The sequence below is a fragment of the Archocentrus centrarchus genome, chromosome 8 (genome assembly GCF_007364275.1).
Source record: "Archocentrus centrarchus isolate MPI-CPG fArcCen1 chromosome 8, fArcCen1, whole genome shotgun sequence".
Taxonomy (NCBI): domain Eukaryota; kingdom Metazoa; phylum Chordata; class Actinopteri; order Cichliformes; family Cichlidae; genus Archocentrus; species Archocentrus centrarchus.
The window spans coordinates 24965667-25109845 of record NC_044353.1 but is presented as its reverse complement, the minus strand read 5'-3'; the positions used below and the strand labels follow the sequence as shown (position 1 = coordinate 25109845).

General features: G+C 39.3%; 8 protein-coding genes and 1 non-coding gene across 13 annotated transcripts; 4 read left to right on the top strand and 5 right to left on the bottom strand.

Moving 5' to 3' along the window:
• The first annotated feature begins 1924 nt into the window (after positions 1-1924).
• On the top strand, positions 1925-11681 carry galr2b (galanin receptor 2b). Its single transcript, XM_030736430.1, has 3 exons — positions 1925-2024; positions 5062-5444; positions 10883-11681. Exons 2-3 carry the CDS (start codon positions 5071-5073, stop codon positions 11643-11645), a joined length of 1137 nt encoding a protein of 378 aa, XP_030592290.1. The 5' UTR covers positions 1925-2024; positions 5062-5070; the 3' UTR covers positions 11646-11681.
• A 9519-nt stretch (positions 11682-21200) lies between these two features.
• Positions 21201-47856, bottom strand: axin1 (axin 1). Of its 3 annotated transcripts, none has more exons than XM_030736735.1 (11): positions 47726-47856; positions 42582-43553; positions 36868-37008; positions 35927-36023; positions 33788-33925; positions 29517-30031; positions 29260-29424; positions 28857-29105; positions 28389-28496; positions 26579-26728; positions 21201-25154 (listed from the first exon to the last, which is right to left on the bottom strand). In XM_030736735.1, exons 2-11 carry the CDS (start codon positions 43475-43477, stop codon positions 25028-25030), a joined length of 2586 nt encoding a protein of 861 aa, XP_030592595.1. In that variant the 5' UTR covers positions 43478-43553; positions 47726-47856; the 3' UTR covers positions 21201-25027. The 3 variants fall into 3 exon arrangements, with proteins under 3 accessions (XP_030592595.1, XP_030592594.1, XP_030592596.1); XM_030736734.1 differs by lacking the exon at positions 47726-47856 and adding an exon at positions 45633-45821; XM_030736736.1 differs by lacking the exons at positions 28389-28496; positions 47726-47856 and adding an exon at positions 45633-45821.
• A 9400-nt stretch (positions 47857-57256) lies between these two features.
• Positions 57257-57328, top strand: trnat-cgu (transfer RNA threonine (anticodon CGU)). The gene has a single exon. It is a non-coding gene; the product is annotated as a tRNA-Thr (tRNA).
• Positions 57329-62313: 4985 nt separating this feature from the next.
• pla2g10 (phospholipase A2 group X) lies at positions 62314-64939 on the bottom strand. The gene is made up of 4 exons (XM_030735938.1): positions 64833-64939; positions 64009-64177; positions 63255-63361; positions 62314-62462 (listed from the first exon to the last, which is right to left on the bottom strand). Exons 1-4 carry the CDS (start codon positions 64867-64869, stop codon positions 62314-62316), a joined length of 462 nt encoding a protein of 153 aa, XP_030591798.1. The 5' UTR covers positions 64870-64939.
• Positions 64940-68805: 3866 nt separating this feature from the next.
• Positions 68806-88611, top strand: zc3h7a (zinc finger CCCH-type containing 7A). Of its 3 annotated transcripts, none has more exons than XM_030735936.1 (23): positions 68806-68940; positions 70205-70307; positions 74375-74414; positions 74634-74837; positions 78184-78342; positions 79560-79640; positions 80055-80108; positions 80192-80231; positions 80324-80661; positions 80746-80998; positions 81118-81152; positions 81244-81388; positions 81528-81686; positions 83348-83553; positions 84391-84491; positions 84658-84839; positions 84928-85001; positions 85336-85469; positions 85562-85667; positions 85816-85924; positions 85999-86132; positions 87636-87799; positions 87892-88611. In XM_030735936.1, the coding sequence occupies exons 2-23, from the start codon at positions 70240-70242 to the stop codon at positions 88079-88081; spliced, it is 2976 nt and encodes a 991-aa protein (XP_030591796.1). In that variant the 5' UTR covers positions 68806-68940; positions 70205-70239; the 3' UTR covers positions 88082-88611. The 3 variants fall into 3 exon arrangements, with proteins under 3 accessions (XP_030591796.1, XP_030591795.1, XP_030591797.1); XM_030735935.1 differs by having other exon boundaries at positions 85333-85469; XM_030735937.1 differs by lacking the exon at positions 85816-85924 and having other exon boundaries at positions 85333-85469.
• rmi2 (RecQ mediated genome instability 2) lies at positions 88585-90573 on the bottom strand. The gene is made up of 2 exons (XM_030735939.1): positions 90051-90573; positions 88585-89272 (listed from the first exon to the last, which is right to left on the bottom strand). The coding sequence occupies exons 1-2, from the start codon at positions 90337-90339 to the stop codon at positions 89121-89123; spliced, it is 441 nt and encodes a 146-aa protein (XP_030591799.1). The 5' UTR covers positions 90340-90573; the 3' UTR covers positions 88585-89120.
• Positions 90574-92100: 1527 nt separating this feature from the next.
• ubfd1 (ubiquitin family domain containing 1) lies at positions 92101-101449 on the bottom strand. Its single transcript, XM_030735379.1, has 7 exons — positions 101060-101449; positions 96646-96918; positions 96325-96533; positions 96185-96250; positions 95964-96069; positions 95803-95885; positions 92101-92518 (listed from the first exon to the last, which is right to left on the bottom strand). Exons 1-7 carry the CDS (start codon positions 101073-101075, stop codon positions 92408-92410), a joined length of 864 nt encoding a protein of 287 aa, XP_030591239.1. The 5' UTR covers positions 101076-101449; the 3' UTR covers positions 92101-92407.
• A 1893-nt stretch (positions 101450-103342) lies between these two features.
• On the top strand, positions 103343-115509 carry LOC115784231 (UNC93-like protein MFSD11). The gene is given in 13 exon segments (XM_075074392.1): positions 103343-103776; positions 104188-104243; positions 104333-104440; positions 104522-104601; positions 106552-106648; positions 109036-109094; positions 109270-109414; positions 110380-110429; positions 112926-112995; positions 113077-113201; positions 113287-113461; positions 113568-113703; positions 114756-115509. Coding segments are annotated over 13 exon segments (1344 nt in total). The 5' UTR covers positions 103343-103686; the 3' UTR covers positions 114909-115509.
• A 2032-nt stretch (positions 115510-117541) lies between these two features.
• Positions 117542-124598, bottom strand: kdm8 (lysine (K)-specific demethylase 8). Its single transcript, XM_030735960.1, has 8 exons — positions 124483-124598; positions 122724-123208; positions 121848-122020; positions 120947-121079; positions 120789-120839; positions 118889-119038; positions 118700-118792; positions 117542-118615 (listed from the first exon to the last, which is right to left on the bottom strand). The coding sequence occupies exons 2-8, from the start codon at positions 123183-123185 to the stop codon at positions 118451-118453; spliced, it is 1227 nt and encodes a 408-aa protein (XP_030591820.1). The 5' UTR covers positions 123186-123208; positions 124483-124598; the 3' UTR covers positions 117542-118450.
• Positions 124599-144179: the final 19581 nt, after the last annotated feature.

The window sequence follows — 144179 nt, the reverse complement described above, 5'->3', positions numbered from 1 at the left end:
AATTACCCACATCTCTGTGCAATATTATATCATTCATACTGAACAATATCTATCACTCCTATATTGTGTAATATCCAATATTCATTCACCGTTGCAATACTCACCATCTTCATTATTATATGTATACACTTATTTTTTATTTTTTTTACAGTGTGTATATTTTTATACATTCTGTTTTATTTTCTGTATATTTTTAGAAGTTCTATTTTATCTTTTAGAAAGTGTGACTTACTACTGCACGGCACTGAACAGGAATGGCCCTCCAATCTCATTGTACATTCTGTATAATGACAATAAAGGCATTCTATTCTATTCTATTCTATTCTATTTACACTTTCCCCATTTCTATGGGGTGTGTGTACAGCTGCCATCAGGAGGAAACACTGAACTTGATGGAAACTTTTAAAATAGCATGCCATAACCTCTGTGAAATTATTACTAAATATCAAAAAATAAAACTTATGACTAATAAACTTTTCCTTTTATTTCTTTGTTGTGACAATGCTTCTCTGCAATTAATCTTATACTACTGAAAAGGCTGTTTATTATTTATTTAATCGCAATGCAGAGAGATATGAAGATGAGGTTCTGCAACCTGTGGCAATCCCATATCTCCACAGTCTGGGACCGAACTCTATCCTCCAAGATGAACGCTGAAATGGCCTGCCTGCAGTCCTCACCTCAACCCCACTGAACACTTGTGGGATCAGCGTGGGTGTGCACAACCACATTGGCTGACTTGCAAAAAATGCTGGTTGAAGACTGGGATCCCATCCCACAGCAGTGTGTGACCAAGCTGGTGACCAGTCTGAGGAGGAGGTGCCAGGATGTTGTGGCTGTGTATGGTTCTTCCACATGCTACTGGGGCCCCTGTTTGTTAAATGAATAAATTGTTAAATTGCCAATATGTCAATATGCCAATATTGTTTCTCCACACTTCATCCAATCCAATAAATGACACCAAACAAGGATCAAGAGCAGATTAAGCTGTTTGGCAAGTTTTTCTGCTGCTCAACCCACATTTTCCTTACAAATGTGGCACCACATAAGAGGAAATAAACAGGTTTTCTAGTGGCAAAAGGTTTATTGCCAAGAAGCAGTGTTGCAACAAAAAAATAATTTCCTTACTTTTGTGCTAAGTTTAGATACCTGCTGTATTCACATGCAGCTTTAAAAATTCATATTAAAAACATTACATTATTAGCAAATATCACAAAAAAAATGCAATCTGTTAATTATAAAATATTAATGCAATTATGAATGTAGTTCAACAACAACTAGCAAACAACTGCAGATTTTAACTTTGTTTAATTACTTGTAGTTAACTAGTCCTTGACACTGGTCATGTAACATGTTCTTTGAATTTAAACTTGTTAAGTTATAATTTCCATTCAGTAAAACGGAGGGCCCTGGCATTCCTGGAGACTTTACCTTCCTTTAAATTTCAAAACCTGATGATTGTTCGTCTTTACCCAACAAGTCAAGTTCCACTTCCACTGACAACACTGCATTCCCTGAGTCCCCACTGAATTGGCTAAATTGATTGTTCTCTTTCTCAGCTTTGCTCACTACACAAGAAGACACGGTAAAGCTTAACTGCTAAGACCACCACCTCATTTGAGGACATGCTGGCTCGGGTGCAGAGTACTCTTTAGAAACAGGCTATCACTGTCACTTATTGTGGTTATTTGTCAGTAATCTCCCTGATTATACAGTGAGTGTGATTAGACTACCAGTCGCTGCAGCCTGCCTTCATACCTTGGCTCTGCAATGCTTTTCTGCAGTGAAGTGTGAACATTAAAGTGAATATGGAGGAGGAGTCCTCACCAGAGGGAGAGTGGTGGGGGTGGGGGGAGGCGGAGAAAGAGTAAGATACCAGCAACAGAGGCAGATAGCAGTGTGCACTGGTAGAACAGAGGTTTCAGTGCAAAGAGTATGTTCATCTCAAAAGAGAAGGTCTGGGAGTGTCATTCCTAATCTGAGAGGCGCGCTGACGCTTTGGATAGTGTCCATCCATCGTTCTGGTAGGTTTATCATGCAGCATCTGCCTGATCTGCATGCTAATTCTGCTGTTCATGCGGTGTAAACATACTTGTATCTATAGAGCTTTTGCAGTTTAAATTTATGGCATGCATTCAACAGTCTTATTTTTTGCCACCTGACAACAGGATCCAAAAATAATATACCTCCTCTGCTGCTATCTAAAGTTTGACTGAGATGGAAATTTAATATTATGTACTTTACTGTAGCTCTGTTGCTTATTGATAAAGATATGAAATGTGATGCAATTTCTTATTATTTCTCTTCATTATTTTTATGCTCTTAGCAAAGCCATGAATAAGGATGTCTGCTTTAGGCTGCCCTACATCCCCAATCCCACTCCTCTTTCCTCTCCTGCTCTGCTGTTTTTGTTGCTCATTGCTTCGCCTCAAAAATAAAAATTTCTAAAAATACCTTCACATCTGTAACTCAGAGTTCAACCACAGTCTGCAAATTTCACAACCCATCAGGTCCTCCGTGCTCTAATATGAGATCATCGAGCTCCTGTATATGTGTCCCTGTTTTCTGTGATTCCGCTGAGACTCAAACATGTTCCCTGCTCACTGGAGTCTTAGCCGTGATTTCCCTCTGCAGCTGGAAATGTAATATCAGCCCCAAGTACCTTTCCAAGTGGGAAAGAAGGGCACTCACCATTACTGGGACTGTTAAAGTCTGGCATGAAGTCAGAGCTGTGAAGAAAATACCTCTGCAGCCAGCTGATGTTATACCCATCTTTTTGTAAGGTTAATGAGGATATATTACTACATCTCCTCTCTAGACTTTAAGTGTCATTTACTTGCCATTGACTATAATCAGTATATCATCTTCATTTTGCTCTCAGTCACAATTCAGATTATGCAGATGGAATGGCTTGTGTAGTTTAATACTCAAAGGATGTTGAAAGTTTAATGGTAATGTTCAATAATTCATCTCCAGCTTGCTGAGAACTGATACATAAAAGCATAAAAGGCTGAGAATGAGTCAAAGTAAGCCACAGCATATCACTATTTATTATCTGCATTAACAGCATTTGTGTTCCTCCTGATTTTCCTTTGCTTTCATAAAGAACAGAAGATTGATTTCTTCATAATTTTTAAGGATACCGCCAAATTAAAATCCGCTTTGTCCATTTGCAAGTCATTTTGTTGCAGTCCGAGCGTCTCCCTGCCGCAATATCATCTAAGCTCCATGATTTTTACAAGCAATTACATTTGTGCTGCCATAGACATTAAGCATTAATCATGCACTGTGTCTTTCACATAAAATCCTAGGCTGTTAATTAAGGTAGGATAATGAGCAACCTTTAACCGCTTTCTTGCTATGTGGTGATTCCATTTTTAAAAAGAGGTTTTGTTTCTTCTTTTCTTTAGATTTCGATGTCTGTAGCTTGAGCTTGGTAGACAGTCAGTGAATCTGTGGGTGGTTTCCTTTCTTTAAATGCTTTCATGGCTGGAAAAAAGCAAACAAAACCAAAAATTCTTAAGAAGATAAATGGTTTTGATCAGAATTTCTGCATCATATGCATCTTTGATCTTGCTTAGTTTGAGTAGTTTGTTCTGCAAAAAATAGATGAAAGTCAAAAATGCCTTCTTTTTAAAAATTCCGCCCATTGTTAAAAGATGATAAAGCATTGATTTCTTTCAATACCAATGATGTCTCATTTAGGAACCCATGTCGGTGCTTGCTTTGAAGTTCATGCAATAAAAAAAAAATTGTATTCCCTATAGCTGGAGGCAAATGCAGTGCATTTTTTTCCAGCTGCCTATAATTACCTCTGGTACTCAAAAGTTTCTGAAATAAATATTTGTGCCCCCTAAGGACAAAGCACAAGGGATAGATCACAAACTGTAGGCACTCATGTGCCCATCAAGCATTCTTTTCAATGACAACCAAAAGCTAACAGCATTATTAAGTGACAGCTCGGGGAAAAAACAAAACAAACAAACCAAAACAAAATAACAGCTGATTAAACTCTGAAACATTTTTATCTACAGCTGAGCTCTCGGACAAATAGACGAGACTGAATAAAATGTTTGGCGACTACCTCGTGTGTGTGTGTGTGTGTGTGTGTGTGTCTCGCTGACTCACCATCAAGAGCACCTCTTTACTTTCAAGCCCTCATTGTGCGCCACTTGTCACACAACAATTTGCCAAAAAAAAGCCTGAAAGTGCACTCTGATTTCACTGGAGACATCACTTTATGAAACTGCAGCTCTAATATGATATCGTTGCTGGTCAGAAACTGACAGGGACAAAAAGAAAAAAGTCTGCTCGCCATTTGTCATCATGAACAGATGATCACTTCTTATGTAATCTTGGCTGAAAGCAAATACCCTCAAGCAGAGATGAGCTTCTGCTCTTCCCATTTTCAGAGGGCGAATTCATCGGGGAGCAGCACAAATATTCCTTAAATGATAGAGGAGAGGATCTCAATCAGATTTTATTCTTATATTCAAAACCAACAGCTGTGGTGTTTGATTAAACAACAGCAAAAATGTTGACAGCAGGTTTCCCAGACATGAAGTAAGCCTAGTCCCAGAAAGATATGCTGTGATAAAGGTTTTAAGATAAACAATACCACTTAAATTAATCCTGTAACATTTAAAGGCAACATCACTTACAATTATAATATCAGAATATTCCAAGCACATCTGTCAAAACAGCAGCAGCAGCAGCAAAGCAGCCTTTCATTGTTGTCTCATTAATATGTGTAGCATGAATCAACTGGGGATTGTCTGGATAAAAATCTTCTGGTGCATGAAGCCTCGCCAGCTTTTTTTTTTTTTTTTTTTTTGCATATTATGAAAAGTTACAAATAATTTGTCAAGAAAACCACCTCTTGATCATATTGTCAACATCAGCCACCAGCGCATAGGTCGATAGGGAGAGATTTGGTTTGCACAATAGTGCTATCAGTTAATGAGATTTAAGACATACACAGAAGTGATTGTAAAACCACCAAAAGCCCCAAGATGGTGATGAGAGTTTGCCTGACGTGTCTCCTTACTTCTTTCATTCCAGACTTCCACAATGTCAGACTTTGAGGATTTCAGCTGGCAGGGAGGGCAGGCCAATGTCTCTGAAAGCTATCAGCTGAACCCCACCAGCGTGATTGTGTCAGTGGTCTTCTCACTCATATTCCTGCTTGGTACCATTGGCAACAGTTTGGTGCTCGCCGTGCTGCTGCGGAGCGGACAGGTCTCATACAACACAACCAATCTGTTCATACTCAACCTGAGCGTGGCTGACTTCTTCTTCATCATCTTCTGTGTTCCTTTCCAAGCCACCATCTACTCTCTAGAGGGATGGGTGTTTGGTTCCTTCATGTGCAAAGTGGTCCACTTCTTTATCAATCTCACCATGTACGCCAGCAGCTTCACACTGGCCGCTGTGTCTGTTGACAGGTAATCACTTCTTTGCAGTTTCATTGGGGGAAAATTTTCGATTGTACACACAGTTGCACATTAGTGTGAAGGCTGTGAGAAAATGCATTCATGGGATGGTGGAGAATTTGGTAGAACTTTTTATATAGATATATATATAGATATATATAGATCCCATTTGTGGACTATGCGTGCTATTGTGTTTATTTTTTTTTTATCAGCTAAGGCTAGCTTGCTTGGTTAGCAAGATTATTTGCAATGCACTGTCTTATAAAACAAGATGCTAATTTTGGCTAACTAGAAACTGGCTTAAAACAAAATCTGCTCACAGGAAAACTGAACAGGTGATTGTTTTTAACTAAAGCCAAATACCTGTCAGTAAAAGTGGCCACGCCCCTTTTGATGAATCACTTTAAAGCTGTGTCCATGACTATAAGTGCGTTTGGGTAAAATAACTGTGTTGTGAAGCGGGCGGGAGCCGAGATACATTTTTCTCAACTTCCTGGTGAGCAACTGAAGCAACTACCAATAAGAATGATGAATACTATTGATTGACATGACCTGGTAATCAATAAATTAGAAGGTTACCCAGGCAACCAGAGCTTCAAAGCAATGTGCGACAAGCTCATCGCTTCCAGTGTGGACCCAGCTTAAATCTTATAGTTTATAGATGTCAAATTTCCAATAGAAACCAAAACCATTTTTGTGCCAGAGTGTAAAAATATTTATTTCCAATTTAAAGCTGTGCCGGCAAGAGGCCATTTGAGGAACTGCAGTTGTCTGACTAATATTGGTCATTACAGTGCTTAACAAATTCATTAGACAGGAAACGCAAATATTTTAGAAATCTGACAAAAACCTGTTTAAAACTGATAATGATATTGTTATTTAGTATTCAAATAACAAACTGAATTCACCCAGATCTGAGCCGGCACCCTGGACCTCGCTGAGAAGTAAGAAATTAATCAAGCATAACATTCAACCACTAAAATTAATTTTTATTATCTAACATTCACTCAGTCAGACACACTCTGATGAATGTATTTGGGGCAGGTCAAGGTTCAGGATCTTGCCCAAAGATACTTCAAAATGCAGGCTGGAGGAGCTGAGCCTCGAACCACCGACTATCCAGTTAGTAGGCAAGCTGGTCTACCTCCCAAGTCTGAGCTACAGCCACTTGAGTGTTTGCTTGATTTTTTTTTTTGCTCCTGGGTTGGTGCTTGGATAAATGACCAAAAATATTATTATTCATTACAAATACTCTATAAATCAAATAGTCTATTACCAGCTGTTTATCTTGGTGTTACTTTAAATTGGCATCATAAATTTACAGGGATTTCAGGGGGCAGGTGGCAGACCCTTTAATGTTCCTCCTCTTCTTTGTAGCAAAAACATGTGGTCTGAAATTAGAAAATACCCTCTAAAATTACTAATCACTCTCTTGCATATTTCTCTTTAATCTAGCAAATACTAGCCTCAAACGTAATCATTTATTACCTTAAGCTAACATTTCATTTACATAAATTCCTAATTATGCACTGAAATTACTTCTATTAAATCAACGACTGTAGCCGTGTCTCTCACAAGCTATACTTTATTGTTAAACTCTTGGATACTGTATAAAACACGTTAATAGCATACATGTTCTTTCTCTAACCTGTGAAGCATATTTGACATAAAAACGTTTTAGTGTCTTTGATACCAACATATTCCAGTGCATTTTGATGTCTTCTACACAAAATAAAGGAAAACAAAAAACATTTATCAAAAAAAAAAAAAAAGCGAGGGCACGAAATGTTGATTTCAGGATATGATTTTGTGTCAGGATATATATATTTATCAAAGGGAGGAAAAAAGTGGGATGTATGAAAAAATGCATCTACATTTAAAAAGATAACAAGAGGTAAAACTTGCAAGTATGACAACAAACACCAGGTTGTGCAATACAAATAAAATAGAAAAACTGCTAAGATTTTATGACAAGCTGAATTTATTGCTTTCCATTTCTAGGAAATCATAATTAGCCTTAAAAACTGCTAAAGGAAGCCATCGAGAAAGATTTTATTGGCCCGCACTTCGTCTGGTCGTGGTGTTAATTCTTTTGTTGTGTTTTATTTTGTTTACTCTCCTGCAATGCTTCAAAAAATATGAACCATTTAATTTGTCACAAATGTTTTTTTCCTCATCTGGAGTTTAAACTTCAGAAGCTGGAAATTATATACCTCAAAAATAAGCCCTTAGCCATTATTATAGCTGTTGGGCAACAATAATCAGTCAATATGAGCTGTAAGTGTGCAGCTGCCCTCTGCAGCAGACACCCCCCCCCCCCCCCCCCCCCCCCCCCCCCACGCACACACACACACACACACACACACACACACACACACACACTGGCTGTGTGTACACTCTAGCAGATTCAATAGTCATTTCCCCCTCAATGTGGAAAAGAACAGCAACACCAGAGTCAGGAGGGTAATGAGTACATGCTGTCTTCCTCCTTAGTCTCTCACTGATCTTTTTTATAATTTATTAAAAAAATAATAATTATCAAAACAAAAACAGCAACATTACATAGACAAAGGAGCTGCTAACTGTAACAATTTAGACCAAGAATCCCCAGCAGAAATTAAATCACAGAAAAGCCTGAGGGAACAGCAGCATACACACACTCACACTAACCACTTTAAAGGAAAGGACCTGCTGCTGCCATGTGCTACCTACAGGCAGACCGTATACTCTGTTTTTATGGTGCCGAATTATTTATTAAAAACAGCTCGGTTTCACAGATCCTGTGGTGAATCATTCATAAATGTTTCTGCAATTTCATTCAATTTTGATGTAGTCAGACATTATGTAAATGCACAAAAAGCAAAGCCTCTCACAAACAGACTCATTCTTTCATATGGATCAGGCAAGTTCAGCTGGCAACTTGTAGTTTTCCAAACCACTGAGGTTCCAAGTTGCCAGCAGGTTCAATGTGCCTGCTTTTTGAATTTTATGTAAAATACTGTGGCCCCAATTCACTGAGCTTTCAAAAACCAGAGAGGATGTTTTCTCACTTTCTAGAGAGCTAACTGAAATGTCCTACAAATGTGGAAAGCAAGGACACGGACTTGCTCCTTTTTTTAGAGAATCCCTGCCTTTGGCAAAATGCTCCCTCAGTGAGCATATAACACATAAAGCAGTATGTTAAATGTGGCAAATATTCAAAGATTAACCAACCAGGAGATGATGAGGTTACAACTGCAGAGATAATATGCAATAATCAGCATGGTGTAAGATTATTAAAAGAGACTGCTTCCATTGAAGTCTCATTTTTTTTTTTTTCATAACAGCATCTTGTGGGATTTGTGCCTTCATCGCCTACCTGCTGAGTAAAATCAAAAGCACAACACCAAACGTGTTTTCTGTTGTTCCTGTGGTTTTACCATTCATGCAAGTTCATCTTACTGAAAAACCTAAAAAGCCTCTCTGTGGATATTGCTGTCCCTGAGGTGTCTTATTCAATAGAGCCAACAAACAGCTGTACATGAATGATTACCATCCAACACAAAGCTTTCAGTGTGAGCCATGTTAATAGTAATTGTGGAGGTGGAAAATGCTAGAATAATAAGACAAGCTACCAGAAACTGCTAAATGTAAATCTATAATTTATAATGCAGTTACACTAGGGAAAGGGAAGTGTGCAGTGAACTTGAAATTTTGTGGCCTTTGAAACAGTTCTTTGAAGATGGGGACGAGGTCTGCGACCACTCGCATTTAATTGCTATCTTCAAGTGGTTTTGATCCATCAAGACGGTGATAAAATGGCAATAAGATGGTATTAGTTTGAAAATGAATGGGATCAAGTTGGCCATTGCATGCTATCTGGCAGTTGCAATTGCATGAAATCTGTGGTAAATCAGCAAAAATCACAAAATCTGTTGCCATCAACATGCACAGAAATTGACATTAATTACTTACATTCAGAGTCCAGCCAGAACCTCATAGATCTGAGACAGTAGGTCCTCCACAAATAATGACACGGTGATTTAACTGCAAAATGGCATAGGGGCTCAGCAGCCTTGCTTTTTTATATAGGACTATAACCAGAATACAACCAGCTGGCAACCAGTTTAGTCAAGTCCTACTCCAAGAGACACATTGCAGACGAGTTGCATTCATTAGTGCAGACTCAATCCAATTGATTGCAACATGTTGGTAAATGGACTAGCTCTTATATAGCGCTTTTCTACTCAGTCAGAGCACTCAAAGCGCTTACACAACATGTTTACATTTACCCATGCACTCACATTCATACAAGCACTTCCATGTTTATACTAAGCTAAGTGCTTTTAATTAACTAGCATTCACACACATTCATACTCCGACAGGATGGTCGGAGAGCAACTTGGGGTTAAGTATCTTGCCCAAGGATACATTGGCATGTAGCCTGGAGTAGCCAGGAATCGAACCGCTGACCTTCCGATCAGTAGGTGACCTGCTCTACCTACTGAGCTACAGCCACCCCTGGTCATCAGTCTGCATGTATAAATTAGACAGTAGTTATTTGCAAACCTTCTGTCTGAGTGTGATTGTAGCCAGTCCAATTTGGACCTCAGTTGTTTGGAGACAGGTTGCCTCCCGCTGGGCAAACTGTAGAATCACCTTGTGATCGAAAGTAGTTGTTTTAACTACTTGCAGTCAGTTGTTAACAGCAAAAATAATTCTAAAAAAAATGTCTCTAGTGTAATTAGTGCATTAGAAAGAGATGAGGTTTTGAAGTAATGAAGTAATGACTCATGTTTTAGAAATCTCTAATGAAATCTAAGAGAATGTATCATCAGCTCTCAGTTTAAACACTTCTCAGAGTACCTCCCAGTTTCTTTATTAAATTTGTCCATTGATACACTTGAAACCTCTAATTTAAACATCTGATTTAAAACTCATCCAATAATGTGGCAAAGATTTTCTAAACTAGCGTTCTTTCTGCTCTTTTAAATCTGTGATATTTCTAAAATTCACATATCTTCATGATCACGAAGACAACAGCTGTGGAAAAGTCAGTGATTTCAGCTTCTTAAGGCCATAAGTATATACAAGAATTTAATAGACCTATGCAGCAAAATCAGACAGTCACATGGACTGTTTTTCCTCCCTTAAGGACTTTTGATATTTAAATACATTTTGTTTATAATATTTACTTATTTTGTTTTCAATTACATAACATCTAAAACGAGTGGCTCAATCAGCTTACAGCTCACAGCTTTAAAAAAATATTGCAGCTGTATAGACTAAACATTTGTAGTCACCAGCAAACTTTCCCTTTATACATGTTATCATATACACTAAAGTTAAAAATTGATTATGCTATAAAAGTTTAGACATATATCTTACAGTTTTTAGCCCATATTTGTCACCAGTTTTCAGTATTTATGTGGTCTGAATTATATGACAGTGTTACTTTCTTCTCTCTATAGATATCTGGCCATTCGCTATCCACTGCGCTCCAGAGAGCTAAGAACCCCTTGTAATGCTGTGGTTGCCATGGTAGTTATCTGGGGTCTTTCCCTGGTCTTTGCGGGGCCATATCTCAGCTACTATGACCTGATTGATTATGCCAACAGCACTGTGTGTATCCCCGGCTGGGAGGAGCAGAATCGTAAGGTGCTGGACACGTGCACCTTCCTGTTTGGCTATGTCATCCCTGTGTTCATCGTGAGCCTCTCATACACTCGAACTATCAAGTACCTGTGGACGGCTGTTGACCCTCTGGATGGCATGTCAGAATCTAAGAGGGCCAAGCGCAAAGTCACCAAAATGATCATCATTGTCACAGTGCTCTTCTGCATATGCTGGCTGCCATACCATGTGGTGATCTTGTGTTACCTGTATGGAGACTTTCCTTTTAATCAGACAACATATGCCTTCAGGCTTCTTTCTCACTGCATGGCCTATGCCAACTCTTGTGTCAATCCCATTGTGTACGCTCTGGTTTCCAAACACTTTCGCAAAGGCTTCAAGAAAGTGTTCAGCTGCATCCTCAGTAAAAATAGGAGGAATAAGGTTCATGTGGTTCATGTAGCCAACACTGTGCCTGGGTTTGAAGCAGGGTCTACAGAAGTGTCACAAATGAATGAGGAGAACATGCGACAGAATGGATGCGAAATGATCAACAGGCCAGTCGTAGAGCCGAGAGAAGCCACTGTGTCCCTGAATTTGCCCTTTCAGCAACAGACTTGACAACTGATTCAGCTTGGCTTCGCTGGCTCAGCACAGATCGCCTTTTGTGAAAGGCAGCTAATGTTTAAAAATTTGCTTTGGTGAAATTCATATTTTTGATGGCAAAAAAAAAAAAAAAAGATGAACAGGGATTCGGTCATATTTGCAGCGACAAAATATTAAGGTGCATACAGTCCACTACAGAAATGTATTTGTTTTATCGCTTATCTCAACATATATTTTATATTTTAAAACTACTTCCTGTGTTACACTAGCAAAAGGTTAGAAAGGTTTATTGTTTATCTAAATGAGAACATTTCTCAGTATTTCCTGTCTCCACTATTTGCCTTAACCATGGTTTGCACTTTTACTCACATTGGCATTTTTGCAGTGTTTGAGAATTCATACGATTCTAGGACTTTTTAAGAGCAACACAAAACCTGTCCCATAATGTTGTAGTACGCTTGACGTTTACCTCCTTTTTTTTTACTTTCAAATGTTCCAAAAAATATTCAAAAGTTGGCAACTGTGGAGGGAAATCCATGTGACTCAGCACCATATGCTGCTTTTCTGACTTCAAACAGACTTTTTCATGGAGGATTGGGACTCAGAGCTCAGGCAATGCTCTGCAAAGCAGTGCTCCTCCTCCTCTGTGAAGGCCATCTTATGGGACTCATCAGCATTTCCAACACCACGTTCAACTGTAGGATTCATGTTCAGGTACTTCAATCTTTCTCAGCATTAGCTCAATTTTAGCTGCACTTACGTCTAAAAGAAGTATTTTGACCATCTTTCAATCTGAAAGTCAGTTATTAAGGAGCAGTGGAGCAGAGTGTTATTTGGGCTAATTGTTTTGTATCTTGCATGAAGAAGCTGTTCTGTCTTGTCAAAATATCGACAGGAAGTAGATATAAAGTAAAAAGAACATTTTTTGATATCAAAACAATAATAATACCAAGCAGTTGTTGGTAGAAATCTTTTTGAAAACTGGGCATAGTTTATTGCTATAATTGTATTTTGTGATGATTATATTCATGGCATGTTTGGTGTCAAATATTATATTTAAATAAATATCTTTATCAAAGAGCACACTCATGTATAAGGATTTATGTATTTTAAAATGTATGTATATGTGTATTTTATTTGTGTATTAAAATAAAAAGTGAATTGTTTATCATGTATTTGCTTTATTTTTCCAAATGAAAGCAAACCCACAGGGTCTCACTTTTTTTTGTTTTGCTGTATGGTTGTGTCCTACCTCAGAGCTGTAAAAAGCTTCTGTGTTGTCTTCTGTTCAAGCTGCGTAAGATGCAATTATCCCGTGAAATATTGGTTTCAAAAGAGAACATTTTCCTTTACACAATTATCCTCCAATGTGTTTGCTACAATTTTTTTCCACCCCGTCTATGTCATACAGCTTACTTAAGTAACTTTTAAGAAACATATATTTCAATCAATATTTATCAAAATGATTTAGAACACAATGTACACCACTCCTAAAAGACCGAATAAATTATTTTCTGCTTTGAAGCTGTAGTGGTGTTATTTGTTAGCGACAAAAAGTCTACATCACTCATGGTGACTCAGTTCAAAACTAGCTGAGTCCTTACTGTGTCAAGTTTGCATGTTCTAACCATGTTCACATTGTTTTTATCTAAGTTTTCATTCTGCTGTGTCCTGCTATCAAAGAACAATGGCTTATGTTACTCTCATAAAAGAGGAAGGAAATCTGAGGAATTCTGCTGAGTTACATAAAATTCTTTCTGGTTTCTCGAGTGCAGTAGCAGAACTATTTTTTTTTTCCTGCTTTTGCACCATTCTCTGTAGTGTTAAACTGACTGTGTCGATTGTTAAATTGTTAAATGAAATAGAAGTTGAAAGATTTAATTTGCTGTGAAGCTATTTCATAAAACATAAAATCAAGTAGCTCACTGAATATTTAACATCTAGGTCATTCCATGCAAAATCAGTAAGTGCTTAATTAAAGCCATGCAAAATTTTACAGTTATACTTTCATATTGTTTGAGTTACAGGGTGCTGAAGCACACAGCTGAACTTTGGCACTTTTTCTGTTAACCTATTTGTTCCAGCATTTGTGAGCCATCAGAAATTCTCAAATAGACACATGAAAATTAAAGGGCTGAAAAACACATTTAAGCTCTGTTTAAAACTGCAACCAAATCAATATACACCCAACCAAGTGTCACAATCTAAGCCATTTTTTTCCTTCTGAATATGCATTAATATCATGATATCTATAATATTTTCGATAATGTGTATGAAATAGAGGAACAAAGACAAGCACTGCTACACTGTTAAAACAAACTGTAATTTAGTATTTTTGTATTTTTTTCCTGTAAATTTTACAGAATAGTTCTGTTATTTAAAATATCAATAAAATTACAAACAAATAGATTACAAATTGACATGTCAGTGTCAAGAACATGAAAAACCTGTACTTGTGAATAAACATGATTTTTTAAAAGTTTTTTACAGAATGTTTTTTCCACACAAAAGACTGTAAAACATACATTTAATATCATTTCTAAATTATGTAAATTTTAGTTTAATGATGTAATTACATATCTAAAATTTGATGCCTTGAGTGTAAAATGACACCCAAAAAATGACAAAATAACAGGAAAAGAAGTAATAGTAGTAGTACTTTGTACAATAGTACTGTGCACATGCTCAGAAAGCCTAATATTAGCTTAACATGAATATTAAAAAAAAAAAAAGAAAGAAGTGTGTATTTTGTCCCCATCAGTACATCAAACTGGAAAATTACCCAAACAACAACAAAGTTGCTCATAAGTAAAATTATGCTCCTTTAAAAATATTTGTAGAAAATTATTTTAGAAATATGTCAGTGAATACCCTTAACTACGCTTTGATGGTTAACTACACATTAACATATCATTTATTTATTTCACTTTTTTCAGTTTTCTATTTCATCTCATTTTGAGGAAGCTTTTTTCTTGATGCACCATTTTAATGTGCAGTCTTTTCCAGCATGAGACTAATAGCACTGAAAGTCAACGGTCCATATCTGTTCTCTTCCGCAGGGACAGGAATATTCATTTGGTTTTTCCTCTGCTTACTTGCTGCTATATGTTTTTAATTACTGTTTTGCCACTGGAGTAAGAGATATTAACAAACACATGCAGCATAGCAGAGGAGTTCCCCAAGAGACCACTGCTTCTATGAAAAGAAAGGCAGGCAGTGCTGCATTTTGAATGAAAGCTACTAATGAATCAAGTAAGCGTTAAAATAGTCAATAAACTGGGATGTTGTACAGACATCAGGCATTATACTCAAGACTCAGTCACAGATAATCTGAAAGATCTGTCAGGTTCATAAATGTACATCAGTGAGTACAAAAGTACATCAGAGATAATAAAGTGCAACAAGACAGCAAAATGCTTTCAGCTGTTTGAATGATTAATACAAGACAATAAAAAGAGAAACTGTCTTATTCCCTAATTCTGTTGCAAAAATATATATAAATATCAGGGGAAAGAAGACATCATTCACTGCAATAAATTACAGAATATTTTGGAACTGAACAAGTTCATGTTTCTTACACATGTCTGGAATAATTAATTTCCTCAGTCAGTCAGGGAGATAAAGTTTTAATCAAATGCTGCAACACGTCAAAATTGTTGCAGTTCTTACATCATTTTATTTTACAGCTTTTATTCCCTCTATGATGTCTCCAGCTGACTTAAGTTTGAAACTAGACAGGGGTATATAATCCTCAGCTAGTAATATTAGTGTTAGAGAGCTCTTCATAGCAGATATTTAGCACCATTATTTGGGGAATCTTCCAGCTGCAACCAAATGTCAGCGTAGCATCCCTGTGTGTGTGTGTGTGTGTGTGTGTGTGGGGGGGGGGGGGGGGGGGGGGGGGGGTTAACATTTTTTACACTTGTTTTAATATTCATGATTTTAGTGAAGAACTGGCTGTGTACAGGGATGTTTCCCCAAAACTATCAGTTATTAATATTGATAGATTATTGGTGCTCAAAGTATTTAAGGGGGCGAAAGAGAGGAAAAGTTTTCATTTCTTTTCTCAGAGTCTCTTGGGTTTCATAGAGTTCCTCATATTTGGAAGGACTCCATTATTGTGCCAGTACCCAAAGTTAAAGCACTTAAATCCTTAAATGATTACCGACTGGTTGCTTTGCCTTCTCTTGTAATAAAAATCTTTGACAAACTTGTGAGAGATGAATTTTTTTTGTGCCACCCAGGGAAAATTAGACCCCCCTGCCTATAGACCAGGAAGGGGTGTGGAGGATGCTGTGTGCACTTTGCTCCACAAGGTTTTGGAGCATCTGGATGGTGTACATAATTTTTCCCATTTGCTTTTTATATATTTTTCATCTGCTTTTAATTGCATTCAGCCCCATATTTTAGCAAGATGCCTCATCAGTACGTGTAACCTTGACTGGTTTCTTGGCTTATGGATTTTTTAACAGATAGAAAGCAGAAAGTGTGAGTTAACAGTATTTTATCAGATTTGCTTTTATCTTTTACTGGTTCCCCTCAGGGGTGTGTCCTCTCTCCACTTTTATTAGTTATTTATACAAATGAGTATCAGAGCCTCTATCATAACAAATACATAATTAAGTAGGCAGACAACTCAGTGATCATCTCTCTGCTTCATGATGCGGATCATGATCGTCAATGCATCAAAAACAAAGGAAATGATCATCAATTTTCATCATAAAACTTCATCCTCGCCTTCTGTTCATATTCATGGCCAGGAAATTGAGGTGCTGGAGAAATACAAATATTTGGGCACTATATTGGATAATAAACTGTCATCTGATGCGAATACAGATGCCATTTGTGCAAAGGCTCATCAGTTCATGCATTTGTATCAGAAACTTAGTGGTTTTAATGTTGATAATATTTTTATGAAAACGTTTTACTCTTGTTTTATTGAGTCTGTTTTAACTTTTTCTTTAATCTGTTGGTTTGGATCTCTTAGCCTTAAGAACAAAAGGAGGTTGGAGAATATTGTGAAGCTGTGTAGCAAAGCGACAGGTATAAAGCCTAATGGTCCTGCCCTCCTGTGCAGAGTTAGGACTACCCAAAAGGCAGAGAGGGTGATAGCACTCACCCCCTGTTTTCAGAGTATCAGCCGCTGCCTTCAAGGAAGGAGGTATTCTCTGCCTCATTGCAGAAAAAATTCTCATTTGTTCCTGCCACCATCACTTTTTGAATTCTATTAGGTGATTCTGTGTCTCTGGTTGTATGTGTTGTATGGGATTTTAAAAAATGTTTTATTTATTTATTTTGCTGTTAGCTGCAAAGCAAATTGTCACAAAAAACAGGTTATTGTAAAAAATACTTACTTACTGGCCTTGCAAATGACTGAATGTGTATCTACAAAGTGGCATCAATGTGGGTGTTCCTTTTTTTAGTGAATAATAATGCTTCATGCTAGAAAGATGAACAAATTACCCTCTTAGGTTGGAAATGATTCAAGGAAAGTTATACTTACGTCACTGACAACCTTGACAGGGCTTGTGTTCGTTTTATGGTTGCTTTGGAAACCTCTCTGCATTTTATCTTTGAGACCGCTTAAGGATATAATCATGTTGCAGTTGCTGGACAATTTTGCAGCTCTGGTTTTTCATCCTTTTTTCAGAAACCATAAAAACTCCTCGAGTCAGTGCCTTCTCTGACATTCCAAAGGGAGAAACACATTATTTTGCTTTTGCTTATTTAATTTATTAAACAATTAAACAATTTATTTATTAAACAATAAATAAAAAAAATGTTTTTAAAAAGCCCTGTGAAGCGTTTGACACTGTTGACCACAATATTTTATTACAGATACTAGAATATTAAGTGTATTAAATCACTGCCCACTGCACCGGTTTGAATCATATCTAATAGACTCCAATGCGTTCATGTAAATAGAGAGTCCTTCTCACACACTAAGGTTAATTTTGGAGTTCCACAGGGTTCCGTGCTGGGACCAATCTTCCTTCCATCCATCGCAGCTGTCATAGGGTGAAAGGCAGAAACCCTGTACAGATTGCCAGACTGTTGCAGGGCTAACACAGAGAGACAGACAACCATTCACGTTCACATCTATAGGCAATTTAGAATCACCAATTAAGCTAAACCCACTAACTGCATGTCTTTGGACTGTGGGAGGAAACCGGAGAATTCAGAGAAAACCCACACAAACACAAGGAGAACATGCAAAACTCCACAGAGAAAGGCCTGGGCCAAGGTGGAGTCAAACCCAGACCTTCTAGCTATGAGGCAACAGTACTAATCACCGTGCCACAGGACTAATTCTGTTTACACTATACATGCTTCCCTTAGGTAGTATTATTAGATGGCATAGTATGTATTTTATTTGCTATGCATATGATACTCAGCTTTACCTATTCATGAAGTCACATGACACACGTCGATTAGTTAAATTACAGGAATATCTTAACTCTACAACTCCCATAGGTGGTCATTCTTACCACCATACATTATTTGCTTAAATTTATAATAAATCAATATCATATATATAAATATGATTCATAATCAATAAAAACATAGAAGAATACATGGAAGCTTCTTCGGGCTTCTTGGATAAGAGATTCCACCTTTTGGTGGAGAATCCCAGGTATTTAAACCCTAGTGGGAGTTGTCCCCTCTGGAGGTGGTCATTGACCCATAATTATTCATGTGCTGTTGCACATAAGCTAAGGTGTAAAAAAAAAAGGTGTGGGTCATTACCACCAGTGTCAGTGTGGATGCGACCACATTACATTCATTTGCTTACACAGCACACATTTCATTATAAAGAAACCAACAACAGTCAAATTAATTCAGTTCAATTCAGGTTTACTTATATAGTGGCAAGATGCTTTATATTGTACGGTAGAGACTCTACAGTCTTTGGGAGAAAACCCCAACAATGATTTGTTCCCCTATGAGCAAGCATTTTGTGATGGTGGGAAAGAAAAACTCTCTTTCAACAGTCAGAACCCTCCAACAGAGCCAGGCTCAGGGAGGGGAAGCTATCTGCTGTGACCAGTTGGATGCAACATAATAGACAATAGACAAACCAGTTTGACAATTCAGTATTTTACTGACCAACAAATACGGAACAGTGTTTTACTTTATTTTACATGTTTATAGTGTTTACAATTTGATAATGTTAGTAGGGAGATTCAAAGCTAAAATCACTATCTAAATGTTTACCCCTATAATTGCATACCTGATTATTTTCCGAATAACTTAAAGTGGTGATCCAGAGGTGCCTTCAACTTGACATTTTGTGCATTTTTGTCTATTTGTCAGCCATATGACTACTTTTAGCCTTTACAGACTAAATCACATATCATCATAACATGTCTAACTCCAGTGACTCACAGAATAAGGTTACAGACTAATGACAAAATGATTCAGAGGAGGAGAGTGAGGTGACTACAGTCGATGTTCAGTTCCGAATGTCCCAGAGAGCTCTCAAGTGAAGCCTGGCAAGAAGACACAACAGGTGGCAAAAAGAAGTCATGTAGTGCCTTAGGTGTGCAATTATCTCACACCTAACATCGAAACACCAGCAGTGCTGCTGTGTACTGTATACACTTTGGCATCTTTTTTACTGTACTGTACACAAAGATATATCCGTATAGTGTTTAATATGTCTGTCACTATAAAGAAAAAAGCACAGAAATAAGTCGCTTAGAAATAGTCTGATAAATTATGTTTATTTCTATTATTTAACTCCGTGTTAGGTCCCGCCCCCACACAAACACACACAAAGACACACACACCATGTGACAATAAATCACGGCTCCACTGCAACATAACTAACAACATCAGCAACAACATTGCCTTATTTGCTCCCAGCATCCCGTTCATTTAAACAGCTCTCCATACTATAAAATGCTGATAAGACTGTATGAGTAAAGTTACAAGCACAGCAATTTCTGGTGATCTCTGCGGGAAACTGACCAGTAATATTTAGAGTGAGCAGGTATTAATGCTGTTACCTGTTCTTCAGAGTCCTCACAGTTTTTTTTTTTTCTTTTCAATGTAATTTTGTAAAAAAAAAAAAAAAAATTTGGTCTAACTTTGAGATGTATTCAGGAAGTGATCTTCTTTGTCTTTCTCACACACAAATATACACACTAAATGCAGTTCATATGAATCAGTGGTGATGTTGCACAGAAATTCATTTCACTGTAATTGTGCAGTTTCGAGTCCAAATATTTGACCAAATTATATTCCAAGGCCTTGCCGATATTGCTTTATAAAACTTTCATGCCCATGAAGCTCCTTTGAACCGAAGTGAACTGAGCAGTGTTTGCATACTCATTCCTGTAATCTTCTAACGTTGGTGAACAAAGCTCAGCAGGATTTCCCAGCGAGATTCTGTTTTCTTCATATCCCTTCACATACCTTTTTTTTCCTTATATTCAGTAAACATATTGAACCACTGCTCATTTTTTGTGTATAGCATTTGATTTGCTTGTCCAAGCCATTTCAGTTAGCAGGATATGAGTGTTATGTAAATACAGTGAAGCAAATCTATTATTGCCAGTACACTGAGAGTGCCATCTACGGTCTGCAACAAAACACTGCAGCTGTACTAAGATGCTGCTATTTAAAGCATGGTATGATTACCAGCAATGACGGCGTGAACAACATTGCTTTCATCTAGTTTGTCTGTATATGTATGCATGTGGGTAATTGTGGTAAAATATGGGCCCAAAAACGCCAACTACAGCAGGAACTATCAAAACGTTATGCTTGGGTCCATGGCCCTTTCCAAAAAAAGACGGTCGAATTTACAGTTTCATATATTTGATATATCATCAGCTGTAATGAAGTCATTTTACATGATATTATTATGTTGGGGGGCCAGCTCACTGGTGTCACAGGTCACTCCATCACGTTATGGATTCAATTCAGTTCAATTCAATTTTATTTATATAGTGTCAAATCACAACAAACAGTTGCCTCAAGGTGCTTTATATTGTAAGGTAAAGACTGTACAATGATTACAGAGAAAGCCCCAACAGTCAAAATGACCCCCTATGGGCAAGCACTTTGTGAGAGTGGGAAGGAAAAACCCCCTTTTAACAGGAAGAAACCTCCGGCAGAACCAGGCTCAGGGAGGGGCAGTCATCTGCCACGACCGGTTGGGGCTGAGGGGAGGACTGTAGTTCCAATCCCAGACTCCATATAAAAGATAGAAGCCTGACAAATCAAATGCTAAAATTCTAACCACCACACTCACCAAAACAGAGGCAGTTTTTCTGTAGCGGTCTGTATCACGCAGTGTCATCGTGCTCCAAAAGGTACCAACACGTCAGACGTGGTCGAAAGATCGAGATCAGTGACTCATATGAGGCCTAGCAAAAGGTTATTAGGTACATTTGCCTGTGTCAGCACACCTGTCAATAATGCCCCTAAAGTTAAGCCACAGTAGTATCAAAATTTTTATCGAATAAATAATAAAAAGACAGTTGTCATTGTGGAAGAAATTAGCTGCAAAGGCCAAAGCAATTTTTGTGCCAGTCTCTAAATCTGATATTGGGTATTTTAATGTTGGGAGCCTACGTCATCCTGGAGTTGCCACTTGCTTTAACGTGTAGTTACAGAATCTGCCACTCTTAGGTGTGCTGATTTACAGCACTCAGTACTATGTGACCAGTTCAGCAAATAAAGAAACAATGGCACATTTTATATAGAACACAAGAGCTGTTTTATTGCAAGTATTCATTGTCCAGGTACCTTAAATGGTTACCATGCTAGTCAGTGAACAGAAACAGGTCCAGGGTACTGAATGTGATGACTGGGCTGCTGGTTGAAGACAATTTAAGTTTTACATATTTACAAAAAAAAAAAGGTGGAACCGTAACAAACGCTTAAGTAAAACAAAGAAGACGCAGCAATGCAAAATTAAAGCTAGTCCCCATAATCCTTCTGAAAGTTGCACTGAATACATCGCTAGCATAGCAATAAAGGCACTCTGCTGTTTATTATGCACACACTGATCTTGAATAAGAGAAGTTCACTTTTGGGGCTTTTACAGTAAGAATGATAAGAGTTGATATTTCAAGAGAAATAATTTTGGAATTTTGGAAATAATTGAAGCTGATAATGTTTTGTTAAGTGCACAATTTAACAGGCAAAGGATAACAAAAGGCTAATGCACTTTATATATTAAACTGATTTGTTAGAAATCTAAAAAAGCAGCATGTCGAGAAAAAAAAAAAAAGCAGGAATTCCTTACACTGATGTTCTACATAACACATACAATACAGTACTGTGAATTCAAGGCCCACCAGTCTTTCCATTTCAACATGTTTATTATAGCACATTGCTCACTCAAGGCTTCCGCACAATAAAGAACAGAATGCAAATAAACCCATGGAGGCCTTGGCTCTTAATGTCACATTGCTACCCTAGTTGAGTTTGTACCTTTATATTAATTTGGTGAGCTATTCCAGTAGAAACCTGTTTTATATTTTGTGTTTATATATAATAAAATAAAGGAGACAGCAAATGTAAACTGGTGGAGAGAAATGTATTTTCTGTCCTGAAATGGAAAGAACACTAAACAAACGTTTTGCAAGTTGATGTTTTCCAGGCAAATGTTATGAATGATACTGGAAACCTGCAATTGCAGTACCAGTCAAAAGTTTGGACACAGTGTGTGTTTATATGAAAACTGTCCAAACTTCATCGAAACATGCTGCTGAAATCAAATCAGTGCTGTAGGCTTTCACTTACATTTTACACAGCATCCTATTTTGGAAACAAGACTTTTAGTGTTCGCCTACTTTTTTCCTCTTTGGTTTAACGTGTTTGTCACAGATTTATTAAATCATTAAACACGTCCTGCCAGGCACAAGATGTGGCTGTTATAAGCTAGACAAGGCTATACAGTAGACATCAGCTCTTAGTGCAGTCCCTTCTGAATTTATCAGCCAACTAAGGACCTCAAAGTTGGAAAAAATAATAATAAACAAAATGAACTCATCTGCAACATTTGTGTGTGTCAAATAGCCCTCAGGAACTCTTTATATCTCTATATTTGTTTATTAAATATAGAGATATAAAGAGATATGGCACTGAGAATAGAGATTCAATCCCAAAACTAGAAATTAACACAAAATTTACCCCAGACGAGCAAAATTTTACTGACAATGACAATTTTACACAATGCCAAATAAATTATCAGAAGAAAAATCTGTGAATCCTTTGGACCTCCACTGCTGTTTTATATATTGGCTTTATTTAATTTTTTGATACTGGCTTTTTATAGCCTGACAGGTCTTATGTGAAGCCTTTAATTTTTTTTTCTATTTAATATACCTCTATATCATATTAATACAAATGCTTAATGTGTTTTCTGGATTCGGTCACCAAAATTATAAACCGAGTTGCATAGGTATTCACGTTGGGATTCTCAATCATATCTTTTTTGACAGTATTATTGCATCTTGTGTCAACTGTTAGTCTAAGGCAATTCTCTTAAAATGTCAACTGTGCTGGGTAAAAGCAGTGTAGTGGATGAATGTATATGAACATAGCAATAAGCTACACATACACGCCTTATACAACAAACAGGAAAAATAATCAAACCCAATAAAACTGCATTACTGTTTTATTGGTTTACATATTGAGCATCTTATGTTTGTGAAACATATGACGGGCAATTTATGTTGATTTAGAGTTGATGTTAGAGAGGAAGTGGTTGTTCTAATGTTACAATCACCTATACAAGGGAAAACAGTGGCTGTAGACTGCAACAAGACTAAAATTATTGTGACCATGTGTAATAAACTTGCTTAATTTTGCTGCCTTTGTAATGGTTGCTTCAACTAGATCTGTGATGCAGTAAGTTACTGTCTTCAAAGCAACTTTGGTGATGGCAATTAAAAATGACAATTAGGCTGAGTGAGTCTGATATCAGTTTGTGACTGAATGGAGTCAAGTTGGTAATTACATACAATTTGTGATAATATGGTGATTAACCATGATAAATCACCAAGAAGAGCAAACCTGTTGCCGTCTACATGTACAAAAATTCACATTACCTACTTACATTCAGAGTCTAGCCAGAACTTCACATATTTGAAACAGAAATTCCTCCAAACATAGTGATGCAGTTTGCTGCAGGATGGCGAGTTAACGGCAAAATGACATAAGCGTTAGATAACCTGCTGAGTCGAGCTCCATATAGCAAAGAGATGGAATGGCAGGAAGACTGACTCAGATCGCAAACATGTTCCAGTCTGTCTGCATTATTTGTCAATTTGTCTAAGAATTATTGCAGTCAGTCCAAGTCAGACCACAATTGCCTGGACCTTTGCAATGGCTTTGTGCAACACTCTCAACCCAAAGGTTGAGAGTGTTGCATGTTAAACTTCTGGGAGACCAGCTGGTCACTGTAACTACTTGCAATTTGACAGCAAACAAATTCAATGCAATCACAGATTTTCGTTTTTTCTTCTTTTTTGCAAGGAGGTTGCCATCATACTTTTACTCTAGTGTGACTGAGGCAGACATTATGATGTTTTTTGCACAGGACTTAAAAAGCATTCCTTGTTAGGTAACATATTTAAATAAACAGCATAAAATTTAATGCAACAATTAATCCCCTTCAACAGTGTCAAAAATGGCCACAAACCTCTTAAAAATCCAATGTTAAAATGTGACATTCCTGCACTGGCTTGCAGTACTGTACAGGTGTTTCTGTTTTTCTGCATGTTCCTTTAGAAGGCCTACACTGAGTCAGTAGTATATAACAATAAACAAGCAGCCTGATTTAATGCCACTAAATAAAGTTCTGACGAGTATTAAAAGCACTTTGAAAATCACAAACATTAGAGTCCAGAGGGCTCTTACAAGTTGAAAAAAAAAAAACAAGAAAAAAGAAAACTCAGCCCTATCACGGATTCTGATCGTCTTCACAAGGGACAACACTTTTGCTTTAATTAGGTTTAAAAGTAGCATTTTAAATACTTAAATAGATATAAAATTTTGCTGTCATTTAACACAAACTGTACACATCTGGTATCAATACATATAAAAATTACAAGTGCATTTTTTTTTTTTTTTTTTAGAAAGGAAACCCTTTAACAAGTCATTATCAAAAATATGTAGCATTAGTAGCACTTTTGTTCTCATTTTCTAGTAAACTTTACAATGCTACATTACATTCACCAGAAGAAGATTAGATCTTTCTTCTTCTAGTCCAACTTCACTGTAGCCATGCTACACAAGTCACTGACCACTCTGGCTCCATCTGTGCCGAATCATTTTTTTTTCTTCTTATCCTACTCCATCCTAAAACACTTCCTCTTCACCATCCACTTGCTCCTCAGTCCATCAGATGCAGGCTAGTCAGCTCTCTCCTTAAAAATTTAATCAACTTTTTCCACTTTCCCGATAATCTTCTCCTCAAAGATGGGCAAGATAGCATCATCTTCACGTACCTCTTCAAACACCACCCCACAGTCAAACTCGTCGCTTACCTTCTTGAAATAATACCTAAAAAGAGAGAGAAATAAGACAACGTTAACTTGACTCGCGTTATTCCCAGAAGGAACCCACATGTTTTTGAAATGAGAGAGTGAGCGAACGAGATTGTTAGCCAAATCACGTTTAACCTTGTTCACATTCAGCGTTGATGATTTAGCCTGCTACAATTACTGAACACAAGTGGAAGTCAGCTGAACAGGTAACGTAGCACATTAAGTCCTAAGAGTTGCCTGGTTCTGTCTCTCCCCTTTATTAAACTCTCTGCTAACTCTTTTGAGCAGTTTATAAGCGGAAAAGTGGCTAATGTGGACAGCAGGCTATTTAGATACATTAGCTAATATGACAGTTATAGCCTAACCAAAAACTTTTTCTTTCTTTTTTTTTATGTGAGGGGATATTTTTGTTTGTTTGTTTTTCTTTAAAAAAAATAAGATCCCCCCCCACATGGTCAACTTAGACTACACAGGCCGCCATTAAATTCACAAACTTCAGATAATGACAAGACTAGCTAGCTTTGTGTCTACAACTAACTTGAACTGTTCAACTTGCTCATCTGCTGCCAGCTAGCCAAAGAGCAAAAAAAAAAGAGTTAACAACTGTTACTGTAGTCTCTGGACCTTGAAAAGAGGCGACTGCACTCGTTTCACCTCTCATCTGAAAGGGTTCTTCAGTTCTCAAACCAAAATGGTGGAGAGACCCAGGTATCACCTTTCATGTGACCTCAATAGGTCACATGAAACAATGGAGGGAAGTCTTAAACTGGTTTCATCTGAAACCACTGACTGTAATGACCCACGCCTCCTTTCACACCTTGGCACATGATCAATAGAGGGTCATAACCACCTCCAGGGGACTACGCCCACACGGGTTTAAATACCTGGGTCTCTCCACCATTTTGGTTTGAGAACTGAAGAAGCCTTTCTGCAGCAACTGTGTGATGCCATCATGTCAATATGGACCAAAATCTCTGAGGAATGTCTCTAGCAACTTGTTGAATCTATGCCATGAAGAATTAAGGCAGTTCTGAAGGCAAAAGGTGGTCCAGACCAGTAGGCGTTTATGTGTAGTTGCTAGTCTTGTAGGAACAATGGTTTGTACGCTGAAGGCAGTGACCTGAATGCAGCATTCTTTTGGATTTCATCCGCATTCATGCCGTTGTGTAACTTCCCTTGTAAAATTCGTTACAAATAAGATCTCTGCTGCAGGGACTGTGGTGTTTTGGAGCAAGAAATTCTGCAATTCAACTGCATCTCCACAGGCCCACTCACTATTTGAAAATTATTTCAAATTTAATTCATTTAACTTTAACTTATTCATTCCCATATAGCTCTTAGACAACTACATTTCTAATAACATTGACAATTATCTTTTTTTGAAATATCAAAGCAAACTGTGTTATAGACATGGACATCCAGTAGCACCATGAGTCTCACCTGTAATTTCCTTTCTTTGTTAGCAGTTCTTTGAACTGGCCCAGCGTGACAACCCTCCCTTTGACAGACGTCCTGTAAGGTATCAGCTCCTCACAGAAGTAGTACGCCACTGTAATGTTTTCACACGGCTGCTTTTTAGTGGGTTTATGCCTGAAAATGGTAGAGAGAGAAAAACAATTTAGAAAATGTGAAGCTCTTTCAAGCCCATGCTGTAAAACAGTTTTCACTTTTTTTCACATGGAGGGGGAAAAAAAAAGTTCACTTTGGCTAGAGAGGCTAAGCAGATTCATGCAAAGGAAGATGATACATTTCTGGTGCAAAACGTGAATAACTACATAACTTAATCTGTTTTCTAACTAAGTGACTTTCAGTTACAAAAAGTTTCAGATATAAATTAATTTTTATCCCCAATTTACAGCCTGTGATTTAATGATGAATCAAGGACAATATTCACAGCTGAGAGATGTCAATGAATAAACTAGCATTTGTCAACACATTTATGTGGGCGTGCATTTACACAGCATCACATCCATCTGGCCTCTAACAGATGGCAGCATGCATGTGGCCAGTTTTTCCATCGATCCAAGCATACATGCAACCTTCACTGTAGGACACATATTTTGAATTTGATACATTCAGATGAATGCGCCTCTGCCAATTGTTTTTCTCTTTTCTGAAAAAAATTGCAGATGCTAATTAAGCCTGATAATCACAATTTGCATCAAAAATCCTCATCCTTCAGAGTCACAGCTGGTCATGTAAACATGACACGCATGCTTTTACATTCAGTGTCATATTTGCCAAAGAAACCATTATCCTCCTCAAGTACGCCTCTTCAGATAAACTAACAGACTGTAAATAGAAAACGCTCAGCTTTAGGCTTCATACAGAGATTTCACAAACAAATGGGTGATGTCACGGTGGCTACGCCCGTCTTTTATACTGCCTGTGATACAGGGTTTCAGGTATAGCCCCCAGCAAAACTCATTAATTCCACTGAAACATTATCCTGCACTTCTTATTTACATCCCTGGAGTGCACAGCTGCCTCGTTAATGTCTGAAGAGACACCAAAAGTACCAGACACAAAAAACACACAAGTGTAGTTAAAATAATTACTTATTGCTACTATAATTCTTAGTTACTTCATATTAACACAAAAATAATTATTCTTCATATTTTCTGAATTTCGATTTTTAACTAATTTGGTCAGTAACTGAATTGCACTCCTTGCAAATCTAACAGGGGGATTCACACACTGGTAGTGGTCACGTAATCTTACTTTCATCTACCTCTTACACTGTTCTCCTGCTCTTCCTCATCTGTTAAGCAGCTATCAGAGAAGGCAGTCAGACATCAAACAGAAATGTGTTTCTCACAGAGCATCAAAAACAGATCCTTTCCTAATGCTCCAGCTAGTCTGCCTCTGCGGGAACACAGAAAACAGACTTCTACTTCCTCTGTGAGCTTTTTTTTTTTTTTTTTTTTTTGTGGTCTTCACAGGAACTGTGAAGAAATCTGATGATTTCAACCTTCAAAGTCTGATCAATTATTTGAGAGGCTGGAGAAATGTATACTTTATACCATGAAAACAATCTCTTCTCACTGGCTGCCTGATAAGGGCAATAGTAAAACCACTATTACAAAATCAGTAACAATACTGCAAACCAGTCCACATTTCTATAAGAGACAGTATTGCAGAAAACACTTGTGTAAAACGTGCCATTTGTCCATTGTTTTCCACTGACTTAACATGTAACATACAATGTAAAAACTACTTGCAAAACTACTGTGGAACATAGTGGACGTACTCGGGCTCGGAGAGCTCGCTGTCTGAAACTGCAGGGACAACGCTGAGCTGAGGGAACTGTGCAGGCCTGACTGCTGTGCGACCCCTCTGGATCACCTCCATCACATACCTGAGAGACCAAAAAACCCCAGTGGTTAAACACAGACCAGCCAAAAGAGGCACACGGGCTAAAGTAAAAGCTGGAGTGTGGGACTTTCATATATAAATTAAGATCCTTGACATTCAGACCCTTTTCAAGCCAGTACACACAAACCTATCAGTGCCATTTAAATCTCTGCATTTCACAGTATATCCAAGTTTTATATCTGCTGACAGCCAGCAATGATTTAGTTGCCAGAGCTGACAGTGTAGGGTACAGATACGGCAGCATAACTCACAACATCAACTAGGCCCTACACTACAGAATAACCTGCGTCTCTGGAAACACTGCACCGAAGAACTGGATAATGAGTCATATCTGTTCTCTCACCTTTGTTTGGGCTGCAGAGTTCCAGACTTAATCTTCTCCTCCTCAAGCCGCCGGCAAACCTCCTCTAGCTGGATGAGAGGACTGGGCGCTGGGTTGGGGGGCATGGTGGGATCCTGTATGAAAGGGTGAGACGGCTGCACGTTGTTCCGCAGCTGGCCGCTGATGCATGGATGCATCAACCCTGACCGGTCTGTTGAGCTGAGGCGGGATGCTTCATGGCCAGCGGGCCTTTTGGATCCAGTGGTACTCCTACAGTGAAAAACACATCAGCAATTTAATTTATAAGATAACCAATATTTTAAACCAAAAACACAGAAAAAATGGTGTAGTAGGAGCACATGCCAAAGACGCTTAATGTTGAATAAAAAGAAATGAATATGTTTTCTAATAAAAAAGTAATGACCCATATGGGCTCCTCTTGTGTTGAACCATTTCTTTCTGTCCTTCCATCAGCCACAAAAGGATCTTCTGTTTTTTCTCCATCTCCTCTGCAGGCCCTGGCATGTCATAAGGCCGCAATTCTTCACTTCTCTTGAATACCCTTTTACACTGTGTACCACTTCTCCCACTGTAAAATGGAAAATAAACAACCGATAAGTAGAAAAACAGGCATTTTTGGTATATGAATTCAAATTTTCTGAGTTTGTTCTTTACATGTACCCTGTATACTCCATAGGGTTGGATCCCATGCCATCTGCATAGCTGCGAGACTTTGATCCATAATGACTTGACTCCGTGCTCCAGGGAAAGCTCCCATACACATGCAAGCCTGCATCAGCCTCCACCTGCTCTTTGGCCTTGCCCACGCCTGTGTGGTGGTTGTGGTGCACATGTTTGTGGTGGTACAGGTGGCTAGTTTCTCCCTTGAAACTGTGCCTGAATGGATGCTTACCCTGCCCTGGTTGTCCCATCCCTTTGATCCCTGGAAAACCGTCTGGTGAGCGTGACTTGGGAGTATGACGGCCAGTTCCCGGTGATTGGCAGCCGGGGGTTTTCATGACTCGCTGGACGTGGTCGTCCAAGATGCTCTCAGGGTTTTCTTCATGAATATCTCCAAGACAAGGACCACTGTCAGCATAGCGGGAGTTGTAATTCTGTGAATAAGCACCAGGGGGGAACCTGTGACTGGATAGTGTTGTTGCTGTGGCCATCATGACTTCTTCACCTTCCTCTTCCTTTAGTACAAACAAAATTTACAGGACAAAACCTTAAACCTAATTCAAAAATAATGTACACATACTCAAGTCATTTGTTACAGTAAATATCAAAATCATAAAACAAAGCAATACAAAATATTTAAACATGCATTTTATTTATTTACCAGTTAAGCCCCACATGCATGTACACTGTGGGCACAACTGAGGTTATGCCACTGCCATCTGCAGTACTTATTTTAACAGGCAGATGGCAGGTTTTACCTTATGGTGACGTGTTTTCATTCTTAATGCAGCAGTTTGGAGACAATCTATGACTATAACAGTATCAGAATGCACAGAGCATATTTCTGTGGTTTCATGTCATGATAAGCACAATGGCTACAGCTTGAGCTTTGACTGACTCTTCTCCAGGGGGATTTAAAGGGTGGGGTACTGCAGGCTTTCATAGTTGGTTTTGGAAAAGCAGGCACTGGAGGAAGTGAAGGACAAAATGACTGTATCACAAATGAAATGTAATTTCCACTATTCTGACTTATTTCCAGATAACACTTCACCTGAATGATCTTTAAATATCACACTAGCGTGCTTCACACATGCAGACATTAAACTCCTATACATTAGCCATGTGGCCCACATGGCTAATTAGCATAACGTCACCTTGTTAAAATAATGGCCTAAGTCATTATTTTTATTCTCTCTCCCTCACCGCTTTACCCGTAAATCATGCAGGAAGCGACAGTTTGACTTTCTTCTTCATGGCACTGAACAGGAGTGGCCCTCCAATTTCATTGTACATTCTGTATAATGACAATAAAGGCATCCTATTCTATTCTATTCTATTATGGCAGTAAATCTAGTGATTTTGTCACTAGATTTAGCGTCTTTTCAGTCCCCGTTGGTGACATTTTTTCCAAAAAGCGACTAGTGACAAATTTAGCAACTTTTTCTGGTGACGTTGATGACGTCTGGAGACTTATGGAAACCTGAAATCCTCCGCTGTTGCCGTGTTTTGTGTACATACAGCCTTCATACTGCATCCGTTTGTATGCTTTGACGTCGCCCGGACCCCCAAGAGTACCTGACTGTTGGTTTGTACCGTAAGTCACGTGACCTTAATAGTGGAAGTGGGTCTTTTTCGTGTGCTTGCAGACGCCGCATTGAGCAGGTGGGTTCGTTGCTGTGATACGTCGGCGCATACGTCTATGAATTTACTGAGCTGGCTAGAATCCTGCTGAGCGAAGGATGGAATATTAATTCAGTCTGTTTACATGTTTTGTTATTTGCACAGATTCCTAGATGCACAGGTGTGCACACAGGAGGAAGCACTTTCCAGTGACGTAGACTTCACCAGACTGGCTTTTTAAAAAATAAGTCAGCCTTTTGCTATTTTGCGCTGTGTCTTTGCTGTTTACATTTCAATAGCACAGCTGTGACTCTTTTGTTATGGAGGAAAAAAAACAATTTATTTGAGGAGCATTTAATATGCCAATAGTTTATTCTTGAGCAATTTCTCATGTACATCTACAGCTGAATGTTAATTAAAGTGCCCGTGTGACATTTGGGACATGTAGCTTTGACTCAGAAGTGCCTCTTTGTTTATACCTTTTGGGAAGAAAAAATATCGCGATGTATATTGTATATCGCCATTCAGCTTTTGGTCCATATTGACTAGGCCTTTATTTTATATATATATATACGCTCATCTGCCTTTACACACACATGAACTTGAGTGGCATCCGATTCTTGATCCATCGGGTTTAATGTAATGTCAGCCAACAGTAGGCATGGATTTTACTTTAATTTTTTTTAACCAGCTCAAGCCCCAACATTTCATGCCATTTTTCAATGATTTAATAAATCTTCAATAGATCTTCACTTGTAAAGATGCCAAGCTACCTTCTGAGTGTTGCCCCGTGCTCACCATCCTGTTATTCTCACTGTGTGAAAGGGAAACTTGGCCTGTTACTACATGCAGTTAACTTCCCCCGTACAGATGACTCGTGCTCTTTGGCAAGATTTTAACTAACTGATTTTTCTTCACATCTCCGCACCAATCTGTGTTAGCCAAGCCTACAAGTTCCACATGGAACTATAGCATCTGAATTTTAGCACATTTTCCTGTGGCTTGTTTATTTAAAATAAAAAAACTGACAAAAAGAAGTAGGTATTTCACATTTTGCAAGTAGGCTTAGGAGATGGATGGGATTTACTGATCTGGCTCATTTTTATAATACTGTGGCCTCTCCTTATGAGGAGTAACAGTGCACATTGTTGTGTATTGTAGTCCTGTTTGTACTGAATAAAAATTGGATTTAGGCAAGTAATGACTGGCCTGCTTCCACGTCTTTTACCAATAATTTACTTGGATCCATATGGCCCACTGTTTCCAGAAATTATATTAAGTAAAGCCATAATTTAATTTTTTGCAGAATGCATGACAGAGCTGTGGAAAGCTGAAAAGCTGCATTGTCATGAAATCAGATTTTGTACATTTTTCCCTTGCAGCAGTAATATATGAATTTTTAACTAGTTGGTAGATTATAAATCAGAGTTTATGCTCCTGACATTCTTCTCAATTTAGAACTATATCACATCTTAATACGTCTCATATTGTCATTTAAAAGCTAAAACCCAAGTTCACATTTCCTTTTCTACATACCCAAAGTATTACTTGATGAATGCACTCATGGCATCCTTACCGCCAGTTTATACAGAGCAAACCTTCAGCTGTGTGATGGCACCTTCTTTCCTTTCATAGCTACCCACATAAATTGCCTGCCTTGAGACTTAATACTTGGCACTGTATACTGAGGGAAATTTCATTTGTGGTTTCAGCAACCATTTCATCACCATTCAAGTGACATCAAACAGGCAGCTCACTGTTCCAGGCTTACAAGTGGCGGCATGTGCAGGTGCTCCATCTGATTCATCGACAAAGCCAGATTGCTGACAGGCCAAGGACAGAATTCTCCAAGTGATTCATAATGTTTTTTTATTCCCTATTCAAATGGCTGGCCTCATTAATTTCATTAAGGCCAGGCGGATTTAAGTCTCCTTTGTTACTGAAAACTTAAAGCTCAACGTCCGGGCACACAGACCTCACCGTTTGGCTCAGAAATAAGCATCAGTGGTATCTACTGTTACTCTTCAACCAACAGTCTGCTTTTCAATAAGCTTTCACAATCTATTCAAGTATTCTTTTATTAAAGTAAACCAAACTTACTAAATTGGGAAAACAGAGCTCTTTGATATTGCCATTTGCACTATGAGGACTTAAAATGTGATCTCTATAACCACCTCATCGTGTTTCAATCACAAACAATCTCTGATTCCAGGTTTTCATATGACAAAATGTTTGAACCTTAATGTCTTTAGGTTGTTGTACTGCATTTTTCACTATTATCTGACATATTAATGATGACATAGAAGATAAATCAGTTCCAAAAGCAATTAGGAACTGATTGCCCCTCAACTATTTCTACTTCAAGAATTCATACTTTGAATTTCTCTACCCCCTCATCAGTTAAGTTATTCAGTTGGTGCTACACAGTAGCAGTAATATGAAGCATCACCTGAATGTGTAACTAGTAGTTCTGCACTGCTGACATTATATTATGTTAGAGGTCATTTAAAGAGGTTTGACTATTCAAGTTTAACCTCTGTAGCAACTGCTAAAGGAAGCTTCTTATTCACACGTTAAATATAATGAACAAATAGAGGATCTGCTTGTGTTTTTAACAGTAGATGCTGGTTCAGAAAAAGGAGAGAACATACCAATTGTACTCTCTTCAGTCGCTCCTCTAGTTTCTCTTGAGCCTCCCTCTCCCTCAGTACACACTCCAGCTTCCTGATCAGCTCTGCAGCAAACCTTTCTGGCTCCACATGTATATCCTTTGGAATCCGGTTTGGGCGCTGGAGGAAGAAATGTCAAACTGTAAGTACTCAGAATTTTTAACCACTGCTGCATTACTGTCAAAGCCACATGAGCAGCCCCAGGATGTTTTCCCACCTTGGCCCCTAACATCTTGTCAGTGATCATATAAAAGTGCTTAAACATGAGCAGGAAAACATTCAACTAGACAGTGTCAACTGTTAAAAACACGAAAGGGATGATAAATTTAAGTATTAGTGAATGTGTCACAAGACTTTACCACTGAATATCACTGAAACAGTATTTTTTATTATTCAGTATGCTTCATTCACTGCTGTAAAATCTATCAAGGTAAGATTGCCATGCCTTTTGTGTGACTCTTTAAAAAATGAGGAAGAAGTTAACCTTGGCATAAAAAAAAAAAAAAAAAATCATCACCTTGCAAACCTGAATCTTTTCTCAAGACTGACTGGTGTGACTGGATCATTTTGCCTTCAACTCAGTTAATATTTCACTTCACATCATGACAATGACAAAAAAACACAAGTACAAGAAAGGAAATGTTAAAAATACAATAAATGAACAGACTTTAATCTTATTGAGACTTTAAAGTATGAATTAAAAATATTAATGAGCGGAAACAGTTGGGAGGAATGGTCCAAAATAATTCCTCTACATCTGATGGAAGTTGTTGCTGCTCAAGGAGGTTCTCTGAGTTCAATAATGACACAAAAGTACAACCATTTGTGTCAGTTTGGTCAGTAATCACGGCGAAGTCAAAGCTCATACCACACTTTTTGATAAATACACTTATTCTGGTAATGTTTACTTGCAACTCTAATAACATAATACATATATTTGATAAAGGTATCTTTGTTTGTCAGGACATCAACAGATTTGGAATTGATTTAATAACAACCTCATTCTACAGATATGCAACAAATTAAAGTTAAAATAGGAACACTTGACCCCTACAGTGAGGGGATCCTATAGATCTGTTTTGTTGTGGGGACATTTTCCTAGAGTAGTCAGGTCCAATTTGACCCTTGCTTTTACCAGAAAAGCAATTCTGGGAAAATGCCACCATTCAAAGGTCATGCAGGTGTTAGGACGAATTTTAAAATTATGTGAATCATATGCCATAGTTTTCACTACATGCTGATCTAAACCCTGTTAACCTATGGTGGATTTAGGACCATTGTGTAAGATGGCACTCTCACCCCAATCATAAAAACATCAAATGAAGAGTCCCAGTACCAGTGAGCACTAAAGCTGCCCTGGAAGCATGAATTAGCCCAACACAAACCAACACTTTACTAATGTTGTTGTTGGTTTGTTTTTGGGTTTTTTTTCCTTTCTCTTTGCTCTAATTTGTCACCTATTTGAATTTCGCATTTCAAATGGATTTTGTGAACATCCCACTAATAAAGATAAAAATTTCTACCTCCAAAGGAAATAAAACTTTTATTTCTTCTCCTGTCAGCACAATTAATTGCACTGCAAATCTTACCAATTCAAAGCTACCTCCCCCAATTTGAATCCAGATAATGCAAAAACAGTTTGAAAATTGAGTCATATTTAAAACAAAACACTTCCAAGCCCTTTTTTTATTAAGAAGGAAGTCAAGAGTAAGGGGCAGGGATTTGTGCTCTTCTATAGTCAGTTCATACATCTTAATGAGATGTTGGGTGTGGAGTTGTAATTTGACTCTTTACTCCAAGGCCTAATTAGGGCTGGGAGTTTCCTACTGAGAGAGCATAAGCTGCAGAGGGAGGCATCAAGCTGTCACAGGGAAGGGTTCATGTCTACTAGGCTTCAGCGCACAGAGCTTAGGAAAGCATCAAGCTGCATTTAGACAGACTACTCTTTCACCATCAGCTATTCTTATACTCCATCACAGGCCCTGCGACACAGCAGAGCTTAAATATGCACATCTCCAATGGTGGAGCAGAGAAAAATAAGGCAGAAACAGACAGCTAAAGAGCGAGAGGTGTCGAGCCAGAAACGGAGAGAAAAGGGGAAATAGCTCATGAATAACTCACTGGAATATGAGGTAGTGGCACTCGCCCGTTTGCTCTGGCGCTTTCATGCATCTCACGCCGATGCTGTTTGCGGTATCTGTAGGGTGGAACCCCATCTCTGGAATTAACAACAAAGACATTTTCATAAAACATGCTCATGAATAAACAACAGAGACAGCTTTGAAGTTGAATGCTTTTCACAGCATTTTTGCCTAAAACGAACACCTAGTAAGTCCTGATTAATTAGTACAGCAGGACAGGTAATCTCACAGGCATATAGTGTCCCTGCCCCACCACAAGTGGTGTAGCAGATTACGGTCACATATCATCACACGCATGAGAGTTTAATTATATATATATAGTACTCATATTGTTTTTTTTTCTGCGCTGGAAGCTCTGGATCAATTAGCTGTAACAGCTTCTGATCCGTTCAGCTTCAAACACATTTTTGTCCAGTTGTGCAAGCTTCGAAGCTTCTTTGGCTGAATACCCCAGTGTCATATCTACAAGCTACAAGTCTTTATTTTGCATATCTTCTTTCAAAAGCACATGACTATGACTCACACTTCACTGAAATTCAAGTTCTACTTCCAGTGATCCCAGATAATAGAATTCATTTCTTTTGGTCTCCAGCCTGGAAAAAAACATCAACTATAGAAGAATCACTTTCATTTCATTCACAACTTTTTCAAACCGGTTCTTATGCAACACTTGCAGAAGACATCAGTAGATAAAGTTTTTGGGGTTAGTCAAAAATTGCAGTTTTGAAACAAAATTACCTCTAATATATGACTGAATCCCAGATATAAGGAAAAGGCATGACAAATGGGAATATATAATATTGTTTTGAATCCTGTCTTTTACTTTAATGGTAAAACTTAACACCAAAGTTGTAGCCTCCATTGCCTTTTTGACCCGATACAACTGTGTGTAAAATGTTTGGATGAAGCTAAGATACATACACACTGCTGTCTGTAAGGGAAATGGTGTCTGCGTCACTGGACATGCTCTGCTGCTCACTGTCATTGGCGCTGGTGGCAGGAGCCATAACATGGCCAGTGTTGACATAGTATGGGTTGATCGTCTCCCGACATGGTGCATGCCTGGGAAAATACAAAATAAAAAACAGGAAATGCTGAAAAAAAAGGGTTAAAAAACAAGTAGACATCCTCATAACAACATGCTGTATTTATAGATAGAGACAGAATTTTATTGGACGATTTCTAATGTGGTTATAAAAGAACAGAAGCAAATGCTTAGAAATGGTGCATAATTCACAACACACTGTAAAGCCCTGAATGCATTCATCTTGTAAAACATCAGTTTTCTGGTCAAGAATTAGTTGAGCTGAGTGCATTAAGGAGATGCCGGTTGTTTGTTTTTTTCTTGTGTGGCATAGGAAGCAGTGTGTTGTCATCACAGCTACAAAGCAAATTATGAAAAGAAAAAAAAAAAATAACAGGTACATACAATCTGCATATAAAAGCAAATGAATGTATTTGCTGAGTGATTCATATTTAGATTTTTTATTTTAAATGAAGTTGCCTCACAATGAGGCCATAGCCACTTATTTGATCGAGTCTGGATTTAAACAGGATGGATGAAATCTATGTCACTAACTTCTAGAGCTTTATTTCTTTTACTCTTACAGTGTATGTTCCTAATATTTATTTTCAGTAGCATATTCATTTAAATGTTTTCCAGCTGTCTGAATGATCTACTATGAGACCAGGATCTGCAGCTCCGGTGGCAGCATGAAGACTTCAAACCAGCGAGATAGAGAAGGAAGAAGTTAAGATTCATTAGATTTAAGTTTCTAGATTTGCTTAATTTTTATTGTCATTGTTGGTATATGTGGGATTGGATGTGCTGCGTCAACATGTTCATATACTGTAGACTCACTAATTACACACAGCTTACACCACTTGTAAACATTATGCGGCGCTTTCCCTAGGCTGACAGTGAGCCTAATGCAAGTTTATATCAATCCTCTGCCCCCTCCTGCCACCTGCCTGCCAGCGATTTATATCTGAAAAATGTCTGGCACAAGCGAGCACAGGCTTCAAACAGCTGTCAACTGTGTGTAATCACTGACTCTGGATTTTCATACAGTGTAATTTTTTTTCTTCTGTAACATCCTATCACTTGCACTTGGATCTCTTTGGCATAGTTTAAGCCAACGTATTTGCAGCCAGAAGAAAATATGCCAGCTAGCAACACCATTTTTGATAGCATTTCAGCACATCAAATTCCACCCACCCACTTTCTTAACCACTATATACTCTAAATCGGGGTCACAGGGGGCTGGAGCCTATCCTAGCTGTCACAGAGCGAGAGGCAGGGTACAACGTGGACAGACTGTCAAATCATAGCGGGAATATACAGACAACCAGCCACAGTCACATTCACACCTACAGCCAATTTTAGAATCACCAATTAACTTCACATGCCTGTATTTGGACTGTGGGAGGAAGCTGGAGTACTCAAGGAGAACACAGGTACAGGGAGAACATGCAAACTCCAACAGAAAGGCCCCAGCCATCCTGACCCAAGATGTTCTTGCTCTGAGGTAACAGTGCTGACTGCTGCACCATTGTGCCACGCTCTGTAAATTCAATAGCAGAATACTGAGCAGTGCAGTGAATATGGCAACTTGATCCAGATGCACCTTTTCCTTATAGATCTTCTGAAATTTGTGTGTGTGTGTGTGTGTGTGTGTGTGTGTGTGTGTGTGTGTGTGTGTGTGTGTGTGTGTGTGTGTGTGTGTGTGTGTGTGTGTTGGGGGGGGCTTCTTTTGAAACCCTTTACATTTTTAGAAAATGAGTTGAACACCTTTCTACACATGAATTATACATGCAAGACATCAATACAATTTATTCAGATTGAAATTTCCTGAAGCCTTTTTCTCCTTGTTGAGAGTGCAGAAGGACCCAAAGTTCAAAATAAAATCATTGCGATGAACTTCATTACCATCTGGATTCAACAGCGAAAAATTATAACACTAGGTTGGTGAAGAACTAGGACAAGTAAAAAAAAGAAACTGACCTCTAAATTTGTAATTGGGGAGTATGTGGGAATATATTTGATAATGAGAAAAGGACAACTGAAAGAAGAAAAAGTGTGCTCTCACCCACCCAGCTACTTAAGTACAAAAAAATAAAACACGAAACTCTCACACAAATAATTAGTAATGGAGTTTCCACAGGCATATAAAATCTAAAGCTCGAAAAAGAAAGGAACTGGACTTCTTTAGGTTCGTCCCTCTCAGCCAGGATGCTTCTTCAGTTCTAAAACGACTGATGGAGAATACCTGTTATTTAACCCCTTGTGGGGGCTGTCCCCTTGGACGTGGTCCTGAGGGTCATTGATTATGTGAGTCATCACACAGCATCGTGTAAATGTGCATCGTAATGTGTATAACTGTGCATGTGACGAATAAACCTTATCTTACTGGCACCAGAGCCAAGGTGTGAAACTTCTCTAAGATACTGCCCTACCCCACCATCATGTGAGTTACTGATGTCACCCAAGGCAAGAAGTGTGGAGGCTGAAAGGGGTCTCAAGACCGCACACTTCTGTTCAATGATGGTCACTAACAGCAGACACAGATGGCCTCCTTTAACCTCCCTCAAATTATCTGTGTTCTCGGTCCAAAATGTGAACAGTGGCACCCTCTAAACGGTGTCCTTTCTCCTTTAAGTGCAGGCGTACAGCTGAGTCTTGTCCTATCAAAGTGGCTCTTCTATTTTGTGAAATGTGTTTGCGGAGTGGTTGTTTGGTTTTTGGTTGTCTGATGGACCCTCAAGGCCAACTCCACAGGGGTTAAATACTTGGGACTCTCCATCAACTGTTTTAGAACTGAAAAACCCTCTTGGCTGAAAGGCAAAATATGTTCACAAACCTAAAGAAGTCCAGTTGCCTTCTTTTAAAGAGCTCGAGACCGCCACAGACAAAATTTAAAGACCTTCCCTTTAGAAATAATTTACTATGGTTGTTGTTGTTGATGATGTTGTCAGGACTTGCTCCATAGGGGAGAACTGGTAAACCATAACATCAGCATAATTATGCAGGAAAAGTTGAAAATCCATGTCTTCGATACATTTAGGCATAGTCCTCAAAATTTGTGCATCTCAGCATTCTTTGCCAGCCAGGGAGAAAGTATGGGTGGCACCAGCAGTTTAAGGATTTAACTTTAAAAAAAAAATAAAGTAATACAGTATCTTTTTCTTACTTACACAATATTATTATTATTAATACATAAGTGACTCCACTTAAGCATGGAGATTGTTGGGAGGGCGGCTTTTTTCAGAGGCAACAATTCTTATTAAAATTACAAACACAGTGAAGTCATGCCTTTGAAGTATAAGTTTAACTTTAATGAGAACAAAACTGAGTTGTTCACATTTCAAAAATCTCCCAAAACATTAATGAACATAAAGGCTATTCTCTTTCAAGTCAGCTCATTTCTTAAAGCTGATCTGAAAGACTATTTAATGTCTGTTGTTGCCCGTCTCTGCAGAGATCTGACTGCTGTAAAATTTAGTTTCACAAAAACCCAATGGGCGATGCTTTAAAAATGAAGCATGCCTTTTTTTTGTAATTCCAGCCAGATGCTTAATTGCTGAAATAATGATGTGGAAATAAGCTCAGAAGTGTGTTTCAATCACAACTTAAAACTTCTTCAGTAGTTACCATGCAGATTTTCACCAGCACGTGCCTGAAATGCCTGCGGTAGAAGCTGTGTAATTTTTTTTTTCTTCTTTATTTTGGAGAAGATTTCAAACATTCATATCCTCCAACAGAGCCTTTGGTTATGTTTTTCAAAAGTCTTATTCGTACAAAAACCAGCGTTTGCATTCTGCAGATATCAGCTAGTAGGAGACTAAGTGCCCACACTGTAGAATGAGCTTGGAAAGAAAGGGTAGCAGTCATGGTCGTGGTATTTTAACTGACCAAATGGTTATCAGGATTCGTTAGGTCTCACATACACAGTACAGGGCTGTGTCCAGTGTTGCTGTCACAGAGAGCTTTCTATCTGGAAGGTAATTCTCTGTCTGTCAGCTGACGTGAATTCCTGTCCCCATCATCACACCACTGGTACTGCAGCAACAGAGGTCAAACACGGCAACATTTTTGAAGTCTGACGGTGATGCAAATTGAAAATTATACATAACAGCAAATTAGACAATTACTTTGCGGTCATTGCTACAACTGCTCCTTGTGAGATTTCCACAGTGACTCAAGCCTAAACATGCTTGCGTTAGCCCTCTGTTGAAGATGTAATCTCACTTGCCCTACTATCAGCACTGATATTAGTGCTGTGTGGTAAAACTTTTCTTTCGTTGTAACCAAGTTTCTGTTTCCTACAGCCTACACACACACACACACACACACACAAAAAAAAACATTAAAGAATCAGTGCTTGGCTATTGCATCAGATGAAGGGTTGTCTTGCTTGATTTTTCAGGATAGCTTTTCCATGGAGTCTCTTGCTCAGCAACTCACTCATGCAGATGTTACCAAATATAATAGCAACGAGGTATCGGTAACTAAATAAAACCAGCAGGTCTGTTCAACTGTGAACAATGCAATCTAAAAGATTAAGAGGTCAGCGCTGGAATAAACTCTGGGAGAAAGTGTTATGTTCACATTAAAGATTACTTCTACACTACTTTCAAGTCCTATATACCTGAGAGGAAATGCAAGAGTATACCCACAGCACCAAAAAAAAAAAAAAGAAAAGAAAAAGCATCACTTAAAATAATGCACTTCCTAAATCAGCAAATGTGTAAATTATGCAAACTGGTAACATTTTGTTATAAAGTGAGGGAAAAAATAACTCGTCATCAGTGGAGGGGAATAGATGTGAGTCATTTATCTGACTAGCAGCAATTAACATAATGTATTTTTTCCTGATCTCATGACATGTGCTGTTAGATTCTGCTCAAATACAACACAGTAAACCTTGAATCAACACTTAACTGCTGCTAAAATTAGTGTATTTTTATTGATTTTAAATGGTCAATACTGCAGCTTAATGTACTGGAAAAGCTTGCAGGAGATGTGCATATTGATTTTAACAGATTGTTGTATTCCAACATGTCATATTGTTGCAAAGATTTTATTAATTTTGTGACTTAAAAATTCTAAATGAAACATAATTTTAAGGATCTATTCACAGCTCCGACTAACACTAACATAAGTAGGCTGAACAGTTAAACATGATTTTTGCAACATTTTATTATGGCGCCCTTATATACAGAGGAAAAGGAAGGCAAGGACTGCAGTGTCCAGGGTCAATGATTTGGGAAGAGCTCCTCCTTAAACAAAATCATTGTTTAACTCTGTCACTACAAAGCCTGTCCAGTGCCCAGACCAAGCATATGATCCTCAGAGCCCCCTCACAAGAACCCCAAAGATTTCTGCTACAACCTCTAAACAGCCAGTAAAGCAGCCTCTTTACCTTCTGATATTTTTTCACCACTATAGGCACAAATACATAAAACTCACTTCACACACAGTCTTTGCCGTCTCCTGAGCTACACTCACAGTCACATCACCGCTTGTGCTGGTGTGCAGTTTCAGAGTTTTTTCTTTTTCTAATTCAGCAGTTTGCAGAGAAAAGCTGTGCAGTTAAAGCTGAAGTGAAGCTTTCTAGATTGCTCAGAGGATTTACCTGTACTCGTGACTGTCCTGGAATCTTGTGCTGCTGGCAACCCGCTGCTGTGCCGTCTCCATCAGCAGCTTCTGAGTAAGACGGCTGCTCGCCGTGGGGTCACACTCAGGCAGCACCTCTGACCCTTGGTCACATCTCCATTCCTCATATTCCTTTAAAGGTGGTAAATAGCTCGATAGCCCCTTTCCATTGCCAGAAACTGAGCTCTGGTCACTGTACAGCTTGGGGCTTTCACCCCCTGTCCGTGTGTATTCCAAATATATGTCAGACTTAAGGAATAAAGGATAGGTGTTTTCCTCCATCATAGTCTGTATCTCAGTCTGAGCCTGATCAAACATTGCGGGATCAATGTGAAGCTTCATCACACAGTCTCTGATGAAGGATTTGGTAGCCGGTTTGATCTGTCTGGAGACAATACCATTGTTGTCCAGGATGTATTTCTTATATATAAGTTTTGACAGTTTCACCTTCTTCTCCTCATTAATCTCATTAGCTTCAAGTTTCCGAAAACCACTGCACGCAAACCAGAAGTCCAACATGTCTGCACACTCCTCCTGCTTGAGAAACGTCCTAAACAGCTGGATGCCATCCTGGTCATCCAGGAGGGAATGAAGAGATTCTGCCCACTTTAAGTAGGGTGGTGTTGGCGAAGCGCTGCCCTCTGGCTCGTAACCCAAGTCCAAGTCAGATCGCCTGGGTGTAGCCACAGACGGCTCACACTTGAGGCTCTCATTCTTCGAGGAGAAGCCGAGGGTGCTGTGCTGGTGACCATCACTGCACACAAGCTCTCCTTCTTCGCCAGGGACAGGAGGTCTGGGAGCGTCCTCAGTGAAGCTGCCTCCTAGGTCTGCTAAGTAGCCCCGTTTGTCGCTTATGCTCATAGTCCCAGCATCCATATACCACGTCCCCGTAGAGCTCACACTGCACAACTATTCGATCCAGAATTCTACTTATGCCCCTGAAAAAAAACTCCTGCAAGGAGGAAAATATATAATGAGATGCAGCTTCAATACGTCATTGAAAGGCAGTCTGTTGCTAGCTTTGACAGGGAACTAACAGTATAACATTGTCCTGAGGTTTTTACAAATGTATTCCACACTGAGAAAAGCAAGTGAATTCTGCCTGGTCAGCAGAAGACCGATACAGCTGCCATTTTTTGACAGATTTTCATTTTTAAAAAATGGTAGCTAAAAATGTAACTCAATTTCTATGCAAGTATTTGAAAACTACTCTAAGTCCCTAAAGCCAGAATGTTGCCACTGCTTCAGCACGTACACTGATCTCACATTTGGGTCAGAAGTCCACACATTCTATCACATATTCTACGCTATCTGCAAACCTGAGCAGAAATCAAAATCTAGAGCTATTAGGCCTTTAATACACTCCGATAGTCTAGAGGCATATTTCTACTAGACAGCAGCATGAATACAGTGTAGCAAAAGCATATCATTAGCTCACACAGCTATTCCAGTTTCATCCAAATTAGTATTGGAAGGGTGGAAACTCACTTGGGGTTTACAAAATTAAATTGATAATGAAGCAGCCCAAGTCTATTTCCCATTAGCTGACATAGCAGTACTGCAAATGGCACTTCATACATCCTTTTGCCATATTCTCATTTTATTTAATACCCCCCCCCCCCCCCCCCCCCCCCCCCCCCCCTGCTATTAGGGAAGGACCTGCTCTGGCATTGCATATCAAATGATTTTAGGGATCAAGGACATATCTTAGTCCTTGTGTAACACAGAGTGCATTGCTTTTTTTTTTGCTGAGGAACGACACTGTAGAACGACACTATGCCTCTATCTCCGCCTCTGCTCAGCTTATGACTAAGCTTCCCAGATACTGTGTCAGTATTCAATTTAAGGTCTAATGCAGCCACAGCTGACCCTTTAAATTCACACATCCAGGCAGCAGCCACTACTTCTTGACAGCTGCAAGCAGATCACGGTGGAGAAACTGAACACAAATCGCCCTGACTTCAGCCTACATCACCTTCCCATCTATGCAGCCTACTTGTTGACTAATAGGATTAAATATAAATGCTGAATAAATAAAAAAAACACACAATTTCAGAAAAGATGACAGCTGGGTTTACTCTGGTAAGAAATATTTTTAATGGTTGCCATCACCCTTCCCTTTAGGGCACACCCACTCTCTGTCTGGTTCAATACTGATACAGATCATTTCCCTGATTGAACAAAGGCTGTATGAAGACAAAACTGGCAGCAGAGGATCTATTCGCTGCAGAGCCCTGGAGTGTGAGCAGCACGTGCACTGTGCATCAGGCCAGATGTGCTGGAATGGAAATCAGACCCGCCCCCCCCCCCCCCCAAAAAAAAAAAAAAAAAAAAAGCAAGAGCGTTTTAGGCTTTTACTAACAATGCTGGTAGGAATAAATCAGCTGGACAAACTGCTGCTACCTGTGAAGATGATGCATCCGCGCACTAGTATTTAAATGAACAGTTCTGCGCTCTCAGGTGTGCGGCTCCGGCAGAGATTTATTTAGAGGGGATTACATACGATTTCCGCCGGACAGAGCCTGCTTCAAAAAAAAAAAAAAAGAAAAGAAAAGAAAAAAATGTCCCCTTTTTTTCTGAAACGGTGTCAGTTGGTTTGTTCCTTTGAAGTGAGCCTCTCATCACATCCATGTCTTGGCCTCTCCAGAATGAGCAGAACAAGCAGCGAGTGGGGGAGGGGAGCCAGAAACAAACTCCATACACACACACACACACACACACACATATATACACACACATACACATAGAGAGCGAGCCAGGCCTGTCAGCAGCCGACCGACAAGTGCACAACTTTGTCACACTAATAATATCTGTGCTGTACCCGCTAACAGCTGCTAAACTAAACAGACAGCATAAGGAAGCGCAAACATTTCCCCTACCGTCAGAGGATACAGAGGGAATCCCAACACCGATTTCCGAACACATTTACAATCAGCAAAGCAAAGCGATGGTATATTTCCCCCCCTCCGACTACCGCAATCCCAATCTCTGAGCAGGGGGAAGGCATAAAAAAAAGTGACATATACTTAACCGGTGAAAACCTTTCTGCTTTCGAGTGCATCGGCCTACTGGACCGACACGAGTCCCAGCCGGCAGTGTCATTGTTGCGAATTGCAAGAGTTTAAAAATAACAAAGAAAACACTCCGCTCTCCACCTCTCCATGGCTGTCTCTCACTGTCTGTATGGAGCTGAGGCTACAGGAGATGATGCACAGCGCCTCGCCCGTTCACTTCACAAACTGCCGGTTAAGCTTCGGTACATGTGGTACACCGAATTTTCCTCTCCACCCCCCCCCCCCCCCCCCCCCCCCCCCCCCCCTCCCTCCCTCCATCGCTCTCTCTCCTAAGTGGTAACATACATGGAAATTCCTCGATTTTTTTTCTTCTTCTTTTGATGCATAATGCACAGAAATATGATATAATAACACAGCTATTCAGCTCAAAACCGCATGCAATTCGGCTTATTAACATAAAATAAGTATGATTGTAAATATTAAGCTGTAAAGCCTGAAATGATCATTTTTTTTTTTTTTTGTAGTTCACATCAGATCTATAACCAGCATGATAACCTCTGATGGCAAAGTTGCCCTAATTTTTAATCCCTGGTATACATTAAGCACCACAAAAAAAACAAAAAAAAAGCTCAAACCTTTACCATAATGCATCTGAGCAGCATCTTTTTTGTTAGTCAAACATGCCACTGTTTGTAATACAGCTTTTCACACTCACTCAGAAGGCAAAAAAAAAAAAAGCTCATTACATTAAAGAACTACTTACACAGACTGAGTAGACTGCACTTCAGAGCAGGTTGGGCAACCATTTGTTTCGGAGGCACACAGTCTGCAGGTTTTCATTCCAACCACAGACTGCACCAGATGACTTTACTGATTACTCTACAGAAGCCGCTTTGATCGGTTAAAAGCAGCCTACCATGGCAAAGCTTTACTTTTCCTGTTGTGTGCTGCATTCAGGCAACCTTTATCATAAATTTTTACCACCAGGAAGTTTCGCTAGAACATCTGATAAAGCAGACGTCAAACATACTGAGACATGAATCGCAATGATGAAGCAATCAGCTAAGTTTAACATGCTGAGAGTGCGAGAACAATGAATATTGACAAAGTATTGTCAAAGCATTTTGGGATAAATGTTCATGTTTTGGTGTTTTTATGAGTGTTGGAGGAAAAACATCAACATGCCATTACATCATATTTAAGTCTTAATTTTGGCAACACTGAAAAGCATTAATAATACATGAATATATATGCAGCTATATATCCAGTGTGCAGCTGTTTTGGTTCAACACATTTTCCCTTGACTGACTGGGTCATTTCTATCACTGAGTCTAAGATGAAAGGCTGGTGCGATACTATAATAATATATTGCTTTTGATTATGTAATTACATGAAACCATTTCGGAACACTAGAGTAGGATACACGCGTCTGCAACAGGAGCGCACACATTTCACACTTTGTCTCAACATATCATCCCAAACACCGGCTCAAACCTGGACACCTTTCAAGTGTGAACTGTGGTTCTTACAATATTTATGCAGGCAAACATAAAACATGAAAAACAGACAGCGCACCTCCTCGAGGCAAAATAGATTTTTTTTTTTTTTTTTTTGCAGAAGCAGTTTAAGCATTTTAAGTGTCCTGCCAGTCGTCTCTTTATAGCATCAATGACTCTGTTATTGTTGTTTCCAAAAGCAAGTCAAACTCCGGCCAGAGTACTGGAAGGAACTTGTACTTCCTTTAAGTACCAGTTAAAATGTTATAAGCTCAGTTTTACTTTAAATAGTTGAAGCACATTATTAAAGGAGCTACTGTTTATTATGCATATAATTTAGCTTGTAGGCTACGAATTACAGCCCACCAGAGGGCGCTGTGCAACTTCCCGGTTGGCGACACTTGTTTGGAATGTCACAAATTCAACAGCTGATCAGAGCAGAGCATAGATGAGGAATTCATGATGTTTGTTGGGACAACAAAACAAGATTATGTTTAAACAGTATTGCCATTATGTTATTGATGACTCATAATGTTAACATTATTATTATATTACATATTTACAATGTAATGATGGAAAAAAGGCTGATCTGCATGCAAATCCACTTGCATTACCTTGAGTTTGATTGTCTTCCTCATGCATCCTCCAGTAGTACATCCTTTCACTGAAGATTCCATTGTATGGCTACTCAACGTGCACTTCTTCTGTAATAGTAAAGCCGCTCTCACCCCCATGAAATGGAAAGCTCTGGCCGAAGCAGAATGTTGCCATAACATTTTGCCATGGCCATCCATTTGTTTCTGAAAAGAAAGAAATATTGGCTAAGTCTAGTTCCTACATAACTGAAAAAAAATATTTAAAAGCAAAACAATTATTGATTGTATGTTCTTCAATACCTTTAACATAAATCAAGCTCCCAAAACTAGGGTAGGGAAGCCTCATGCCCTCCCTACTGTGGCTTCCCTTAAATAAAGATTTACTGTATTAAAATCTTCTCTCAGACTCAATCTTTTGCAGCCATGTGACACTGTTGCAGTTAGAAGTGTACAACTTGCTTACAACACAATGACACAGTCAAATACTGCTTAATAGTATTGCTTTAGATTTAATAAAATTAAAAAAACAAAAAAAAAAGGCTCAACTTTTTACAGTTGAAAGAATCGAGAGAAGAATCATTCATTGCATCCCCACATAATTCAAGAGCTGCTGTCATAGTCAACCATGTGGGATTTGTTGCACTACAAAAACCACTGACACAAGTTGACAGGGAAGAAAGTGCAGCACATCAAAGAGTCAAGAAAGGGGCGAATCCTGCTCTGCTGCCACCTTTAAATGCTGAATATTCCAGTGATGAATTACAATACCAGAAATGTCTGTTTGCCCACAAACTCCTCCTACACAATCAGGAATTGCACAACCAAAATTGGCACACAGATACCTCTTAGGCACCTGAAGGTTCTTATCTATATCAGATGTAATGATGTCATCACGTTGTCTAGCAACCCCCTAACAACAGTCTAAAGTGACCCATTTGTGGCAGTCATACACCTGTAAAAGCATTGTATCATTTTAATTTCACATCAGTAACATGTAATCTATATCCACAAAAACTGTATTATTATCATCATGTTACCTAACAACTGTCTAACAATGACTTAGAATTACAGGGCCGCAGGTGTGTGTAATAAAATTCTCTGTGTGCCTCTATATCTTTAGCGTATGGCTTGAGCAATTTTTTTTTTTTTTTTGAAGTGAAGCACATTTAAAAATGAGAGAATAATTGAGATATGTGAAAAGGTTTTTCTGCACGGTTTCAGATTTTCATTAACTCATTGGACCTTATTTAATTAGTACTTGCCCAGATCAAGTATTTTCATTAGAAAGTTGATGATATTTCAAGCTTAAATTCATTGACTTTTCAAATCTGCTGGTAATTCATGAACCCCAAGCTGCAACTGATGCAAACTGATTCCTATAAAGTGGGAAAAAATAGAAAAATTTATTAAATATTGTTAAGGAATAAATATAATACTATTCCTGATTGAAGTGTCTGGCGCCGACAACGGGTCAACCATCCTAATTAGACTGTTTAAAGCACAAAATGTGCCTATTTGCATTCAACTGTCCCTAAAAATAAGTGTAATTTATCATCCTTTTTTTTTTAAAGAAATTGACACATTCAGCGAGCTTTACATGAACTAGAACACCGTGTTATGATTTGTTTTTAATGCTTACCAACATCACAGTTTCAAAAGATAACACACTCTGACCTCTTTTGGCATGCTGTCCAAAAAAAAAAAAAAAAAACCCCACAAACTGTAAATAACTGCAGCCGTCAAAGGGTTTAGAAACACAAGATCAAGAAGTCCTGTCACCAGGAGGCTTTTTAAACTGGAACCCTTTGATAGCTACAAACAGCTGGGTGTGAGATTTGTATGAAAAAATACTCTTCCCTTCCTTTATAACTACAAATAAGTAGCCCTCAAGCAACTGGCCCAGCCAAGCTGCTCAGCGCACACAGGAACAATAGAAGAGGCTTCTCTGTGTTTAGCTCAGAAGTGTGAACAACACCCGGTTTTCACTAAAATCAGCAAACCTTTAGCAAAACAAGCAATTTGTGTCATATTTGTTAAGGAAACACAGTTGTATAAAGCCTTTAAGGAGAAATTTTATTGTTATTTCCTGTATGCACGTACCCATCATTCATACTAAATACTAAAAATGCAAATTCACGATTCTGTACTTTGCTGAAGGAGTTTTTTTTTTTTTTTTTTTACTACCCTGCTTTTATAGAATCATTCAAAGGTACCTTTTAAAAATTATTCTCATATTTTAAAATATTCTCAAATTACAGCTGCAGTTAAATGTTACCAGAGGACAACTTAATGTCTCCCAGTTGAGCCTTTTATGCATTCTTTTGTTCCACCTGTCAGTGTGGATTTAGGCTCTTTTGTAGGCTTTGGCTGAAACGGGCTTATCTCTGCTGAAGACTCTCTGATGAACAAAGCCACATTAAGATATTTAAATGGAAGCTCCCATTTCGAGTTCGCACAATAAAGATTTTAAAGGCCGACCGTCTTCAAAGTGTCGGCCAAAAGTTAAGAAGAATGAAAGAAACAACAAATAGGACAATGCATCTTTCAAAGCCCTCAAAACTATAACGTAAAGCATTCATATGACGAACAAATATTAAAGCTTTTCTGTGTTTTAAGTTCTGGAAATGATCCAAAGAGTAATATCAAAAGACTGTCAGAAAATGTATTCTGGAGTCCTGCTGATATCCTTTGTCCAGGCTGAATAGATCATGACTAACAAGTCTTGGAATGGATTAGCCACAGAGGATTGAGCAATTTGCAGACTTGAGTTTATTTTGCAGGATATTATAGCTTGCAGAGCACCATATTCCCACAAGAAGGGAAAAAAAAAATCTTAATAAAAGGCCCACATTTCCTATGGTGATATAATACCAAAGGCATACATACGGAACCATGTACCAAATGGCGAAACTACATTGCCAGACATTTGCCGGCTGGAAGAAATTCAAATTAATTTACGGGTTCAGTCTATCGTGGTCTTCACCTGTCTGGTCATCTGATACACGCTCACTCGTCAAATCAGATGATGCGCTTTGCTTTTTTGAAGAGAACTCTGACACACCAAAACAGTCCGGCACTGACATGAAAGACGGTAACAGACATAAGAGAACGATGCACATGAAAATAGAAAGTAACTGGTAACAGCAGCTTTCATCCTCACAGATATCCAAAGCAAACATCACACCTGCTGGTTTACCTTACTGCGCGCTTCTTGGTATTGTTGTGTTGAATCGCAGACGACTCCCACCGCTTTTCTAGGCATCGAGTATAGTCCTTCATAGTCTGCAGTAAAGACAGCCGCCATCTTTAATCACAACAGAGTCCATCTGTCGATGGTTCTTCCCTTTCTACCCTCTCTTTCTCTGTTCCAGTCTCTCTGTTCCAGCCCTCTGTTTGTTGTGGGGGGGGGGTTCTTATTTTCCATCCAACATCAAACCACCATATCGACAGGCTCATGGGCCGCCCAGTAGGGGAGCAGCTTGAACATGCTGCATTGGCTGTTGTCCTTTTCCAGGCTGCAGTTGAACTGACCGCATTTATTTCTCTCAGAATGATATGGACAGCTCGCAGAGCATATTTCTGCTCTCAGGCCTTTGATTTCAGCAAACCTGGCCTCAAAGCTCCTCCATGATTGTTCCTGAATGCATCTTTTCCTTGGATGTTCTGATTGATGTGATTTGGGGCTCTCTTTGATTTAGGCCACATCTGAGTAACTACTTTTGAGTTCATACATTTTCATTTAAGATTCTGATCGCTTAAACCTCAAATCTGTTTTAATGGTTTGTGTGTTTTTTCCCCCCTATTTTCTGGCTATTCGGTCATATGTAACGTACAAAGAACATCCTTCCTTTAAAGCAAAGCTCAGCTGGAATTCTTTGATCTCACCAACTGAAACTCAGCTTGACTCAAGAACCTCCGGACGCAATTATAAGTATAAAAAGACTCTCGTTGTCCAGTTAATGCATTTCATTTAAAGTGACATTTCTTTTCTTTCTTTTTTTTTTGTTCCATTTGCTCCTATTTTTTTTTTTTTGGCTTTCAAAGCTTGAATGCAAAGCCGCATCTTGTTTACTGTCACTGTTGTTGCACCAAACTCTTTGAATGAACAATGAAAGGAGCTGAATTTCAAAATGGTAGATGCTCTCACCTTTCTCTCCTGCTGTATGGCTCGTCGGCTCTTATTTCTGTTGTCCGCCATGACTGGGCGCAGTCCCCTGTCTGCCACTCTGCAATACTTTCTGCTCATAATGAACGTGTTTCTGATTCTTACTAGTGTGTTGCTGAAAGATGAGCATCTTTACTTTATATTACAGCTTTAGCCGTGCGACCCTATTGGAGGAAACAAGGACCAGATGATTGTCTGCACAATGGTATTGTAGCTATGGTAACAGACCCAACAGGCATGAGGACGTGCACCTAATTGCTCGAACAAATTAAAAAAAAAAAAAAAGAGAGAGAGAGAGAGAGAGAAATGTAAGTGCTGAGCCAAATCAAATTGTTTCTTAGAAGTCACACAGGCTTTTCAGCCGTGAGTGGATTTGTTGTTTAAACCTACACCTATTTGCTGTGTAAGGCTGTAGAAACAGCCCACTAATGAGCAGATGAATGCAAAGAGAAAAAAAAAAAAAGAGATGTGGGTGAATGGAAAATTTAGAGAGAAAGAGAGATGATATTGCTTTTGTCATGTAGCTTAATCAGCTGCTTACCTTTCAACTGGATTTCACACTCGCATGTCTTCTTGTGACCAGGGTCAAATCCAGCGTACCCCTCGCACAATGACCAATTTTCTCCTCAAACTGCACCAGCAGAGACCTGCAGCACTGGCTGCCACTTCCACACATTTCATTTCCAGATCTAAGCGTAAAACTTGCAACTAGGTTGTTCTATTTTTTTTTTTTCAATTTGTACAAATGTGTGCAAATGATTTGCAATTTTTTTTATTACTTACATGATTTCTAAGCAATGGAATGCTATTCACTTGTATCGTGCAAAAAATCTGCACGCATGCTTGTACAAATTAGGGTGCCATTTCAGCTTATATGGTGAGAACAGTTACTGCTAGAACTGATTTTGATGTTATTTCTATGTAATTTATTCTTAGTAAGTTAGTAAGTAAAAACTTTGCACATAGGAAACAGTCACAAAGTGCTTTACAGAGCTATCAATAAAAAACAACCTGTGTCAAGTCAAAATGGACATACACACACCAAGCAAAACAACACAAAGTTAAAAAAATATATATCTTTTAACAGCCAATCCACTTAGCTAGCCAAGTGGCTGTACAGTGTATTGTTTTAACAGAGGCTATTGCTCTTTTAATGCGATTTTCTACAAAAAAACAAAGGAAACAATTGGCCTTGTTAAGGTAATCTAACACACCTCTGCCCACTTCTAAAGCTCATTTCACGGTTTTGTGTTTGTCTCCATTTCTGTAGGTATTTGCCTATGCAGAGCCTACTCAACCTACACAAACATGCTTGTGTCCAGTCCTTCAAAAAACTAACAGCATGAAACTCAGTGTGGATATTGGACTATGCTGTGCACAGTCCATAGGTTTGACTGATTGAAAAGTGGGCCATAGCAAGAATGGCAGCGACAGATGAGTTCACCACAGAAGAAGCTTGAAAAGCACAGATGGTGGCACAGATGCTTTTCATTGTTCAACACTTTGTTTGATTTTAGCTCTTTGTATAATGTTGCTCTTCTATCTGGCTGGCTGTCAGATCAGCAACAGCACAAAGAAGAGTAGACCAGACTAGTTGTTTGTGCCACTGCCCCCTAGTGACAGGAAATAGCTACAACATGTAGACAACTCTAAAGCTGTGTGTAGACTCTGCAAAGAATCAACGTACAACCATGTTTCAGGAAAAATGTGTGCAGTACAGAAATTGTGTATCTGAAAAATCACTATCATTATTAGACTTGTTATTGACAAATCCTTAGCCAATGAGTGAGCAGAAAATACCATGACCAATTCTCCTTTACAAAACATGGCATGGTCGAGACTTACAAAATAGATTTCAGTTTTTATTTAGTATGACTCAAAATGATTAATTGAGCACATAAACTCAGCAGGAAAGTATTAAAAGTCAAGACAGTAAGCTGTTGTCCCATAAACTTCTATAGGATTGTGAGTCTTTTAGGTTTAAGGCATTGGCTTCATGTTTCTGACCATGTTTTATACTGTCTATGAGAACTGGTTATGATGCTGACTTTGTGGTCATTAAAGCAACTAATGCTATGTTTTATAAAAACGCTGGTTAATTGATTCACTTCTCTGCTGCAACAGAACAGAAAGGGGAAAAAAATAGACAAGGGCTGCAACAATTCCCCGAGTAAGTTGATTATAAAAAATCCTCGACACAAATTTGTTGCTTCGATGCAGCGCTCAGGTGTCTCCGTGTAACCGGAGCGTTTCGCCCACATTAGCAGCATTAAAGTTCTGCGTCGCTGCAACAGATTTCCATCATTTGGAAAAAAAAAATGACCCTTTTAACACAGAGTGGATCATCACTGACATGTTTTTCCACAAGTTCATTACTCTCCACACCCATGTGTGCGCATCTGCATGTGTGTAGCTGGCTGTGCTGAGAATTTGAGCTTTTAGATACCGGAACGGATCGCTATCACCACAGTTTGCTAGTGGGCGCCTCTATTAGCACTATGATCATTTGGTAACGACGGACCATCCCCCTCAGTACAGAGGGGCCTAGTGACTGAAATAGACCTGCGATAGGAGGAAGCTTGTGAATACAAAGCATTACAACATTAAGCTCATGCAGCCCCCAGTTTTTCAACAAAAACAGTGATAACACAACAGCAGCAGTTGTTTTACATGCAGTATGTCTGCACACACACTGCACGTGCAAAGAGGTGATGGTGAGCTCAGGTGGAGCGAAAGGAAACAATTTTTTGTAGCGTCTTTTTCCTGTAACCGCCATTAAAACCTTTACTGGGAAACAGCTGGAGGCCCTTCATCAACCACCTGATCAACAAGTGTCAACGTGAAGAAAAGAGAACTTTGTAGCTGCTCCATCCACTGCTGTTTGTTTCACACAACGAAAAATCTGCAGTAAAGCTACAGAAGTTAAAATATGCAGATGAACTGTTAATAAGACAAAAGTATTTCTTATCTGATTACTCGATTAATAGATGGAATAATCGATTATTAAACTAATCGATAGTTGTAGCCCTATAATAGACATATGCATCAAATAGAAGAATTATAACTTTCTGACTGGGATGAACTTGTAGCCTTAAGGATTAAAGTAAGCTTAACTGTTTGGGCTTGAAAGAGAGAGCTGCTGAGCCAAAACTCTCTTGAGAAAATCTTTAACTGAACATATACTTGAGTGTCCATACTCTTAGCTTGTTTTTATTCCATTCATTTATTTTTATTCCATGCATTCTGCTGCAGTGTCAGTGTTTATAGTGCATGCACAGTCAGCACTGATGGTTCCTACAATATAAAAGAATAGACAGTCTTTTTTATGAAATTAATACATTTTTATCAAAGCAGCCCAGCATGACGGCCATAAAATGCTTAAAGATGTAAAGTATAAAAGCGGCCAGAAGACTAGTGGAGACTATTTATTTTTCTATCTATTGATCGACTGATTGTCCGCTTGCTGTCAGCTATCAGAATTCAGACAAAGCAAATGTGCTAGGAAAAAAAACAACTGGTCTGTTTAACCACAAAATATTCTCACAGATTCAGGGCATAAGAGTGCTCATTCACAGGCAGCACAGCAAAATAGGATTTTTCACAGCAACAGACCAATAAATAATTAAACAGACTGCTAGAGTAATACTACTTATTCTCTCAGGGAGTGAGCTGCTTGGTGTTTCCCTCATAAGGAAGAATGCCCACTGTAATCTTTGACTGGAACATATTTTATTTCTCAGGTTATGATGTTGCAGGGGTTTATGATTTGAAAAAGCAGAGCAGAAAAAAAAAATCCATGTGCTATAAAATAAACCACAGGCCCCTTAAGCAGTTTGAAATACTTTAGATTCAATGCGGGATGCTCATCTAGTTTTATCACGGAAACCCGCCCACAACACAGTTACAGTCTGTTCAAGAAAAGTTCACCTTTAGAGCACACAGGTTTTAAATTCTAGATAACAGGAGGCGGGGTGTGTGTGTGTGTGTGTGTGTGTGTGTGTGTGTGTGTGTGTGTGTGTGGGGGGGGGGGGTCGGGTGTCAAATAATTCCCTAGACAAGTGTCAAACAGCAGTTCAACAGTCACCTTTGTCACCTGCTTGAAAAACATTTTCAAAATCTCACAGTCAGAAAAAAATAAAATAATAAATTTAACACATTACACTTTATTTTAGATGAAAGTTTGCTTTGCTCTGCTAAAGCACTGAAAGGAACTGTGCCACGTTTCAAGGTGTTCTAAATTCAATCTACCGATGTGGTTTTATTCCAGAGAAGGCCCATTTGTGCTGACAGTGCGCTGTAAGCAGGTGAAGGTGAGTACGCCACATCTGCAATTTCCACTGCTAACACATTCCCAATGGAAATGAGTCTTATTCATTTTTCAAACAGCCTCTAGCATATCTGATAAAATAAAATATTAAAAAAAAAAAAAAAGGCAGCTTGGCCAAGCATTCATCTTTGATGTTCTGCAAAGAAATACAGCTGCAGTCTGACTTCATGTATATTGTATTTCTTAGCAACGAATTGCAAGCAGCCCACTGGTTCTTGTAGTTATTTCTCATTCAAGCTCCAAACTGATTAAAACACTAGGACTGCACAGACTGGATTCATTTTCTGTAGCACTACTGCTGGGCCAAGCTGGAAAATCCTGGGGTATGCCAGTGTAGGCAGTGCAGACTTGAGGACAAAGTTCTTTTTCTTCGACTACTGAGCGTTTACTGAAATCAGTTAATCATTACACATTTTCAGCAGCAGTTTTTTTCCCACTTAATATCCTTAGAAAAAAGATTCCAGGCTAAATAAAGCAAACACCTAATGGAATGACACAGTCTCCATGAAAGTAGCAGTTACTGCAATACTGTTAGGTGTACCTAATTAACTGGGAAGCTATGTGTGTTTTTTGCAGGCATATGCCACTTTTGTAGTGCCGGGATAATCATTACATGGAGTAGGTAACGCCATCTTTACTGCTGTTTGACCCCATTGTTTAAATTAGTTCAATTCTAGGGCGTGCACTGACCTCATTTTACAGAAAGGCGAGTGTAGCAGCAGCATTTCTATTGGCTTTGAACAGAAATAAACAATGACAACAAAGGCAGAGCAGGAAACTCTCACCTTGTGTGTAGCTCTCCGTTTCTGACACTGGCCACAGGTTCTTTCCACATAGTAGATTACAGCCTCCTCTTGTGGCCAAATTACGGCAGTACATTTGTACTGATCGCATGTCTTATTTTAGCAGCATAACGGCGCCTGTGTTAGGAAAAAGTGGCTTGAAGTAGCACCTCGCAACGATTTATAAAATCATAAAATAGAAAACTACACATAAAAGGATGCGTCATGATCCTGTTTTACCCATCAATACCTGCTGTAACGACGGTGCGAGCGCAGGCGCGGTGGCCAAGTGGTAAGGCGTCGGTCTCGTAAACCGAAGATCGCGGGTTCGAACCCCGTCCGTGCCTTTTACATATTCAGTCTATCTTTTGTGTGAGATTTTTATTCTAAATTAAATTCAGAACCTTTTTCTCTATTTTCCAAAACTTCTATGGTGTTCAAAAAGAGCAAGTAACTAAGAAAAATTATTTTCCTGGATTACTGAGCAGTCATCTAGCTATTCTAACTTTACAAAGACTCCTGTCATTCCTCGAAGTTACCATAAAAATAATACATTTCTTGTGTTGAACAGCTAAAAAAACTGCATTTTTTTGTTATTTATAAACCAAAACAGCAGTTCAACAGTATGACAAGTCAGATTCTGTATCCCACATTTGCTCAATGACTCCAGCCAGATGTAAATGCTAAAATGTATTCAGAATCCACCTCTTATATTCGCTGCTCAGATTCTGCAAAATGATGAGAAAACGCTCATCCAGCACTTCACAGAGTAAATGGATAATGGCTGAAAGCATGCTGCAAAAACAGCCCAAGAGTTTCTCAGGGCAGAGAAATAGGATATTCTTCAATGGTCAAGCCAATCTCCTGATCTCCACAGAGCATGCTTTTCAGGTGCTGAAGGCAGAGAGAGACCCAGAAACAACTGAAGGTGGCTGCAGTAAAGGCCTGGCAAAGTATCTCAAGGGAGGAAACACAGCATTTAGTCAAGCCAGTGGATTCTAGATTTCAGGCAGTCATTGACTACAAAGGATTTTCATCCTTTGTATTAATGACAAATCCCTTATATTTAAAATTATATTAGCTTGTAAAATTGCTTTTCAACCTTTGAAAATGAAAAGGGGCTATGTATAAAATTCCCCTCACTCCTAAACAGAGAATCTTTAGTTAAACATCTAGAATTGAAGCTGAACGTCTGCACTTCAATCACAATTTGATTGCTTGATTAAAAATCCACTGCGGCGGTGCACAGAGGCAAAATTGCAAAAATTAAGCTGGGACGCATCGTGTTTACTGACAAGTTGGTCAACCCTCCTGAAATTATTTGCATGTTGGGATGGCTTCAAATTACTGGTACAATCAGAATAATGACAACTCATTTTAATACAAGGCGTAAATGCAAAGAGCCGTGGCTTGGATGTCGATATTCACATGCAGATTACATGGAAATGGCAAAATCTGTGTCAGATTTACATATTTAGCCATCTGTTCTAGCGGAGATCAAGATTTTCTTATTGAACATTGTTACAACATCACAAGTATACCCCCCCCCCCCCCCCCCAAAAAAAAATAAATATTTAATTAGCTCTGAAATATGTATTTGTAATTTCCCACATTAAGATAATATGCTCTGCAAACACAGCTGCCACTGATAGTAGACTAGTGCAGTTTCCTGGGTAACGCTTCGTGTTGCAGCATCAGTGATTCAAATCTGGTTCATGTTGCATTACAATCACGTTCTGTGTGCTGAAGTGACCCTTTGTGAAATGAGAAGTGATGATAGAAAGGGAAACAACTGGAAAATGCTGCAGTGGTTTGCAGCAACTTTAATCAGCAAAGTCCACAACAATCACTGGCAGCTGATGTCCAAACTCCAGCTACACTCACTGAGGCTCGGTGCTGCATTTAGCACTTAAATCAGCACCTTGGTCACTGAAAATCACATGGCAATGGTTATGGTACAGAGCTGTTAAGCACGCATTTATGACAACTTTTCTTTCACGTGGCCAAAGATGACTTTTTAATTGATCCTTAGTGAATGGCCTGCCTGCAACATGCGTTGAAGTGAAGAGTGCTGTTATTTTTCCTTCCTAAAAAAAAATATTTGCTGCCTCCGACCTTATGGTGGACGTTTTTGTGTTTTCAATTAGAAACCAGTTCAAAAATACATCAGTCAGGAAATGAGAAAAAGCAATGATCAGATCCCTTCAAAATAGCTTTGACTTTAACAACAGCTTTTAAACTCCAGATATAGTAACAGAGTAAGATACCACTACCAAGACACTTAGTAGGTTCATATACTGCCTGAAATGCTTAATGAACACACGTCTGCCGCCTTTCCCCCTAAATTTTCCCATCACAGGTGGAGACTGTGTGGAGAAACATGGAAGAAAATCATTTTAAAATGTGTCCTCACTCAGAATCACAGAATCATTTGAAAAAGCCTGAGTAATCATTTGAAAAAGGCTGAGTAAGGGCCGTATTTCCAAACATAAAAAGTGCCAGCCCAAGCTAAAAATGAAATCAGTTAAATTTGTTGTTGCTTAGGTAATGGCAGATGATGGCGTATAACGTAGCAGGCTGTTAATGCAGATGGGGCTGTTAAGATTTCTACAGATTATGTGGACTATGTTTGTTGTTCCTTATTGAAAACCTTATTGTTTCTTTGTGAACGATCCATGTGAAGTGCTTTGTCATTTCTGTAATATAATCTCCTTTAATTCATTTATACCCTCTGCAATTTAAAAGTCTTCAAAGGCAAAAAAACCCCACAAAAAAAACACAAAAGGAGATGGAGTAAAACAGGAGGAGGAGAACAAAGGAGTAACACGCGGCAGACTGGCAGCAGGTCCAGGCTGCACTCACATTGATTTCCTTGTCTGTGTGGGCTGTATATTTTTGCTCTCAAAGGAGATTTTTATACAGTGACTGCAAACGATTGTGACCCATTCAACCTGTGCTTACATTTGGATCTCACTTGGTAATTACAAAATCATCAGAGATAGCACGTGACCAGCCACAAGTCTAGAAAGGCATATGCATGTATTTATTGGTTGTTTATGTTTTGTGCTCTTTAAGCCAGACTTCACTGTGTGCCATCTGGCTCTCTGTTGGGGAGCCAAACAGTTAAAGAAATTAAAGAATTCAATTAACATGGAGCAGATTCTGCCAGGTCTCCTATAGGGATTTAAAAATGCACCAAACCACAACATTTATCTTTTCATTTTTACAGATTAGGGAAAAAAAGAAGAAAAAAATTAAAGAAAAGCGGGACTTTGAGACACTTTGTCATGTGGTGGATAAAGTGTATGACTTCTGTAACCTGAGTTCAAACACGGCAAAGTCTGGACACAATCACTCAAGTGTTTGTGGGCCACAACCAAGATTCCTATTTTCAGTCCTGGACTTTGGGCGCAGCACATCATCTCCCATTTCAGTCTGCACTCATGAACGGTGCACTCATTCGACAAAGAAACTGTGTTTCCTGTGTGAATTCACTGACCAGCTTGCACAAGTGTAAAAGCTCACTAAAGCAGTAACATGAATGAGGGGTTTGGCTACTTTGATTACTGACTGAGATACTCTTTACTGAGGAGACAGAGATTTACCAGTTTGCTCTAAACGGGGTCCAGAAACCAAAACCAGAACCACCTGTGGTGAACCCAAGATAACATAAAACATACAAACTGAGCGCAAACAAAATGCTTTTAATTTAATTTATCAGTTTAATAAAATATTAATGATCATTTTGAAGCACTAACTAGAGCAGTGTTTGGGTGTGTACAGATGACTGCTTAGTTGCCAATGTGGAGACCGCATCTGATTTATCTGAAAACTAAGAACCAAAAGTTAAACATGTAATCAGTTAATCAACAACATGTGTATTGTGATTGTGTGGACACGTGCTGGGTAAGTCAATCAAGAAAAAAAAAGCAAACAATTTTCGAATAAACCCACATCAGCTGGAGGAGAGAGAGAAAGACAAAGACCGAACGCTGAGGTCAATCATTCCAGTGGACAATCAAACCAGGCGACACTCTCCTAATCCAAGTAACTGTCAGGTAAACAGGTTTTTTGTGAAGGAAGACACCTGAAACACTTTAATTAAAAAAGTAAAACATTTAATATATTAAAGGATCAGAAAAATACACATGCATGTGGGGACTCAGAAGAGACAGTCTGTGTGTGTGCTCTCTCTCTCTCTGAGCCCGTGTTCCTGTCTAACCAAAACATTTTTATACTCTTGTTATCTAAGCATAACCAATCTCTGGGCGCTATGAGTTAACCTTCGTCATTCAGTCTTGTTTCTGGCTGGTTTTTCATGACTCAGATTCCTCTCAGTCATAGGCACATCTTCTTCCTGATGTTCTAATTTAATCAATACAGAGAAATCTTGTCCAGATTAATGACAGAACATGGTGACATTGGCGATGTTCTAATTCTACGTTCTGTGGCTGGACCTCGAGATAAGGTGCACTGAAAGAGAGCAGTTAGTCTACAACTTTCTGATCTGTTGCTCTCTGTCTAATGTATTATATAATTGTTTATTATTTGGTTGATCCACTGTTTATTAATTATTTACTGGAGTTTTACCTTCAAACATATGTCCTGTATTCACTGAGTAAAAAATAATCCCCAACATAACCACGACTCAGCGAAGTGGATCTAGAGGCCTGCGAGCCATCGCATCTGTGGAATCACTTGATAGCTATTCATTGAATGTGAGGTAATCTGTTGACATCACGGGGACGCACAAGCAGCTGCGACTGTACTGCAGTACTAGAAAACCTTAAAAAGAAATGAACACGCAAGAGTTTTCAACCATTTCTTTTTTTTTCAGTAACAAATACAAAAATACAGTTTGGCAGTGCTGCTGAGGCATTTCCTTCACTGGCATTGAAAAAATAAAAATAGTGGAGGAAGTCGTGCCACAGCAGACTTTAAATAGGAAAGAAAACAACCCCCACTATTAGCTCAAATGTGTGTGCCTTTTTTTTTTTTTTTTTTAAACTCTCGTAAATGAAGTCCAGTCAAAAAAACACACCCAGATGACAGAGTCAGCCTCACAGTTACGAAGCAGGCACTGCCCTGCACTGTTCAGTAGCACACTGCACTGAGAGCTGGCTATCTCAGCTCTCCTTCTATTTGACTCTGAGCTTTGAGATTTTCTGCTTCTCATTTCTTTCAGTCAAGACACATTTCACAAAAAGGGCGGTTCGGTTACTGTATTTATTTTTTGTCTTTTATTCAAACAAAAAACTGATTTACTAATTTACTCAAACATTTTGTATATTAAGACAAGGCACACAGAACATATAAAGATGTATTTATTGTGTCAGTAAATATTGCACATTGGATGGTCGTAGCCACATAGAAAATCAGGCCATAGTGCATATTTCTGGATGAAAGGTGCTTTTCTCAGACATTTGGCAGCATCTCTGTCACACTTGCACAGCAGCTTTTCGCACTCGTCCTTCAAATCATCTGCAGTGAAGAACACAAAGCGGAAACACAGGATTTTCACCAGTTTTTCAGTCAATGTCTCATTAACATTGTGAAACTTTTTTTCTTTCCTTATTCTAAAGTTTGTAAAGACATGTGGGAAACTCCAGACATGTACAGAGTAGTTCTGTAACCCATTATAAATACTATTTAGGTAATTTAATAATATTTCATAAGTAAATACTGTTGTTTATACTGTTAAATATACACTGGAAAAATCCTGCATTTCTTCAGTTAACTGTCTCCTTACTTGCTTTGTAAACATAGCCTCATCTCTGTGTTCACTTTAACTTCTGGCGGTGTTTATGCTACATAAAGCATGAGCACTTTCATGCTTTATGTAGCATAAAACATGAAGCTGCAAGTCCCAACATGGCTGTTAAGCTAATTATAAGAGTGAGCAACCAAGGACGATGACCGTTTGACTTCCAGCAATTTCAAAATCAAATGAATAAATCAATAAATAACTGCACTGCAGTGTCAGTGTCAGTGATGGTCTCCACCAGAATGCTCCTTTCAAAATTGTCGGCCTCTGCCACTGTTTGTGAGCAAGATTATACTAAAGCCATCGTGAATCGTGGTGGAGCAGAGGAAGAATTTAATTTTGGTGCTGATCTCAATCTGATCTCATTTTTCTTTTTCAAAAAAAAGAAAAAAAAAAAAAGAGCACTGGCCTCGGTGGAGTACATCCAAAAATTAGAACCACTAGAATTAATAACAGTACCAGCTGTATTCACTTTGAATCATGGATTTAAAAATAAGAAAGTGCAATACCACACTCGGCTGTCTTGTCCTCACATGTCCACTGATACTGGCTCGTTTTTGTATAGCAGCCAAGAAGTTCTGCATCTCCATAACAGCAATCATGTCTGTGGCAGCACCTACACACAGACAGATTAACAACACGATAAATACATTATTCTGAAAGCTGAACTCAGTCTGAACTCGGAGCAGGGAAGATAGGGGAAAGAAAGCAGTATGTGGGTGGTTGCAGTGCTGTGGTTTAAATCACACCAGGTCTATTTAAACGGCAGGGCAGGATCACCACACGAGTTTTCACAACAGATACTTAGAAGTTATCAGGCTTGAGGGCGTGAGAAGCCTTGTGGCGAGGAAGGAAAAGACGGGGCCAGTAATTAGGATTTGGGTGTGGAATTTTTGGGCCTATTTTCAAGTACCTATTGGACCATGTGAGTCTGCTGAATTTGCACAGCATCTACTCCTTCCAACCCGTCGCACTGCATTTGTGGTTCACTTGACTCATTCAGAAGTGGAAATTGTGTGTACACATCAGGATGTGGAATGACTGGGAAGAACCAACGGCATCCAGGAGGAGGAAATAATATGTACACACCATTTCCTCCTGCAGTGAAAGGCTGCAACCTCACAGGCAGGTCATAAATGGTGTCAGAAAGTTGTTTAAATTTTGGAATGTGCTATCATCAAGTGTCTAGATGTACTATTCTCACAAACTGGCATTTTCCATTGTCTGGTTTTTAAGGGAATGTGATTATAACTGCTGCCTCACCAGTCTGCTCTGTCTCTGGGCCAGCCTTGGCCGCCTAGTCCACAGTAGCATCCATACATCATATAAGCCAAAGCAGATCTCCCTGTGCTGCATTTGATGGCTCCAGCCAACTCAAGTAACCCGCGCTTTGTCCGCTGGGGTTTGCGTGTTTCTATGGAGGCCACAGTCACTGCAAAGAGACACAAACAACTCAAGAGGAGTATACTGCTATACTGTACTGCATCTGCTATGGTCTGAGTTGGTTTGGTATCCAGTCTTCATGTATGTTTTCATATACAGGGGCTAGGCACAAAGCCATGAACACTGCAGAGTTGCTGACACAATCTTAACAAAACTATACATTAAAGTGTTCCAAACACACACACACACACACACACACACACACACACACACACACACACACACACACACACACACACACACACACACACCCACACACACAGCCACATGCTGGCTTTATATTGTAAAATGTTCCTGCTAATTGGGTTCGGGATATAAGAAATCTTTCTGTAGCCGCAGTGAAACTCACAGAGCTCCCGTGCAATAAGAAACGTGACTCAGAGGACTGACTTTGCTCTTGCTCTGCCTGAACACCATACTTAAGACTTAAAATTCTGGGAAAGCAGATACTATTATACAGCAAAATCAGCCTAATTTGCTCCCTTTGAAAATCTCACACTGAATTACCGTTCATATGTAAACACAGGTAGTTTCCCGTCAAGCCTCTTACCTGCACTGACTACGTCTTGAAATAACCTCTCAAGTGAGCAGTATTCACTATGCTTCACTATGGAGTTCTACTTCAAAGTAAATAATCACCTTACCAGATAACAGGAGAAGTATCCGATAAAATGCTGTCATGGCATGCAACAGGCAGCTAAACTCTCCTCCGTAAGTGTTCTTCACTTCCACTCCCTGAGTGTAGCGTGGAGAGGAGTTGAGAGCTTTTTATAGATACTGTTTGAATAATCTCCTGGGCATCACCATTGGCTGGAGACTAATCCAGTGTTTATGAATCTATGCTCACCATAGAGCTTTGTTTAAGGTGGATCAGTGTTTATGTTTTTACATCTTAGCAATATTGAGTGGACAGAATTATTTTTTTTTTTTGTATTTTCTGGAAGAGTGAGGTAAGTCGATGTTTCATGGAAACATGCAGAGGTGGTAATAAAAGTACATTCCTCTAATTTATAAGATATTTCATTTATTTTACACATGAGTAAATAGAAATTGATTAAACTTTTCTTCTTGGAGAATAAAAGCAGGTCTTAGATGAGCTCCAGTACCCCCACCCACTAAAACCTCCTACATGCTCCAAATGATTTTACATTTCTTTAAACACTGATTTTAATACGACTGAAGAGTCATTATACAGTCCACTCAGACTTGCATTAGTACCAGTGTTTGGTGTTTTAGGCATGTAATCATTACATTTAGCTAAACGTTTACCTATTTTTCCATAGTCTCAGTCTCTCACATAATTGTGGTTCATTGAGGCATGCAGACATTTGGTAAATACAGAGCTCTCTTAAGGTCCCATCATACCGTTTCAGTCAGGTTGAGGTCCAGTCTTTGGCTGGGCCACTGTAACACCTTGATTCTTTTCTTTTTCAGCCATTCTGTTGTAGATTTGCTGGTGCACTTGGGATCATTTAAGCCAAGCTTTAGCGGTTGGACAGATGACCTCACATTTGATTCAAGCATATTTTGGTATATAAAGGAGTTCATGGTTGACTCAGTGATTGCAAGGTGCCCAAGTCCTACTGCAAAACAGCCAAAATAAATCAAATCAGTTTGTTTTTTTTTTAACACACAGTTTCAAATTTTCACATAACCCTTAGAAACTACAAAAATACCAACTAAATTACAATTAGCCCTGACTGGGAATCTCTGGCTTAAGATATAGAAGCTTTCACACAGCACATCATTATTTATACATCTCTAGTTCTCCAGTCAGTACAAATGCAACCAGACTAGCTAATTATGGTCATTATACCCTAATAATATATCTTTTCTCCCTTAATTATAAAGCGATGCGCTCGTGTGTCTCATCTGTCTTCTTCTTTTCCAAATAAACAATTCAGTGGGGAAAACAGAAGAGGCTTTCACTCCTTGAAACTCTCAGCATATATTGCAGCTATCATTATTGTCAATTTGATTTACAGTGCAGCACTTCAAGTGTCTGACTTCTGAAACTGTTTAGCTGACAAATTTCAGGCCTGATTTGAAAATGGCAAACACTGTGTCGTATCATTGCTTCTCATCATTTTTATTATGTTTTTTCTGAAAGTATTTTCCAGATCTGTTACACTTGACTCTGTTGTCATCAATAATGTGGCACTGTCAGGGCAGCTAAATCATAAAAAAAAAATAAATAAAAAAACTCCAGCTTTGGGGTTTGATAGCTGAGCCATATAGTATTCTTCCCTTCTTTGTGATTCAGCTCCTTGGGGATGCTTCTGCACAATGTGAGATAAGCGCCTCCTCCTGGCAGTCGCTACACCTGGCAGGCTGCATCCTGAGATGCACATCCTTCAGCCCTCATTTATTTGATCAGCCTTATCTCAGCGTAGCCGTTGCCACGAATATCCAGCCAGCAGTAAGATAAAATCAAGCTCGATACACATGGCTGAAAATATTAATGTTAAACATGAGTAAACTACAAATGGTAAATAACCCGAATAGCACAAAGTACAGTCCCAGATCATTAGTCATTTTCAGCAGTGCTGTTTTTTCTTTTTTTTCTCCTTAAAGCCTGAAGTGATACTGCAGAGAAACATAATACATGAACAAACAAGCCAAACTTTTTGATCAAATGAGACAAAAGCCGAGTTTTAAACTGAGATTGTGTCCCAGTATCAAACATTATAATTTGCCAAGTTATGATTTAAGAACAAACTTGGGTTTGCTTGATGAATGGCTAGATGTTACTGCGAGCTTCAGCTTACCAAACTGTTTCTGTGATGGATGTGCCATTTACAAAACTGCAGCAAGCAGAAGGCACTTTCAAAGGTGTCCCAGGTTGTATTTACCTAACTGTAACTAAAGGTGGGTCATGAGGATGAGGATGATTACTGCCTTTTTTACTGTTATTTTTTTTCAAATGCACACTCAATCCTGCTGATAGCCTGAGGTCAAATTTCCTGAATGATACTAACACAGTACCTCCAACTGCGTTTGGAGGGGGAAAAAAAGAAGCAAGTAACAGCTTCTCATAAAGATTTGTGCTGCTGTGTCAACCTGCACCTGATGTTTAAACCAAAATCATTTTCTCTTTTTCACCTTGTTTTTACATCTGACCACAGTCCATTTCATTTAACATTAAAACATTTTCCTTGAATAAGGTTTTAAAAAAAGAAGTCCTTGTTATCGTCATCACGTCCTCTTCCTCTGCAAAAACAGAATAACAAGTGTGCTACCGAGGCTGTTTTATAGAGCAACCATGAGTATCTTTGTTTATAGGTGGGAAGCTCAATGTTAAGCAGTGAAACACCGGTAGCATTTTTTTTTTTCGGTTACAGTGGAGTAACATAATTATTTAAATTAGTTCTCAGTCCCCTCTTCTTTCGGCTGCTCCCTTCATGGGTTGCCAAAGCAGATCATCTGCCTCCCTCTCACCTTATCCCTACCATCCTCCTCAGTCACACCAACCCTCTGCATGTCCTCTCTCACCACATCCATAAATCTCCTCTGTGCTCATCCTCTTTTCCTCCTGCCTGGCAGCTCCATATTCAATATCTTTTGTCCGGTGTATCCACTATCCCTCCCCTGCACATGTCCAAACCATCTCAGCCTTGTCTCTCAAACTTTGCCTCCAAACCGCTCAACCTGAGCTCTCCCTCTGATATATTCATTTCCAATCCTGTCCCTCCTGCTTACTCCTAACAAAAACCTTGGCATCTTCAGAAAAGTGAACCTTATTTCACCTCAGTCACCTGAAAGTCTCTTATGGGCCCCTCCCTCTAGTTTTTGAGCCACACTTCTACCTTTAAAGGCTCTGTGTGCTGATAAATTCAAGGAGGAAACTTGCTGTCAAAGAAAGATTTGCAGAAGAGTTGATGGAGAGGATCCTTGGATGCCTCAGGCTCAGCGGTCTGAAATGTGCTTTGTAGATTGTAAGGAGATTGAAACAGGATTTCTTAGCAATGTATATGTATTAGAAGGGAGTCTGAAGGACTGGCAATCTTAGAATTAAGGGTGATGTTAAAGATATATTATATAATATAATCACACGAAACTTCATTGGTAAGCTCTTTAATTAATATTAAAGAACAATGAAAGTAGCAAAGTGGTAGATATATATATATAGGACTATAAATAAGGGTACTTTATTTTTTGCATTTCTGTTTCTTTTTTACTTTTTCATTTCATAATAATAACAGAAAAAGTATAAAGTATATAAGGTTGGCCTCTGTAATCAGTTAAGCTTCACTGATAAGGTTCTCAGTCATAAATAATACTTTCATGTGATTAGACCTTCAGTTTGATGTGGAAGCTCTCTATGATTAAGAACGCACAAAAGAACAATGCACTTGTGCAGAGCCATTAGCACATTAACTATTATTATCTATCCATCCATCCATCCATTTTCTTCCGCTTATCCAGTTCAGGGTCGCAGGGGGCTTGAGCCTTAGTTTTTGCTAATAAGAATAAGATTTTGTGTATTTCTTTCGTTTTAATATTAATCATCAGTAGTTGCATCATGTATTTTTTAACTGCGAAATGTTGCCACGTTTGAGCGCCTGTAGAGGGCAGCAGAATCGATGGAATTCATGTGTGCGCTCGCTCCCGCATCAGAGCAGAAGAAGAAGCAGAGGGCGGCCTTCAGCGATACCCCGCATCTAGCTAAGTTCTTTTAGCTGTAACGAAAAATCACTTTCCCTCCTTTTAGATAGCCGACATAAGGTTTGTGAGGAATAAAGGCTCATTCATGTAAGTGTGAACGACAGCTGTTTCTGGTTCATTTCTATGATATTTATTCTGTCTTAGCTATGGGCTAAACAGCTACACCTCGCTATTGTTTGCGTTGAGGAACTAGTTTAACTTGGACATGCTTATGCTTTGTTAGGTTCAGTCTACTTCCCAGAAACTTGGGCGGGTAGCGTCGCGTTTCTGCTAAGGTCCGCGTGTTTCCCGCGTCTAGAGAAGATGCGTGTTTTATCAGTTAGGTATAGTTTGGGACTGTGTGGAGATGCTAACATTTGCTAGCCGATAATGATGGCTATTGAGAACTAGACGATCCCTGGCCGCGGGTAACACACGTGCGCTAACTGTTATGCGTCCATTATCGGACATCACCACGAAGCGCGTCCTCCTCTCCTGTAAAACTTTGCTTAAATGGCATTTGTTCTCCACGTACACGGGATCGTCTTTAAGTAGAGATGATTGTTTAGTGGCAAAAAAAGTAAATGCAAGAGTATTACAGTAATAAAGTTAATTTTGACTATGCAAATGAAACAGAACGGGTGGCCGCCTAAAGCCAACATCACCGTCCTCATAACTCGGGGAGCAGCCCAGATCCTCTTCCGATCAGCAACTAGGTTTAAGAAATACCTCAGAAAATGTTCAGAAATAACAGCCGATATCACGTTACCCATGAGCAGCCAGGGCTGATGGCTTCATTTGCCGGGTTTTTGCGCTGTGAATGCAGTCCTGTCAGAGCACGATAAATGCTCGAACATTACACTTCAGTGCAAATGTCTTTAAGCACACAGTATGCATTTATTATTGGCGATGTGATGAAATTCGTGACAAAATCAAGGACATTTACGAATGCCAGTGAGCTGTCCAGTGATGGAGCGCTTGCTTTGCAATACATGCCAAGTTTAAACAGTCCATAACAGCTCCGCGTATTGTCAAACTCTTCTCGTATGTAGTTTTTTTTTTCTGAAATATTAAACAGTATCTGCCGTGCTGTTAGTGTTATTACTTCGTAAACTAACATGTTTAGCGTCAGTTTCCGGAACTAAAAGCGTGTCGTCATTACTAAACGCGGAAACTAGAAATAATTGAAAGCAAGCTCAAATGAAGTCGTGTGTTGACCGTTAAAACTGAGCGAAGGAGCTTTATCGTCGGTACAGTCTCTGTCCAGTTATTAGTGAGCAGTGATTTTTTTTTTTTTTTTTTTTAAAGGTGTCACTGTCAATATTTTTTTTTTTTCCCCCGACCTGGATTTTGAAATACTGTACAATTTCAGGTGCTGACTGAGGAGAGAGGATAAAACACGCAAACATGTCCGGAGCGTGTCAGGACAGACGGAGCCGCTGGCAGGAGATTCAGAAAGGCCTGCAGTTCATCCAGTAAGCGACCCTGGTTGTTACTTTTCCATCAGTGTTTGACAGTTTTCCCATGCCCTCTTATTAGTCAGTTTATAAGGAGAAGAATACTGGCAACTGTTTGTTTAAATTGTGGCTTTCTTTTCATTTTATACACGATAGTAAGATGAATATATTTTTTATTATTGGATCAGGTGAAATGAGCTCTGAAGATGTCACCTTTTGGATGTTCTTATGGGTTCCAGATTCCTGAGAATTCAGAAAGAAACACTCTAAACACCTAAATTTAGCTTTAAAATCTACTCTAAAGTGTCAGTTACAAGTTTTAATGTAAACATCATAAATAGCTCTTTCAAACTATATATGGCCATTTCAGATTTGTACATTTATATTTTCATTATCTCTTTCTCATTGTCTTTCTCCTCCTTCATCTGTCTCCTCCACCATTGCTCTCCTCCCTCATCTCCACCTCATCTTCTTCCTCCTCACCTCAAACCTCATCCTCACCTTCTCCTAAATTGAAGTCAGGGCTCTAACATAAGAAAACACAGATAAACATGCGTATTTATTAACAATATTGTCACCAGATCAGACATGCGACCCTCCCATCTCCGGACAGCTGACAGTGAGCTCGCTGTAACAACAGCTAGAACACTGTTATGCCAGTGTCCTAAAAAAAAATCACACTCTGATAAACAGTTTGATTCTTACACGAGTTTATTCGCTTAAGAAAGTTTTAGCGCAAACACAGCGCTGCTGTTTTTGCGCTGTTTTTGCCTCTGACAGAAAAGTTCAGGATATCCTCAGCAACTCACCTCAGTATCGCTGTCATCGGTCAGAGGTGAGGTTCACTGACTCATTGCCCCATATTGGACTCCTTTCACAAAGTTTTACAGCCTCCTCCAGAGTAAATGGACATGGACGCTTCACACCTGGCATATTGACAGCTGAGGTAAACAGTGAGTGTTTGAGGTGACTCGGGATTTCAAAAAGTATAATATAAATATCACAAAATATTTAATTGACACGTTTGTTTTTTTGTTTTGTTTTTTTAATTCCTGATATATTTCTGATATTATTCAAATATATTAAAATATAGTTTGTACAACATGTTTTTATACACCACAGTAGTAGAAACATGCCAGCTATCTGCGGCTGTTACGGGTACAGAGAGTTAAAAGTTTCAGACAAAAGAAATCGATGATATTTATAGTTCCTAGCTGTTTATCAGAATATTAGATTACTTGGATATGCAAACAACTTTGAATTTAAATTACTCAGTTATTTTTTTCACATCAGTTTAAATCACCCAAATTTGTAGAAGTAAGAATATCTTAGTATGTCCTGCTGTGGATGTCATTTACCTGAAATTTAGTGGTCAGTACCAGTAGAATTACATGATTATGGATACCCAAACAAACTCATTTGATTAAAAACATGTTTTAAAACACATTATTAGATAATTTATTTAAAATGAAAATGAAAATGTTTTGTTGACAGAACCAAAATGTTAGGATGTTTGCCGTGTAGCCTGCTCTGCGTAAGCCATTGCAAACATTTCAGCCTAGGGAACAAAAGATGATCTCATGGTGCAAACTGTCTCAAACAAAATGGTAGCATGGATTTCAGAATAATGTAAAAAGGATAATACTTCAGATGTTGTTAATGTGAACTGAAACATATTCAACTTGAATTATTTGAACAGATCTGGATGCCGAGCTTTTGGGTGCTTTGCTAAATTGGAAGTATTTCCTCCCTTGATTTGAAAAACACGATCGCATCGTTTGAATGTTGACTCTTGAGATTCAGTTATCATCCTTTGGTCACCCACACTTGAACGCAAAGTCCTTCCACAGCCAGCTCTGCCTCTCTTGAGTTGGAGCAGAGCTGTCGCAATTAGCTGCACTAGTCGCCATCTTCCATGCGTAGTTTGCACGGTGCCATTTGTAGTTTTTCCTGTGGCTTATTCTTCAGCATGTAAGGCTAGAGTAGAACACTTGCAGCTCTATGCCCCCCTTCAGTTTCAGAATAATTGCTGCATTTGGTACCAAAGAAAAACAAGTACTACTGCCTTTTCAGAATGGTACAGTCACACTGAGTGGAAATGAAACAAGTGCCCATAAATTAGTTGAATACCAAAGATTTAATGTGGTTTTAAGTACAGTACCAGTCAAAAGTTTGGAAACTCTCTCTCATTCATATGACTAGGTGAGCATGTCCAAACCTTTTTCATTTACATGTATCATATGTTACACTAATGCTGTCAAATTTCTTAATGTTTATTTTTTTGGCCTTTGGTTAGCTCTTATATGTGTCTGCTTCTGCCTGGTAACCCTTTAGACTCAGCGGCTCAGGAATAATGTATCAGATTGCACTCATTGTTTTCAGTGACTTCAGGGCTCACTTTCAACACATTTGTACAAAATAAAAGCTCTACTGTCAGTTATCACAATACCCATGTCACGATTGAAAGGGAAGAGAGTAAAAATAAAAGCTTGTCATTCTGCCCTCTTGTCAGAGCAAGCTGGTCCACCGCAAGCTCATTAAGATCAGCTGGAGGTCAGAGAGACAGCTGATCACTGGTTTTACTCCTGATTTGCTTTGAGATTCCTATTGAGGCATGAGGCAGCCTTCATTTATATTGTTTTAGAGCTGTGCAAAGCAGCTTAGTGTTTCATTTCATCTGATCTGCCATGGGCCTTTATTCTTAAAACAAAAGTGATACTTCATACTACGGTGAATGTCATCGCTGTGTAAAGTTAATGACAGTGGAAACAAAGTCTGCTGCTTAAATTATTCACACTGGTTCAGTAAATAATTTGTAGTTGTTCACAAACATAAATACTGAAGACTAATGACAAATGCGACAAATGTGTCCGAGAAACGGCAGCGAGAGACGCAGCTTTGTGTTGCATTTGGGTTCTTATTTGGTCTTAATCGTGCCTTGGCTGTCTAAAATGTAGCACCCTCACAGTTCAGTGTAAAAGAGGAAATGCAGCTTTAAATACCAGGCAGCAGCTGAGGTGGAAAGAAGCCTAAAACAGAAAACACACACAAAAAACCAAAAAACTTTTCAACAGGCTTGTCTATGATAGCATTTAATGGCACAACCTTTTTGTGTTGCAGTTCACCCAACCAGTTTATCGTTGCGTAAACTAATTAATGGCTGTCGATCGTATAAAGCTTGATGGTGACTGTAGCTCCATTAACATCTAAATGAGATGCTGGCTCCTGAACTGCTTGGCCAGAGATCAGTATTTTTTTTAGGTTTGTTAAAAACCATAAATTGTGATATAAACAACACCATGATTAGAATCATAGGGCAATTTTATTTCCTGGCATTCATGACCATTTTGTTTACCTTCACACAATAATAATGAATACAGTAAGCAATTTTCTTCTCCTACAAGCAACAAAATTAGAAATATCACTGAAGCTGGATGGTTGGTTGGTTGGTTGGTTGACAGATTGAATTAGCTAACTTTGCGTTTAGCACCTGCACACACAGCAACCTATCAAACCAGTGTCACACACACACACACCTACACACTTTCCTTTCCTAATACATCACATTCAAATCTGTTTTTTTTTGTTTTTGTCCCCCCCGAGCAGAATATTTCACTCTGTGTCGTATACATTCCTCTGATGTGATCCAGTTTAACAGCTCTGCCATAAAATGCCTTCACAAATATAATAATCACTTTTATTGATATTTACAGGCAGGTCTTTAACTAGAATCTTATGGGATTTGAGGTTCATAGTAATGTTGAATTGGACTGCATTATTTTGAGGTGTTCCTAATATTTTATCCTCCGTTCCCATGCACAGGAAAGGCCCAGTATTAGACTTTCAGTATAATGCCTTCTAATAAGACATAGACAGGGTTTTTTCCTGGCTCAGAATAGACTCTGGGGGATTGAATCTGCATATAGCATTAATTGCTCCACATATAGATAAAACAGTTGAACAAAAACAATAAATGGGTTTAATAATACAGCAATATTGCAGTTATATTTTTAGTAAAATTTTGGCTGTATTACTGAAAGAATAAGTGGAATTGTAATGTCACTTTATTTTTTTTCTTCTTTTAGATCAACTCTTCCATTTCCTGGGAGTCAAGATCAGTATGAGGTAAGCAATGTAAATTTGAATGTGGGTGTCCCAGTTTTCATCTTCCATTCGCATTTGTGTTAAAATCATTTTTACAACATTGTTTGGGGCACATAAAAGGCAGCATGTCATTTCCTCTTTTAGAATAAAAACATTATCTGCACTTTTTTATGCTTTTTTTTTTTTTTTTTTTTTTTTTTTTTTTTTTTTTTTTTAATTGTTTTTTTTTAAATTTTCCAGGTGTTCATAAAGGACCTTGTGTGGAATCTATTTGGAGAAGGAAATGACGTGTTTAGAGAAGGGGAGTTTACGAAATCTATCGAGATGTACACTGAAGCATTGAGTATAGCAGACTACGCTGAATCAGAAGACATCTGTGTTCAAACAGGCTTACTAGAAAAGCTGTATGCAAATCGAGCTGCGGCATACCTAAATATTGTTCCGGTAAGTTGTGACCATGACACTGATTATGAGTCACTTTGCTCTTACAATTTACATAAACATTTTCCTAACAAAAATAATAATGCTGAGGAGATAAAGTCCAAACAGTGAGATACTTTGTACCTAAAGCTGGAACACTGCTGTTTTACAGCAACCAAAAACAAGCTACAGAATTGTTTGGCCTGTTTGTGCTGTTGGCAAAGGGATATATTTATTCCTATTGAGAAAATGCAATTAAATATAGTAATTAGCCCATTTTTGTGGGTCCCCTGCAATGCTCTTCTGTATAAATGGTATTGTAGTCCATTGTTAGGTGGTTGCTTGGCAATGTGATGTCATGCATAATTCCACTTTTTTTGATATAAAGAGATGTTATTGTTGTTAAATTAAAATTATACAATGGCTTTATAAGGTCTTACAGATGCACAAATGTTACAGATGGGCCATTTTAGCCCAGTGGTGTGTGGTCGCTAGGCAACATAACATCATTGTATGTCATGTAGATTAGAAACTTCCGGGGCCTAAGATTTATCTGTGTGGCATGTTTGGTTGCTCAACTTCTGATTGCGTAGGAGGCGCTCGTTGACAGATTGATTTTGTGTGGCTTTTGGAGACAGTCAGCTGTTAGCCGACTGTTACCACAGTCATTTGGTGGTGAGGGAATACAAATGGTGTGCGTTGATTCACATGGAATTCAGTTTGAATTCAAACAGCAATGACGGGAGAAAATTCCCTCAGTAAGAAAGATGGACACATTCCACAGCTGGCAGCTCAACATTCAGGCCACAGAAACATTCCTTAGCAGTAACATGCCCAGGATTACACCACTTTCTACAACCAGTGCAGTCCATCCGCATTTCTTCTGACAGCACAGATTAACATCCCTGCCAGCTGGAAAAAAAAGTCCTGAAGCCCAGCACAGGCACACTGTGGTCCGGAAAGTAGGTGTAGCAATGTCTCCATGGAACACATCATGTTGCACTCACCATATTCCTGCTGGGTCTTAATCAGTGCTCTGAGCTCATCTACGATATTGTCCAGGGACTTCACATTCCTCATGATGATAGCAGGAACAGACGGTTTATATTTCCTCCTCTTAAACCCCCCGCTTAGCTCCTCTGAAACCATGTCGTCTCCTCCACGGGATTGCAGTCCTCGCTCCAGACAGAATTATCAGTGCATTCAGGTGGCGAAGATTCTCCATTGCCAAGAGTAGATTTGCAAACCCTGACTTCACAAAAAGTAGTCAATTCACTTTTTTTAAAATGACAGATTAGTAAAGATGGAGGTTGATAACCACATGCTTTAAGGCCTTGGTTGGGGGGTGGGGGGGTGTCCTTGACTTTGAGAACCACTGGTTTAGGGAAAGGCTTTGAATTGCTGACTGAATTAACAACTCAGTAAGTTACACTTTGCATTTCCAGTTTGGCAGTCCTATTTAGCCTGAGGACAGGTGGGTTACATTAACAGTAGAGGGTGGGATGTTTGACTTTGATAGCCAGGTCCTTTTTTTCAGGTTATAACAATGCATCCAAAGAGTTCTTAAATTTCTTTGCTGCACTGTTGAAGCTGACAATCTGGGCAAATCCAATTTTTGGACACTGATTTAATAATTCAACATGTTGTTTTCTTGCTGAGTGTTATACCTCTCAAGTTTAAGTGGATGTATATTATATATTCAACTCCAGATGGTAACTGGTTAGCACAAATACAGAAAACCTTAGTTAAATGACTAATCTGGCTCCATCCTAATATGATCTAGTTATGTTATCTGTCATGTGTTAAATGAAACTGGTTAAAAAAGTCTAAATAACAGAATCAACGACAGGTGTGGGTTTCGTATATCATAATATAACTTGTTAATGGGAAAAACTACTATTACAAAACTATAAAACTCAAAAAATTAAAGGAACATCTCAGATCTCAATAAGGGGAAAATCATTATGCTGATATGGATTGGGTAATGTGTTAGGAACGAGAGGCTGCCACATGAAGAACAACATGATGAACCTACAGAGGGTTGAATTCAAAGAAACCCCAAAAATCACTGAAAAAATGATGCGTCAGGCTAAATTTCATTCCAGCAAGTCACAGTGGTACTCAGGAGTTTGTACAGCCTCCATGTACTAGTTTGTATGTTGGGGTCATGCTCCTAATGAGACAACGGCTGGTGTCCAGGGGATCTCCACCCAAATCTGGACCAGTGATTTACTGATTCCTGGACAGTCTGAGGTGTAACATGGCAGTGTCAGATGGACGGAAACATAATGTCCAAGGGGTGTTCTACTGGATTTAAGTCAGGTGGGGTAGAAGTCTGTGTGTCCCTCCATGGATATGCTTCCTCAGACCATCGCTGACCCACCACCAAACCGGTTATGCTGAACATTGACCAGCAGCATAACATTGTCCACAGCTTCTCCAGACCCTTTCATGTCTGTTACATTTGCTCAGGGTGGACCTGCTCTCATCTCTGAAACGCACAGGGTGCCAGCGTTGGACGTGCCAATTCTGATATTCAATGGCAAATGCCAGTCGGGCTTCACAGTGCCAGGCAGTGAGCACAGGTCCCACTAAAGGACGTTGGTCCCTCAAGCCACCCTCGTGAAATCTGTTTCTGATGGTTTGGTCAGAGACATTCACACCAGTGGCCTGCTGGAGGTCATTTTGTAGGGCTCTGGCAGTGATTATCCTGTTTGTACAAAGGAGTAGATGCTGGTCCTGCCGATCACCTCACGCTACCAGTAGTGTCACTGACCCTAGCCAAATGCAAAACTAGTGAAAAAAGTAGTCAGAAAAGAGGAGGGAAAAAATGTCAGTGGCATCCACCTGCAAAACCATTCCTGTTTTGGGGGTTTTCTCATCGTTGCCCCTCTAGTGCACAGGCTAATTGCATTAACAAAGTTGCTGAAACTGATTATCAACCCCCTCTGCTAGTTAACTGTCCAGATCAATATCCCAGAGGTTTAATTGGGTTGACGCTATATTAAAAAGTGTTCTTTTAAATTTTTGAACAGTGTATACCACATTCCCTAGAAAGTAGTTGATAGACTTGATTCCAATAAATAAAACTGTTGGAAGATGGACGCTTTCAGAACAGCGCTCGGCACTCCTGTTGGTGTTAGTTTGTCTGTATCGAGTCATATTACATGGCAGTAAAAACACTGTTGTCTTCAGGGAGGCAAAGCAACATGGCACACCCTTACCTGCCTCAACTCACTGAACATGTAAAGTCAATTTATGACAAAGGAAGTTTTTTTGTGTACACCACTAGACCATCCATTTGTATGGTTATTCTAACGCTGCACCATGTCCCCCCCCCCCCCCCCCCCCCCCCCCCCCCCTCCAATAGGGACTCTGTGACCAAGCACTAGAAGACTGTGAAAAGGCTCTCCAGTTGAATGAGGGCAACTACAGAGCTTTGTACAGAAAAGCAAGAGCCTTGAAAGAGTTGGGGAGACATCAAGAGGCCTATGAAGCTGTTGCCAAATGCTCTCTAGCAGTGCCTCAGGTAACAAGTAACATAATTTATCCAAATATGTCATCTTTTTTTCTTTTTTTGGAAATGGGTTAAAAATTAACCAAAGCCTTGGCTTCCGTAGACAGGTTAATCATTCATTCTGGTATGCTTTGCTTAACAGTCTACATACATACAGGTTACATTAAATGACTACTTCAGCAGTTCAGTGTGAATTTGGTTATTTCAGATAAACCAATGAATCTCAGTCTTTGGTGTAATGAGCAGTCACTTTAGTTTTGTGCAGTCTTACTTGATTTCTCTTCATCCTTTCCTACAAAAGCAGGGCTGGAACCTCTCTGGCACTGTCAGAATACCAGTGCAGGGATAATTTTAGATTTCTAAATGGATACCGAGTTATTTACTGTCATGAAATAAAAACAATACATTGCTTTTATGGGGTGTTATATGTGCATAAATGCTACCAATTGGTTGTTTTAGCTTGATGGTAGGTGGTTGCTAGGCAACACAATGATGCAACATGATCAAGTGATAAAATATGACGGTTAAGAATCTTCAGGGGCCAAATTTGGCTGCTCAACGCCTGATTGTATAGAAGTAGTTCACATACAGATTTAAAAGATTTTGTGTACTCTAACAAAACAGAGCAGAGCTAGACATCGATCAACTTTAGAGGTTGTATTGTCCTATATAATGTGTATATATATCAAGTGCAATATTTAATTGTAAGATAAGTATGAATATGGGCCATTACAGTCGCTGAATCTTTGTAGTAAATGTATAGAAGAGTTAATTGTGCGTGCATTCTTTGAATCATCATAGATAACAAAAACAAAGAGAATTTGATCTACAGCTTTTTTGTTGTTGTTGTTTTTGCTTAGTTTTTTGTGCTCCTCCACCCACATCCCATTCTTTCTCCTAAACCCTTTAAAAATTTCAAATGTAGAAATTTTCCTTACTTGAAGCCCTGCAAATGGACCCTTGATTACAAAAATACTCAGAAAGCTTTGTGACAACCATGCTTTAAGAAGCTCTGCTTTAAAAAGTAATGGTCTCACGGCATCATCACACCATGTTTTTGTCCTGTATTTATATAAAATACTATGTATGGAAGGGAGTATCAGTCAGATTTAAATTTAGATGGTCTTTCCTCATCTTCTGGTTTGTAAAATAGTTTAATTGTTACCAATTAAAAAAAAAAAAACATATAAAGGCTCAAAGGCAGTGACTGTCCTGTGTTGTTTCCCCAGGATTCCAGTGTCACACAGCTGACTCAGGACCTTGCCAAAATTTTGGGGTTGAAAATCCGTAAAGCTTATGTGAGGAGTAAGGTATGGATGTATGATGACAAGGGGGACTTGCACTTTTCCCTATTTTTATGCTTCATAGTGCACCAAATGTTCTGGTTCAGTCAGTCTCTCCAACCCTTTTGACTTGATGTGATGTTAATGAGATGATGTGCTGTGTGGTCATCTCAGGCATGCAGCACCTGCCCACCACACATGCTCCACCTGTTGTTCAAACTTTGTGTTCGTGAGGGGCAGCGAGTCAAAAGAAAGTTGGCTTAAAGAAAGAGAATCTAAAACTGCTTCAACCAAAAATTTAAATATGGGGCTCGGAGCATAATGGGTGTCCTGTTCATGTTAAAACAAGTAAACGTACTCTGTGATTCATGGAGACAGCTTTAATTGTATTGCTGTAATAACCAAATGATAAGGAAGTGATTTGTTTTATTTTTTTAACAGCCTGCCTTGAATGTTTTGAGAGGATCAAGTTACCAAGATGCATCATGTGACAAGGTAAGCAACATCCACTACACAAGAGAAAATATGCAGTAGTCTCCCAAGACGTGAATTGATCAATAACAATTTTTATTTTTCAGTTTTCTCATGGCTCGGATTCAGTTGAAGATATTGAAATTGGTACGTTTCAGCCTTTGATAAGCTTTTATTTGCACATCAAAAGATGCCAGCGAAAAGGTCACTCATCTGTCCTCCCCTTCCTGTGTTTTTAGAAGTGCCTAAGTTAACCCAGGATAGCAGTGTTTTAGCTCCAGGACCAGCTCCCATCCAACCTCCAGTGGCAGTGCACCTGCCTATGAGTGAAGCAGTGGTGGATGAACTTCCTCCTAGCAGCAGTATCTCATCTGTAGCCTCATCTGAGCCTCCGGGCTTCGAGGCCCTGCCTGCGTCTGTGCCCACTTCAGAGTCCCTCTCTGCGCTCACATTCGTAAATGGGTGCCGACCCACTAAGCCTTACCCAATTCTTGATACTAGTCAAGATTTTGATACAGACATCATTGGGGATGACCTAGATGATCTTCTGGACCAAGCTGGCCCCGAATCTGCTATGGTCAGTTGGCAGAATCCCTGATGAATAAATACGACAGTGAGTTTAGATTTGAACAGATGTGACTTTCTTAATCTCCTCTGTCAGGTTATTCCTACGGTAAAGGGGCCTCTTCCTTTACCAGCCAGTATTGCCTCTGGCAATTCCATGTCGAGTCCATTCCTGATGCCATCGCACATCAGCCCATTTCTCCAAAGCGGTTCTCAGCAGTGCACCGTAACTCTGCCGCCTCTGTATCACAAGTCGGGGTCAAGTGCATATTTTGGTATGGATACTTTTGACTCCATTCCACCACCACTGGATTCCCTGGATAGCCTTACCATATCAGACTATAAACCAGGTATGCAACTTCACCTTCCTTGCAACGTCTTGCAGTTTAACTTTAGTTCACATCACTATTGCTCCATCTGTATCCAATACATGAATAAGCACTTAAATTTTTCCCCCCTGCTGTCACAGTCTCAGATTATGCTCCGAGTCCGTTCATTCCACAGGTAATTACTATTTATCAATAATATCGAGCCATCATCAGTTAAGGTTTTTGTTACGGGCTCGCATCACGTTATTTTTCTTTTTTAAATATAGATCAACAACAATGACACCCCAATGGGGATGGCTGTGGGTATGCCTGACATGAAAGGCCTCCCTGCTGCTGTTGATTTAGCGAAGAACCCCTTAGCTGAAACGCATGAATTCAAACAAGCCTGCTCAATGTGCTACGTCAAAACTGGTGAGGAATTGTTTTGACAGTACATTAATTTAACTGTCTGCTTTCTGTTCTGCTGTGAGCTCAGATTTGTCACTGTCTTTGAGGAGAGGATGGGAAGTATTGTTTGTTGTAGCTTGTTTCTTGTTTTCCCCATCCACAGGACCTGGAGTGTTGGATTACACACTTCATACGGAAGACCATAAATGCAAAAAGGATGTATTACTTGGCAGGATCAAGCATTTATCAGACAAAACGTGGAAGCTCATTCGACCCAGGCCAACAAAAACTCAATATGTTGGACCGTATTACATTTGCAAAGGTAATTTATTTGTTTATTTTTTGGTATAAATTCCTTTCTCAGGAGCTGTATCGTGTATTATTTATTCATGTCTTTGAAGCATGCGTCAGGCCGCTCAGACACCAAATTTTTGTGAATACAACAACTCAAGAATGAGGCAACGTAGGACTTTCAAATTGATGCCATAGCTGCATCCACTAAAAATCTTTTTGGACCCTGACCTCAAGGTCAGAGGGCAAGTTTACTGAAAATCTTGTAAACGTAATAGCTAAAAAAAAAAAAAAAGGCCATGCCACAGGTGTATTTACTCAGGAAAGCTCTCATAAAGGCTTCTCATACTGATAGCTTAGCTGCATCTACTGACAATCTGACACTTTGCAGTTTGGCAACTTTGATACAATTCATGCATTTTTCATTTTGCAGGGTTCTCAGTGGCGCAGTATAATCTGTGGCTATGCCAGCGCCACAGTTTCAGTCTTTGACAAAATGACATTCAAAGCTTTTTCCCAATTTGCATTCATTGAATTTTCATACTGATAACCCTTCTGCTGTCAGATTGCTGTAAGTGTATGGATTTTCAGGCCAGGGCACAATTTGACAGCAGAAGTGTTGAAAGGTGTTCCACACTTTTTCTTTTTTTTTGGCTTTAATGTAAACATGGCCTGCAGTGTTCTGTCAGTATTTCTGCAGTTCGTGGTCAAAATGATGAGGTTTAAAGAACTGATTTCAAATGGTGCATAGATTTAAGAATTTAATTTTTTTTACTATTGTCTGGGTATTGGTCTTGTTGACAACTTCCAACTTTGTGAATATGATAACTCGAGAACAATGTGACCTAGGATTTTCAAATTCATACCATAGATGCATCTACTAAAAATCTCAGACGTTTTTGAATCTCGGCAACCTGACCTCAAGGTAAAGGTCAGAGGTCAAGTTTTCTGAAAATCTTGTGAATGCAATAATTGGAGAAAGAAGTCACCTAGGATTTTTTTTAAAACTGATGCATGTACTACAAATCTCAGATGAGTTAGTCCTTACCATAACAGTCCCAGTCACAGAAAGTGACAGTATCCTCAGTGATTTATATTTATTATGATTTTAGCATTTCTTATTCCTGCTTCTCACTGCTTACTCCTGATTTCACTGTTTTAACTGCATACATAACAGAAAAAATAAGGAAACGCATAATGGCACCAAATTTTAATCACCTTTTACAGAAACTGTGGTATATTGTTGCTAAGAAATCCCTCTTAGTATGTCCCATCCCCTGTTTGCTTGTTTACAGTGAAACAAACAAATATGGCGTAATGCCGCCCTAGTGTGTTTTTTTTTTTTCAGAAAGCATGCTAGTGTTCTGAAATCAGAGGCATGACGTGTATTACAACAGTGTCAGTGTCTAGTGTAGCGAGTAACCCCCACGCTGGCATTCGCATGTACACAGATGTCAGTTCAGCTCTGTGACTAACTGCTGCTGGCTTAAAGGAGCAGCAGCAATATGTCCCATTGCCTCTCTGCACCTTTTGCTCAGAACAGCACACAAGCCCTGCTATTTCCTCTTTTATCTATGTAGCTACTTATCCTTATTTAACCTGCTCCAGAGCAGTATCTGTAACATGTGTTTTTATTGACACTTTGCCTCTAGCACGGATTCTGATAATAAAACGTGACCTTGCCTGTTTCAGAGGTGGCTGTTGGGAAAGATTGCCTGTATCCTGGCCACTGTACATTTGCATACTGCCAGGAAGAAATTGATGTTTGGACTCTAGAGCGGAAAGGATTTATCTCCAGAGAACTGCTCTTCGATCCTTTTGGGCCAAACTCCAATGTCAGGTTGACTGTTCCCAAGATCTTGCAGGAACATCATGGGATATTCATGTTTCTCTGTGGGGTGTGTGTTTGTTTAGTAACTTATTCAAAACTGACAGGTGCCATACGCATGTTACACAAGTTCAGACCAGAAGTATTTGTGGAGTATTTTTTGCCTGTACTTCAGTACATTTCATTAGGAGTAAGTCTATATTAAAGTGCCAAGTCATCACTTTAAATGGAGTAGTTTCAGTAAGAACTGAAAGGGAGATCTCTGAGATCCCACGTGTAGTGGAAAGGTTGAATGTTAAAAAGTAACTGGACAGACACATTTTAAAAAGATCTATTTAATATTATGCAAAATATTTTTTAAAGGCTCTGAATGCTGATTTTTTTTTTTTTAATTTCAAATGAGTGTGAAGAACCAAAAGTGTGTCTGTCTGTGTGCTTAACCACATTGACTGTAGTCAAAGTGTTGTAGTGCTGCGGGAACTTGATGTGAGTGAAGCCTCTCGGCGCTCTGTTTTTCCTCGCAGGGTGAGGAGAAAATCTTTGGCCTCGTTGTAGATTGATTCTTCGCTCAAGGATGTTTGTTGCAGAAAAAAATCTTCCACTTTAAGGATGGCAGACAGTTGTAAAGACAGACAGTTGCTCATTTAACAGCAGTTTATAGAGCAGTAAATATCTAAAATTGTTCGTTTGATGGAATGTGAGACATTTTTGTACTACCATATGACGTATTTTTTTTTAGCTATTATGTTTTATAGCTTATCATAAAGTCTTTATAGCATAAATATGAGCATATAAATGTTACTGTATAGTTGCTTTATTGCTTATTATATATTGCTGTGAACTTGTTGCAGCTTTTATTTTATGAGAAATTTTCTGTAGTTATATTTAAATACATGCTGTTTTGCAGATTTGCTTTGACCACAAACCCAGAATAATCAGCAAGACCAACAAAGATGACCCTTCACTTTGTTCTCATCCAGTGACAAAGCATGACTTTGAGGATCATAAGTGAGTGAATCACTATTTCCTAACTATGAAACCATCTTCATTTTATTCATTACTTAAAGGGATTTACCATTATTTGTGGATAGTATAATTGGATTTAGAGCTAATAATCTGAAGAGTTTCTGGAAATGTAAGAACTGAGAGTTTGATCAGCCTGTTCTGTTTTTAGGTGCCTGGTCCACATTTTGAAAGAGAATACAGTCCGGTATTCCAAAATCAGACCCTTGAATCCCCATTGCCAGCTGGATCTTTGTCGCCACGAAGTCCGCTACGGCTGTGTGAGAGAGGACGACTGCTTCTACGCCCACAGCCTCATCGAGCTGAAGGTCTGGATGATGCAGCACGAGCTCGGTAAGACTATTTTTTGATGGTGAAACAAGATTATTTTTTTCAAAATGTGAAATAGCAAATTATATATATTTATTTCTGCATCTTACAGGTATCACTCATGAAAGTATTGTTCAAGAGGCAAAAAAGTTTTGGAATGCGACGGCTTCATTGCAGGGAGCCCAGGTAAGGCCAACATCAGGACCTGATGATTCCAGATGTTTGTTGCTGCTGGCATTTACATATTTATTCTCAGTGTACCTTCTTCCTCTAATAGGTATTTCTATATTAAATAAACATGAATTGTTTACATTTAGCAGGCAGCAAATGCCTTGAGTTAAACTTAATAAAAATTTATATAGAGAGAAGCTGTAATCAGCTTCTCATCATATAAAGTGCATTTAATGGCACTTGGTTTAATAATATGCTGTAGTCAGTTCTTTTAGCTGTATCGCTGTTGCGAAGGGAACATTTGTATTCAGTGACAGATTTTAACGAGTCCCTCAAATCTGATCAGCAGCTTCCCAATGCACCGAGGAGATTTGGGCCTCCAAATCTGAAGATGATGTTTGTTTGTGGCCAGTGCTGGAGAAACGGCCAACTAAGTGAAGCTGACAAAAACAAAAAGTATTGCACAGCCAAGGCAAGGCACACGTAAGTATTTGGATGTCTTTGTGTATGTGGAGGGCAAAAAAAAAAAAGAGCGAACACAATCGACTGTAACATTATCTTTTTTTTTATCTCAGGTGGGCAAAAGACAGGCGGGTGGTGCTTGTAAGTTCCCACGAAAGGAGAAAGTGGACAACAGTAAGGCCGCTTCCAACCAAAAAACCCATCCCGTCTCAGTTTGAGGTATGTGTCTGATTTTCCCAACTTATAGTTGCCAGAAATGTAAAAATATTCATTCTTTGTGTTTCTGGTGAGAACAGATTTTGAATAATGGTGACCAAATTTTTATTTATTTATTTATTTTTTTTGCTTTTTTTGGGTCTCTGTTTAGATTTGCATGCATGTGACTTCTGGCAAGAAGTGTCAGTACATTGGGAATTGCACATTTGCTCACAGTGTAGAAGAAAGAGACCTTTGGACCTACATGAAGGAAAACAACAGTGAGTTTCGTTGAAGCGATTGGCTGACCTGATCAGTAAAACACTGCAAACACAAATTTTATCCCCTCATTTAGTTGCAGATATGGATCAGCTTTATGAGCAGTGGCTGCAGTCTCAGAAGCCTGGCTGGGGTGACGAGAGTTCCTCTAACTCAGTCAGGGAGAATGGCAAACAGATCCACATGCCAACTGACTACGCAGAGGAAGTGGTGAGTTGACAGCATAGTGGTAGCGCACTGGTTGGTGGAGTTCAGAGGCATCTAGTTAATAATGTACTTAGGGCTGTCTGCAACTAGACTATTAAATCTTAGTGCTTTCGCTGATTGGCAAGAGAAATCCTATTTTGTTAATGTATAGCACAGCATATGTGTGGATAGTGTTTAAACTTTTCTATTAGATTGCCCCCAATTATGCATGTTTCCTAGTGAGTTCTGTCTGTTAGACAAGTGAACTAATACCTTATGGTGTACTCACACTAGATGATGCATACGTGTGCAAACACATCTGACGAGGCATATGAGAGGACAGTGTGTCACCAGGTCCAAATGAAACCTAAAAGTGCATCAAGTTATGAATCTCATTGTGTTCACAAGTGTCTGAAAGAGTGAGTGAGCAGGTGGTAGTTAAAGGAGCTGAGATAAACTGAATTATACTGTGGTCCAGATCCTCAAGTGCAGTGTGAGTACAGGGGAGGGGGACGGCCGTGCTGGGGCTGCGGAACAAGCCCACGCTTAGTAGGAGTACACCCTTTGGCTGGGATTATGCTTTCTGCCTCAGCGAGTCCCCTCGGGTCCATGTGACGTAAATTTCGTCATCAAATGATAAGCGCGAGGGCTGTGTGGATTTTATGACCGGGCGGACATGTTTGTGCAGATTTTACATTACAGTGCATCAGCTGTGAATGCGCCTCAGGCTGCAGATTTCAAAGAAGCGGAACAGGAATGATGACTTGGCTGTCAGGTCACCAGCTGTTTGTCCATAATGGAATTTAATCAAGGCCTTGCTCACTGGAAACATCCCTACTTGTAAATTTTATTTTTCCTTTTTTTTAAAAATTTTTTTTAATGAACTAATGAAGGCCATAGACTGTATGTAAAAGATGGACAGTTTCTGGGTCTGAAAGTGAAGTCGGTGCCAAATTGCCTTAAACCTCTCTTCTATTTTAATGGCCACCGGGGGCGATTCCTGTAAGACTTGAGTCCTGAGTATGATCTATGGGAAAATCTGACCCCTAACCCGGCTCTGACTGCTTGTAAACACTTTCTTGTTGAGTTTAATGAGCTCAGCCACTCGTTTAGGTTTATTGAATAGGACATTAAGTTCCTTTTTCTAAAGTTTGGTTATTCTAAGTGCTATAAAGGAGGATTATCCAGGCCTTAGGCTTGATAAGGCATTAGCCCATGAGCATACAGTTTCACAAACATATTCAGATTGCATCCGATTTCAAATTACCAAGATGGAAATGTTCAGCTGGAAGCTTCATAACAGGTCTTAAATTAGTGGGTGATGTCATAGTAGCTATCCATCTTTTATCTTGCCTATAATGAAAGCATTTTCATTAGCAACAGTGTTTTTATAGATAATCATTTAGTGTTATCTGTTGATACAATAGAAGATAATAGGACTTGGTGTTTCTATCTGGTATGTTTTGAAGGAAATTTTTTAATACATTTATTTGCTAATTAATTAAATAAAAATCTCTTTTCCTGCAGGCCGGCAATCACTGTTGGCTCTGCGGTAAAAACTGCAACAGTGAGAAGCAGTGGCAGCAGCATATCACGTCAGAAAAACACAAAGAAAGAGTTTTCAACTCTGAGGATGATCAGAACTGCTGGCAATATCGATTTCCCACAGGCACTTTCAAAGTTTGTGAGAGGTAGGCTTATCAGACACAATGGTACTGTATGTGTCTAGTTATCAGTCTCATTGTTTTTGATGCTTGACATTTGCTGTCATTTTTTTTGACAGGTTCCTTAAAGGCACATGCACAGAGGATGACTTCTGTAAGCTGGCGCACGGGGAGCAGGAGCTAAAAGAGTGGATGGAACGCAGGGAATTCCTTTTGATGAAACTTGCCAAAGCCAGAAAAGACCATCTTATAGCACCAAATGACAATGACTTTGGAAAATACAGTTTTCTGCTTAAAGACATTAAATAATGACATGATCACAATATTCATTCTCACTTGCAAATAAGGCAGTATTCAGTCTTGAATCAAGTCATCCTTGAGGGCCTCTGACATGCACAGGACCTAGCCTGATCACAGCATGATTTTAAAGGAGGGCATACAGGACAGGCCCTCTGGTTGGTGGCTGGTTTTCTCTGATCAGAATTGCAGGAGTGTTATCATTAAAAGCAAATCCTAAGTGTTAAAACACTTTGCAGAAGCTTTGCAGTGCACCATTCTGTCATAGCTGAAAATGGTGGCAAAAACAGCATGTGTAACCCTTGATCAGAGACTCATTCAGATTCTTACAGTTGACCTAAACAGTAACATTTTTTTTTTCCCCCACAGTTTGTATTTTAATGACCTTTACTGTTTTAAGTATCAGTTACTTAAATAAAGAGTTGAGTTGACATTCTGTTATTTTAATCAGTCAACATAGGTCATCTTCACTTTCCATTTATCTAATAGTGTTACCAATGTAATGGGCACCACACCAAATAAAGCTCCTTTTTTAATCTGTATTGAAATGGCTTTTATTTAAGAATACAGTTCTGGTATCAACATACAGAAAAGCCCATCTCACTGTGATATTTGCTAGTTTAGGGAAGCAATTTGATACATTGTTTCAGTCTCACTATGGTCCATATATTATGAGCCTGTATTTTGTATATAAACAGTTGAGCTGTAAGGTAACATGTAATAGTTGGAGTATCATTTCCTACAAATAGCTCCATTTACATTAAACACAAGCTTAGGCCAGTAGTGTGACAGGCACGAGTGGTCCTGGTGGCTTTATGCAGAATGGGTTTTTTGAATCATCCTGACGTGTACGTAGGCCAATTTATAGTTGTTTTCAGGCCTACAGCTCCATTGACCTCTTTAGATTAAGAACACGTTTTCTTAATCTCAAGTCTCTGTTTCTCCAGCACCCAATCCAAGAAACAAGCCGCTGAGGTAGCATTGCATTTCCCACTTCAGTATTATGTTATGAGCTGCAACAGAAGCAGCACCTCCACCCAGTGTTCAGCACTCAGGCCAGCACCTGCTGCAGGTCATCCACCTCCAGCTTCCACATCCGTTTGTGAAGCGCAGCAAGCTCGGAGAGGTCTGCCATCTTCACTGCGCGGATGACAGGCTCTGGGGAGACTGCCTGGATGACGCCCATCACCATGACATATTTGCCTGTAAGAACAGCAGCAGCTGGTAAACAGTTTACTGCCAGTGGATTCAAAGGAACAACAGAGTTACATAGATAAATGTGGCCATTTGCTGCCAGATATGACAATATTTTTAGTGCAGTTATTCATTTTAGGGTTAATTCCCTTCTTTCAGCCTAACAAGCTGTGTACTGTTGGAAATGTTCATGTTAATTAAACAGGAATGTCATGATCTCAATGACAGACCACTAATATGCAGAGCCAAAGGATCCAATACAAAAACCTCTTACTTGTCAAACTACAGCAATGCCTCCTATTAAAAGCTTGTGAACTTTTAAAATACACAAGAAGCAGGAATTAAGAATGGATAGGATTTACACAGCAAAGTATTTTGCTGCTTAACACATTAATTAGAACATGAAGGAATTGTTTGATTGTGTTGGTAGATGTTAAGATAAAAAACTGTTTTTCAGTTTGTTTTGTAATGGGAAAAGCAACCCCCACCCCTCTCTACCTAACCACAATGTAAGATATTAAAAAGGAAAAGTGGTTTCACATTCCTCATAATACTGATTGGGAAAGTCTGTTTTGGGCCCTTTAGTGTATATGTGAAAACAATCTTTAGGCACAATGTTTTATATATCAGCATTTTTTGCCCAAATCTAAACGTGTGCTGCGACTTGGAATCGATCAATCAAATGCCTAATAGCTATTAATTATTCTATTATTAAGAAAAAAGGGTAATTTAATTTTAGCTTTTGAGTGGATTGAAACAGAAGCTAGCTCCAGTCTGGGTCAGTTACCTTGGGACAAGCACGGTTTCCCTTTGGGAATGTTGTTAACGCCTTGAACAGTGAAAGTCCCCGTCTCATCTATCAGCAGCACGGTGTTTCTGTCCTGCTGGACTTTCAGCACTGTCCCCTGCATCCACACAAGCGAGACCGGCAAAGAGCTTCCCCTGCCCAGACTGATCACGCAGCCGGCCTCGCTGTCAGCGGTGCCCCGGTTCCCTGCGGCCCTCAGCTGCCCCGACAGCACTTTAACAGGCGGGGGACGTGTCTTTTCCACGTCTGACTTCTCTAGTTTAGACATAACTGACAGACTGCTGCTGCCTTCAAGTGACGGTCAAATGTTGACAATGTTTTCATTTCCCGCGTCCCCTCCAAGCACACCGGAAGTCGTGGGAACACGTTTTCCGGCAGTGAAAACGTGTTTGCCGGGCTCCTTCAAAGTAAAAGTGTCAAACCTGAACTTAAATCACAGGCAGGTGAAAGGAGCCAGTTTATGATAGAGGGCCAAAGAGGGAACAGGCACACATAAAGCACATTTAAGCAGTACAACTTTTTGTACATTTTTTTAAACATCTCAAAGGGGGTTTCTCAATATCACCTCCATTTGTCAGTGTTAGAAAGTTCTAGTCTGCTGTGAAGAAGAGCTAAACACTTTGTAGAAATGCTCCCTTGGTCTCCTCTATCCTCTATTATCATAGTGTGAATGAATGAAATGTACAGTAGTGTGTCTTTATTTGTTCCTAAAGGCCACACTCTGAGAACCCCGAAGCTATATTTTAAAACAAAAACACATGCACAGTATAGCTACCTAATGTGTAATTTTCTTTGAAACACGAGTGCCTGGAGAGAAATTGTGCCTTAATAATTATGCTATCAGTTTTTATTTTTTGGATAACTGACACAAGAGAAACTGTCTCCTTTGGTAGTGTTGCTTTGCTTTCAAATACTGACAGCCATTTACCCCAAATGACTGTAAGCCATGGATTTAAACCAATTTGATGAATGGATTTTATATTTGATTTTATACAATTTATGCAACAACAATAAGGCAGGAAAATCAAGGGAAAAAATGTACATCTGAGTCCCAGGAACAGCTCAGTTGGTACCTAAAATCAGATGCAAACTCCACACATGTATAGGAACAGTTCTGATTGTAGCATAATCTTCACTAAAGCCACGTGGGCATCTCAACAACTGTTTCAGCTGAATATTACAGGGGTGACTGATGTTGAAAGGTGGCAGCGGTGCACTTGCCCACCTACTTTGATTAATATTACTGTGAAAAACACTGCTTGAACAAACAAAATGAAAAACAGTGAATAAATACTAATTAAAAATATAAACAACTGCTGTTGTTCACGTCCTAAAATACAGGGCTGCTTATTAATCTGCCACAAAGTGTTGAAGACTAATGAACACTATGTAATGCCGCTCTAGACATGACAATAATCGTGACAAATGAGTTTATTACTAGAATTTATGCAACTCACCTCAGCTATGACAAGACTAATAAGTCATTTTGGGAAGCTTGCATAATGTTATTTGTAAATTCAGCTTCATTTCCTTCACTCATCATGTAACTTTTTCTTGGAAATTAAGCATTAGAAAGTTTGAAGGTCTGAGTTCATAATCAAACTTTTTGTTGGCTGTTTAATACAAGGCAAGCACTTCCCATCACTGTAAGCCTAACAGGTAAACAGAGAGAAATCCTGGAGGAAAACATGCTGTGGTCTGCGAGGAAGCTGCTGCTCAGGAGATTTATTTCTCTGCAAGACAATGACCCACAACAAAAAGCTAAAACCACAGAGGATCAGCTTTAAAAGTTCTGCAGTGGCCTATTCCAGACCTCAATCTAATTCACAATTTGTGGCAGAACATGAAAATTGCTGCTCGCTCACAGGCCCTATTCCACTAGACAGCATGAGCAGTTTTTGCCAAGAGAATTGGAAAGAACTGCATCTATTCTTAAGAGAAAAACTTTAGGGGAGGGGGGTCAAGACAGTGTGTGAATTTAATATTGAACAGAGGAGACAGACATTAATGATCTGGCCCATTCAAGTCATTAAATAATTTTTTTTTATTTCTTTAAGAATAACTGAAGAAAAGTGTTAGCAATTTCTGTACATTTTTTTTGTAATTGTTTTCCCTTGAATTTGCTGAAAACCTTGAATGATCAACAGGGCTGAGAAATGTTATGCTGCCACATAGTGCACTTTTAACCTAAAAAGAATATGATTAGTCCATGGGCATCCATCAGTTTCCTTGGAATATACTCCAAGAGTTTCCTTAAACTGCTGACACTGTTGACTCCAGCTTCATGTTATTATCTCCTCTCAATCCCAGTTCATCATTGTCAAAAAAGAGGCACATTAGAAATACTGCCATTTTCCAAGGACTGTGTCTTTGATTGCATCAACAAACTGTGCAGGCACCCAGTAGACCCAATACTGCGAAGCTTCCGTTGGACCCAGCTGAAAAGCCTACAAAAATGAAAGACAAACTGGTGAGTGCATCGAGTGGTTTAAGACACGTTTCCAATTTCAAACATGTAGAATGAGTAAACACTTTATGGTTTGTATAGATTTTAAATGACAATTTAGTTTATAGGAAAAAAAAAAAAAGAACACAAGCTAAACAAGTTTCAACCATTTTCAGTAAGGTCAGATGGAATGACATGGAAATCTAGACTTCACAAGGCCTAACAGCTATGCTGTAACACAAACACCTGCTTTATTCACATGGTAGCAAATCAATGCATTCAGGCACATAGACATGGCCAAGATGACCTGCTGAGGTTTATACTGAGCATCAGAATGTGGAAGAAGTGACTGAACGCGGCATGTTGCTGGTACCAGATAAACTGGTTTGAGTGTTTCAGAAACTGCTGATCTACTGGGATTTTCCCGCACAACTATTTCTAGGGCTTCCAGAGGACGGTCTGAAAAACAGAAAATATCCAGTAAGCAGCAGTTCTTGGAGAGGATGCTTTGTTGATGTCAGAGAGAAATGGCCAGACTGAGCAAACAGGAAGGCAACAGTAACTCAACCGACCCCTGCTTACAATCAAGGTATGCAGAAGAGCATCTCTGAATAATGCCGGACTTTGAAAGAGACCGAGTATGGTTACAGCAGCAGAAGACCAACACCGGGTGCCACTCCTGTCAGCTAAGAACAGGAAACAATTTGTGCAGACTGATGGTCTGACAAATCTTGATTTTTGCTGCAACATTTTGATGATAGGGTCAGAATGTGGTGTAAAAAAATCCCATTCAATTTCAATTCTACTACAAAATCAAGTAACACCACAGCACAGATCCAACCTGCTCTGTATCAATGGTTCAAGCTGCCGGTGGTGGGGGCAGCCTGGCGTGGAGGATAATTGATTTTCCATTGGGTCCATTACTATTAACTGAACAGCATACCCTAATATTGTTGCTGATCATGTGTATCAATTTATGACTGCAATGTGTCTATCATCTGATGGCTGCTTCCAGCAGGATGACACACCATGTTACAAAGCTCAAATATTCTCAAACTGGTTCCTTGAACATGACAATGAGTTCACTGCACTCAACCGCCCTCCACAGTCACCTGATCTCAATTCAAAGGAGGACCTTTGGGTGAAATAGGAGATTCCCATCATGGATGTGTGGCCCACAAATCTGCAGCAATGATGTGATGCTATCATGTCAATATGGACCAAAGTCCCTGAGGAATGTTTCCAGCACCATGCCACAAAGAAATGAGGCAACTTTGAAGGTAAATCGGGTCTAACCTGGTACTAGCATGGTGTACCTTATAAAGTAGCAGATGACCGATGATGATATTGCCTCTTAGAAGACCTTCAAACACAATCCAATAAAGTGTTATTTTACAATGTAATATGATATACTGCATGTAAAAAAACCAAACTGTTGTCCTAAATTTTTCTTTCAATTTAAAGTAAACAAGCTGGATAAAATTGAATGCCTAGCTCACAGCGTTCTTAAATCTTAAATCATCCCCTTTTTTCTCTTCTATCTACTTTTAATATCTCTCTCTTCAGTGATGCAGGAACACACTCTGAGCAAAGCTGCAAGCATCACTTTTCATTTTTGAGCTGAAAGCATTGAAAAACACAAAGCATTGTTTTGACTCCACTATTGTGCGTTTGGATATTTTTGCTCTACAGTTGTAACATTACCTGGATTTGTGTGATATGTGATGAGATGGTAATAAAGCTCAACACCAGGGAAGTCCCTCAAAGCCCCACGCTATGTGTTCAGATTATACTATTTGTTTGAATACACTTGTGGAAAGCTTTTGATTGTTGGGTTTTTTTTTCTGTATTATTCTAGGGGTTTTACCTTACAATATAAAGCACCTTGAGGTGCTTTTATTGAATTACTATGAAATTCACAGCTTTATACAGCCTCATATTTCTGTCTCTTTTTTGTCCATGCACAAAGTATCTGCTTCTTCATGATGTTAGCCATTTTTGGAGAGAGCAGAGCTGGAAGTTAACAGTAAGTTAGCCAGTTAGTTGACATCTAAAGATGTAATACCATGTTCTGACTGAAGTTTTTATAAAAACAAAGCCAAAAACCCAAGAAACAAAGAAAACTCAACCCCAACGATGTTTTGGAGGTTTAGTGAAGTTGGGTGATAATGACCTCATAATCCGTAGATAGCTAGAGATATTGTCAGGCTAATACAGACACGGGACAGGGAAGATCTAGGATGAGTATTAAACTGTTTTCAATACTAGTTCAAGTTGAGGCTCTACCCGTTCATTCATCTTCTACCGCTTATCCCAGTCTAAATAGAGGCACAGACCTCCCTCTTCCTAGCAGCTCAGCCAGTTCTTCCCCAGGTGATGCTGAAATGTTCCCAAGCCACCCAAGAGACATAATCTTTCCAGAATGCCCTGGGTCTACCTCACAGCTTCCTCCCAGAAGGAAATGCCTAAAACAGCTCCCCTATGAGGCGCCCAGGAGGGATCCAAGCAAGATGACCGAACCACTTCAGGAGGCTCCTTTTCATGTGGAGGAGTAGCGGCTGTACACTGCACCCTTCCCAAATGGCCAAACTCCTCACCTATCTCTGTGCCTGAGCCCAGACACCCGTCACAGAAAGCTCATTTCCACAATCAACAATCTTATTCTTTTGGTCACTACCCAGAGCTCATGGTCATGGGTGAAAGTAGGAACATAGATCAACTGGTAAATCAACAGCTTTGCTTTCACACTCAGCTCTTTCTTCACCACAACGGATCGGTACAGCATCCACATCTATGCCGCTGCCGCAGTCTGTTAATCTCCCACTCCTTTCTTTCATCACTGTGAACACATCTGAGATACGTGTTGAGGGTCCTGTGACTGAATATCTTTTGGGGGCTTGTGTCTATTTACAAATCAAAAACAAGGGGGAAAGCACTGCAGCACTTTAAAAAACCGAGAACCTCAACCAGGACAAAAGGTCATTACATCATCTCTTAACAAGTGGATAGGATACCAACCTCAGACATAAGATGCTTTAGATCTCTGTAAATGTTAAGAAACATTTTTTGTTCTATTGAAAAAAAATCTTGTTGTGACTACATAAATCAATTACAGTACCTGTCCAAAACTATTTCAGACAATGAAGACCAAACGTAGCTTTTCAGATGAAAGTTAATGTAGAGAAGTCACTGAACAGCAAAGGACGACTCCGCCACCGAGGCGCACACACTTCAGTCACTTTAGTGAACAGCCATACCAGCTATATACCACGAGCAGACAGTTACCATCATGTGATAGTCCTCGTGGCCTTCGATGGGTTCAGACACTATGTTTTTAATGGAGCCCATTGGGACTTTCTCCGTCCTCTCTGCAGATGAGAAATTTAAACCATCAGCATCTTTGTGTTGCAGCACATTTTGCAAAAGTAGGTTAGTAGTAGTCTCACCCTTTGTTCCAATCCACAACTGATCTTGCTCCAGTTTGAATGTGAGTCTAACTTTTCCTCCGGACTTGTTATACATTCCGGATAAAGGCACTGTTGGTAATCGTTCCTGTGAAGCGGGACAAGGCAACCATCGTTCTGTTCAGTTTCAAAGTTATTCAACACACTGAATCACTGTAAAAGCACCTTTATCTGCAGTTAGTAACAGCTTCATCTTCTCTTACCTTTGCTCCTTTAATAGCTGGCATGATGTCATCAGGTTTACCTTTATCCAAAACTTTCCTGTGTTGCTGAAATAATAGTACAGATTTAAAATAACAAATACAAAAACAATCTTTTTCTATAGTACGGTGACAAATCCTACCTTTTGCCTGCATAAAGGCTCCTTCTTGTTTTCTTCAGCTTTAACTTCCTGCTGGACGACTTCTTTGGGTGTATTTACAGCTAATACATCATTTATTGTAGAACCTACTACCATTATTTTTGCACCATTTGTAATCTTTATTTCACGTAGCGTCTTGTCCTCTGGAAGCAATCCTTTATACATCACTTTCTGCATTGCCGGTGGAAGACCTGAAAAAAAGAAGAAGAAAGAACTATCTTTGAGTTCTTAGTGTTCACAAGATACTAAAAACATCTGCTGTAACAATTAGTTTACCATTTTTTTTATGCTGTTTGCTCTTACCAGTGAGTGAATGAATCCTCTCTTTTAGTTTGGCTCCGGTGCTATCAACAGGAATTTTCAGATCATATTTATTTTTGTTCCAGATGATCTTCAAGTCCACTGTTTCCTGCTTGTCCTCTGTGTCATCTCCATTGCTAATATTAGAGTCCTGAGTTGTGGAGTTTCCTGCATCTGTGTGAGACGTAGTTTCTGCACCACCTTTTTCAGCATCTTCACCTAGTGGTTCAGCTTCTTTTGGCTTTGCCTCAGTTTCCATTATGACTTCTTCACTTCCTGGAAATGGACAAAATCTTAGACTTATGTTCATTTTAAGTAACCCTGTCAAGTTTTTAAAATAGTATATTTCAAATTTTCCACATACTACAGAGTATAATGCAGTCTATACAGTTGTGGTCAAAGTTTGCATACATTCATGGGCATAAATGTCATAGTAACATTGAGCTTTCAGTGATTTCTTTGAGCTGCTCTTTTTCCAGGGTAGAATGATTGTACAGTATACACCTTTAATGACTTTAAAAAACAAGAATTGGTTGCACAAGTCTGAATTTATTTTGGATTATCTACAATCCGTACAGGGTCAAAGGTATACATACAGGCTCAAGTATATACATAAATCCCCTCTAATACTTGGTTAAATGTTCCTTAGCAAGTTGCACCTCAACCAGATGCATCCGGTAGCCATCAACAAGCTTCTGGCATAATTCTGGCTGGATATCTGACCACTCTTCTTGGCAGAATTGATAGAGTTCATTAATATTTGTTGAGTTCATTTAAATTGATTGGTTTCCTGGCACGGACCCGGCTTTTAAGAACAGTGCACAAATTTTCAATAGTGAAGTTGAAGAACTTGGGAGGTAGTCATCAGTCTTCATTACTCCATCTACTTTGTGCAACCAGTTTGTGTGTACCAGTACTACTGGCAGCACCATGCTTGACAGCTAATCTAGTATTCTTAAGTTTGAAAGCCTCAACTTTACTGCTCTAAACATACCGCTTGTTATTGTGGCCAATAGCTAAATCTTTGTCTCATCTGACCATAAAACGTTTCTCCAGAAGGCATTTGGTTTGTCCATGTAGGAAGCTGCAAATTTTAGTCAAGCTTGAAGGTGTCAATTTTGGATCAGCAGTTTCTTTCATGGTAGCCACCCTCTCAGTTCATGATGATATAAAACTTGCTTCACTGTGGACAGTGATGCTGGTGTTCCAGCTCATGGCAGGCTTGAGCCTCAGTGGTTCTTGGGCTGTTCCTGAACATCCTAACCAATTTCTTCTCATTTGATGGTGTTAATTTGGGTCTTCTTCCAGACCTTGACAAAGTGCTGAATATCTTGTACTTGCATACAATTTTTTGAACTGCTGATCTTGGAATCTGCATTTATTTAGAAATTGCCCCAAGTGACTTTTCCAACTTCTGTAAATCTACAATTCTCCTTCTTAGATCTTCCCTGAGTTCCTTGGACTTTGCCATTGTTCTGAGTAGTGGTCAATCCAATCAGTGCTGTCAAACAAATACTTCTTATGCTGACAAAGATAAACTACCAGTTGCAGTCAATCGTGGTCACTAGTGAGAAGTTAATAGGCCTTGGTTTTGCCAAGTTAAAAGACACTGTAGAACCTTCAGCACCACTTTTTAAAAGCAAATGTATATATTTGAGCCTGGATGTATACCTTTGCCCCTTTGTGGATTAGAGACAATGCAAAATAAATTCAAACTTGTGCACCCAATTCTTGTTTTTTAAAGTCATTAAAGATGTATGGTGTACAATCATTCCACGCCGGAAAAAGAACAGTTCAAAGAAATCATTAAAACCACCAAATTACCATAACATTCATGCTCATAATGAGTGTAGGTAAACGTTTGGCCACAACTGTATGGAACTGATAACTGGCTGTCTAAGAATTGTATCTGTTCGTCTTTCTGTGTAGAAACAATGAAATGCAACCCAGTCTAGTAACAAGTCAGTTTCGTCTCTAAAGCTGAAATTGAAAGTTATTCAAATCTGTTATTATATCTGTTATTATTTACACACATATCCCAGAAACCCAGTACAGGGTGGCCATCAATGCCAGCAACAGCACTGCAGAAAACAATACATCACAAAATAACAACCTCAAAGTTTTCTAAAGAGAGAAAGAAATGTGCTGGCTGAGCCTATAAGCTGATTACACTCGTGTCTCCTGCAACAGACAAACTTTTGGCATTAAAAGCAACAACAGACTAAAATTTTAATATTCCTATCATATTCAGGTAACTGTGACATTTACTAAAATGCCTTTCTTTAAGTGAACTTTAATTGCTTTTTTATTACAAGTGTTTCCTGTGGTTTATACAGGAGGTCGACCACTTTGCTTTAAATGCATTGTCATAGTTTCCTATGAATTAGTATTAGGGCAGACAGACATATACAATATCAGGTTTTTACAAGATTTACAAGATTAACACAAAGACTGTATCTATAGAAATCTTGGGTTAGCCCAAATTAATTATAAGAAATTAAATGCTAGTATTTGCAGTATATTAAATTAGTTTAACCTAGTTAATACATAACAAAATGGTAACAGCAAGTCTTGGAGCGTACCAGCACATAAATAGAACTATCCTAACTAGCTGCATGTCAACTGCAGATCCCAGCACAAGAACTATTAAAGAATATTGCTAACAGCCTCAAATCATAATTTTTTCCCCTCCAAATTCCCACTGATCTAGGACATACTGAACTCAAACTAAAAGCCCTATGCCAGCCCACTGCCTTTGGATGACATGTCAATTTCTTTGCAAACTGCAGCAAAGTTTACACTCGAATTTTTGGCTATCTGCTTTAACAAAATGCAGCCTTAACTTCTTTAACATGATGTCAATTAGTCTGGAAATGATTGAAATAACAGTACACAACAAATAAGTTCCACCTAGCAGCCTTCATTACACTGACTGAGTTGGAGCTGTGTAAACACAGTTTTTTTTTTTCCTCTCAATAAGTCTGTTTTTCCCACTACCAAAAATGATGGATTTGTTGTGAAAGACTGATGATGTAGAGCTTCTCTTATGAAAGTAATGCTGGTGACTGTCGGTGAGCATATTGAACAAACAATCAGCCAGCCAACCCTGAGACTAAAGTCCTAAAAGCGATAGAAATAAAGTGCCAAGTTAAAATCAACCCTTTAATTTGTTCACTACGTATTTTCTCTTTTTTTTGTGGCAAATACAGTGCTTCCCACAGAATCCGATTCGATTTGTGGCAGCACTGAAGCAGGGTACATGTATATGTATACTTATGTAGTAAAAGGGAAAGCCAACCATGCTTTTTTTTTTTTTTTAAATAAATAAGGTCATCATTCTGTGGAAGACACGAACTCCACATAATCTTGCAGACATTATTTAACATCAATCAATTACCAAAATAGTTGTGAATTAGCTGAGTGATGGAACTCTGCTAATTATTAAACATAAACAATGAAACATGTAGCTTAACCTAGATGGCTTACTGCCTCTAATTTAAAAGGAAACAAAGGGTGAAACTCAGCTCGTGTTTACACAATAAAGTCCTGTGAAATATATTTATCTAACTCCATCTCTTTTGAGAAACTTTGAATAAGCCTTTTTTCTTTTTTACTTTGATGTGACATGGATCATAGTTAAAGTCTACTTGACCTACATATTTTGGAGCTTTTAAGTCAATAAACTAGAAGTTGACATTATACAATTTATGCAGGTATATATATATAAGAATTTTTATGCAGTTCCCGATATTTTCACACAATAAGTTGTTTTGTATGGAGCTATAACGGCTTAATAACAAAGTATGTAACGAAGTCTAATTCAGTCTTTTCTAAGCACTTTCCCCCCTCGTGGTTTTTCTAGGTCTTTCCACCGCTTATTTCACCCCCCATCTAGTAAGCAGTCTTTCGATGTGTGCTGAGAAAGAGGCTATATAAAAGCGAATCACGGCCAAAACAAAACATATTTTGTTTGTTTTTTGGTTAAGTATTTTTAAACCAAAATAAGCACTCGCAAAACAACAATTCTTATAATAATGTTGGCCTTATTGCAAAAACAAATAACGTAAGAATACTGTATGTTAGTACTTCATCGATACCATACTTAACCGTATACAGTTAGCTGTTTAACAGCTTAAGTTATTTTGATGAGAAGAAAACAAAACTAGCACTTGTTAAATCACATTACATTAACTGCAGTCCTTCACACATCCAGCTAAATGTATCTGAATGTTAGCAATGGTTAACGTTAGCTAGCCGCAACACTGGTGAACGTAAAAAAAAATAACGGTGCGAAAACACGAAAATGCCCATTCAGTATATTTACACTACATTTAGAGGTACGTATAATTTCATTAACATTATCTAAGCTCAATTTAAAAATATTAAGAAAAGACTGCTGAATTTTCTCAATACCCACCATCCTGGGTCGCCATGATGATTGTGTACAATCTGTTGTAGGTTGTGGCAAAGATACTACAGCACGCAGGATGGCTCCAGTATTCAGGGAACAGCAGCTAAAAATTGTCCTTTTGCCGACACTTAGGCGTGACAACGTAGAAGCAAAAAAACTATTTGATCGGTTGTTTTAAACTCGCATTATTTATCCATCTATATGTAACCAAACAAAGTTGAAACGTTTATAGTTTCAGTTGGCTCGTGGGCAAACGGAGCTAAAGGAAACGCGCATGCGCTCACGAAAACAACTGCAGATAACTTTGTTGTTGTTGCTGTAAAATCCGCTCTATTCGGAATTGACCAAAAGCTATTATCGAAATACTTCAGTTAAACATAAGGGTAGCAAAACGCACTTTTTTCAAACACGCAGTGTCAAATGTAGCCACATACAGTCACGTTAACAAACACGGAAGTGAAAGGAAGTTAATGCTCTCGCTTGGCCGTGCTTCTCTGTTGTTGTGAAAGCAAGGGAGACACCGGGAGGTGGCACTTTAACCAATAGCTATTGGTTAAGTTTTCCCTTTAGAGCTGTAAAGGCTCCGAATTTAAAATGAGTTTACCTCGCCAACTCTCGGATTTTATGAAAGATTTCCAAGTGTGGAAAAATAAAAACAAAAACATTTTCCCCAGTCAACCAGACCAAACTAATTAACTCATTTTGCAACTGACGGACAACTGGACTTGATCGTCAATAAGTTTTGAAGATGTTCTGCAGCTATATTATGGTGACGCCTGTTAACATTAATATCTTATTTATGAAAATAGATCTGAGAAATTAACTTACAGCGTAACATATAAGTAAATATGATTCACTGCTTTTTATCTTGAAATAGTGCCAGGAATGTTGGATAATTAGTTCTGAAAGAACTAATTATCTATGAGTTGATCGGTTTCTGCAGGTTTAATGAACTTTCAGTCTCTTTAAATCTGCTGCTGTGGTTATTCTAAAATCTGTTTTATATTGCGGAAATTAATTCCTCTCTTTTTTTCTATTGTTTATGTCCTTGACTACAATACTGTGCAAAACTCTTGAGTCACTTGACATTTCTTTATATTTTGTTTCCAAGGAGCCAGACTTTTTGTAATTTTTTAAAGTGGCAATAGTTCTCCAGGCCTTCTGAAGGTCTTTCAAAAAATGTTTCTTTGGACACTGGCTGCTTTTTCTATTCGTTTTTAGTCCAGTCCTTGTAGCTGGTTTTCAGAGGAATAGCTTTGTTTGTTTGTTGAACCACTTAAGGTACAAATTAGTGTTGTGTCTACACATAAGAGAAAACTTAACAAAGAACCAGTTTGTTACTAGCAGCTTGTTGCAAAAACACATCACCTGTTCCCACATCTTTAGCGGAATCAATGAAAAATGCCAAAATAACACAGTTTGACGGGCATAAAATAATATTTTGCACCAACAAAGTGATTCCCAAAAAAGCTATTAACATATCTTGGCATGGTGTGCAGCATCTCATTAAAAGAAAAACTGAGGAAACTGGTGGAGGACAGACGAAGACGTGGTAGACCTAAAAAGCTATCTGTAGCAAATTAACCTTAAAGTCATGTCCTTAAGAAACGGGAAGATCCAGTAAAGATGACCTACTCTTCATCAAACCCTCATCAGAAATGCTCTCAGTGGAAGGGTGGCTGTCAAGAAACCATTCTTAAGGAAGGTAAACAGGGAGGAAAGGCTGACATGTGCCAAATTACCCCAAAACTGGACTGAAAATCAACAGGTCTCATGGAATGATGAATCCAAATCTGAAAATTTCAGTGCAAATTGTAACAAATGTATTTGAGAAGGCCAGGAGAAAGGTGCACACAGCATGTGTTACTTAAACATGTTTGTCCAGCTTTATCTTATGGTTATACACCCCTATAATCATCATTTCTTTTAGTTTGTTCATGATATTTATTCAAATTATTAGCTGCTATTGAATAACAGTGTATTTAATACAATAATCATGACACAGTGACAAAAAAGTTGTGTTGATCAGTCAAAAATTAGAGGTAATAATAAAGATGAAATTATCATTTTAATGCTCCTTTTTCCACCTCACTGTCCTTACGGCTGGAAGGGATATGCACTCCATGATTATATATATATATTTTTTTCTCCCCACATTATGAGCTTAAAGTCCTCCCTATCGCGCAGGGAATGTTTCTCCTGGTCACCTCTGGAAGGCAGCAAAGATAAATGAGTGTAAATGTCCGCAAACTGCACAAGTAGAAGAAGCTGAACGAGGAGGGGAGGAAAGGGTGACGACAACCATGACGAAGAAGTCAGAGTAAAAGGAAGATCGCAAAAACTTTTAATTAAAGTCACAAGTTGTCATGCGTACTTTGTGTAATAGGAGAGACTTGTCCTCATGACAGTGTTGCTCTCTGGCTATCTGCATATACTCCACACTCTCCTCTGCTCATCTCTGGCTGCTAAACTGTAACTGAACAGTTTGTGGAGTCAACTTTGGAGGAAAAATGGATTTTTCCGAGTCCGCATGGGAGGCTTTAGATTTATAGTTCAAACTTAGCGACGGTACTACACTGCAAGTCGGCAGTGAATTTAAAATGTATTAGATTTAAGACGATTAAGAAGACACCATGGCAGACAGAAGGACTTTCAACGTTGTGATTTTGGGTGTGGGATTTTTGTTCATTTTCACCGCCTTCACCACCTGTGGAAATGTTGAGGCAAGTTAACAAACTCTGCTTGTTTGATTTGATTTCAGAAGTCATGTAAGCTAGAGGACAGAGCTGAGACTTTTATTTCATAGATCAGAGGCTCAAAAACTTTAACCTAATGCTGCTCTTATACAGAAACTCGTAAATACTTTTTTTTTTTTTTTTTTTTTTTTGCAGTAAGAGCGATCTTTTATAGTAAATGCTTAAGAAGAGTAATCAACCGCCTCATGGGCAGCATGAAACAGGGCAGTCAAAGGAGCATGTCAGGCGCATCTCGTGTTTCTAATTTTCTTCAGTGATCACTGAAATTATCCAATCGGATGAATGACTTAAGGACATTACTGTGAACATTACTGTGACCCATTATGCAAATTCTAACCCTGTGGTTCGCATAGACTTTTATTCTTTTCCTATTTGCAGCAAACTGTAGTGAAAAGCCTGGAAAATTCTACTTTCACTGGAAGTGGATACCACAGGTAGGTCATAGTGGAGACACATGTCACTAACTTGTATTTATTTACTTACTGCTAATAATTGTTTGCTTTTTTTCTCCCCCCCTTTACAGCCTTGGAATCATCTATGGGGTTTTCTCATTCTCCAATCTACTTGCACCAATGTTTGTTACAGTTATTGGACCAAAAATTACAATGTTTTTGAGTGGCCTGCTGTACAGGTAAATACTGCCTTCCTGTTTACATAAAGGAAACTGACAAAGATGCTGAAACACGTTGCTCATGATTGCGCTTGTCTTTAGCGGTTACATTGCAGTGTTCATCATCCCCTCAACGTGGTCCTTTTACTTGACCTCCGCTCTCATCGGCATAGGAGCAGCCAGTAAGTTCCTTTCTCCTAAATCGTCTTTGGAACGTTCAGCCTGGCTTTTAAAAATGTTTTTATATGCATGTTTGCAAATGCATGCACATTATATACATGGCAAGAGTTAGTAACTGTTTAAAAAGAATCCAGAAAGATGTGAAAAGCTGAAAATTCCAGTTTTTATTATCATTATTGAACTGAATTATTGTTAATTTTATATTTGAAACTTGAGTATGTCAAGAATTATTGATTGGATTTTCTTTTTTACCAAATAGTATTTTGCTTTATTCTAATTTAAGAGAGCATCTGGTGTTTTTACTTGCTGTTTTATTTTCACAGCTGGGTTCCAACTGACCCGTTTCACCATCAATTAATGTGTTGATTTATTTATTTTCTCTTTCCACCAAATGGTCTACATAAAAATGGCTATAAAATAGTCCAGTCCTGCTTTGTTGGATACACCTGCTCAATTGCTTGTTAGCACAAATATCTAATCAGATTCAACTCAGTGCATTTAGTTATTTAGACACGGCAAAGATGAAGTTCAAACTGAGCATCAGAATGGGGAAGAAAAGCAATTTAAGTGACTTTGAATGTGGCATAGTTGCTGGTACCAGATGGGCTGGTCTGAATATTTTAGAAACTGCTGATCTACTGGAATTTTCCCACACAACCACCTTTAGGGCTTCCAGAGAGTGGTCTGAAAAAGAAAATGCCCTGCAGAATGAGAATGCCCTGTTGAGGTCAGAGGAGACTGGGCAGACAGCTTCAAACAGATATGAAGGCAACAGTAACTCAAATAATCACTCATTACAACCACGGTATGCAGAAGAGCATCTCTGAATGCACAACACGTGGAGGACTGAAGCAGATGGGCTACAGCAGCAGAAGGCCACACCAGGTGCCACTCCTGTCAGTTAAGAACAACAACAAAAAAAACTAAGGCTTCAGTTCTCTTTGGCTCACCAAAGTTGGACAATAGAAGATTGGACAAACCTTGCCTGGTCTGATGAGTCTTGATTTCTGCTGCAACATTGAGGGCAACATAAGAGGGTTGGAATTTGTTATAAACAACAATGCACCATGTCACAAAGCTCAAAGCATCTCAAGCTGGTTTCTTGAACATGAAAATGAGTTCAGCGTGTTCAAGTGGCCTCCACAGTCACCAGATCTCAATCAAATAGAGCACATTTGGGATGTGGTGGAATGGGAGATTCACACCATGGCTGTGTAGCTGACAAAACTGCAGTAACTGTGTGCTGCATCATGCCAAAATAGACCAGAATCTGTGAGGAATGTTTCCAGGACCTTATTGAATCGGTGCCATGAGGAATTACGGCAGTTCTGAAGGCGAACCCAGTACTAGCAAGGTATACCTAATAAAGTGGCCAGTGATTGTATGACCAAGAAAAAAAATCTGATCCTTCTGTTTAAGCTTGGGAAATGTTTAGATTAACTTCAGATTTTTCTTTGCCACATGTCTAATCACAGTCCACTTACTACACTGTGCATATGAACACTGAGGCAGGATACAGTGAGTATATTAACAATAGCTAAAGATATTCAGCAACATATATACTTGAACATGGTTGCGATTGGCTTTTGCAGTCTGTGCAAGCTCAATTTCTGTGTTGAAATCCAAATGTAGTTTAATCATGCATACAGGGATTATCATGACTGGGATATGATGATGCGCATAAACAGTATATCCCAAAATTAGACCTTAAATGAGTTAGGGGCTGATTCTGCAAATAGTGCGTTAACACCTTTGGCTTGCTTATAACCGTTAGTGCAGCTCTCACGCTGAGCATGTGCTGGAAAAATGTTTTTAATGCAACCTCAGATTACTGCAATGTGATTAATTTTTATCATGTCCCAGGGCTACTGTATGCTATGATGCTTTACATGCCAAAATAAAAAGATATATATATATATAAAATACGGCCATTCTCAATCACTTTCTTACAGTGCTCTGGACAGCTCAAGGACACTTTCTGGTGGAAAACTCAGAGGCTTCCACCATCAACAGGAATACTGGAATGTTCTGGGCTCTCCTACAGTGCAGGTATGCAGCTATTAAAGTCTTTGTGTCCATTCTGGAGGTGATAGAGCAGCAGCAGCAATACAGTAACTCTATTCAGTAGTTCATGTAAAATTTCAAAGGTTCTTTAAAGCAGACAGTATTTTATTTTCTTTGCATTATACTGTATATGAAGATGTTTTAACCTCGGCCTCAGTGAAATAAATATAAATGTTTTATTTGAGAATGTAACAGTCTTCCTACTCATGTGCACTCCGAACCAACCCAAAGTTGCAGTTCAGTGACCTTTCATCAAAATATTTGCTTCAGTGCATAAACAAGATCGAGAACCACGTTTTCACTTATCATTTGTTTTGTTTGACGCAGCTACTCCAGTTGATCAAAGGTGTAATCGCAGCCCAGCAGCCAACAGTCTGTTCAGCTTGAAGAGATATATTATTGTACACTTAAAAAAAAAAAAAAAAAAAAAGAAACTTTTTAATAAATCACATTCTAAATTTTCACATCTGTAACCCAGCCATTAGTTTCTCTGCAAAATCTACAAACATGAAAGCCTCTTGGAACATAAAGTTCTCTAGGTGACATTTATGGCCTTTTCATCTTTCGCACTTGGCCCATTGCTCCTGCACGCCGGCTTGGACGACTAATTTGTATTTGTTAAAATATGCAAATTGAATTAGTATAATAATTACATTGGCTGTCACCTGTGCCAATGCTCCCAATAGGGCAATGCTAATCTGACTCTGCAGTGGTGATCACTGCCACAGTAAACTTATGAATCAGTTCTTCACAGCCTGCAGACACAAACAGAGAATGCCACTGAAAATCACTGTTAGCTTTCATGACTAACCCCTTTCATCCATTGCTGTGGCTCTGGGACAGACTAATTGCTCATCTACATTTTTTAGTTTAGGTAGATATGTAATTAAAGACAGAAATAGATCACAGAATTTTTACAGAACTGCAATGTTAACCGTGAAAGGCAAATAAACAGCTTCCAAAAAAAAAAGGAAAGAAGCATCCTCGGAGGCAGAAATGCAGATTATTATGCTTATAAAGTCAGCGTTTGATCCAGCCAGTAAATAAAGTTCGTCCACATTTTCTGTCTATCATATATGATTTCTCAAATGAGTCAGCTAACGCCATGTCCACAGTCTTTTCTTTTAATTACACTGATTGTCCAAATGGGAGCACTTTAATTAAAGGTCACAATTTTAAGCTCTGAAAGGCCCAAAGAGGTTTGGTGCACATAAAATTTGATGTACACACAATAAATTGCAGAGAGCGCAGAGAATGTTTAACTGAACTAATAATGAAAGGCACTGGTGGTTTAATTATGATAAAACCTGAAGGGATTTATGTCTTCCTGACTGGCCCACGTGGTGTGTGCCAGTCAGGAAGCCAAAAACAAAAGCGTTTACCTTTTCTCTGTTTATATGAAGACACGGAGGTGTACAGTCATTTTTGCATCTATAAATGCAGCTTGTTATGCTGCAGGATTGTTGAGCAGAAGTAGAGTCCTTGCTTCAGAGTACCTTTTGAATGCTACTGTGGGGATTTTTGGAGGGCGCTGTACTCCATAAATTTTATTCTGAGAGCAGCGAAATGAAAACAACTCGGCATGCAGCAAATCTGCACTAATCAGCCACATCATTAAAATCACTAACATCTCGCTACAATGTATCGATCGTCCGGGAAAACCTTTGCTTCCGGCACATATGTGGAAGTTACCTTAACGCCATCGGCATCACTGATGACAGTTGCCACCCCAAGCAGGATGATGTGCTCCACCGCAGCTCAAAAACTGCTTAGGAACCACCTGAGGCTTGGCCTCTTAACTCCCCACATCCCAGTCTGATTTATCATCTGCATAAACATGAACAAGAGGGATCCAAAAAGGGCCCCACCCTTTTTGTGGTGGTGTGATGGGGCTGCCATTGTCCTGGTGGAGAAGAACACGTGTCAGAGCAGTTTTAGTGGCACAAGGAAGGGTGTTCACAAGATCAGGTAGGTTGATTGTGGCTGATTGGTGTGTACGGCACTTTTTAATAGAAGAGAAGTGATTTTGGTCAGTGTGCGTTTGTTTAGCAGTTTTGAAGCATGCTGGATTTGAAGGCTCCTGAGGAGGATAGTGGAATGTGTGCTGCATTCAGGTGAAAACCATGAGCCACCCAAATGTCAACTTTTTATAAAATATGAAAGGAGGCCGTGTTTTAAATAGAAGACAGCATTTTATGAAAATATCTAACAGCTTTCCCAAATCTGAAGGGTTGAAAGTAAGGAGGACACAATTGGTTAACCTTTCCAAAATAACGGAAAGCAAAGATTTAACAATACTAGCTTTGTATGTGAAATGTCAACTGAGACTTATTTGATTTACAACTTTTTTTCTTTTTTTTTTAAATTAACAGCATGTTGTTTGGCAATCTTTACATTTATTTTGACTGGAACGGAAGAACAGAAATCCCAGGTAAGGTCAAACTTGTTTTAAGTACTGCCAACAGCAAAATGCAGCATGACACTGTTAGTAAAATATCAAAAGGATTATATTGCCAGTTGGCTATTTTGAATATGCCCCGGCTTAATATTGCTAATATTTCTAGTGCATTTTCATCAAGCAATTTCTTTTAATCTTCCTGTCTCAGACAGCAGCAGGCGAAACATTTTTCTGTCCCTGCTGGTCATATCCATCCTCGGCACACTTAGCTTCCTGGTGCTGAGAAAGAGCCATCATGAAGAGGAGATGCTCTCTGAAGAGGAAGGGCAGTCACTGCTCTCAACTCGCACGATGTAAATGAATATCCTTTAGATAATTACACATTTTCACTGTAGGCCCACAGAATGACTCAGAATACATAAAATGTCTCAACTGCTGCTCAGATAGGATGCATAATGGCTAACATGGGGGGAAAAAATGTTCATTTACATTTCATCCAGCTGACCTTCTTAAGGTGTTGTCAGATTTTTTTCTCTTTTAACCTCAAATCACTCTTTTTTTTTTTTTTTTTTTACTTACTGCTGCTCTTCTGCAGAACTTTTAAAACACTTTTGTCCTTCACAAAAAAAAAAAAAAAGGCTGATCATTTTCTCTAGATCAATGCAATTTTGACAGTCTAGTCTAATCATAGCACTTTACACAAGTAGGGTGCAATCAGGCAGATTTGGGGCAGAGAAGAGAGAACATTTCAGCAGTTAAAGACCCCCCAACCTTCAACATTTTTTAAGGCATATTAAAATTTTAATGTCTTGAATTATGAACAAAGTTTGACTGAAATGGGATGGAAAAAAAAAATCTGTAAAACATAACAGGCATGAAAGGCAAACCTCATAGGGAAAATTTAATTACATTTCCAAAATGTATCACTCACAAATATCCATCACAGAGAAGAAAAAAAAAACAAAACATGAGGCTTAAACTAGTTTATAGAGAAATCTTGCTAGCAAAACATACGTTCTCTGCCCATTTCTACCAGGCCTGTGGCAGCAGATGTGCCTGGAAAACTGTTACAGTTATGCTTGATGCATGTATGGGCCTCTTGCTTATTAGCCAAGTTTGGGACTAAACAATAACTCCAACAGAATAACAAAGAATCCCACCGGGAGCAATCCTTTTGCTATCTGATTTTTAAATTCCTTCGCCTGTTCTTTAGTTGAAGGGACTTTAGAGATTGCCTGTGTATGCAGTTTATTTCTGTTGATTAATTTCATTGTTGTGGAAGTTGCTGATTATTACTGATTTAATTGTTGTTGTCTAGGTACAAGCACAGAGCGAATACTGCCATGCAGGATACCAAGTCGGAATTCAGTAAGTTTTATTTGTTCTTTTGGAATGCCACATTGAAGTGTACATAATTGGCTTTGCTAAAATGATACTTGCTCATTTACATAAATTTACTGCATTCATTATGCATCCATATAAATGTGCATAATGAATGCAGTAAATGCATGCTAGTGCAATGTGTAACTGAGCAAATCCCAAATGTGCTGTATATATGGATAGATATATATAGATAGATAGATAAGGAACGCTGTGTAGCAACAAGACTAATGTGTTCTAAATCTATTCTGAGGTTATTCAAGGTTTTTATAATCTATTTTATTCATTCTAGAAAAGTGACACTGTTAAGTTTGTTCCAGACAGACGGCATGAATATTAAATTCATTTATGTGTGTGTGTGTGTGTGTGTGTGTGGACATGCGGACATGCATTTCCACAATGTAAACTTCACAGGAAAGGGAAGAGCTTTTTAAAGCTTAAAAAAATATATATATATAAACAGTTTGTGCTGTTGAGGTGACTACCATAAAACTACTGTAGAAAAAATGGAAGAACAAGTGTTATGTACATTCACCAGCCACTTCATTAGGTACGGTGCTAGTATCGGATGGGAACTGCCCCCCTTGGTTGAACTCTTCGAATCATTCCTCACAAACTTTGGTCCATATTGACATGATACGCAGATTTTTTTGGCTTCATATCCATGATGCGAATCTCCTGTTCCAACACATCCTAAAAGTGGGTTGAGATCTGGTGACTGTGGAGACCATTTGAGTACTTTGAACTCATTCTCATGTTTAGGAAAACAGTTTGAGATGAATTGAGTTTTGTAACCGGAGCATTATCCTGCTGGAAGTAGCCGTCAGAAGATGGACACACTGTTGTCATAAAGGGATGGATATGGTCAGAAACAGTACTCAGCTAGGCTGTCGCGGGGCCCAGAGGGTGCCAAGAAAATATCCCCCACACTATGACACCACCACCCGCAGCCTGAACCATTGATACAAGGCCAGATAGAGCCGTGCTTTCATGTTGTTTACATCAAATTCTGACCTTACTATCCGAATGTTGCAGCTGAAGTTGAGACTTTTCAGACCAGGTAATGTTTTTCCAATCTTCTATCATTCAATTTTGAACCCATGCGGACTGTAGCCTCAGTTTCCTGTTCTTAACTGACAGGAGTTGCACCTGGTGGTGTGGTCTTCTGCTGCTGTAACCCATCTGCTTCAATGTTCGTCTGGCCATTCTCCTCTGACCTCCGGCATCAGCAAGGCATTTTCACACAGAGAACTGACGCTCTCTGGATATTTTCTCTTCTCTATTCTCTGCAAACCCTAGAGATAGTTGTGTGGGGAAAATCCCAGCAGATCAGCAGTTTCTAAAATACTCAGACCAGCCCATCTGGTACCCCCCCCCACCCCCATTGAACTTCAGCAGGTAGTTTTGAGCATGTCCACATGCTTAGATGCATTGAGTTTCTGTCACGTGATTGTCTGATATTTGCGTTAATGAGTAGATGAACAGGTGACCTAATAAAGTAGTCGCTGAGTGTATATTTGTGAAGGATAACTGCAGTGACATTTCAAAGTCACAGCTTTATTAAAATCCAACAAAGTAGTTCTGTCCCTTCCTGTTTGTACAACAAATGGAACATATGTCAGCTTTTTTTTTTCTCTTTTTTTTTTTTTTAAATTCATCCCAAGGGAGGTACATTCAGATTTCCTGGCAATCAGCCAACATTGAACCAAAGCACTGAAATTCCTGCCTCGTACAGCTGTCCGCTGTTTTTCCCTTGCACCGTAGATGTCTATCATCTGAGACACTGAGTATTCAAAAGGAATGAAAGATCCTACAGAAGTATTTATTTTCCTTTTCCCTTTCAGTTATTTGCGTTTCATTTCATTTGTTTTTGTGAAACTAGCAGGAACTCGCTGGCTGTTTTTTGTTTTTCTTGAAGGTGAAAATCACTTTCATGTGGATAAAAAAAAAAAAAAAATCCTCTAGCATCACAACAGAGTACATAGAATCTGCCTGTGTGTTAGTTTATTTCAGATTATATCTGTTTGTCAACTGGAAACTCCGGTGCAATTGCACCTGCCTTCAGTGCAGCCTGAAGTTGTTTGGATGATCAGATTGCTCCTTGTCTCCGATGTATCTTGTGTGCATTTAGACTTGTGTACACCCGCCTTAAAGGTATCGGGGTTTATCAAAGATGCACGCTGATTCATGCCAAGAAGGCCCATCCAGGCAGATATAAACAAACCTAGTGGGATTTCCTCTTTTAAAATCAGGATTTTTCTAACAGCCTGACTGAAAGTCTCTCTGGGCTGGTTTTTTTTTTTTTTATTTTTTTTTTTATTGCATTTATGTATGGCTTATTGTGACAGAATATTTTCCAGTATTCTTTCTGTATTGAACTGTCTTAAATTCTCAGCTCAATACTGAGCTAAAGGAGATATATTAGTGAAAGGACAGTGTTTATTAGCAATTTAAATCACCGTATTGTGCCTCTCCTCCCTTTAGAAACCATCCTGCGACTACTGAAGACTAAAACTATACTGCTTCTGAGTCCTTGCATGGCGTACAGCGGTAAGTCAAATGCATTTGCAATGTTAAGTATTTTAGCCTCCAGTAAAATTGCCTGCAGCTACAGAGTGCCCTCCCTGTTCTGCAGGCCTTGAGCTATCTTTTACAGTGGAGTGTATGGGACGTGTATTGGAGCAACCACGCAGTTCGGAGAAGCAGCTAAAGGCTTGATTGGGATCTCTGGGATTGTTGTAGGCATTGGGGAAATAGTAGGTACGTTAACGTTCTGCTCTCAGGAAGGTGATTTAAAGTCACTGAAGGGCATTTAATTCATTTAGAATATGCCCTCTCACATCAGGTGGAGGTTTGTTTGGATTGTTGTGCAAGAACAGCCGCTTCAGACGAACCTCTGTGGTGTTTCTGGGAATGGTTGTCCATTTTGTTGCTTTCTATTTGATCTTCCTTAACATCCCTGATGATGCCCCCATTGTTTTTGAAACCACAACCCTAAAGAAGCCGTATCTAACTCCAAGGTAGGTCATTTTCCTGATAATTTAACATTAGAAGTAAAGAACATCAGAAAGGACTGTCGTGATTCTGTTTCGATTTTTGTCATATATAAATACTTTTCTTTCTCAGTGTGTCCATTGCCCTGCTGTGCAGCTTTTTGCTTGGACTTGGGGACAGTTGTTTCAACACACAGCTCTACAGCATATTAGGCCATGTTTATGCTGAAGAAAGCACACCTGCCTTCTCCATTTTTAAATTCATCCAGGTAATCCTGAGTTGCCAGTTCTCAGACATTGTTAGCAGAGCAGACCAAAGCCGGGTCGAAATGTGTTCCTTCCAAGTGAAATAAATTCACCTGAAATCACAGCAAAAAGAAAATGTAGATGTGTATCATAAACGCTCCCTTTTCCTTTTTCTTTGCTACAAGGCTTGATTTTGCCGAGGCTTTAAAGATATATCACACCATTAGCTTTTTATATTTAGCATTACTTTATTACAGCCAATGGACACAAACAAATGGAGAACTCTTGACATGGCTGCCACACCTAGTTGTAGCAGGAAATTATTAACTGTTAGTTTGATTCATTAGTACATTTAGAATAAACTATAGAACACACAACATGTCACAAAGTTCTGTGGCTCTGCCCAGAGAAATCAATACCACGTTTGATTTAAATCCTTCAAGGTCATCTTCAGCTCTAAACTGCTTCCAGTGCTGGTCCTGCTTTTGCTGCTCTCTGTAGGTCAGATCACTCCCACGTGAGCATTTGCAGCTGAGAAACATTCAGACTTTTATGTTGATCACTATTGGTGATGAGAGCAATCTTCAGTGGAAAGCACGCAGAATTCAAACTCAAAGGCGGAGCATCAGGTCAGCTCAGGAGCATGTTTGGGGTTGTGAACAGTGATTTCATCCTGCCAGAGTCAGACAGCACACGATATCACAAAGATATTACATTGAAAATGCAGGAGGCTTTTTGGCCACAGCACCGTTATAATCGCTGGCCCTGTTTGACACGTTTTGCTCACAGTTGCTTTGCCCCCAAGATAAAACTCAAGTTGAAGGGTCATTGTTTGGACTCACAGCACAAGCGTATAGAATTGGAATGATCTAAAAACGGCAGACCTACTGGAAGTGCTGCAGTGCTACCAAAGGATATGACCTTGAGGGGTTGATTGGCCAAGTTGCAAAACTTTATGATCGTAACAATGATTTTTACTTCCTACAGTGAAGTGTTACACTGCAACTTTGTTTACCAGATTTGTAAAAGCACTTTATCAGATTAATCAACATCAAACCTGTCTGTCCCTTGTTAGTCTGTCTGTGCGGCAGCGGCGTTTTTCTACAGCGGTTACATCATGCTGATGTGGCAGCTCCTGCTGATGGTCATCCTGGGCTTCACTGGAACGCTCTGCTTCTTCGTGGTGGAGAGGATGCAGAATTTCTCCGTAGATATACAGGAATTTTAGAAAGAAGTCATTTTCATCTCAGCATTGATGGTTTTCTGTAACACACATTTTCGGGAGGAAATGAGGCCATCAGAAAACCAATCCTGTAATTTTATCTCATTTCATGAAGCGCTTTTTTAAAAATCTCTTTCCATAATGATGCACTGAGAGTCAAACACATTTGGATAGCATTGACACTAACACGAGTTTGAATTGATGCCATAGCTGAAACCAAGCTGCCTTAAAAGCTTACATTGTACTTTGCACAGTCTTTTTTTTTTTTTCCTTTTTCTCTCACACTACTAAAGTGATCATCGGTAAAATTAAATTTAAAGTTATTTTTCTACTACTCTGTTGCACTGCACGTGGTCTTGATATGGGGTTTTAACATCTTAGCATCTGCTCTGCATTGCTTTGCAAGCTCAGGTTTGTAATAACAGTGTCATTGTTGAAGTTAATTTACTGTATGTGTCTAAAGTGTTACTGCAGAACATTTAGCCCTGTTAATAGATGATTCTAATTAATGCTTGACAATCACTTCATTTTTTTTTTACATTTTGCATATTAATGTAACTGTTTTCCCCAATTTTACTGAATAAATTTTTAATGAATTTTACAACAATCGCATGCTCTCAAGTATAGACTATGTTGTTGTCTACATGATCATGTACGCCAGTGGTGGATGTGATAAAAGTAAAGCAACTGGGAAGAACTGACAAAAGGTTTGATCTGTAGATAAACATTAATGGAGACGTATTTTTACTGTGGTCATGTGTATTGATTAAATTACATATGGCCTGTAGACAAACTGAGAGGCTGGACTTTAATTTTGAGATTGTTCCCTTTCATTCTGTTATACCAATACATAAATTCTGGCCACAACTTTAAAACAACACGGTATTACTGAGCAACTTATATGAAATATGTGTGCAGAAATAATCTTGAGCTTTTTCCAAGTCTGCCTTTCAGATTTATTGAGGTTTCAGCATTTCCTCACCAAGGCTTGTACATCCAGAAGTAACTTTATTGTACTGTATACTGTAAATCTAATGGATTTAATCCTGATTTGCCAGATTTATTTGAAAATCAATGGTCATTAATCAAAAAGAAGGTGCAAGCAAGGGCTAAGTTTAAGGGAAAGGGTTACAAGCCCAGAGGTCCCACATTACTTCACTGGTAATTGAGTATTGATTACATTATAATGAGAGTAAGCAGTTTTGTGTGATCTTAAGTCAATTGTGCCACTTACTTGACAACAACAAAGCACCGGAGGGCTAAGTGAAGTGTACAGCATTTACTCACAGAATTAAATCCTGGCAGGCTTCATATTATTAAGTTTAGAGAGATAACCTTGTAAGGAAAGTAACCAGGTTTGGATGAGTCTATTACCTGAAATGAACAGAAATCCAGTTGTACACTGGTATGTTTAATATATGAGGTATTTATTAGGGCACCTGTACTTATAGAAACTGAAGAGGGATTGAGGGCCCATAACTAAACTTTAACATTTTTATATATTTAAAATATACTTTTACTTGGTTTCACCAACATATAAATACAACAGTGTACTTTTGGAGAATTTAAATGGTGCATGAATAAACTACAAGCACTGTATTTGTCTATTTGTGATAATGAGCTATTGTAAGTATATTTTTAGTTAGATGTGCGTAAACATATTAGATAAAGTAAATAAATCAGAAGCTGGGGAGAGCACTGCCTTTGTACACTTTATTAGGAGTATTTTTTTTTTTTACAGTGTTCCCGTATTTCTTCCTTATTATTGCATCAAGCTACAAAACTATTAGTGCGTCATGAATTCTTAAAATTTAACAAAAAGTGTTTAATAACGTGAAAGCCGTAGAGCAATCACTGCTCCGTTTACAGTCCTGTGAAAAACTAAGGACACGTACCTGACTGCTTCCATAAGAATTAGTAGATAAGTAGAAGCCAGATCTCGCTAACTAAATGCACTTAAATGATCACCAACAAGTGTGACCGCCTCTATAAAAGCAAACATTTGGGCAGTTCACTGTGTGTGACCAATGTCACAATCTTCCCAGGAGTGGACATTCCAGCACATTTACCCCAAGGTCACCATGTAACAAAATGCACAAGCCACATCTCAGAGTCTGCAGGCCTCAGTCAGTATGTTAAATGTTAAAGTTCATCACAGTACAAAGACTGAACAAGTGTGGCTTGCTTGGGAGGTTTGAAGGAGAAAGTGTCTGATCTAAAAATAACGGGGCAGCATGGCTTATGTTTGCAAAGTAGGATCTGAACAAACCATTTCTGGAACCATGTCAGAGATGTTTGGCCATAATGCACAGCACCACATCTGGCAAAAAAACAAACACGCCACATCACCTGTGAAGCTCGGTGGTGGAGGAGCGATGATGTGGGTTTGCCGTCAGTGAGTCAGCTACGAACTCCTCTGTATACCAAAGTATTCTAGAGTTAAATGGGAGGCCATCTGTCCAAGAGCTAAAGCTCAAACCTCAGGAGAGCTGTGAATAAACGAATGCCCACAAACCTCAATGAACTAAAGGAATGTTTCGCGTGACTGTTATTTTTTTTTTTTTTGGGGGGGGGGGGGGGGGGGGGGGGTGTCTATTATGCAGTGTTATCATTGTCTTGAGCTAAAGTGTTTTATCAAAGCAGTCCCCACAGCTCTTCAAGTTCACCTGTCTGACACAGTCCTGATTTCCCAAAACACCGCTACTTCCGACTGAATTTTGTTGAAAAGTAGATCAAATATGCACATTAGGGCTGATCTGCTTAATTTTGTCACTTCCTCACATCATAGCTGCAACAAGCAGCGCTGACTGGGAAGGACCTACGGGATACATGACTGTGGCTTGTCAGAGGTCTGAAATGTGCCGCTCTCTTTGTCAGGTTTTGCGTTTCTGGTGCCAGACGAGAGTTGTACTGTCAGAGTACTTTACCAGTGAGATGATTTTAATTTCAAAGTCTGTGTATGCCCAGAGGATTAATTCATTTAATTTATTAATTTTCATCTGTGACCTGCTTGATTAGCTCAGACTGTCAGTTTAACCAGAGAGCTGTGTTTATTACCACATTTCTGTACCTGTAGCTTGCTTGGTTATTAAATTTGAAGACTTGCCTCATTTCCATGAATTATGGAAATCACACATCTGAGAATATTTATGGGAATAAGGTTGAGAACACAATTAAATAAGCCAATTTGAAAAGAGAAACATACCCTATCAAATTAGATGACTAACAACCCTCTGTAAATTATATGCAGGATGAAATGAGCAGAAAGACTTTTAACTGCTCATTTGTTGTTTTCGGTGGCTGCCGGTTGCTTTCCACACAATAGATGCTGCGATCATCATCAGCACAATTAAACTAATCATTGAGCAAAGTGTGTTCATAGTTCACGGATTAAAGGTTTTTGTAATCAGAGGTCACCTTAATACCTTTATTAGCTTCACATTAGTTAAAAGCTCTCCATTGACCTTCTCTGACAGCAGCAAAAATCAGGCTGAACTAGTTTCATCGTACACACGTTGTATATTTTTTTTTTTATTAAAAATCTGCAATCACGACCACCAGAAGCTGACAGAGAAGCTGAGCTCTAAGGAACGGATGTAATGCCAGTGTCGGACAGGGATGAAAAGAACGTCTCCAGGCTGCAACACACATTCGAGATACGGAGCCTTGGCAAACTCCGGGAAGCGCTCAGCATCTGGATTTTCCACCTCCACCTACATGGAAGAAGTCAGAAATTGGAAATACTGCATACATTTGCAGGCCCAACATGTGCTATCTCTATGGACTGTCAATCCTACCTGACTGGTATTGTGAAGCAGCTGTGATTGATGAGGGTACAGCTTGCCTGTGTCCTCGGGGGAATATAGGCGAATGTATTTGCTTCCCACTACCTGTATATACAGAGGGAATCCCGTGTGATAAAGAAACTGTTATCACATCAACCTTTGACATTAACTTAATTCATAAAGCGTTATAGTTATGGTCACCTGAGCCAGAAAGTTCTGTTGAGGATCTTGGTGAAGAGGCGAGACTGTACCCCCGGGACCAAACCACGCGTTCACAGTAATATCCTCTTCATCGCCTTCACCAAGACAGCAATAATCAGGGAGGCGGATATCATCCTTGAGCTCTGGTATCTAAGGGATAATCAAACAGTAATAGGGCATTCAAGACTAATTTCACTTATTAAATAGTATTTTTTTTTTTTCGCTACGAGAAGTTTGCCAACATTTTCTGGCAAGTAAAATAAATTACTAATTATTTTTCCACCTTCTGCTCTTCCATGCAAACTAAAAAAAATGCACGGCTCCACAGACATTGTTTTTTCTGTCAGTAGATCCGCCATAATTTACAAGACTGAAAAGCATTCATAAATACTGGATGAATTTTCATGAAAATTGGCACAGATATTTTGCCATAAGGTTGGTTTTTACTCAACTATTACTGCTGAGCTCACATGGAGCCTCAGAGAGCCACTAGGATGGCTGCAAACAGTCTTATTAATGTATATTTATTTATTTGAATTTTTCAGTCTCATTACATCTTACAAATATTTGATGCTGATTGCTGCCCTTTTTGTAATGCAATTTTTCCTCACATTTCCTCTTTGCTCTCACAGCACCGATGTTAAAAATGATTTTACCATAAAAAATATAATTTTGATTTAGCCATATTAATTATCTACAGTACTGTACAGCGCCTTTAAAAAAATGGGAGGAAATTGGACAAGTAGAGGACAAATAAAAGCAGTGGCAGGCCTAAAAAATGACCTGCAGCAGATGAACAGTATCTGAAAGTAATGTCCATATGAAATAGGACAAAATCCAGTGAAGACCTGACACAGGATCTGAGAAATGACTCTGGAACTTAAGCTTATCTACTCTACTGTAGACTCATTAGTAACGGTCTACCTGGAAGAGTGACTGTCAGCAAGCCATTCTTAAGGAAGGGAAACAGGAAGAAAAGGCTGCGGTATGAACTGGAGTGAAAATCAAGTCTCATGGTGTGAGTGTGTGTCTACAGTCATCTGTAAAACACAGTGGAGGCTCTGTCATGTTTTAGAGCTGCATTTCAGCAGGGGTGTTGGGGATCTTGTCAAAATTCATGGAATTATGAATGCAGGAAAGTACTGAGGACAGGGTCTGATTGCCAAAAGCTTCATTTTTCTGCATGAGAAAGATCCCAAACACAATGCCAGTGCAGCAAAACCACACTTGGACAGAAAATCATATAATGGAACACCATCAGTCATGGATTAGCCTCCCCAGAGCCCCACACCTCAACATTACTGAAGAAATGTGGGATCATTTTGACAGAGAATGAAATAAATAAAGCCAACATCCAAAGAAGAGCTTTGAATGTCCTTCAAGAAGCCTGGAGAACCATTCCTGAAGACGACTTAAAGAGACTACATAAAAGCTTGTCTAAGAGAGTTCAGGCTGTGAAGAACAAAGGTGGTCATAGACAATACTGACTTTCAAGCTTCTTAGAATTGTTTTTGCCTCATATACTGTATTCCCATGTATGTTTAAAAAAAATGCTACACCTATTTCCCATTTTCCTTGCAATATATAAAGATAAAGACTTTTTTTTCATTTAGTAACATGACATTATAAAATCCTGAAGAAGTGATGACTTCTTGTTTGAGTTCCTTCTAATCTATCACACAGCCCCAAACTCAATTTTTAACTTGATAATCCAGCTTTAACGGTGAAATTAGGGCTAAAAAAAACATTCGTAACATTAAAAGGGTGAGGATGACAGCTGAAAAAAAGACTCCCATTCTTCATACTGTTGAAAATGTAATTGAATAACAAATTGTAATCATAATTATTCATTATCATTATTATTATTTTGGTATTTTAAAACTAAAATTCTGAACTATACCTGGTCAAACAGCTGGTGCTGAGCAAGATAACCCGAAGCTTTCACTCCATCCTGTTCGATTTTGATACAAAAAAAAAAAATCCATGTTATGTTAGAAATTGCATGCATGTTTGTCTCATTCATATCAAGAACGCAAGACGTACTGAATATGCACTTACTTTATTCAAAATATATTTATCAATGAATTCATTGACTGTAAGCAGCGTTTGTGACCAATCCTCATCCGTATACCTGGATCCCACTTCAACGGGAACCGTCCGGCAGCCAGCCACAGACCTCAGGTATTCTATGCTTTGCAGGAGGGAGACAATTACTAGAATGATTTACACATAAACGCGGTGATCCTGGTTTCAAGCAATGCTTCAAAACATCTTATATATAAGCACTTCAAGATGTGACTGAGATGCCAGAAGCTGTATGTCAGATGTCAGAGTGAATAGGCTGCTGTCAGGAGTGAGCAGCGAGAGGGAGGACAGTGAAGGATATTGTTAAATTGAAAGAAAGTTAAATCAGACACTCGTGTCAGACTTTAGAGTCAGAAATCACATATGCAGAGACGAGTAAACAGGCCTGGACTCAGTTTATGCTGTCCCCATTTACTCACATATTTAAGGAAATGACAGATTGATATCAAAGTGATACAGACTGCATGTCAGCTGCCCCTCTGCAGCAAAGCCCTTCAGGTTTTCTGTCCTCTCAGCTTGATGAGTGCACTCTGCTGTTGCCACAAGTGTAAAATAGTCTGATTACAAGGCTGGACTGGACGTAAGTGCTGCATTTAACTAAGATGGAGGAGTACAAACATGTTAATGCTGTGAAGCTTATTTTCACAGACAGAATATACAATTTTTAAAGTGGCTTTTGAATCTACTTTAACCTTTTCACTGCATGATTGAGATTAGCATGCTAATGAGAGTAGATTGGTTCATAATTGGGGGAAACAGCTGGTTGGTGTCATCTGGAAAAAATGTGCAAAAACAACAATGATTGATAATAGCTAATTAATTAATACAAATAGCAACCCTGAACTGAACAAGAACACATTCTGTAAAAGCAAACCTCCAAGGGTGTTTGTTGAAGGCAGGCCAGTGGTCGATGATTCCCTCTAAAATCACCGGTTTGAGGGGGAGCAGGTAGTTTGTTTTGAAGCTTTCCAGTGATGGACACCTTATTCTGGGAACTGCCAACTCTTCTTTGATCACAGGAACAAGTGGGCTTTCAATCTTTATTCTCTGGAAATGATTTCAAAATTAAAAAAAAAAAAAGCCAATTCAACCTTTAGAGGAAAATGATGCGAAAAAACGAGTCCTTGATTACATCTCACAGATGTAAGTAAACAACTATCAATGAAGTCTTTTCCAGGTTCTAACTCCTCTTGTACCGTGAGTGTGGCAGGCAATTCAATCATAGCATGACTTTAAGTTTTTGGAAAATGTGTTAGTCCTTTTTCCTTGACCTGATTACCCAACAACAAATTAAAAGAAATATAAAAATGATTTGTTAGCTGCAGCCCCACTCAGTTGTGCAGCTCCTGACAGATGGGTAGAATATTTCAATAACTTTTTTTTTAAGATGACACTTTTTAAAGGCAAAAAAAAAAGAAAATCCTGCCAGCCCTGCACTAAACTCTCCATCTCAATTTAGATGGTGTCTAAACAAAGTGACCTGACATTTGAAAAGTTGCTGCACTTAATCTTCAGTGACGTCTGATGGAGTGCAACAAAATGAAGGTCACAGAGGAATTTCTTCTCTAAACGTCCAGAAGATTTACACTGAAATGTCCTCATCAGTCACCATTAGTTTTAACTCTAAATCAGTGTGAATGGAATGCAAAAGGACATGTTCTTGCTAGTACAACCTACAACTAGTAATAACTAAATAAACTAATTGATGACGCAGACAGAATATTGTGTTTTACATGAAAAGATCACTGACCTTGACCTCAGCACGTTCACTTTCATTCTCTTCCCCAGTAGATTTCAATGTCCTTATGTGACCTTGCAGAATCCGAACAACAACCTGAAGTATATCATCCATGATGGCCGCGCCCATGATTAAACCCATGTCACAAGTCCGGACAGCCTGCAGGACCTCATCTTCAGATGGATTTTCACAACACAGAGAGGCCACTTTGAAGAGACAGCCATAGGAGTAAACGCGCCTCCACTCCTTGTCCACATGCCGCCATGTTCCTGTGTTGAGCTTCTCCCACGAAACGTCCAAAATTATCTGAGCAATAAGCAACCGGCTGGAACCTGCGGTGTTGCTGTACAGCTGCTTTCTGGATCGCTTCAGTATTTCCACCACACTTAACTCCACTTTGTCACTGAACTGCAGTGGAAACTGGTCTTCATTAGCAGGCAGTACTGCAGAGAATTTTGACCACAGTGATGCCATTGATGTGAAGGTCTTTCTTTTTCCTGTAAAATGACCAATGAAGGTGAGTCAGGGTGATACCATTTCAGACTAAAGTTCTGATAATGAAGCACTTATAAGTTAAATTTGCTCAGATTTTGTCTCACTTTCACCAATTCCCTGACATTTTTTTTAGAGGGGAAGGGATGTAATTTAATCACTCCCTATGTATTTAGCTGGTTATTGAGCCGACCAACTGTTAAAACCGCCTGCCATTGTCACACACATACACAGTGCGCTTGCTCAGCCTCTTTGGGGCAGTGAAACAGATGTATACAACTAATTACCAAACTGGCAACCGCAGAACGCAGGTGAGGGCATCCTGAGCCAGAACTGGGGGGTGAGACGTGCATGAAAACAACACTTTGCGGCATTGTTCCTGGAACCGCCAACTCCGCCTCCATGTGACTCCATCAGTGTTTGGATGCTCTGTGTAGCTGGCGATGATGCCAAAGCATGAGGCAGCCAACTCCGAGGGCCTGATTCATTTGAGTACAGAAATGCAGCCCCGTGAACTCAGAGGCAGACTGGTCTAAACAAAGCAAACATTTAATATGCCACATGCCTAAGCTACCCATGACCCTGAAGTGCACTCCAGCTGATTTTCATACAGTCACAAGAGCTGAGAACATGTGCACCCCCCCCAAAACAAAAAAACAAAAAACAAAAACACACACAAAAAAACCAAAACAACTGAAACCCCAGTAAACTGGGATGTTTGGGGAATTACAGTCCTTTCAGTCAAGTTTCATTATAGAAGCCATCAAAGTATGAGCAAAGAGTGAACTTTATCTCATCCACTTTTCTATGCAGCAGCGGGAGAAAGCCAATTATATTTTTTCTTTAAAGCCTCAGAGATTAGACTCCAGCAGTGCAATCCACTCTATGCTCAGTTTTATCCCAGAATCTCTCAAGAAACAAAGATATCATTTGAACACAGTTCTGTAGCTTGCAAATGTGGCTATATATATATTTTTTTTTTTCATTCTTTTTTGCTAATAAAACCTGTCAGATATTTCCCATTTAAAGCTATGACGTATTAAACACCTTAAGCACGATTATGAACACAAAAATAGAGCACCATACCTCATGAAAAATATTTAAATCTCTGTATTTATAATTTTCTTTCTTCTTTTATTCGTCTCTTTTCTATGAATTGTAGTCTGCATATTTTAGCGCTCAAGTGAAAAAATAGTTAGGCGACAATGTTTTATAACGACTCGTAAAAACGCAGACTCAATTTAAGGTCACATTAAAATCCCTAAAATGCAACATTTACCTTTTACTAGGCCATTTACGCCAGCAAACCGATCAAATCTGGAAGCCGAAATCTGAAATTAGGAAGCAACTCGAACGACTCCACACTCAACTCCGATGTCGGTGGGACAACAAAAACACACCGGGGGAAACTTGAACAGCTAAACACATTGGTTCCACGTTGCAGTCTAGCTATTCAAATCTGTGTGAGAAGCAGATCTCCTCAAATTATTAATTGTATGATATATATATTTTTTAAATAGTTATTAATTTTCAAGAATCTTCTATACTTTCTCATACAGCAGAAACTGGGATTCCCTTTGTGAGCCAGTAGAGGGTGGCAGCATCTGCACATCCTCTAACCTGTGAAGTTATACATACTAGGGTTTAATCCCGGGATCCGGGATTCCCGGGAAATGCGCTCAGAACCATTTCCCGTTTCCCGGGAAACGTTAGACGGGAAACCGGGAAAAAAGTCGCGCGCGTCGATTTGACTTTCAGAAAGAAAAGAAAGCTTCAGAATGTTAAATTTAAGGAAATATTGAGAGAAGGGTTCGTTTAATGCGAAAAGCATTACTCTTCATTTCAGGCACGTTCAGCCTCCGTTTAAGGCTTCAGCCTTCATCTCAAGCGTTTTAATAGAGGTATTACACAGTTGTACTTTTTTCCTCTTTAATTTGTTGAAATCGTAGGCAATGTGTTTACCCTAAGGTATTTTGTATTATATAATTTTATATTATTATATATTGTTATATTGCATTATATAGCCTATAAAATATGCCTGCCCTGAACAATAAAGAAATATCTGTTTAACTTCGAGTGTTTCTTTTCCTCGTTTGCAGCCGCTTACTAACAACCATGAATTAGGATACGGGCCTAATGTGTGAAGAAATTATCATGAAATAGATTGCTTTAACATATTTCGCTTTTAAAATGGAGTTGAGTAAAATGTATATTTTTTAGGCTATAAGGATTGGCCAGTTTTTCAAAAGACGATTCACAGCGAACCTACTTTAACCCTCAGACACGGTGTTATAAATTTGCTGTTGCCAGAATGGCAATGACCAAGTCGTAGTGCATTACTCAAGGCCCTGTGTTATGCCATATTATAGTGAAGTACGGTAGTTAACTTTTCAATGACTATTACAGCGTTCCACTGGTGGAGATACAGTGTAACAGATGTCGCCACGACAGCGTGGCTGAGCCATTATCAATGCTGTGGAGATGAACCGTATTGTTTTGTACCAGCAGTTGTAAAATATCTTGGTATAATTCCATGTACAATGGAGGAATATTCGAATTATATTTGTTAAGGGAGTGTTGAGGAACGATACAACACCGCATAGCTCGAGCACTCAAATGTCGAGATGTAGGTTTTATTGCGTTAATCAAGCCAACGTTGCCCCCTACTGGGCATAACAGGACATAGCTGGAAAGCTACCTCTACAATATCAGAATAGGTTAAGGCCGACACAGGCTACAGAAGGCCTAATTAAAATAAAAAAATAAATAAACTTTTTCCCGGGATTCCCGGGAAATGGCTCGTCATTTCCCGGGATTTGATTCATGTCATTTTCGGGAAAAATATTAAACCCTAATACATACAGTGTAAAGCCAGGCATTGAATTAAATGGCGCTTTGTTAAGTCCTTGGATTTAACCCCCCCCCCCAAAAAAAAGAAAAAATAATGCTGGCAGGCTGCACACACCTGTTTGTCATGTGTTGCCAGTTTCCTGCCAAGCACACACGCATCCATGCACATACTCCTACACACTCATTTTTGCTCACAACCTCTCAGACTATTGGTTATTTAAAAACCTGCTCCTGTTTCGCCTGACCTCTGTCTTTTTGGATTATTAACCAACTGTTCTGAAGCTCAGTGAGTTAAAAATCAAACAGAGCTCCTGTGGCAGCACCACCTCATTTACATACAATTATAAATTTGGCTTAACAGGTGAAATGAGTCCACTCAATACAGTATGTTGCAATGAGACACCAGCTCTTCTGTCACATTAAATGATATCACGCAAATATTTGTTTTTCCTCCCTTTTAATTGCTCCCACTGCTCAGAATGATTTATGCAAACACAGATATTCCTAGAAGGATGATTGATATTTATCAGCGCAAGTGAAACCATAATTGGGTTTGTCTTTTTATTGTTGCACTGAGATATCTGGATAGGGGGTTGTATTGCTTTTTTAGGTGGTAGGTAGCCTGAACAAGCATGATAGGAAACCTTCGTCAGGGAAGTCTAGAATCTATAAAGACAGTGCACTATTATCAAATGTCAAACACTCTATGAAATTCAAATATTCTCTCAGCGCAAACTGCACAGCCGCTCCTGTATGTAACGCAGATGGAAACAAGAGAGAGACAGCCTGGCTTTCCAGGAATCACAGGGGATTTTAAAATGTTTCAGACGTTTCTATTCATTCTCACAGTGTAAACAGCAGAATCCTCGTGGCTCGATCTTTTGTTCACCTCCTGCATGGAGGTGAGAAATTACTGTGACAGCCGAAAAGGGTTGTGTGTTCTTTTATGCTTTTTAAGCTTTTGCCTTTTGAATAAAAGGACTAACTGCAAAAACAGGTAATTACAAATTTAGTGTGAGAAAATAAAAGAAATCAGTATTTGAGTGCTTATAAGATACTTGTGAATAACATAAAAAAATATATGCTAATCTTGACCTAAGCAAAAATAGTAGTATGCCAACCAGCACTGAAGATAAAAAGGTCACTCGATAACATAGGTTCCTATTTGTCATAAATTTTGTAAGCTACACAGACCAAACCTCAGCTCTGTTCACTATTGTATGGGATGCTGAGGGACACAAACCTCACACCATGGATGTGAATGATGCATTTGTGAATCTCTGCTTGTGTGAGCAGTGAGGGTGGTCCCGGCAGGAGAGGTCGATGTATTATTCAGATGTGTCTGACTCTGTGGTTGTAAGACAGCACAGGGCTGAAGGTCAGAGGCCCAGCAATGCTGTTCCTCCCTGTGCTCACAGTACTGACTTCATGTGCAGGCCCTCCTTCCAACACTTCATCAACAGGGTTCAGAAACCTTTCTCCTCTTTATGTAGAAGGAAAGTGCCATGACTGTGTTCCTCCCAGGGCCTAGTTAGAGGGTATCATTCAGAAAATGTCTTAATATTTAATTTCAAACTGTTTTAATATTTTCAACAAGCTAAAAAGATTTTACTTGTGATATAAAAAGATGCTTGCTTACCTAGCAAAGACTCCAGCTAGTGAGTCCGCTAAGAAGTAATCCAACACATACTGCTGGGCATAGCATTAGCAGCAAAACACAGGCTAACCCGCCCGTGACTGCAGTAAAACACCTTCCCTGCTTTCTTCACATGCATTGGGTAAAAGTCAGATTTTAGAAAAGTCAATTTCCTTAAGACCCAATCAAAATGTGGGACATTGTCTCAATATGTGAGTGCAGTCCCATGTAAAGGGAGACATCAGGTAGTGCCACCTAACATCTTTGAAGACCAAGCATACCCCCGCACCCCCCCCATCGACAGTGGCTCTTTTTAGCAGGGCAATATTCCACCTTTAGTAAAGAGCCTAAAATACTGATTAATCCATAAGAGTGCTGAGTGCAGGTGAAAGGCCAGACAGACTTGTTATATTTCAAATTTGATTACATCCAGGGGTTAAAGTGGGCTTCAGCTAATGAACAATTAAATATGATAGGCTGGTTACTGCATATTATATTAGTTAATGTTTCATGTGCTGCGGCCTAGCTCCAGTGATGGCATGAAGATACTTGCTCAGCTATAAGAAAATAATGACATCCCATGGCTCACTTACAGCCTCAACACATCCTTTCCCCTTTTCATCCCTGTGATGGGTTCACATGTACACTCTAAAAAGTGCATGTGCAGAAAGTTGAAGTCACTTAAAATTTTGAGTGAAAACAATCTACATTTCTGCTTTTTTTCTTTTTTTCTTTCTTTCTTTCTTTTTTTAAATTCTGCCACAGCTAATGCAGAAATGTACATTTTAAGTGACTTCAATTTTCTGCACTTACACTTTTGACTGTGTAACGGCACTACACGAGAAAGTATAAATGGAGTAATGTTTTATGTAGTATGCAATTTCAAATGCAACTTTTCAAACAAACAAACTGCTTCTGCGCAGTTTGTTTTGTACAGTCAAAAAAAAAAAAGATGGGGAAAGATAAGAATTATTCAGCGAGTGACATTTCATAAATTAGAAACTTTAAGCTTGCATTTCATATTTGATTTCATTTTAGAGTTTTTAAATCAGATATTGGATGGATACATGAATTATACACGTGTTGCTGAATTGACTGCAGTTTAGTGCAGTATAAACTGGTTTGTCTGCAGTATTGCACTATGCTGAACCGGTGTATGACCTGCTGTGGTGTTAAGTGTACAGTAAAGGTATCAGACATCAACGTTTCAAATTTAAAGTGATGATGCCGATTAGATTCAGTAACCAAATTCTAGCTTGTGAAACATCTGCTTAGATCTGTCTGAATTTAGTTGTCTAAATCCACAAAGAGCAGTGAGGAGCAGAGAGAGTAGCAGGGCAGGTCAGCTGATCACAGCTTGTTTACGAAGAAAATTCTACTGGTGCTCACAAAACAAGTAATTATGTAACTTATTTGTAAGTAATTCTTTTCCCCATGTTGCACCGCTACACCAGATCTTAGGGTTCCCCCACCCACCAAATCCTACATTAATGCTTTTTACAGTCTTGCTTTAATATTTTAGAATTAAGTCACACTTTTTCTGTAGGCCACTATCAAATCGTAATGTTAGCTCAGAAGGGGTTGAATGCTAATGTCAGTTGCTATCTCACGGTAGCAAATGGGTTATTAACCATTTTGTTTTATTTATTTATTGGTTGCGAATGAATCTAGAAAGCAGTAAAATGATTTGACATATTCACCTTATTTGTAAGACTTGCAGCCTGAAGAACAGTATACATTTATCCTTTTGAGAACATCATGCAGACCCATTTGGCTTATGCACAGCCTTTTATAATGCCCAGAGGGACATCAACCAATCACTGACGCTAAGCAAAAACAACTCATCAGAGCGCAACAGAGCCTGATCCAATTCAGCAACAACCCTGCTGACAGGGCTAGGCTAGCCATTTCCTCGGGTTTGTAGTGTAAATCAAATAATTTTAGAAAATAGTTTTCTAAAATGTACGGACTCTGTCAATGTACAGGTCATATTATGTGATATTCATTTGCAGATGAAGTCCCAGGATTTGCCAAGGAAGACTGAATTGTGATCTAAAGCTCCAGTACAGCTGTGCCGTCCTCCTTTTGCTAAGACTGTTTCATAAGCAACTGTTTCTGACGCTTCAGTTCATTATTGTCAACAGCTAATCCACTTTAACTAAGAAGTTTGATTATTTACAGTGTTTTTCCTGCGTGATAAAATGTTTTAGCACCTAAATCTCTGAATTACATCACGACCAGATTCATATTATAACGTAATAATATAAGTACTTTATACCTGTTTTCTTTTTTTGGTCAAGTTAAATGATTTCATTTCATAATAGCGCTCTCCTCGTAGGTTTATTTAATTAAATTTCTTTTGAAGTAAACAGTTTTAATTTTATGCCTCTGCAAGTAGGAGGCTTTCCTGATGCATTGTTTGGAATCTCAGCTGTGCCTGGGTTTGCGCAGTAAACAATTAATTTGGTTTGTATTATCATAATTCCCTTTGAACCTGCGCTTGTCTCAGCAGTGGTGTAGCGAAAAGTCTCGGCAGCAGCAGCTCAGGGTTTGCCAGCAGTCAAACAGGGCAGCAATGCAGCATGGACTGTGACTGTCAGTAGCATATTCCCAGAGGCCGCGAGGGTAGAACCACCGAGACACCACAGGAGGGATGTAATCACCACCATTACGCTCCAGGTGCTGCTGAAAAAAAAAAAAAAAAAAAAGATGGAAACAAGCCTCCGGTGGTGTTGCCATGGATCAGAATCCAATTAAACACTGTTTAGCTTGACACAAACTGCCAGTCGTAGCCTGTTGACTCATGAAATTAATGTATTGTCATGGCACAAAGAAATTGTTGCCACAGAGAGTGCAGCATGACCTGAGGCAGTACCCATTTGAAGCGCTGCAGCTTCATACTGGGGTCATGTAAATTTCATCAGGCAATTGAAGTGTCATAGAAATAGCTCTGTATTGCATCTGTAATTTCACAATGAGCATTTTTTTTGTGTGTCACCGCTCAGTTTTAGAGGTCACCTGTTTGCTTAACCTTGCACACGAAAGCACATCATGCCATTGCCTCCAAATTCAGTGTCACATTTATCCCCAAGGCAATTTATGCATACATAAAAGCTAGCAGAGGTTAAGGGTTGCTACATTCCTTGGAAACTTGGTAATGGATATTTGGAAATGCCCTGGAGAGGTAACAAATGAGAGGTGTAAAGTTAAATGTCCTGTGAAATCATCAGGAGATCTGAAACAAGCTGCCTTTACAGCCTCAGGGAGGTTTCCACAGACAATTATCTCTGGCACACCCAGCCGTCAGCTCAGTGTGACTACAGGTCAGCGTCGCAGGGCTGCTCACTTACAGATGTTGCTGGTAAGTCAGGGGCAGGGATGACAGCGCCGTCCCCTGGGTCACTGCGAAGACATGGGCTTGCCAGCTTGGCATACCTCCACAAAGCAGTGTTAGTGGAGCGCTATTGCCCGCATGCTCCATGTAGGTGCTCAGTTCCAGTGGCTTTCTGAGGGACGCTAGAGTGCAGACAGTCCATCAAAACCACTTTGGATCAAATTAATGCAACCAGGTGTGGCCCTGCAGTTGGGGCTCAGGTGACACCTGCTACTTCCCTTTAATTAGAGCTCAAACAGCTGTTTCAAGGTAGACAGAAAGGGGGAAGGTTCCCAGGTTAGTCTGCTTCCTCAGTCACCACTTGATACTGGTCATATTTGATTCTGGATGCAAGCTTTGGGTAATGCTTATACGCAAATCAATACCAGGCGGTGGGGAAATACACCGTTTCACCTTTTCATAGGGAATAGAAAAGTAATAATGACACTGAATGTGTTTGCCTGCTTCAACCCCCCCCCCCCCCCCCCCCCCCCCCCCCCCCCCTTCAACTCTCCCTCGGTGCATTTATAAGAAGAGCATGGCACTTCTGGTCAAAAAGATTCACTTCTGACAAATATGACTCACTTGGTAAGCAAGGTGAAGATAAAAGTGGAGGCAGTCTTCACCTCGTTATTCTAGTACTGTGAAAAATCTTCAGTGGGCTGCAAGCTCTGAGGGTAGTTTAGGTAGCTTTGATCTTTCTTGGATGCAGTAATAAGCATAGTATATATGAAGAGAAAGGGTATCATCTTGAAATATGATTTCCCTTTGGTTCTTTAACAAGGCTAAAACGAGGTAGGTGGTCACCTCCAGGGGTTCTGTGGAAAATTCTTAGCTTCTGACAAGGTGCTGGTGTAGAGCTCATACATACAACCGTAGCATCTGAACAAAGTGATATTACTCCAAATGTCTTGGAGGCCCCTGCAGCTGAGGAGCCTATGAGTCATTAGTAAAACCGCTGCTGCCACGCAGCCTGTAAATCTGCAAGTCACAATGTGGATAATGTGTAACATATGTTACATGAGGACAGCACATTCGCCTATAGTCTTTATGATGCATGTCTGATGTACTGCACCTTTGAGCTCCAGAGAAAAACAAATATTAATGGCGCTGGTTTGATTGATTGCGCTCACTCCATACATATGCAAATGTGAATAATATGCATTTTTAATAACAGGGTAACAATGGCGATTTCGAAGATTGAAATGATTTCAGGAACAGAAGTTTTTGCTTTTTCTGCCCAGAATACGTACCTCTGTTACAGCACACAGTGTTTCCTTGCACAAATAAAACCTCGACTCCTCATTCCCTCCTTACTCTATCCTGCAAGTGTTCGAAGGTCAGTCCAACATGAGAAGTTAATTTACCAGCAGAGAGCAGTGTTGTGGCAGCAAAGCGCTCCTCCTCCACAGCTTAACAATTTAGTATGCAAAGAAGAAACAGAGATAGTTGCGTATGTCATGCTTTCTTTGTTGACAATTCTTGACTCCAAAGGCTTTTCATCAGGTCAGATTTATGAACGACACCCCCAACATTAGAGAGAGAGGCTGTAGAGCAGAGATTAAGACTTCAAAAGCCAGTCAAGACACAGAGTCAAAAAAAAAAAAAATAGCTATGCACACCGCAGAAAACTCTCAAAAATCTTCTTCATCGCTTCATGCTTTTCAACACACAGAACAATGATTTTATTCAGGTTTATGAATATTATGGTAGACCCATGCTGTAAACAGAACATTTTCAATAGAGAGCTCCTAGTAGAATTCTATTCATTTCTAACAACAACTTGAATGCATCCAGTGATATTAACAAAATATTTCAGGTTTTCCTCTTTTCCCTGCTTTGTGTTGTATTTGAACATACAAACAAATCCCATCCAGAGACCAAAATTGTGAACATTGTGATGCACAGTCTCTTATTCCTCTGTGCCTCCATGTATGGTGCAGAATAATTTTTTTTATTTTTTTAACCTATTACAGGTTCCAGAAACATCTCTTATCCTTTTCTTTGTGTTACAAAAAGATTACAGAAGATCAGAAAGGTATTCCGAATTGAAAGTACATGCACTCAAAGACTCCATAACAGTGCACACACCAAGTCAAGAATGCCTTTTGGTGGTTTGTGAACAAATAAAAGCTGCGGATGTCTGACCTTGGCACACATTACCAGCTTCAAACTGGGTCAGCAGTCACCTCCATTTGTGAAGAGGAGTCTATTCTTCATTTGTGCGCAAGTGGAAACCTAATGCTTCAGGAGAATGCATCCACAAAGTTCTGTATCAGTATGAGGGAGGGTAAATGTTCACACTTGTTTGCAGTGGAGGGAAGAAGATGGTTAATTTTCATGGCACCTGTGACCTGCCGCTGTCTCTATCACAAACAACTGCCTCGGTAAATAAGGAGGAAGAGAGGGAAATGTATCGTGGCAGATTCAGTGACAGAGCTGTGTTCTTTATCCCAATAGTCCTGGCTATAAGCATGTAAAAATGTTGTCACATGGGATTAATTTAGGTGACCAGGAGTGCTGATGGATTATTTCACTTTGGTTTTTGCATGTGTGAAAGAGTTACTTTATATGAGAGGAAAGCCTCCGTTTTTTTTTTTTTCATCTATATTGGCGTAATCATATTTTACAATCAGCATCATTCAACATTCCTGCTCAGATTTCACAAATATTAATTTCCTTGCATTATATGTTGTGTGGGAGCCGGAACAAAAACACAAATAAAGCAGAGCAAAGCGATTCAGTCCTCCAACCACCTGCCTCTCTGACGAACAAATACAGAGAAACAACTCCGAACACGCCCAAGGGCTCTTATCACATCCTGCTGTCAAATGGGTGCTGATCCATCATCCAAGTTCAGTGTTCACATTGTGACACACTGACCTCTTTGAATCTTTAATATGAATGAGCTGGATGTCTGTGGTTACTGTGCCGAAATTTACAGCAAAAAAAAAAAAAAAAAATTTCCATATTGGAAATCTGCTTCTTTTCGAGGGGACCAGCTGCACTTGAAACCCCGTTTAATGTACATGTTGTGCCAGCGTGAGTGTCTAGATGCTGTCCTTTATATAGCTTTTATTGTCTTATTCAGGGATCATTAAGAGAACAGAAAAAAAAATATAGCCAGTTGTTGCCAGCTTCCCTGCACCTTTTTTTTTTTTTCTCCACACAGCACAGAAGACTTTCACAGATTTCCTATTACAAGTTTTTCTTCTTCTTTTTGCTTCTCATCCAAAAGAAATTATGATCTATTCTCAAGTCCTACAACGCTACATTACTGGTAACCTTGGAAACTGCAGCTTTGTTTGAAATGGCTCTAGCACTGGTCCTTCAAAATGTCAGATTGCTCAACCATCCACAACTTCTATGTTTTATGTTAGTTGACATAAAATATGATAAATCAGCTATGCACATTTTCTCGCCTTGTCAGCTTTGTTGGGCGGCAGTAGTGACTAACCTAATGTATGTCTTTGGACTCTGAGAAGAAACCAGAGCACCTGGAGAAAACCGACACTGGCACAGGTAGAAGATGAAAAACTCTCCACACACACACACACAAATGCCCCAAATGACCAGCAGGTGTGAACTTAGCACTGTTTTGAGTGTCAGGGTTTGTCAGTCTCTCTGTATCAGCCCTGTGATGGACCGCAAACAGGATGCACCCCCACTTCTTGCTCCACAGTCAGCTGGGTTAGGCTCCCGAGATGAGCAGTTAAGAAATTGAATAGATTGAAAGATGGACACAAACTCTGTGAAAAAAGTGCTATCTTCTTTAATCCTTAATTAAATATTTTTGACAATGTTACTCTAGTCTCTCTTTGTAAAATTTGCCCAAAGAGGGATCAATGAAATGTCTAAAAGAACACTAGAACACACAGATGAACTGGCTGAAGTCGCGCCGTCCTCTATAAGCTTCTTACGTTTCATTTGAAATCGAACCCAAAGTAATTCATAAGCTTCCTCTGTTAGTTCAGAGAAGATTTGCCTTGAGGGGGATCTGCCCTGCTTTGCCTTTGGGCTGCACAATTTAATTCATTTTCATTTGATTGTGTTTTTTGACATTGACGACTGAAATACTGATACAAGAAGTTAATGAATTCTGAATAATTTTAACAGCCCATCAAATAATATTGTGTATTAGTAAACTGGTAATTCATTTATTTATGTTTTTACACCTAAATATTCTTTTAATCATTAAAGTAATTCACAAGTCAATATTACCTGCAGCACAGTAAAGATGATTTTGCAGTTCTGTAGTGATGAATAATGTACTTTGTTGACTTAATCCATAAAAAAAACCTTAAAATACGAGTAGAAGAACCCTTTGATTGTCTGTGTGACCACTGGAAACATTTTTTGTTTTCCATATTTTCTGCAGTTGAAAGCATGTGATGAATCCTCTGCTTGTGTGATGTGAAAGCTTTGGCAGTTCACTGACTGCAGGCAAACTTGGCAAGCCTCGCTAGGTTATGTTTTAACTTAGACAGATTAAAGTCTCACACTCAAGCCTGTCCCTTGATATGCTCCTCTAATCTTGATGGTAATGCTAAGTAAAACATAGAAATATTGGGATTCATTATGGTAATATTGCATATTTGCAGAGTCTGTGTGAAATCATGGAAATAATTCAAGCTGTTCGTTTTATTTCATTTTTTCAGTGCAGTTGGTGACTCTTCTTCCAGATCAGGAAAGGAGAAAATATAATTAAACCTCATATTATATAGAAAAATGTTATGACTCGAACAACAGGAAGATAAAAACACAAGGTTAAGCATACTGTAATGCATTTTGCCAGCATTAAAGGCCATTTTCTATGTACTGTATATGACTAATACAAAAATATAATGGAAGCTTGTGTTCACACATGCATATATGCATAACTACCTTTACATTTATACTAGTTGCAGCAAAAACAAATCTGCATATCCAGAACATATTAAAAAAAGAAAAGAAATTAATAGTACATTCAGGTTGTGTCTACAATTTTAGCAGCAAGCACCAAGTTACTGTTATCTTAATCTCGCCTAAATTACCACTGTGCAAAAATCTATTTTATTTGAATTCTCCTGAGACACTCTCACAAAATTAAATTTGGAGACCCTCCAACCCTGCTTGATTTGAGCTGGAAGTGCATGATGACTTCGACTCAGGGAGAAAATATAAATAGCAGAGGCTGTTGGATGAGAAGAAGAATGATGCATATCTCACAACTATCTCAAACTGGAGAGAGAGAGAGCGGGGGTGGGGGGGTGGGGGGCAGATCTGATTTCTTCTTCTGTCAAAACGTATTTCCCCAGTGATTCATTCAGAAAATGATTGCACCTCAATGAGTAAGGCAGGTAAAACTGTTATTCAATATTTTTTCTTAATGTCAACAAATCACGTAATAAATCCTGAAATGAATATGATATTTTACTAAGGATATTTAGCATATTGTGAACTACATATTAAATAATGTTACATTAACATTTTTTAGAGTAAACATCCCAGAGGAATATCTGCCATTCATTTGTTTGTTCCTTTTTTTTTTTTTTAAACAGATGCAAGAAAGTCAGTCTTTCATAATAAACGGTGTAGACTGTGTTACTTCTGTAACTATTCAGTAGGTGGGACTTACCCAGATTAATTAAATAGCATGACTGACAACAAGTCAGTGGTTTGCAATGTGTGAGCATCATACAAATCTAAATGTAAGAACTTTGTTTTGTGCGAATACATGTTTGTTTCATATTGTACATATTTGACTGCACATATGACTGTAAATTATTAAATTATTAGAAACTGTTTTATATTCTAGTTTTGGACAGCAGTTGAGGCCACAGTGTACACAGTGTAGCACAGAGAAATATGTTACTGTGTATCAAAGTGTGTATTATTTATGTTTTGACTTGTTGACAGTAAAAGATACATACCATGTATGTCCCGTATTCCAGCATTTACCCCCTTTAGCCGATAATTTGCCTTAAAACATCTTCGGATACCCCTACCTCTGTCATTCCCACATTTACTCTGCATTCACAAGTCCAATTGAATTCTTGTCACAGTCACGCATATATCCTTCTAGCCATTCATTTTCTTAACCGCTTATCCAATTCAGGGTTGAGAGAGTCTATCACAGGGCTAACACAGAGAGACAGACAACCGTTCACACTCCCATTCACGCCTAAGGTCAATTTTAGAATCACCAGTTAACCTAATGAGCATGTACATAAATCCACACAGGCACAGGGAGAACATACAAAACTCCACATAGAAGGATCCCAGCTGGACAGTGGATTCAAACACAGGGTGTTGCTGTGAGAGCAACAGAGCTAACCACTGCACCACTGTTCCACCTTGTGACACGCATATGTATTTGCATATTCTAATAGGAAGACACAGTGCCTTCAGATAAGCTAATATTTAAATCACAACTCAGTCCAAGGTTGAAGATCAGAGGTATTTCTGCCTCTCTTTCAATTTATATGCTTGGCATTGTCGCCACACATTTCATTTTTTTTCCCAGAGTACAGTACACAAGGGCATGATTGCCTTCCTACCTGTGTGATGGAGACATTTCCTCTGTGACTTGAGGTCCCTCCACGCTTTCATTACAACAGAACCATACATCTTCCCTGTATCTTGATGGTGCTCAGAGAGTACAGCAACCATCTGGGGAAGCATACAGACATACAACACTGTATCATTTGTGGCAACCTATCAACACCAGCCTCACCTTTTTTAATTCTGATTTAGAGGGCGAAGCAAGCGGTTAGGAGGCAGTACTGATGATACAATCCCCTTCAAACTGGGCCTGCTGAACAAAAGAGACCATGGAGACCAACTCTCCTCCAAGAGACACATGAATCATCACTGACAAGACTCCTCCCCTTGCACTGTTGCCGCCATGAATTATCTACCTCTTGTAAAGGCCTTGATCAATTAGTCAATCTCTCAACTGCAGCCCTCAATTAACAAGGTGATTCCCAATGCTGCTAGCTCCTAACATGTTGTGCATTACTTGGCGCTGCCAATTAAAGTCGTGCACTGCCACAGCTCTCAGAGCTGATATGAGTATACAGAGGGATTCATCTATAACCACTCTGAGCCTGTGAAGCTGAAAATGAGGGGGTAGAAAGCATCTTTCTTAGATTGATGTGCTCAGGGATGCTGTTAGAGAATTGATTTTGTTATAAATTCAGAGAGAAGGTGCCAATCACCTGCGCTGGCAGCCAAAAACAGTCAGTATGAACAGAATCTGAAACGAAAGCAGGGCTAAAAGGAGATGTGTGCAGGTTCAAACAGAATACAGATTGGCATTGGGATATGTGGGCCCCCAGTGCTCCAGAGCAACATGCCACTACCCTAAGTCCACTCCAATAGACCGTTGCATGTGTCAAGGGGAATCTGGTGCGTGAGGCTTGCTGTAATTGGAGCAATCTGTTCCCTTGGCCTGAAGCAGCCAAGGCTGTTACATGTTTGAAGTCATAACCCTGGCAAGATGTCCTCTATTTCCCACTACTGGTGAGTGGCTATGTTGCTTGTTCGAGAAGCTCCAGACCTTGCATGCTCTTCACTGCACCAAAACGCCCTTTGACATTTGCACTCGTGAATTGCCAGGCTGCAGCCATCATGTTTGAATGCTTGGTCTATCCCAATTCCCTTTTCTGCCTGTGAGTTAGAAAGGTAATTTCAAGCAAGTACAAAAGAATCTACAGAGCTTGAAGAGGCTTTTATTAGCATGTGGGGGATTTCTTAATCTTTGCACAGAGCTTGAATTATTATTGACAGATTCAAATTAGCAGCCAGATAACTCAGAAGCAGTAGCTTTTAATCATGAGCTGTCCCTGAAAAATCGAGAACTTTACTGACCAGGTGAACATTTTTAGATATAGAAGGGTCTTTACTCAAAAACAGTAATGTCTTACACATTCCTCATTACTTTTTTTTTTTAAAAGCAATGCATTACATTTCTTAATTACTTCCCAGAGAAAGTAATTTATTACGCTGCTCATTACATTACTGGCATTGTACTACACACTGACACAAATACCTTTGTTAATAAGGACATACAATCTTTCTTTTAAGTTTGTTCAAGTCTGAACGCACAGCAGACAACACAAAGCAAAACTGAAAACCAGCCCAAAGAGACTTCAAAGCAATTGCCACTGCAGATCTGTTGCAGAAACAGCTGCAAGTAGAAATGGATGCTACAGTGCTGTAGGCCTCACTGCTCATCACTGCCTTTGTTACCTGTTGAAGATCAGGCTCTGGCTTCAGCTTTAACATCCTTAAGGGTTCTTTGCTAGCTTTCTGTCAGCATGCTGTCTGTGCAGATGTTTGCAAAGAGCCAATGCTGTGTTAGCACTATAATGCAGTTTTCTGTCTTAGACACAATCTGCACCTTACCACTGCACTTTTCTTCTTTCATGCAATAATAATAATAAAAATAATGTCCATATCCCCACTCCTCAAAAGTTGTACACACGCCACTATTTTCTTCCTCCCTGCACACCAGCTGAACTCAGCTGATTGGAGCACAGTTTGATGTTTTTTTCCCCCTTTCTATCCACCCATCCTGCAGATATTTAAACAATAAGATAATAATAAGAAGCATTAGGCAACATTTTCTAACATGTGAAAGAGTGCCATTTGCTTCATTTTAATGTGTTATTTTCAACCAGAAAATAATCTCATATTTTCTATAAAAATAAACTTGGGTGCTGTTACCATGTCTACAAATGACTCTACTGTTTACTGACCATGAAAGAAATCCATAATTTGCCACACTGATGACATCATGACAGCCCTTAAGTGAGTCAAATATCAAACATTATATTTGCCATTTCCTCTCTCATCTGCATTCTGTAGGTGGTATTTGTTTGAATTCACTCAGCACAGCGGTGACAATGCGGGAGAGGATATGGAGAGAAAAAGTCCAGCAGGTCCGAGGTGATCTCTGTGGAAGCGCTAACCCACGTAGTACAAAAACTGTGTTCTTTCTCAGCTGGAGAGCATGACACATGAATGGCCACGCAAATCCCCACATTCATATCGCAGCTGATAGACTGCCATCAAAGGTGCTGGACCAGATGCATTACATTTCCTGGCTCATTGAAATCTCCCCCTCCTCCCTTCGTTCTATTTCAAATTAGACATGCTTTGTTGGAAAAGTGTATTCTCTCAGATGAGAGCTGTAGATCTTTTCCAGAGCCGACTGCTAAAACAATCCCGACAATATTGTGATACATCAGCCTTTTGTATTAAGTAGCTGTGATTCTTTGAAGAGACCTGAGTGTAATTTGAGCTAATGGCTAGTTCTGTCAGCTCATTTTGCACTTTCAAATAAATAAGGAAGAAGAATCCGTTCCAGAAATATTTGTCTTTTCTGCATCTTACTCTCAGTCAGAGTGATCCATGGGGAGCCTGAACAATTTGATTTCAATTTCTAACTGCGTCAAAATGCTTGGCCATTAAACTTTCAATCTGTAGTAAGTTGCTTTTCTGTGGTGCTCATTGACACATTTGAATACTCATGATATTTCTACATCTAGAGCAGCTGACATCCACAGGGCTCCATATAAGGGCATCTCAATCATTTTCCAGATGTATCCACGTAGCTCAAACTGTACCTGACAACCTGCATAATTGCAAAATTCCTGTGGGTCTTACAGGGTGAGATGAAAGTAAACCTGGAAATGGATCTTCAGTAGCTGCACATATGTTTTTATTTTTAATTAAAAGAGAATATTACAGGTGTGTAATATGTAAATATATACAGTATAAATATGCTCACACCAGTACATCAGGACGCCACTGATGCTTTGCCTTTCATCCATCTAGTTTCAGGCCTGCCAAGCTCTGATCATATATGTCAAGACAGAACCTAGTTTGTTTGATTTAGCTGTGCCTAAAGCTCTGTCACATAATGAATAAGCTTAAAAATCAATGTCAAATTAAGCTGCACATAAGAAACAAGACTGCATTACAGTGACATAAAGCACAAAGTTCAAATTTGAGTTGAGAAAATCGGTTCATTCCTATGTCTATTGCATCACTGCACATTATGTTTAATGTGTTAGGAGCTGTAATTTGTTGAGTCATGTTAATAATGCTTAAATAAATAAATATAGATGGAATAATTAAGGAATATTAAGGAAGGAAGGAATAAATTAAAAGTGCTGCAGTAACATAAGTAGGTCAAAAGAAGCGTTTATATCTTATGCAAAGGGTTTTTAAGTTCATGCAACAACTGTATATACATATACATTAGCATATTAATATAATATACCAATATAATATACTTAGTGCAAAAAAGTAAGGAAAATTGTGTTTGGATGATCATTTCAGTGTTAACAATGTTTCTTGGCAATAAATCTTATTCCATTGGAAAGCCTGTTTATGTCCCTTAAATGGTGCCACATTTGTAAGGAAAATGCATTTGTGGGTTGAACTGCAGAGTTGAGTATGTGGGCTGGGCACATGAAAAACTTGCCAAATCTTCTCTGCCAGTGCCAAACAGCTTGTTCTACTATTGACTCTAGTTTTAAACTTCTGGTACCCCAGGTGCTGACAATCAGGTTTGTCATCATTCGAGGCAATCTCAATGCAGAGAGCTATCAAGATGAGATTCTGCTACCAGTGGCAATCCCATGTCTTCACAGTCCGGGACCAAACACTACCCTACAAGATGACAACACTCGTCCCTACAGAGTGGGTTTTATCAGAGACTACCTTCAGAATTTGAGAGTGAAGAGAATGGAATGGCCTCCATGCAGTCCTGACCTCAACTCCATTGAACACTTGTGGGATCAGCGTGGGTGTGCTGTTTTTGCCAGCGTGAACTCAACCAACCACATTGGCTGATTTGTGGCAAATGCTGGTTGAAGAATGGGATGCCATCCCACAGCAGTGTGTGACCAAGCTGGTGACAAGTATGAAGAGGAGGTGTCAGGATGTATTGCTGTGTATGGTTCTTCCACATGCTACTGAGGCCCCTGTTTGTTAAATGAATAAATTTCTTTATGAATAAATAAGTTGGATGGATGGAAGTTTCAGAACGCAGTGGAATGCTGGACCAGGTCTTTATCCTCTCGAGGATATTCGAGTGTGCGTGGGAGTTTGCCCATCCAGTCTACATGTGTTTTGTGGACTTGGAGAAGGCATTCGACTGCGTCCCTCGGGGTATCCTGTAGGAGGTGCTGCGGGAGTTTGGGGATGTCTGGCCTGTTGTTACGGGCTATTCAGGCCTTGTACAACTGCAGCAACAGCTTGGTCCATATTGTTGGCAATAAGTCGGACTTGTTTCCTGTGGGTGTTGGACTTCGCCAGGGCTGCCTTTGTCATCGATTCTGTTCATAATTTTTATGGACAGAATTTTTAGGCATAGCCAAGTGGCGGAAGGCTTGGTGGCCTCAGAATCTCATCTCTGCTCTTTGCGGATGATGTGGTCCTGCTGGCTTCATTGGGTGGTGGCCTGCAGCTTGCAGTGGAATGGTTCGCAGCCGAGTGTGAAGTGGCTGGCATGAGAATCAACACCTATGAGGTGTTGATTCTCATGTCTGAGGCCATGGTTCTCAGCCAGAAAAGGGTGGAGTGCCAACTCTGGCTCAGGGATGAGTTGCTGCCCCAGGTGGAGGAGTTCAAGTATTTTGGGGTCTTATTCACGGGAGAAGGGAAAGGGAGATTGACAGACGGATCGGGGCTGCATCTGCAGTGATGCAGGTGCTGCACCAGTCTGTCGTGGTGAAAAGGGAGCTGAGCGTAAAAGCGAAGATGTTGATTTACTGGTTGATCTGCGTCCCTACCCTCACCTACAGTCATGTATTCTTTGGCCAAAGAATAAGACTGCGAATACAAGCGGCAGAAATGAGCTTCCTCCGAAGGGTGGCTGGCCTCTCCCTTAGAGCCATTCAGGAGGGGTTCAAAGTAGAGCCGCTGCTTCTCCACATAAAAAGGAGCCAGTTGAAGTGGTTCGGGCATCTGATTAGGATGCCTCCTGGGCGCCTCTTGGGTGAGGTGTTCCGGGCATGTCCCACCAGGAGGAGGCCTGACCCAGGATGCACTGGAGGGATTATATCTCTCGGCTAGCCTAGGAATGCCTTGGGGTCCCTCCGGATGAGCTGGTGGGGGTGGCTGGAGAGAAAGAGGTCTGGGTTTCTCTGCTTAGACCCCACTTGTGCTCTTCTGGACAGATGTCGTTCTGGGAATCTGGACAATTCTCTCAGTTTGGGGGTGACTGCCCAAAGTGTTTGATTACCATGGGGACCACTGCTGCCTTCACATTCCACATCCTTTCTAGCTCTTCTCTGAGCCCTTGGTATTTTTTGAGCTTCTCGTATTCAATCACTACGGCTTTATTCCTCTGTTTGTCCACCAGTACTATGGTTAGCCATCACAAGTTTGTCTGTCTGTATCTGGAAGTCCCATAGGATCTTAGCTCTGTTATTCTCGACCACCCATTTTGACCTTGGGACTTCCAGATCATTCTCGGCACAGATGTTCCTGTATCCAATGTCAGCCAGTTGATTATGACGTTCCATGTATGCCCTGCCTGCTAGCATCTTGCACCCCGCTGTTATGTGCTGGATTGCCTCAGGGGCATCTCTACACATCCTGCACCTGGGGTCTTGCCTTGTGTGGTAGACCCCAACCTCTATCCATTTTGTGCTCAGAGCTTGTTCCTGTGCTGCCATGATTAGTGCCTCTGTGCTGTCTGTCAGTCCAGCTTTGTCCAGCTATTGGTAGGATTTTTCTATATCAGCCATTTCTTCTATCTGCCGGTGGTACACGCCATGCAGAGGCCTGTCTTTCCATGATGGTTGCTGTTCTTTCTCCTCTTCTTTTTCTGCTGCCTTAGGTACTCAATAAGCACATGATCATTTGAGGCCATCTTCCCGATGTATTTATGGAGCTTTGTTGTTTTATCTAGGATAGTGGTTCTGACACTCACTAGTCCTTGGCCTCCTTCCTTCCACTTAGCGTACAGTCTCAGGGTGCTGGATTTGGGGTGAAACCTTCCATGCATGGTAAGGAGCTTTCTCGTCTTGACATCAGTGGCTTCTATTTCATCCTTTGGCCAGCTTATTATCCCAGCAGGGTATCTGATTACTGGCAGGGTGTAGGTTTTGACTGCCCA

Coding starts and splice junctions, on each gene's coding strand:
- rmi2 (XM_030735939.1), bottom strand. CDS start 90,339: ATGTCTAAACTAGAGAAGTCAGACGTGGAAAAGACACGTCCCCCGCCT. Junction 89,273..90,050: donor GAAACCGTGCTTGTCCCAAG/GTAACTGACCCA, acceptor CTGTTCTTACAG/GCAAATATGTCATGGTGATG.
- pla2g10 (XM_030735938.1), bottom strand. CDS start 64,869: ATGACAGCATTTTATCGGATACTTCTCCTGTTATCTG. Junction 63,362..64,008: donor CCCAGAGACAGAGCAGACTG/GTGAGGCAGCAG, acceptor GTCTGTGTGTAG/GTGCTGCCACAGACATGATT. Junction 62,463..63,254: donor GGACAAGACAGCCGAGTGTG/GTATTGCACTTT, acceptor TCTTCACTGCAG/ATGATTTGAAGGACGAGTGC.
- ubfd1 (XM_030735379.1), bottom strand. Junction 96,251..96,324: donor AGCCTTTATGCAGGCAAAAG/GTAGGATTTGTC, acceptor CTATTATTTCAG/CAACACAGGAAAGTTTTGGA. Junction 95,886..95,963: donor GTTGTGGATTGGAACAAAGG/GTGAGACTACTA, acceptor TCTCATCTGCAG/AGAGGACGGAGAAAGTCCCA.
- axin1 (XM_030736735.1), bottom strand. CDS start 43,477: ATGGATGCTGGGACTATGAGCATAAGCGACAAACGGGGCTACTTAGCA. Junction 29,106..29,259: donor CACAAGAGGAGCCCATATGG/GTCATTACTTTT, acceptor TTTTCACTGTAG/GAGTACCACTGGATCCAAAA. Junction 26,729..28,388: donor AGCGAGCTCTCCGAGCCCGA/GTACGTCCACTA, acceptor TACCATTTTCAG/GCATAAACCCACTAAAAAGC.
- zc3h7a (XM_030735935.1), top strand. CDS start 70,240: ATGTCCGGAGCGTGTCAGGACAGACGGAGCCGCTGGCAGGAGATTCAG. Junction 70,308..74,374: donor AAAGGCCTGCAGTTCATCCA/GTAAGCGACCCT, acceptor TTCTTCTTTTAG/ATCAACTCTTCCATTTCCTG. Junction 83,554..84,390: donor TATTCATGTTTCTCTGTGGG/GTGTGTGTTTGT, acceptor GCTGTTTTGCAG/ATTTGCTTTGACCACAAACC.
- kdm8 (XM_030735960.1), bottom strand. CDS start 123,185: ATGGCATCACTGTGGTCAAAATTCTCTGCAGTACTGCCTGCTAATGAA. Junction 120,840..120,946: donor ATAAATATATTTTGAATAAA/GTAAGTGCATAT, acceptor AAAATCGAACAG/GATGGAGTGAAAGCTTCGGG. Junction 118,793..118,888: donor AACAGAACTTTCTGGCTCAG/GTGACCATAACT, acceptor CTGTATATACAG/GTAGTGGGAAGCAAATACAT.
- galr2b (XM_030736430.1), top strand. CDS start 5,071: ATGTCAGACTTTGAGGATTTCAGCTGGCAGGGAGGGCAGGCCAATGTC. Junction 5,445..10,882: donor GCCGCTGTGTCTGTTGACAG/GTAATCACTTCT, acceptor TTCTCTCTATAG/ATATCTGGCCATTCGCTATC.